Source organism: Pantherophis guttatus, chromosome 6, assembly GCF_059756535.1.
Source record: "Pantherophis guttatus breed Tessera chromosome 6, ASM5975653v1, whole genome shotgun sequence".
In the NCBI taxonomy this organism is placed as follows: Eukaryota; Metazoa; Chordata; class Lepidosauria; order Squamata; family Colubridae; genus Pantherophis; species Pantherophis guttatus.
Window position 1 is genome coordinate 22,886,317 of NC_142068.1, and position 144,179 is coordinate 23,030,495.

Below are 144,179 nucleotides of genomic sequence, written 5' to 3' on the forward strand. Positions count from 1 at the left end.
TCTACATCTACATATACATATACATATACATATACATATACATATACATATACATATATATATACATATACCAGGGGTGGGTTCTACTTACCTTTACTGCCAGTTTGTATCACGCCCGCACGCACATGCGCAGATCAACTTTGATGATGTCCAGGTCAGTGGGTGGAGTCTCCCGCCGGTTTTACTACCGGTTCTTGCGAACCAATCCGAACTGGGGGCAACCCACCACTGACATATACATCTACATCTACATCTACATCTACATCTACATCTACATCTACATCTACATCTACATCTACATATACATATACATATACATATACATATACATATACATATACATTTCATTCAGTGTCATATTTCAAACAATGCAATAGATTTATTGCTGGAGGGCTTACTGTGTTCTTTTCTTTTTTAAAAAAAACTTCACCCTTTCCCCCTCCCCGCACATACGCTAAAAGTACCATATCCAGAGCCATTATTTTCTATTTCACTAAGGATATTTCGTAGGCAGATTTCATTCCTTTTATACATGAGCAAAAGCCAATAGCAAACATCATTTTAACAGTGCAATATTCTGTTCTGTCCCAGTGATTTTTTTTTTTGCAAGCAATACATTATCTGTCAAACATAGCACAGATTATTCACAGCACCTCTACTTATTTCCTAAAATCAAAACATTAAGCATATTTCTATTTCATTATCTTCTAAATGAATGAATAAACAAATAAACAAATAAATTAGCAAGCTTCACACACTTGGCCCAACAGACGACTGAATTAGGAAAGAAAATGCCTCGTTAGGGAGTTTTTCTCACACATTCACACAGAAGGGGGGGAAAATGTCATACATCCATAGTTGTCTGTCATATAAATAATAAATATACAATTCTTCAGAGTGCCCTGTCTATTGTAAAATATGATCTTAGCTAGCAGACTGTTTGAAATAACTGACACCAAGCTCTATAATATATGAATTCATCACTTTTATCAAAGACTAATAGATTATGGGGAAATCTATATGAATGTTGAGTCTCCTGAAATCTCTCATAAGGGAAAAGCCTATCCCAAATGCTCATCCTTTTAGTTTTTTGTTTTTCTAGAAAAACAAGGCAACCGAACAAGGGCCGTCTTAACACAGGGGCCTGATGGGCACTTGCCCATGGGTCCCACAAGCATAGGAGCCCCATACTAATCTGTGTATGTTAACTCTTCAATGTACCTTGTATCATATAAATACAGCAACTGTATGGCTTACTGAGTATTATTGTGTTTTTCAAGCCTCGTGTATTGTTCAAATGTTTATCATGTTGATTAGTTGTTGCTGCACAGCATTTTTTAATGTTTCAACACCGATTTTGTTGGAAGTGCCAATAAAATAAATATATGTTTAATTTTATTGGCCATTTACATTTTTATTCCTGTGAGTAGTTGTCGCAGGGGCCTTGCTTTGCCTGGAGCCCATAATGCTGTTAAGACAGCCCTGAACCAAACTAAACAAGGGAGGTGCTGCATCCAGGCTAATGCCATCTACTACTTCTGAAGCATTAATTAAGACAATGCAAAACCTATTTCCAACACATGGCATTCCAGATATCCTGGTTTCTGATAATGGTCCCTAACTGGTATCAGGACCTTTCGAACATTTCCTTGCAGGGCTGAGCATCAAATACATGCTCACAGCCCCTTTCTTTCCAGCTACCAATGGCTGAGCTGAAAAAGCTGTTTGATCTGTTAAAGAGGGTCTTACAAGGATGGGGCCAGGAGACTGGAACTTTCAAATTTCTAAATATGTCTTATTGCAACATGCCACCCCTTGCCTAGACACCAATCAAAGCCCAGCTGAACTCCTAATGGGAAGACGCACTAAAACTAAATTGGACAAACTACATCCAACATATTCTCCTGACACAGCCAGGGAAATCACTTCCAGACTCAGAACCTTCCAAACAGGGGACTATATATTTGCAAGAAATTACTCAGGGCCTCCCCTATGGGGCCAGGAACTATAACCAAAATTACATGCCCCAGAACATGTATAATCATCCTAGGGAATGGACAAAACTGGCAGCATCATATAGACCAAATAAGGGATCGACACAACAGAAATACAAGCTTAGATAACCCAAAAAATAATTCAACCCAGCCAGATAAAGGTTTCATTGCAGATGAGCCTAAGGAATCTGAGTTGGAATGCAAGGATCAAGAATCCACTCACAGTGATGACGACTTACCGAGACTGGGGGACTGTGTTCCAGCGATGAGTCCTCTACAACCCGAGGAAGAAGCTGCAGAAACCACTTCAGGACCCTCTTCAGAGTTTCCACCTAATCCATATGAACCAGAAGGCCTTTGAAGGTCCGGATGAGTCAGAAGACTGCGTGCCTACCTCGAGGACTATGAATGAGCCCTCTAGTGACGAAGGAGTGCTGCGTCCAGGCTGCACTCTGATTGGTTGTTTGCTTTTCGGTGCAAGTATAAAAGGAGCTGTCAAAAGTGCTGACAGCCACTGCTCCTGTTAACCGAGCAGCCTTGCTAGCCGCCAAGCTAGCGATTCTGTTAACAGGAAATGTTAACAAATAAAACCTGTTAGCTTTACTTTAAACTGTCTTGCCTCAGTCTGTTTGTCCCTAACAGGAACATAACAGGAGGGAAGGATATAGGGTGTATTTTGATTTTGAATCACTGAAATGTTCTGTCTTAAAGTGCTTTCCCAACAAAATCCATGTATTCAAAGGGACGTAAGAACATGGATAGTAATTGCAGAGCCTTGCTAAGGAACATGATCTTCAGACAGTGATATTGGATCAATGATGCTTTTGAACTTTGTTGTTGAAGAAGACTCCGAAGCACACAGTGGACAGTCAAAAAAACAAATACATCCTAGAACAAATTAATCCAGACTTTTTACTACAGACACAAATGACCAGGATCAACTTATCCTACTTTGGACACATTATGTTGAAGACCTAGCTATCTGGAATGCTAGGAAAGGTAGAAGAAAGTAGGAAGAAAAATGGAAGAAGGTGGAAGAAGAAGATGACAAAATGGATGGATTCAATTACAGGGGCAACAAGTGTTAGAAAAGCTGGAGGATCAGTTTAGGGACAGATCAATATACAGTAGAGTTCTTGAAAAGCAATCTTTCAAAGTTCCAATTGGTTCCATCTTTTCTCTTGTTTTGAAGACCTGGCTTTGCACCCAGGCATTGGATTAGAGAGGTTTGTTGTTGTTGTTGTTGTTGTTGTTGTTGTTGTTGTTAGTCGCGAAGTCATATCCAACCCATTGCAACCCCATGGACAACGTTCCTCCAGGCCTTCCTGTCCTCTACCATCCTCTGGAGTCCATTTAAGCTCATGCTGACTACTTCAGTAACTCCTGCCAGCCACCTCGTTCTCTGCCGTCCCCTTCTTCTTTTGCCCTCAATATTTCCCAGCATTAGGCTCTTCTCCAGGGAGTCCTTCCTTCTCATTAGGTGGCCAAAATATTTGAGTTTCATCTTCAGGATCTGGCTTTCTAAAAAGCAGTCAGGGTGGATCTCCTCTAGGACTGACCAGTTTGATCCTCTTGCAGTTCAAGGGACTCGCAGGAGTCTTCTCCAGCACCATAGTTCAAAGGCCTCAATTCTTTGGTGCTCAGCCTTCCTTATGGTCCAACTTTCACTTTTAGAGGGGTTACTGACCCCCCAAAAAATAATTTTGTTAGAGAGAGTTTTGATATTGTTTATTTTTCAGACATGTATGCTTCTTTTATCTTGTATTTGGATGCACAAGTCATCTATGAAAGAGTAATCAAATAAAACAAGCAAACAAGCAAATAAACATAACTAATATCTGATTATTATTGCCTGGTTGAAATAGATAAAGAAGTTCAAAAGTACTTTACAGATCAATAAATAAGATAATTTCATTTTTTGACTGAAAGTTATCTCCTTTTTCCATTTTCTATTACACATCCTATTATGTTTCCATTATATGCGAATATATTTTGTACTCTTTATAGAATAGCTTGAGGCTTTCAGTTAAATAAGAATAGATTAATTTATTAACAATTACTAAAATATATAAACGTCTTAATTCTTTAGTCTATTTTTTTCCAAATAGAAAATTTATCCCTCAATTAAACCCTCTTGTTTTTTCTTGGATCTTCCTTGCCATATAAGAAATTGGCTCCCTCATTTTCTCTCCGCTGGTTATGATCTCATTGCATTACAGCTGGGGTCACACCACACAAGAGTTTATGAAAGTTATATTTTTGTAATTCAGCATACTGTAAGAATCCTTTTTTTCACATGTTGTGTGAACAATATTATATCCATTGAATCGTTGGGCACAACTATAATTTCTTATGTTGTTTGGCAGATTGGGATGTTGTGTAAACCAGTGATGGGATTCAGCCAGTTCTCTCCAGATTGGGCAAACTGGTAGCAGCAACTGTGAGAGGCTCCGCCCACCCACCCGGACATAATGCACGATCACTGTGCATGCACAGAAGGCCATGCGCATGCACAGAGGAGCCGTGTGCAAGCAAAGCAAGCATGCGCACACGCTCACATGTGCAAACCTGTAGGTGATTGAATCCCACCTCTGGTGTAAACCCAATAGTAGTTTCCTTAAACTATCTATTGGAATCAAGTGGAATGAAAAGAACCTATATACAGATTGAAACCCTATCAATCCACGAGTCTTTTGAAGTGATAATACAATATGGAAGAATAATAGAATAATAGAGGTGGAAGCAGGGGTGAAATCCAGCAGGTTCTGACAGATTCTGGAGAACCAGTAGTGGAAATTTTGAGTAGTTCAGAGAACTGGCAAATACCACCTCTGGCTGGCCCCAGAGTGGGGTGGGAATAGAGATTTTGCAATATCCTTCCCCCAGGAGTTGGGTGGGAATGGAGATTTTGCAATATCCTTCCCCCAGAAGCAGGGTGGGAATGGAGATTTTGCAGTATCCTTCCCCTGCACACCCACCAAGCCATGCCCACCAAGCCACACCACACTACGCCCACCAAGCCACGCCCACAGAACCGGTAGGTAAAAAATTGGATTTCACCACTAGTCCAAACTTCTGTATAGGCAAAAAACCTATACCGGTATGGGCAAAAAACTTATACCGTTTCAGACAAATGTCTATCCAATCTTGTCTTAAAAACCTCCTAGTATTGGAGCATATTGGCATATCAGTAGGCTATGAATATGTTTAACCCAAAGTTTGAGAATTTTTTTTCTCTTATATATCTCCCTTATATATGAAACCATTTGTACATAATTTTTTTCATAACTTTCCTTTTCCTTCTTCCAAGATACTGTTTTTCTTGCCACATTGTCATCAGCATATTCAAAGGGAAGTGATGGTGCTGGATTCCTGCATAAATAGAACTACAGATAACAGAGTCACACTCCAAAGAAAAAATTAATCATTTCTTTGAAATAATTCATACTCTTTCAGTTATCATTCTTATCCAGAGACTACAGTTTGAGCCAAAACATTTCACATGCAATAAGGAAAAGATAGCATAGAAATCAATGCATACATGTCAAGCTTGTAACTGACTTATGCACAAAATAGAGTGGGTGATTTGCATTTTTGCAAATAATAGCTATTCAGCATTTCATTACTGTCAAGACACTGCTCTTAGAAAAGTCAGAAGCACAAGACTCAGAAACTATTATTATTATAGGTTGCACAGCCAGATGTTTAGACTTAATTTGGCATTTTGATCACCTATTGAGTCCTTCCCAAGGATGCTGAGAAAGGCAGATGTTGCAGATTGATGGTGTTAAAAGTACCAGTGCAGGATGTAAGCTGTTCCAATTAAAGATGCCTTTTGCAATTGATGGTTATTGTGTCAATACCAATGGTGTTCAAATGGTGGTCCATAAGTTTTGAGATAGTACCCTATTACTGTTATTATTTCTCCCAAACCAATCTGATCATGAACAAAAAGATAAAATACAATAGAAGTCTAGCATGAAGCTATAAGAAAACACTATCAAAATTAAAATATACTGTATACCAGACAGTGTAGGAGAAGGAATCAAAGTGTAATAGGAAGGTTCTACACTGTCACACAGGGCTACAGATTCACATGTAGGACCACGACAAGGATTTCCCAGGTCATATGAATGTTCAAATCGGAGGGTTGTAGGAGGTAGGCTTTTCAATTTTTGGAGGAGTATAAAAACTGCCAAACTTTTCAATAATTCACAGAGAGCCAGTTCATCGCCAATGTAGTTCTTTCAGAGATTTGGCCAGTTGTTCCCAGAAATTTCTGATTTCTGATATCATTTAGAAGTTATATTCCAGCTCCTAACTTATCTTTTATATACGTATATTGCTTTAATGTTTTGTGCTTGCATTTTATTATGTTGTGAGCCACCTGACATTGAGATGGGCAGTATATAAATTTGATAAAATAAATTTTTAGGCAGTGCAGATATTTTCCATTTTCATAGAATTTTCAAAATTTATTATATGATTAAAATTGGCAATAAGCTTAGCACTGAAATCTGTACTGCCCCATGAATTGGATTCACTTCCATGAACTGAAGTTGTAACTCAGTTGATGGAAAAATAATCCAGAGCTCAAGATGAATTCTTGTCCTTAGACCAGTTTGTATAGTGCTTATTTATTAAAAATATGCGTACTGTTCCGAAATATTTCCTGTTCCTGAAATTATTTCTGGGACATGTTTATTGCATTCTTAAGATTTAATTGATTTTTCTTTTAAACATTACTAAACTTTATATTCCTACAAAATATACAGAGTGATATATGATAACAGGTTCAGGCTATTTTATATCTTACTGGAGGTATAAAATGTCCTTTTTAATCCCTTTTATAGAAGAATCACAAAGTTTCAGAATATCAAAAATATATATATAACTCCTTGTTTGAAAAAACAAGTTTGATACAGAGTTTAATTCAATTTTAAAATAATTTATGCATTATAATTCCCAAGTTTATGTTTTTCCTAATATAAGGTTTTAAAACATTAGATATCGTTTGACTTGTTGCCATAAAGATAAACCTTCTTAGACAGAAAATTGTATTAATTATTACTCCTGTTTGATCATTCTTATTATGTTAGTCATCTTTGCTAATTAAGAATATTCTTTTGGTTTTTAATAATGGTCTTGCATTCCACTTTCATATACAATATTAATCTAATGTTATTTCTTTTTTAAAAATCAGTTTTTATAGCAATAGCATGTAGGCTTATATACTACCTCACAGCATTTTACAGCATTCCCTGAGGGGTTTACAATATATTTGCATACTGCTCCCAACAATCTGGGTCCTCACTTTACTGACCCAGTAAGATGGAAGGCTGAGTCAACCTTCACGATTGAACTCCAGACTATGGGCCTGCAATACTGCATTTAACTGTTGCTCTTTTTGTGGCTGATAAATTTTATATATTCTTTTATATTTCTTCTTGGTTTTTTTTCTGCTTCTTTATGCTTTCAAATAATTATTAAACTTTTAAAAATGGACCAGTGGCCTTTCTAAACATAGCCAACTCTTTTTAAATATAAAGCATCAAAGCTCTTTCCTTCTAAAGCATTTTTATATCTCGGAACATGTCATTCCTCCATAAATCCCAGTGCACTTAGAAAGAAATATACCTGCTTTGCCTGATACAAATTTTGTGAATAAATGTCTTTTATTTTGTTTCCAATTCAGCTCATGTCAGCTGTAGGCTTAGAAGGAGGAGCAGCACTTGAGAATTAGCATAAAGTGTTCTTGAAGCATTGCAAAAAGTGAAGGGGGAAAATTGTAATCTTCCAAAGACACAGTTTTTACCCAAACCTGACAACGTTTTTCAATGTTTTCAGTAGTGGTTGATTTATTTGCAATGCTGTGTGACACAGTGCATCAAGCATCTTCCCCATAAAATCACAGTTGACAGAGAATAATTTTTACATCCCTCAAACTGTTCATTCTCCAGATTTTCTCGAGTGAAGGTGTTCAGAAATTCCCAGAATTATACAAAGTAATACTTTATCCCTGATTCTATACCTTCATAGAAAGACTACATGTCTCTAGAAATTCAGATTGATCTTTGCACAAATTATTGTTAAGTATCAATGGCAATTATCACCAAACATTTCAAGAATTTAATAATATAACCAACCTCCGATCAGTAATTCAATCTCCTATGAATTACTCTCAGAACTTAAAACAGTTCAAAATGGCCTAGTTGGGATGAATAACCAAGTTTCTAGTTATTTTTTGGGTTCTTTAAACAAGAAATCTCTCTTATTTGTAGATGAGCAATTATCTGAACAAAATGACATAAAGCATAAAGAAAAGCCTACAGTACAAATCTTCTATATCTATAAAAGCGAAAACCACTCACACCGCAATCACAAAATCTCCAGAACTGTAAAGCCTACAAACTTGAAATTTCTAGGTGCTTGCTAAGAAAGGATTTTTCAAAATGACCATCAGATCATTAGTATTTCTTATATTATTATTAACACACTCTGATGCTAATTAGTTAGACTTTCTACTCCCCACCAACCTGAAAATAATTCTGGAGAGAACGAGATAGGAGAGGAGAGGCTTCTGTGGGGCAAGCCTGAGGGAGAGAAGGGAATAGCATAGGAGACATTTCTGTGGGGCAAGTCTGAGGGAGAGAAGGGGATTGTATAGGAGACATTTCTGTGGGGCAAGGCTGAGGGAGAGAAGGGGAGAGGAGAGTCCCATCGTAACTACTCATTAATTTTCAAGCTGTAAGTGTCGCTTTATTAAGCCCGATCACATAGTTTCGTAACAGAACACGGGTATTCAGCTAGTATATAATAAATAGACAATATGTAACCAAGCATTGTATTCTGAATATTATTTTTTTTCTTTAAATCTGAGGCAATTTTTGCTTCTACCTTCCCTCATGTGTATGCACATATGTACATAAAATAGAGAGAGGAAAGAATATATCTATGTGTAGTGCATGAAATTAGAATGAAAGTATGAAAAGTGCAATTTGCATGAAGGTTGAAGTCACTGAGACATTCCTAGACCTCCCACTCCCCCCCCAAAAAAATTCACAAGGCTAAAAAATAAAAGTTTAAGTCTTCTTAGTTTTTCTGTTTGGTTGGCAACAAAAATAATGTATGGAGGATACAGAACTGTGTCATGAATAAACTTGATTTAGGGGTCATTCACAAAGATTAAAGCAATCTTATTAGGCTTAAGGAAGGAAGGAAGGAAGGAAGGAAGGAAGGAAGGAAGGAAGGAAGGAAGGAAGGAAGGAAGGAAGGAAGGAGGGAGCATGCCTTCAACCAGTGGTGGGTTTCAAAAATTTTTGCTTCCAGTTCTGTGGGTGTGGCTTGGTGGGAGTGGCATGGCTTGGTAGGTGTGGCTTGGTGGGCATGGCGGGGGAAGGATACTGTAAAATCTCCATTTCCACCCCAATCCAGGGGAAGGTTGATTTCCTCCCAATCAGCTGGGACTTGGGAGGCAGAGAATAAATGGGGGCGGGGCTACTCAGAATGTTTACTACCGGTTCTCTGAACTACTCAAAATTTCTGCTACCGGTTCTCCAGAACTGGTCAGAACCTCCTGAAACCCACCTCTGCCTTCAACTCAGTCATGACTTCTGGCAACTCCCTGGACAAGTTCATGCATTTTTCTTGGCAACATTTTTTAATAATTGTTTTCATTCCCTTTTTCCTTAAATTGATAGACTAACTTGGCCCATGGCCCAAGGTCAACCAGTGGTTTGGACTGGAGGCAGGACTGGAACTCATAGTCTCTGTTCCAGTCTGATACTTTTAATCAATAGGCCAATTTGAGTAAGAAAAATTAACTAAGCAAATTATTGAATTTCATATTTATGAAACTGATACAGATAAGAGGTTTCACATGACAAAAGAAATTGCTCCTGACACTAATAAAAACAAAAGGCTACAAATTATTGGATATGAATTGCCCATTTTTAGATTGGAAACAACAAACTTCAACAAGTGACAGCATATCATTCTAGAATCATCTACTTAAATTTCTGAGAGAAAACAAAGAACCTGACTGATTTCAAAATGTAAATTAATCTATTTATTATAAAAGTTTCTGCTATTGTTGCTTTACTTTTGGTACTTGTACATAACATTTCTTCTTCTTCCTAGCATATTCCTGCAGGTGCAGGGGCCGCTTTTTGGATCATTGAATGCCATTTTGTTTGGTCAGCTGCATCTCCAGGGCGTAGGCCTGTGGCTTGCATATGTTTGTTGATGGTGTCTTGCCATCTCTGGTTTGGACACCCGTGAAGTTGCTGGTCATTGACTTCTAGTTAGTAGGCAGTCTTGGCCACAGTGGAAGGTGCTGCTCTCTGGACATGTCCATACCAGTGGAGTCAGCCTTCTCTCATCTTCTCTATAATGTTGTCGAATGGTGTCATTTGTGATGTGGTCAAGAAGGGAGATGCCTGATATCCAACGGAGCATTTGCATTTCCATGACATGGAGATAGCTTTCAGTGCCTTTTGTTGCTGCCCAGCATTCAGTGCCATACAGTGCCAACGGGATGGATGATTGTCTTGTAAATAACACTATGTACATATAAATAATACTTGAACATAACACTCTGAGATGCTATTTTTTCCAGTCATAGAGTATCTATCTCCCTCCTCCATTTTTGGCACTTAAGAACTTGTCACAGCTCCAAACTAATATTGGGGGATAGGAATTCTGATAGTAGTTCTATCCTTTTTAAAAAGGATTTTCACCTTATTTACCAGCATACTGAATGAATATATATATATATATATATATATATATATATATATATATATATATATATATATATATACACACACACACATATATATATATATATATACACACATATATATATATACATATACATATACATATATATACATATATATATACACATATACATACATATATATATACATACATACATACATACATACATACATATATATATATATATATATATATATATATATATATGCATTAGTCAGACCTGTTCTTCATATAAAGATGACACATTAATTGGATTTTTTTTCATCTTAGCCAGATGCTTTTCATCTGACTCAAAAATGGTTCTGACTGAAAATATGTTAAAATTAATCCAGATTTGCAGCCAGTGTCTTCCTGCCTCGTAAGCTTATATCCATGGGAGAGCTGTGCTATCAGGATGTAATAAAGAAATAATGCCAAGTTGATCTTCATCCACAAGATCATGTTCATCTTCAAAGCAGTTTAAAGACAAGTTTTTATTCCAGTGCTCTTCTCTTTTCAAAAAGGAAGAGAAATGCTAGTTGTCATATGAAATTGAAGAAAGAATCCATGCTAGTGTCCCGTAAATTTAACATCAGCCAGTACATATATTTTCCCAAGTACCAGCGAGCACTAAACTAGAACTAACCACATTTCTTTCCAAATAAATATCACATTTTGAAGAGTCTCCAGAATTTCTCATCTAAATTCCCTGGATTCAAGGATGTTGCCCTATTTCAAGTCACCCACTCAACAAAAATAAATTTCTGAAAATAAAATGCTACATTTTATTCAGAAACATAACCAGGTTATTTACATAAAAAGCCTAAATATCTTATACCCTTTAAAAAATCCTAATGCTAACCCTAACTCTAACACTTAACTAACACTAACCCTTAACACTAACATTATCCCGAAAAAAAGCAATTGTCCCATGTTCCTGTTCACATTTGAAGGTGGTACCTAAAACAGCAAATCAGATTATTCCCAATTTTTTTTCAGAAATAAGCCTTGTTGAACTCATTAGGACATTTCTGAATAAGCATACAAAGGCTAGCACAGCCTGAAACACATTCATTATAACACTTTTGATCTCTATCAAAACTAGATATCGATCTGTCAATTTAAAAAAAAGCTCAATATAGATGTTTTGCATTGTATTATCTTTGGATTTAAAGGGATCGTTGCAAATTCCAGTCCTGCTGTGCATATAAACTTGCAACTTGGCTATTAGCAAGTCAGAACAATAAACATAAAATCTTTCTTTCTTGACATAGTTGCTTTTTTTACAAGCCAGGAGTGGGTTTTGATATAGAAAACTATTGATCCTGCTCTTCTCACAGCTCTAACCTTTAGTTAACCATGCTGTATAATTTTGCTGAACGTACAGAGTGCTCTGAGATTTGGGTGACTCATTAAGTTCTTTTAATTGGGCCTGAAGGAAAACTAAATGTGATTTTTGTAAAAAGGGGTTCTTTGGAAATAAGGAAGACCCCCAGACTAAGGTCAGGGAGACATATATATCCAAATCAATCCAAGGAAGAAGAACATTCATCATCAGGGGTTCAACTTAATGACAAATCCACAATGCACTCTTTCTGCTGTAAGAAAACAGAATGTGAAAAAAAATAGGAGTCCATATTAACTATGTAAGTCATCAGTCTGATAGCAATACCAGATTTATCTCTATCCCTAGTTTAGTAAGTGGAACTCATGTCTATTGCCCCTCATTATTAAATGCATAAGATTTTGTTTGTAGGTTAAATATACACTATAAGATAGTGGTTTGCAGACCTTATTAGAAAAATAGATATAGAACAGCACAAATTCAAAGCAGGGAGCAAAACAAGTTAAGGGATGAAGTAATTAAGGGTGGAAAAAACAATCTCAGAAGTTCTTACCAATCTAGGCAGTAGCCAGACACCGGCAAAGTTACAGAAACTCAAACTTTGGGGACCAATCAGAAGTGGGAAGATTTGCTTTTGTCTTAGTTGAATGTTTAAAACAGAGGGGAGAATTCTATTGGTCTTCCACCTTAGAAGACTTTAATTAACCCAGTCTGGCTCCTGCCAGGTGAGAAGTATATTTCAGTTTATAGACAGATGGGGATTCAGAAAGAAATAACCATCTAGGGAAATGTAAAACTAGATACGAATTAGTATTTATCAGTTCTTTGTAGTTCTTTGTAATGGTTCTTTGTAGCTTCATACCGGGGTGAAATGCTCCCGGTTCGGACTGGATTGCCCAATCCGGTAGCAATAGCGGCGGGTGGTTTGGAGAACCGGTAGTAAAAATCCCTGCGGGCCCACCCCCCCATGCCCAACTGAGCCGCACGATCATCAGAGGCTTTTTTTTTTTACTTTTAAAAGCATTTTTTCTACAACCTCGTCCAATGAAAAAATGCTTTTAAAAGTAAAAAAAAAAGCCTCTGATGATCGCGTGGCTCAGCTGGGATCATCAGAGGCTTTTCAAAGCATTTTTTTCTGCAACCTTTTGGCCGAAGAGGTGGTTTAAAAAATGCTTTGAAAAGTCTCTGACAATCCCAGCTGAGTTCCCTGATCGGCAGAGAGGCATTTTTTAAAAAGCCTCTCTGACGATCCTAGCTGAGTTCCTGATTGGCAGAGAGGCTTTTCAAAGCATTAGAAAAAATGCTTTGAAAAGACTGGGTGGCTACACCCACCCAGTCACATTACCCCCCCCCCCACCAAGCCACACCCACAGAACCGGTAGTAACAGATTTTACATTTCACCCCTGCTTCATACCTACTTTGTTCTCCTACATTGTGTGTTCCACAATGAAAAATTAGCTGTGAGTCAAGCCTGTAGGATAACTGAGATTTATTTGTCTTCTTTTTCAATAGTGCTCAGTCCTCAGCTCTTTAACCAACATAAGTAGCTTGCATCTTCTTCTGAAATCAGTAATCTTATTCTGACAGCAAATTTAATTTACCATGCATTCCGGGTACTCTGCTAGCTACAAATGAGCAAAAAGCTGACAGAGAAAAAAAAAGTTCCACTCACCTATCCTGTAAAAAAAGATATAGAGAGGAACCTCTATAAGCAACCAAGTTTACCCATCACTCCAGTTTGTGGAAGGTTGTAACTATAGAGATTTGAGATAAGAGGGAGAAAAGACTGAGGAATCAGTGGTTAGAATGCAGTAAGGTAAAGGTAAAGGTTCCCCTCGCACATATCTGCTAGTCGTTCCCAACTCTAGGGGGCAGTGCTCATCTCCGTTTCAAAGCCGAAGAGCCAGTGCTGTCTGAAGACATCTCCATGGTCATGTGGCCGGCATGACTAAACAGCAAAGGCACACAGAATGCTGTTACCTTCCCACCAAAGGTGGTCCCTATTTTTCTACTTGCATTTTTTATGTGCTTTCAAACTGCTAGGTTGGCACAAGCTTGGACAAGTAACAGGAGCTCACCCTGTTATGCAGCACTAGGGATTCGAACCGCTGAACTGCCGATCTTTCAATCGACAAGCTCAGTATCTTAGCCACTAAACCACTAAGAGCCACTAAACTCACTCCAGGAATTCAATCCTGACCAGTTCAAAGTTGACTCAGCCTTCCATCCTTCTGCGGTGGGTATAATGAGGACCTAGATTGTTGGGGGCAATATGCTGACTCTGTAAAACACTTAGAGAGGGCTGTAAAGCACTGTGAAGCAGTATATAAATCTAAGTGCTATTGCTATTGCGAAATGGGCCAACCCACTGCAAACTTGGGCAGGTGTGTGGGAGTACTGTATATATTCTATCATGACTTCATTCTACATATGCACTGCCTGTTCTTTCATACTTATATTTCCCTTTGCACAAAAAATGAAAGTAAAATACAATTTTAATTTAACAGGCTTGCATTTACACAAATCACTAGAGAGAATGACTACCAGGGCTAATTTATTCTAACCCTTTCAAAAATTTTCTTTAACAGACTCTGCTTAGGTTACTTGCCTGTCCCATATCTGTGCTAATTTTTTTTCCCCGTCAAGGTTTTCTTGTCTCTCCCTCGACTACTTCAGTTCCTTACTTCTGATGTCCCAGGCATTGTATCTCATTAGCAAATATGACACTTAGCCCAATATATCCAAGGCTACCATCCTAACAAGAGACTCTGTTTTAATGAAAATGCTTTTTTTTTCTTTTCAAGGACGTCTTTATTAGGGTGATACTTTATACTGCAAGGATTTTCTTCTGTGGTTTGAGAAGCAAGAGAGATATTTTTCTGTTATGATGATTTATGTCATTTTGGCATGCTTCCAGAATGGGTCAGGCATCAACATACCTTTGTGCATGTATATGCTGATATGATTAATATATAGTAAGTTACATTGCAGTGAAATTTGCAAAGATATAAATTTGTAAGCCACAGCTGTAAAAAAAAAAATAAACAATTTTGTATTACGGGGCTAAGGAGACAAGTGAATTAAATTAATGCAAGCAGTCAAACTAAAAGTCCTTTTTTATGTAAAAAAAAAATTACTTTGATAGTTTGGTTCTGTAAGATACTAAATGTTTCAGTTACTGCCTACCAGGCAACCCAACTGCAAACATCAGACTAATAAACAATTGGTAAATTAGAATTTTTAGTTAAGAGGTTGAAAGCATAGCATCCCAAATGTAGACATTGACTCTTCAGGAGATACTGAATGGGGGTGGGGTTGGTTTTATAGTTCAAAGAACCTGAGATATATGCTAATTATTTTTCATCAAACAATGTTCCTGTGAGAAAGGTCTAGTTCCTGGCTTTGTAGCTAGTGTGGGTTTTTTCAGAAGGATTATGCCAACATCCCTGCCTTGCTTTTTGTCTCCTGAATGCAGTTCTGAAGTTCTGCCAGGCCTTCACTTGGCCAGGCTGGATGTATTACACTCTTCTATTCTGGGGCACTAAAAAAACATCCCTTTAGGCCAACATATATGTCTCATTTGGAATAGTGTAGTAGATTCCATGAGAAATATGCTCTTTTGCTATCTCTGACAAAGGGACCAGTATTTATTTATTTATTATTTGTTTGTTTATAAAATGTATTGGCCACCCATTTTACTACAGGATAATTCTATGTGGTTTAACAATCATAAAAGGTAAAAATTGTATACATTAAAGTGTAAGTGGTACATGTGGAATAAACAAGCGACTGCCTGAGGGCTCTTGGATTGGGGCTGAAAGGCAAAAGGAAGCAGTATGCTCCTTCCCATCTTTGGGTAGACCAGGTTGCTTTGATAGAAAACCCATATATATATATTCATTGCTCCTAGAAGCACGAAGCCGAAAACATCAGCCTGAAGATGACAAGACTTGAATGAGATTTCGTCGAAACGTCGCCAAGACACTTCCAATTCTATGCAGGAGAAAACCCAAATAACCAAAGACAAACACTACATACAAACACCTGCGAAAACCTCGGAAAACAAATATGCATGTATGTATGTATGTATGTATGTATGTATGTATTTCTCTTTAGCCAGGTTCTTCCTACTTAAATCAAGATGTTTATGCAGCCTTAGTTCGGTGAAATCCCAATCCACTAGTTTCCTGGCTTTTTTTTCTTCCAGGAGCCTATTAATATATAAAAATAGTGAGCTGCCCATCACTGAATTAATTCTAATGAAGACTAACCTATTATTTATATTGCAATATTTTTGTTTGGGTTCCAGCAGCAAAATGGGAGTTTGAATCACTGATCTACATGGACTTTTCCATATCTACTGAATAAGTATATTTATGAAAGGGACTGTATCATGAGGCTAATAATTATTGCTTTGAAAAGTTTACTGTTTTTTCAAATAGAGTTTGTTTGGAGGTAGGGTTTTTTTTGTTCAAAGAAGCAGGTGCCCGAACAGGTGTTCACCATGGTATTCTAAAATAATTGGGTGGAGGGAAGTAGGTAGGAAGAAATCCCAATCAACACCAATCTCCTGTTAGAAATTTGGATTCAGCAACAGCCTTTTTGAGAGCATATGCTCCTGCACATAAGCAGAATCTGAACAAATACTGAACGATTAATTAATCAGAGGAATATCCCATTCAAATATCTATAATACATTGTCTTGGCTGCAGAGTACAGTATGGGCTTAGTCCAGCAATTAATGAATGCTAACAGATATTCCTTATTTCAGAAGGAAAAGTTAAATTTATTAAGAAGCTTATTTATTGTTTTTTTTTATTTTATTGATCTTAAAAAGTTGTTCCAAACAGTACTAGGGTGCATATATTCCAATCTCCATAAACCAGATTAAAACAATATCAGGAAAAGGGTAATAAACAATTTTACAGAATCTACTTATAGCACTGGAAACATTCAAAAGTATAACCAAAATTCAAAAAAACATGTCACTTTCAAACCTATCAAAATCACAGCATTCCAAACCTCGAGACCTGAAGGAATAAATTAAATATTAATGGCCTTCCTAAGGACCAGGAGGAAAGGAGCCATTTCAGTGGTGGGTTGCCCCCGGTTCGGACCAGTTCGCAAGAACCGGTAGTAAAACCAGCGGGAGGCTCCGCCCCCCCCCAGATGTCATCATAGACGATCTGCGCATGGGCAGAATCCCGTTGCGAACTGGTAGTAAAGGTAAGTAGAACCCACCCCTGAGCCATTTGGTTATCTGGGAGATGCTATGTCAAGAAAAGGAACAGCAACTGAGAAGATTTCTATGGTTCATAAGGATGGCATTCCCTGAGTTAAGGAAGCTGGAGTGAGCCCACTGAACAGATCTTATTGGAAGAGCAATCTTCAGCAGTTATCCAGGTCTTGCAGATACATAAAGGTTGAACAATCTCACTTCTATCTTAACCACATCTTAGAAAAGGACAAGAAAGAATGTCTTTGGAGGTTCTCAATTATCCACATCATGGTTGTCCCAAAGATGTTTTCCAAAAGGCAACTGGACTTTCCTGTTTTGTTTTGTTTTTCTTTGAAAACATGTCACTCCTCATCCAAGAAGCTACTGAGAAGTAAAATGTTTTCAAGAAAAAAAGACCAAGAAAGTCCCCTTTGGAACTTTGGAAAAGCACTTTTGGAACACTAAAAAGACGAGTGAGGGAGAGGAAGTTCCATTTGTTTCTTAAGTACAGAGACTAATGGAATTAATTATAGGCCAAGTGAAAGACAGACATGGAGAAAGTATGTGAAGACACTTCCACTAATCTATGTTTGCCATTTGTTCTACTGTCAAATTGACTAACAGGCGCAAGAAGAAGATTCAATCCCTCTCTATTTCTTGCTAAGTATTAGGACAATAAATCAGGCAAAAAGCATTGCTAATATTTTTATTCAAGATTATCACATTTGCACCTTGAGGGAAATTTCAATTCCAGTTCTTCTCCTGGAAAATCTTTATAGAGCTGACATAGAGCCCCACAGGGGGAAATAACAGCTTAGAATACAATGTTGAACCAGTAGACAAAGGTTAAGCATTTATCTTTTTCTCTCTTCTCTTCCACTATAATTCCTCCACCCGAAATTACAACTTCCAAAAGGCTGCTTTGTGTTAACACATCATCAAACTCTACAGTTACATAGATTTATATTAGGTGCAGTAGCCCTTATCACGCTAGCGTTGAAAATTAATTCAGTACATCCCAGTTTTTCCCAGTACATTCCATACCTTACAGGATGTGACAGGAAAATATCCAAATGTCACAGCTCAGCATACAGAAGATTTAGCGAGCTTGCATTATGTTGAATAGTACCTGGAGGTATTTCTATAGTATTTTGTTCTGGAAATAAACTAGAGGAAGCTAGAGGAGCAATAAGCTGTAATTGTCTTCTGGCACCACATCCATCTAGAGGTTACAGGTCAAAGAAGGCTGCCTTAAAAAATGGAGAAGGTTTCAATTTTCAAGCATTTTGATTGTATGTTCACTTCCTCTCTGTTAACCCCCTCTTTTTTAAGTTGGCTGACATTTGAAATTTAGTGATTAAGTGTAGTAAAATCATAACCCTAGAGATGAATATAATTCTTAGGCCAGAAGTGTGGCCTTTAGCTAAAGGTCACTTTAAACATGACCAAAGATATTTTAAATTACTGCTGGGTGGAAGTGTCCATGTGATCAGATAACTTAGACCTGGACATTTTATGGCCCATGGGTCACACCCAGCCCTTCAGCCATCTCTGTCCAGCCCATGGCAGGACAGGGCGATCCTCCAAAACAGAACTGGTTTCTCATGTGGCCCCTTAGGAAAATGAATTGTCCACCCTGCTTTAACTTCATTCAGACAACCAGGAAGTGAATGCAATCATACATTCCCAAACTCAGTTCCCAGTAGAGATTTTCATATAAATTCCAAATAGAGATTTTCTACACCATTCCTGTTTTTAGGCGTTCTCCATATTAGCAAAATTTATATATTATGCTATATTGCAGTGATGGTAATCTTTTTGCCATCGCGTGCCAAAAGCTGGGGGAGCGCAGGGAAGGTCACATGCATGCCCACACCCATAATTCTATGTGCCCCGCCCCCACGCATGTGTGTGCGACCCCCTTTGCTTCCTCCACTTTTGGCACTTTATATAAAGTCTTCAAATCCCTATATTCTATTATGCGATAGACTAAGTAGCTGATCACTGAATAATACTTTCACAAATAGAAAATATAATATAAACAAAATAAACAAACAACAAACCAGGAGTACAGAGATTCCTTCAAACATGCAAAACCTAAGGATGTAAGTTGCCCTGGAGGTGCAGTCAAATTTGCAATGCAAAAACATTCTTAAATATATGGGAAGTAGTAATCATAACTATGCTTAAGTAATTTAAGTACACATTCAAAGCAGTGGTGGGATTCAAAAAATTTTACTACCAGTTCTGTGGGTGTGGCTCAGTGGGTGTGGCATGACTTGGTGGGCATGGCAGGGAAAGGATACTGTAAAATCTCCATTTCCTCCCAATCAGCTGGGACTTGGGAGGCAGAGAATAGATGGGGTGGGGCCAGTCAGAGGTGGTATTTACCGGTTCTCCGAACTACTCAAAATTTCCACTACCGGTTCTACAGAACTGGTCAGAACCTGCTGAAACCCATCTCTGATTCAAAGTCATTTTCTTCTGGTCCCACCTCCTTTCTTAACAGTTTCCCCCCATATTCTAGAGTTCAAAATAGTGTATCATAGAGTCAAGCTACCGAAGAATTAAGGGGAGAGGGCTATTATTGAGAAGAGGGGATTGACTTAATCTCCAGAACAGAGAGCAGGACAAGAAGAAATGGGTGGAAGCTTGTTGAAGAGAGATGCAATCTAGAAGTAAGCAAAAAATTCTGACAATGTGAACAATTTATCAATGGTATAGCTTGCTTCCCGGAGTCGTGGATTCTCTATCACTGAAGGTTTTCAAAAATAGACCAGACAACCATTTGACCAGGATGTTATAAGCTCTCCTGCCTTGAGGAATGGATTGGACTAAAAGACCTCTGAGGTCCCTTTCCAATCTTATAATTCTATGTTCTATGTCAGTGATGGCAAACCCTTTCAGCACTAAGTGCCGTAAAGGGAGCATGTGCGTGGGTGGCATAGAGTACCAAAAAGAGTCTGGGCCACGACCAGGAAGAGGAGTTAGCCAGGGACATGCATGTGCCGAAAAATTTATTTCTGGTTTCCGGCACACGCATACACTCCAGCCTGCAAGTCTTCCGGTTACTGTCATGCATGTGCACAGGCTGATTAGCTGGCCACCATGCATGCTCCCAGAACAGCTATGACAAAGGCCAGCGGATCATCACAAGTGTATGCACGTCAGAAACCTGGAAGAGGAACGGCTGACGCCGCACAATCCAGGCTACATGGCTCCACGTGCCACTTCAGGCACACATGCCATAGGTTTCCCTTCACGGTTCTATGTCTTCCAAAGGAGGACAAAAGTGATGCACACATAGCCTAAATCTGATCTTGGCTTTTTAAAGTTTCCAGCGTGCTAGTTTTAACCTTGAAGCTCCGCCTATTATTACATGTAGAAAAGGAACAGAGCTTTACTAACGTGATTATGAGCCCATCTAGATTAATTCCTGGTGGCCTGGTGGCTCAGCAGACTAAAAAGCATTGTGATTAACACCAGCTGTCTGCCATTACTGTAAGTTCGAATCTTACCAGGCTCAAGGTTGACTCAGCCTTCCATCCTTTCTAAGGTAGGTAAATTGAGGACCCAGTTTGTGGGGGCAATAAGCTGACTTTGTATAAATATACAAAAAGTATGAAGGCTATTGCTTAACGCATTGTAAGCCGCCCTGAGTCTCCGGAGAAGGGTGGCATATAAATAAAAAAAAATCCATATTCTCCGCCCAGATGCCATTGTGCACAGGAATATCTCAATTTGACTAGATATTAAGATCTTCCACTTAGATGCTAGTTCGAATATCACCACTGCCTGATTTATAAAATAAAAAAAAAAGCCAAAAACTTTTTCATATTTGACACACTGTTTTTATTTGCTTGGGTGTTTTTGTAATAGTTATGTCCTATCTTTTTTCTGATGAATTAGAAGTAGTGGACGTAAGGTTTCTCCTGGTTTTCTCTTTATAAAAACAATGCTGCAAATTAAGTTGAGCTGAAAGAAAGTGACTGGTCCTATTGCATCAGGGGTGAAATCCAGCAGGTTCTTACAGGTTCTGGAGAAATTTCCAGTAGCGGAAATTTTGAGCAGTTCAGAGAACCGGTAGCGGAAATTTTGAGTAGTTCAGAGAACCAGCAAATACCACCTCTGGCTGGCCCCAGAGTGGGATGGGAATGGAGATTTTGCAGTATCTTTCCCCTGCCACACCCAGCAAGCCATGCCCACCAAGCCACACAATGCCCATCAAGCCACGCCCACAGAACCGGTAGTAAAATAATTGGATTTCACCACTGTATTGCATCCTATCTTTTAGGCTTAGGCAAAAAAGTCTTAAATTATTCAGCGATTAGAAAGGAATCATCGACCAGGAAACACATTCAGTCTACACATGAACAGAGTTATCAAGGAAACCAAAATAACAATTGTGAAGTACTAGCTTCCCACACTGAAATGTGTTGAAAGTATGATTAATAACAATCTTGTCTCCTTTTCTTGTAACACTGTAATACTAGTAGAAGTAAACGCTATGTGTGAGGTAATATTGCTAAGAAAAATTCTTGAAAATGTGATCCAAACCTAAATGAAAATTGCTCACTTCCTTCAGGTATGCATTCAATTAATGCAGATGCTTTACATTTTTGGCTCTTGGTATAGTGCAGTTATTTATATTTTTTCCTCCAGATTTAAAACCATGCTCAACATCAGCTTCCTTTTACAAATATTCAGCATGCAGGTTGAATAAATAAGGGGAGAGTGTACAGCCTGGTCTCATTTCTTTACCAACCTGGAGCCAGTCTGTTTCATCATATGGTGTTCATAGCGTAGCTTCTTAAACTAAACATCCAAATGTGAAGACATTTGGATGTTCTGGAATTCTTATTTTTCCAAGCACTTTGCACAACTTGAAAGGATTGATGCAATTGAAGGCCTTTCTATAATTAATAAAGTACATACTGATTTATTTATTTATTTATTTTAGTATTCTTTGGCTTTTTCAGTTATCAGCAATAATGTCCTGCATTTTCAGTCCTTTTTAAAGCCAGCTTGAAGAACTGGGACCTTTTTATCAATGTAAAACTACGTTGGGTAATACTAAGTATGATTTTGTTAGTGTGTAACATAAGTATGATGGTTTGCACACTCCATTAAGTCTTCCATTTTTTTGTGTGTATTGGAATGCTGATTGATCTCTTCTAGTCAGTTAGCCACTGTGTTGTTTTCCAGTTTGGCTGGTGTCGCTTTGTTGGAACCTTTACTGATTCTTCTGCTGATGAGTTGGATTGGAATTGTGTTGCTTGTTGTTGTCCACGTTAGGAATCCTAATTGTAACTGTGAGGTCTTAGCCCAAAGATATTGCAACAAACCTTAATTGAACCCAATTTTTTATTTTCTTAAACCTAATGGTTGGAATCTAGCCAAAGTAAAGCTATAACCTTCTATCCCTTGATATATTTATTTATTTTTTATTTATTTATTATTTATTTATTTTATTTTATTTGTCAAGCATGTATAAGATAATAGGTATAAGTATAAACATGATTATGAATACAGGAAATGGATACAAATAAATGGGGACAGTAGGACAGGGATGGTAGGCACATTGATGTGCTTATGCACGTCCCTTACAGGCCTCTTAGGAATGGGGTGAGGGCAACAGTAGACAGTCTAAGGTTAAAATTTTGGGGTGGGGGTTGGGATGAAACCACAGGTCCGGTAGTGCATTCCAGGCATTGACCACTCTGTTGCTGAAGTCGTATTTTCTGCAATCGAGTTTGGAGCGGTTTACCTTAAATTTGTATCTATTGTGTGCTGGTGTATTGTTGTGTTGAAGCTGAAGTAGTCATTGACAGATAGGAGGTTGTAGCAGATAATTTTGTGTACTACAGTTAGGTCAGACCAAAGGCAGCGTAGTTCTAAGTTGTCTAAACCCAAAATCTGAAGCCTGGTAGCATAAGGTATTCTGTTGTGAACAGAGGAGTGGAGGACTCTTCTGGTGAAATATATCTGGACTCGCTCAGTTGTATTAATGTCCAATATTCAGTGCGATATGTTGAAGGATTCTGGAGTTGGTTACCCAAACTTCTTTCCCCTCCCGTATCCTTCTTGGGACTGTGAAGTCTCTTAATCTGGGCATCTCTCTCTATTGAGAAGCTGTATTGCTTCTCAAAATTCTCCCCGCCCCCCCGCTCCTCCAAGTGCAGATTCCATCATAGTAACATATAAGAAGTTATGCACAAACTGGGTTTGGGAGCTGGTCTCTCTTGAGGAACCCTCATGAGTCTCCCTTAGATAAAAAAAATGGCACCATCCAATTTTACTAAATGGCAGGTAGAACCTTGCATCGGTCTCTGAAAAGCTTAATTTAGTAATTTTAAAACAGCACCTCGTGCTGTAAATCAGAAACTGATTTACTACTAATTTTCCTCTTTTTAATTTACAGTAATTGAAATAACATATCCTTCCACCATTTTACAACTGAGTGTTTTTTTTTTTAAATTTGATTTATATGCCACCCTTCTCCGGAAACTCAGGGCGGCTTACAATGCGCTAAGCAATAGCCTTCATCCTTTTGTATATTTTATACAAAGTCAGCTTATTGCTCCCACAACTGGGTTTGAAAGAACATCAGACAATCATGCTGAATATCTACCCCGGATCCATCCCATTCAAATTAGTTAAGTAGCTCCTTGTATAACACTTCACTTCACCTACAATATTCACATGCTTCACTTGAGTTGTTTCCAGGCTCTTGTGCTATCCTGCTCTTTCAGCTAAAATGCTTATTGGATTTTGTCCTGTTTATTGTTTCTACAATGGCTGGCTCACATTGTTATATTTCTTTCTCTGATTCTTGCTACCTTATTTTCTAGTTTCCTTTATCTTATTTCTTTTCTGGTTCACTTCTGACTTTCATTTCCCTTCTTCTCAAACCACTCCCCTCTGATTCATCTCATTATTATTTTTTTCAGACTTTCGCTCTTGCTTCCTCTTTTCTTACCATTTGTGTCCCCTTTTTTCTATTCCCTCTTGTCTCATTTTACCTTCTTCTCTTCTCTTCATATATTATCGCATCTCAACCTTCTTTTCATTCCTTTAGGTAAAGGTTCCCCTCACACATATGTGCTAATCATTCCTGACTCTAGAGGGCGGTGCTCATCTCCGTTTCAAAGCCAAAGAGCCAGCGCTGTCTGAAGATGTCTCCATGGTCATGTGGCCGGCATGACTTAACGGCAAAGGCACATGGAATGCTGTTACCTTCCCACCAAAGGTGGTCCTTATTTTTCCACTTGCATTTTTTACATTCTTTCAAACTGCTAGGTTGGCAGAAACTGGGATAAGTACCAGGGGCTCACCCTGTTACGCGGTACTAGGGATTCAAATTGCTGAACTGCCAACCTTTCTGATCAACAAGCTCAGCATCTTAGCCACTGGCCACCGCGTCCCTTCATCCCCTTAATGCGTGCAATATCCAAGGACAAATTATTTTGGCATGTTAAAAAAAAGATAATTGTGCCACTGTTATGCCCCTTACTGGCCTTAAAACATTGGCCATATTCCATTTTATGACGTCCAAAATCTGTTTCAAAGTGCTTGGTTTATTTGAATGATTACTAAATGGTAGGATCATCCCTTGTAATACTTCCAGTATTGATTGCCTGTAAAGTAAGGATATGGTACCAAATAAAGCCCATTTCTTTCCTTCTCCATCCAATAAAGGCCAGGAAAAAGGACCACAAAAAAACACTTTACAGCTCTTCTGTAACTGAAGAATATGAGTTACACTGAAGGATCTCTAATCCTTTCTGTCTCTAGATTTTGCTCTTAACTCCCTGTGTTTTATATTATATAATAAGCTCTAAGTCAAGGCAAAGGACATTTCAGTGTTAGCAATGGAATCCCCATTTTTCCAGTTATCTTCAGAGATGTCTAAGCATCTAATTTTTTCATTTTATTTTGTTACCTCTCAGTATGCTGTAGACCAACATTGCCCTCTGCTGGCAATTTCTGATCATTTCCTATTGCATAAGAAAAAATAAATGCAACTAAAATGTCCTACTTTATTCCTGCTTGCTTTCCTCTAAAAATATATACATTTTGGGAAAGAATCAGGTACCAGCTGCTGCTAACAGTATGGCATCATTCCCTTTATTTTCAATAGTGGTAGGTAGGTAGGTAGGTAGGTAGGTAGGTAGGTAGGTAGGTAGGTAGGTAGATGATAGATAGATAGATAGATAGATAGATAGATAGATAGATAGATAGATAGATAGGAGAGAGAGAGAGAGAGAGAATAAAGCTGATAAAATAGAGATAGATAAGAGTCAAACAGATGGACAGACAGAAAGACTAACAATCTTTATTCTTTAAATACCAGGTAGAGCAGGAAATCTGTCAGGTGCCAAGGAATTATCACTTCATTTGGAAAGTATGGCTGGTCATACTTTAATCTGGACTCAAGTCCATTCTTTATTGATCAGGCCATTATTAATTCAGCAATAATATACCATTCCACCATTCCTACAAGAACAGACCTAATGCTGAAGTAAATCTAAAGTATCTAAAGTAAAACAGATGTCCTCAAAGCCATATATCTTGCTCAGAAAGTCTAGTGATGAATGTTTTTGTGTAAAAAAAAAACCCTCCACTTAAATAACCAGCCATATGTGTGAACAATGGTCTATTATTACTTCAACAGAAGCATTTGTCAGAAGGAGGAGCAATCAAGGCAAGAGTATGGTGCTCATTTAAATCTTGTATCTTTTCCCTAAAAATAGGAAAATAGTCTCAATCTATTCTATCTCAATTGGAGTCAAATAATGAAAGATTCTCCATTCTTCTCTAGTTGCAAGTAATACAGTAAGAAGGGAACAAAAAACGAGCCTGCAAATTGGAAAGAAGGTTGACTTCAAACAAGACCTAACATTTTTTAAATCAACTAATCCTACAAAACCATAATCGTCATGCATTCCAGATTTGGAAATACATGTTGGATTATAAACCTCATCATTTTTGATGGTAAAGGTTCCACTCGCACAAATGTGCTAGAGAGGAACCTATTTCATAAGAGAAGAGCAACAAAGATCACTAGAGGACTGGAGGCTAAAACATATAAAGAACAGTTGCAGGAACTGGGTATGTCTAGTTTAATGAAAAGAAGGATTAGGAGAGACATGATAGCAGTGTTCCAATATCTCAGGGATTGCCACAAAGAAGAGGGAGTCAAACTATTCTCCAAAACACCTGAGGCTAGAACAAGAAGCAATGGGTGGAAACTAATCAAGGAGAGAAGCAACTTAGAACTAAGGAGAATTTTCCTGACAGTTAGAACAATGAATCAGTGGAACAACTTGCCTGCAGAAGTTGTGAATGCTCCAACACTGGAAATTTTTAAGAAGATGTTGGATAACCATTTGTCTGAAGTGGTGTAGGGTTTCCTGCCTAAGGAGAAGGTTGGACTAGAAGACCTCCAGGGTCCCTTCCAACTCTGTTATTCTATTCTATTCTATTCTATTCTATTCTATTCTATTCTATTCTATTCTATACTATACTATACTATAATGTGTGCTCATTCTGTTTCTCATTTGTTCAGGTTCTTCTTTCTGTTTTAGAAGAGGTGGGCTAAAACAGTTTCCTATTTTTAAACTATTTCATGGATAGTGGAAGTGAGAAAACATTAAGTGGGATTTGGAGGGGAAGGTGTTAAATATTTCCTTCTTTCTTCCCTAAAAGGAGAAAGGGGCCATGGTGATAGATTTTAAAGGAATATTTTTAACTGAAATGGAATTCTGCTGCTGATGCTGCTGTGATTGGTAGAACTGCAATCAATATCTTAGCAGGTTACTGTCACTGTCTATAGTCCCTCTGTTTGAATTGTTACTGGCTCATAATGCACCGTTCCAGAGGCATCCTTTAGAAAGAAAAGTTGATAATATCCTCCTTAACCTTTCATGAACCAGTGACATTCAAATTGCAGCATTGTCAGGAAAGTAATAAGCTACCGAGCCACTGATTAAGGCTCCAATGACATAGGGGATTGACATATCCCAAAAAGGATTTGCACTTAAAACAAACACAACCTTATCTTGTCCTTAGAAGTTTTCTCTTTTTCTTTTTGAAAATAGCAAATTCTACTTCTTTCCTTCTCCTTGCATACTCCCATTTATTTATTTGTGTGTTGATTTGTGTGATGATTTATACCATCTCCATTGCAAAACTACAGTATGTCACATATCAGCAACTAGAATGATACTATAACACATTCACATGAAATAATCATATACAATCCAAAATAATTTGACAACCAACTTCATTTGCGGTGTCTTGTACCAGAGTTCTCCAGAAAAGAGCTGGGTTTTTTTTTAGGAATGGCTATTTCTTTAAGCTTAAATTCAACCCAATAGAACAAAAATAACTATGCTTCTTTATGAGAATCAAAAGGAAGATAAATCCATATTTTAAATAAAATGCTATCAAAACACTCAGAAGTATTTTAAATAAAATGTGACTTGTAGCTTTCCTGCAATGCAGTTATTTTCAAATGTGATAAATTAAGAATTTATTTACATTTATTAATTAACCAATTAAACAGCGGAATATCAATTCACTAATAAATCTTTATTTAATGATGCATTTATCCATGATGGTATTTGCATTTTTCCTTGTTGAAAGGCAAAATCAACATACTCTTTCTAAAAATATGTATTTAAATCAGTTGCTTCAACCCACTTTAAAATGATATATTTCCACCAACATTCCAGAATAAAATTCTAAATGACATTATTGAAGTTAGAATATTAAGTCTTCATAATATCTAGGAAATATGTATTCCTTTGTTTTTCTCTGGAAGTTTAAATGATATAAATTAAGTACAGTGTTATGGCATTTATTTTAAATAAATTATAATTAAATAACGTGGTGGCGCAGTTGTTAGAGTGAAATACTGCAGGCTACTTCTGCTGATTATCGGCTGCAAGCAGTTTGGCAGATCAAATCTCACCAGGCTCAAGGTTGACTCAGCCTTCCATCCTTCCACGGTGGGTAAAATGAGGACCCACATTGTTGGGGGCAATAGCTGATTCTGTAAACTGCTTAGAGAGGGCTGTAAAGCACTGTGAAGTGCTTTAGTCTAAGTGCTATTGCTAAGTGCTATTGTTATATTATTTCATTTGTAATTTATGTTTGCTTTAATTGAAATTGATATAATGGTTTCAATCAAACTAGATTTCTTAAATGTAAGTTGCCTTGTGATCAATAAAATATTGGGATGAAGATTTAAGCATTGTTAGAATCAGTAAACAAAACTTTGTGTGCTAAAGAATAAATTAAGACCTATTAAAACTGTTGAAGACTCTGTCTATTGATGCAAAGGATTACACACCAAAGGCAGAATTCAATACAAAGCTAAATATTTTTAAACTCACTCAGATATAAATAAATGAGTTGGAATCAGACTTTTTAGGCTCAATTATGTTTAAACTATATTCAGATAAAATAATGTAGCAAATAAGTTGGACTAACTTTCATCTCCTGCTTAACCATCTATTTTTAATCAGGGGGAGGATATTTATCCATCATATCTCTCTTGAGTGGATGCATTAAATATATACAAAATTCAGGGGAAATAAGTAACACAAAAATAATACTAGCGAAATTTGTAACTGAATCGTTATTAACAAACAATTAAAAAGAAACTTTAAAAACTATAAAAAGTAAAGCAGAACAATAAAAACACTTAAAAGATTATAAAGAAGGGATTATCAAGAAATTATATAGAATTCACAATCAGGGTGTCAAGCTCAAAGCACGCGTCTGCTGTTGCAACTATTATCGCTTCCCAAATTGCCAAAGAACCAGGGGGGAGGGAAGGGAGAGATGGAATACAGGCTCACGACTTCAAGAAGATGACCCATGAGAGCCAAGGGCACTCTGGCAGGTGTTTGCCAAGACCATGAGACTTTTTCTCATAACAATACAATGACACTCAATTGGACAATGTGACCTGCAATAATAAAGGGGCGGGAGAAATCTATACCATCATTATGGGGGTTCTCATAGGAATTAGGTAGAGCTGGTTTTGCCTTCATCAGTGCCAAAATGAATGTACTCAATAAAGTTTTGCATTCAGAGATTGGTAGGTCTCGAATGGGGTGAAATGTAAAATTTGTTACTACTGGTTCTGTGGGCGTGGTTTGGTGGCATTTTAAAAAATGCCTCTCTGCCGATCAGGGAACTCAGCTAGGATTGTCAGAGAAGCTCTTTAAAAAATGCCTCTCTGCCGATCAGGGAACTCAGCTGGAATCGTCAGAGACTTTTCAAAGCATTTTTTTTACCACCTCTTCAGCCAAGAGGTTGCAGAAAAAAATGCTTTTAAAAGCCTCTGACGATCCCAGCTGAGCTGCGCAATCATCAGAGGCTTTTTTTTTCCTTTTAAAAGCATTTTTTCATCAGAAGAGGTTGTAGAAAAAATGCTTTTAAAAGTAAAAAAAGCCTCTGATGATTGTGCAGCTCAGCTGGGCATGGGTGGGGTGTGCAGGGATTTTTGCTACCGGTTCTCCGAACTACCCGCCGCCATCACTACCAGATCAGATGATCTGGTCCGAACTGGGAGCATTTCACCCCTGGTCTCGAATGTGCTTGTCTGTTGGAACATTGACACAGGGTGTTGTGGCCCCGCCCTCTGAGCCTGTCCCATCGGAGGAAGAAAGCTCCGAGCATGAGGAAGAGGAGTCAGCCAGGCCTCCCTCTCCAGGCCCCTCCCCTCTGGCATTGTCTCAAGTGCCGGTCGAGGGAGAGGAGACAGCTGATTCCAGTCAAAGTGATAATGAGACATCATTCCTGGACGCACGCCTCCGAAGGCGTGATAAACGTTTGCAGCAGTTTAGGAGGCGTGCTAGGGATTAGCACTGAGTCACTGGACCACACCCCAGAGACCACACCCCAGAGACTATATAATAGAGAGTGGTGGTCAAGGATCTTTTGTGACGAACAAAGCAAAACCTTGGAGTCACTAAAGCCTCGTCCGGAACTGCTGGGAGGAATATTATTTCTGTTTGGACTTTCTTGAACGTTCGTATTTTATCTGTCTGTTTGTGCAAATAAAGACCCTTGGCAGACGGTGTGTCTATCGCTGCCAAGTCGGAGATAAGAACTGGGTGCGTTCCAAAGTGTTTCCTTAACCCTCGGCTGGCTGTGTGTGTGTGTGTGTGGGGACGGGGACAGATCATCTTGTTCGTCACCCCATACTCCATCGTTAACCCACGATGGACCAACAGCTGCAGCAGCAGTTGCAGCAGATACTGCAGGCCAATCAGCTTCTGCAACAGCAAGTAGCACAGCTAACTGCCCAACTTGCTTTGGGAAATGCTCCTGCAGCTCCACCTCCTCCCCCTCCCCGTCCGAGATGCCCAGTGAACGTGCCAGATAGGTTTTCTGGGCAGCAGGAGATGTTTCCGGCCTTCTTGGGACAATGCCAACTGTTTATGGCGATGAGGCCGGATGATTTTCCGGATGACCGGGCTCGGGTGGCATTTGTTATCAGCTCCCTCTCTGGCACTGCCGCCCGATGGGCCACGCCCCTGTTGTTGCAAGATAGCCCCTTGCTCCTGGACTTTCAGGGCTTTTTACAACACCTGCGCACCATGTTTGAGGACCCCCTCCGGGTGCAGACGGCAGCGAGGCGCATCCAGGACCTCCGCCAAGGCAAGCGCCCCCTGCAGGACTATATTGCAGAGTTCCGACTGCTAGGCCAGGATTCGGCTTGGAATGAGGTGGCGCTGATGGACGCTTTCCAGGACGGCCTTTCCGACGAGATGCAGGACGAGCTGGTTCGTGTGGAGGCGCCACCGACCCTCGACGCGCTGGTGACCCAATGCCTGCGCATCGACGCCCGCCTGCAACGGCGACGGCCCCGTCGGGCTCTTCCGGAAGCACCGACAGCGTCGGCACCCTCGCGTTTCGCACCGACAGCGCTCCGGACCGCACAGCGTTTTGTGGCGACGGCTGAGGAGCCCATGGAGCTCGGAGCAGCCAGACCTCAACTGACGGCCCAGGAGCGGATGCGGAGACGTCAAGGGGGGTTGTGCCTCTATTGCGGCGAGGCGGGACATTTTGCCGCCTCGTGTCCCCGGAAGCGGAGTGGACCGCTCAAGCCTGTTCCGGAGTCTCGATGCGACCAGCCGGGAAACGGGCCAGGCCTGGCCTAGGGGAAACTCTGGGTCAGGCACGTGACCATGCCCCGCCGGAGTCGGCGGCTGTGGACTGTGAGCCCCCTCGGCACCTGATTTTGAACACCCGGGTGTTGTTGGCTAACCGGTCGGAGGGGCTCCAGGCGCACGCGCTGGTGGACTCGGGGGCCACCACGAATTTTATGGACCAGGCCTTTGTGGCCCATTACAAAGTCCCCTTGGTTCCAGTGGACCCTCCGTTGAGGGTCGAAACTATAGATGGGCGGGAACTCGTGGCGGGACCCATCAAAACCGCTACCCAGCCCTTGCGCCTCGCCATTGGAAACCACGAGGAGGCGATCCAGTTTTATGTAACGGCGGATCTGCACTTTCCCTTGGTCCTGGGGATGGCCTGGCTTCGGGCGCACGACCCTCAGGTGGCGTGGTCGAGAAACGCCATCTCGTTCCCGAGCCTGCAGTGTGTCGACCACCTTCGCCACACCTGCGCCGGCCAGGACGTCTCTGCCCCAAACTCCTCCTTGCCTCCGGAGCTGACGCCCTTCGCCGACGTGTTCAGCGAGAAGGAGGCGGACCGCTTGCCCCCGCACCGACCCTACGACTGTGCGGTGGACCTAATGCCCAATGCACCCCTGCCCTCGGGATGCCTGTACTCCATGTCGGAGCCCGAGCTGGCCGCCTTACGGGACTTTCTGGAAAAGAACCTGGCCCGTGGGTTCATCCGGCCTTCGACCTCCCCGCTCTCGGCCCCGGTCCTCTTCGTTAAAAAGAAGATGGGGGACTTGCGCCTGTGCTGCGACTACCGGCGCTTGAACGCCATCACAGTGCGAAATCGCTACCCCCTGCCGCTGATCCCAGAGCTTATGGAGAGGTTGCGGGAGGCCTCGATCTTCACTAAGCTCGATCTCCGAGGGGCCTACAACCTGGTGCGCGTGAGAGAGGGGGACGAGTGGAAGACGGCGTTCGGCACTCGGTACGGACACTTCGAGTATACCGTCATGCCGTTCGGATTGACCAACGCCCCCGCGGTCTTCCAGCACTTGATGAATGATGTGTTCCGGGACATGCTGGATCGGTTCGTGGTGATCTACTTGGATGACATTTTGATCTATTCCCGGACCCCGGAAAGTCACCTCCAGCATGTCCGCCAGGTCCTGCAACGCCTGCGGGAGCACCAGCTCTATGCGAAGTTGGAGAAATGCTACTTCTTCCAGACTTCCATAGAGTTCCTCGGGCACATCATCACCCCCGAGGGCATCGCGATGGACCCGCGCAAGGTGGAGGCCTTGCGCAGTTGGGAACCCCCGCGTCGGGTGAAGGACGTCCAGCGTCTGTTGGGATTCGCCAACTACTATCGGACCTTCATCCCGGGCTTCGCCACCCTGACCTTGCCGTTGACCCAGCTCCTTCGGAAGAAGGTCCCGTTCCAGTGGGGGCCCCCACAGCAGCAGGCCTTCGAGGTCCTCAAGCAGGCCTTCCTCACGGAGCCAGTCCTGAGGCATCCCAATCCACACCGTCCGTTCGTGGTGGAGACGGACGCGTCCAACGTGGCGATTGGGGCGGTGCTACTACAGGCTCCGGTGGATGGCGGCACTCTTTTTCCCTGCGCATACTACTCCCGGAAACTCAACCCTTCCGAGCGCAACTACACCATCTGGGAAAAGGAGTTGCTGGCCATCAAGGCCGCGTTCGAGGCTTGGCGACATCACCTCGAGGGGGCCCGACACCAGGTGGAGGTGCGGACGGACCATCGGAACCTGGAGCACCTCACCACGGCCAGGAAGTTGAACCAGCGGCAGATCCGGTGGTCGTTGTTTTTCGCCCGGTTCAACTTCCACGTCACATACATTCCGAGCAACCTCAACCAGAGGGCGGACGCGCTATCCCGTAAGCCGGAATACTTTTGCCCCAAGGACTCCCTTCCCCCCCGGACGGTGCTGCCAGCAGACTCCTTGGCCGCGGTCCAGGAACCGGTGGACCTGCGGGCTCAGGTGCTGGAAGCGCAGCGACAGGATGACTGGTCGCAGCAGCGGAGAGCGGACGTCGGTCCCGCGTCCCCATGGACCGTGGAGGAGGGCTTGCTCAGACACCGGGGTCGGCTGTACGTGCCCACGAGTCCGCTCCGAGCCCTCGTCATGAACCAGTGCCATGACAACCCCGCGGCGGGGCACTTCGGCTTCTTTAAGACTTTGAACTTGGTGACGCAGACTTTTTGGTGGCCTCGGGTACGGCACGACGTGCACGCCTACGTGACGTCCTGTGTGACGTGCCGACAGGCCAAAGCCGCGTCCGGTCCCCCTCCCGGACTCCTCCAGCCGCTGCCGACACCGGAGAGACCGTGGGGAGCCATCTCCATGGACTTCCTGACAGACCTGCCCCTGTCCGCTACGTACACGACCGTCCTCGTGGTGGTGGATGCGCTCACGAAGATGGCACATTTCATCCCGTGCCGCGGCCTGCCCTCGGCCCGCACCACGGCTCGCTTGTTCCTGCAACATATCTTCCGCCTCCACGGCCTGCCGGACCGGGTGGTTTCGGACCGCGGGGCCCAGTTCATGGCCCGCTTCTGGAAAAGCCTGATGGCTGCGCTGGAGGTGCAGGTGTGCCTGTCGTCGTCACATCATCCGGAGACTGACGGGGGCACGGAGAAGGTCATCGGCATACTGGAGCAGTACCTCCGCTGTTTTGTCAACCAGCAGCAGGACAACTGGGCCGAGTACCTTCCCCTGGCGGAGTTCGCTTTTAATAACTCCCAACACACCTCCACCCAGATGACCCCGTTCCATGCCAATGTCGGATACCATCCACGGCTTTTCCCGTTGACCATCATGGATTCCCCTGTTCCCGAGACCCGAGACTTCCTCTCAGAGCTGCAGGCGGTGCAGCAACTGGTGCGGCGGCAGCTGATCCGGGCGAAAGAGGATTATAAACGGTTCGCCGATCGCGCCCGCCAGGCGACACCACCGCTGGAAGTAGGAGATCGGGTGTGGTTGTCCACGAAACACCTCCCCACGGACCGGCCGGTACGGAAACTAGCCCAACGCTTTATCGGTCCCTTCCCTATCGAGGCGGTCATCAATCCGGTGGCCTACCGGTTGACTCTACCCCGCTCCATGCGGCTCCACCCTGTTTTTCATCGGTCCCTCCTGGTCCCTGAGGCCCCCGCGAGCCATCTCCGCCGCCCGCCGACGCCTGCCCCCCCAGCCGCAGCCGACGAGGACGACGCCTCGACGTACGAGGTGGACAGTATCCGGGACTCCCGTTGGCTGAAGGGGCGCTTCCAATACCTCATCGCCTGGAAGGGGTACGGGCCCGAGGATTTCACCTGGGTGGACGCGTCTGCCGTTCAGGCCCCTGACCTGGTGCGGGCTTTCCACGAACAGTTCCCGTCCCGACCCCATCCCGACCGTCAGACCCGGGGGAAGGGCCCTGCGGTGGGGGATAGTGTTGTGGCCCCGCCCTCTGAGCCTGTCCCATCGGAGGAAGAAAGCTCCGAGCATGAGGAAGAGGAGTCAGCCAGGCCTCCCTCTCCAGGCCCCTCCCCTCTGGCATTGTCTCAAGTGCCGGTCGAGGGAGAGGAGACAGCTGATTCCAGTCAAAGTGATAATGAGACATCATTCCTGGACGCACGCCTCCGAAGGCGTGATAAACGTTTGCAGCAGTTTAGGAGGCGTGCTAGGGATTAGCACTGAGTCACTGGACCACACCCCAGAGACCACACCCCAGAGACTATATAATAGAGAGTGGTGGTCAAGGATCTTTTGTGACGAACAAAGCAAAACCTTGGAGTCACTAAAGCCTCGTCCGGAACTGCTGGGAGGAATATTATTTCTGTTTGGACTTTCTTGAACGTTCGTATTTTATCTGTCTGTTTGTGCAAATAAAGACCCTTGGCAGACGGTGTGTCTATCGCTGCCAAGTCGGAGATAAGAACTGGGTGCGTTCCAAAGTGTTTCCTTAACCCTCGGCTGGCTGTGTGTGTGTGTGTGGGGATGGGGACAGATCACAGGGTACTGTTAGAGCCTGAGTTTCATCGATCTAATATATCTACCGTATTTTTCAGAGTATAAGACGCACTGGAGTGTAAGACACACCTACCTTTTTTGGTGAGGAAAAGAAGAAAAAGAAATCTCCCTCTGCCTCTGCCTCTGAGCAATTTTGCCTCATTGCAGCAAACAGCAAACAGCCTGCTTTACTTTCATTTTCATTTTCAGCATAGCTTGATTAGCACAAGGAAAAAAATCTGCTCCAGCAATTTACCTATTTGCAGCAAGCAGCAGAGCCCTGCACAAAACAGCTGAGAGCAAATCACCTGAGAGTCGGGAGGCCGATCCAATCAACTTGTGCTAATTAGGCTGTGCTGAAGCTGAAAGGAGCTGTTTTTTCTTGCTGTTTGCTTGCAAGGAGGTAACTGCTGTGAGGCAGAGGCCAAAGGGTGGGGGCCAGTGGGTGAGTGGGGCTACATTCACTGTATAAAATGCACCTAAATTTTACCCCTTTTGGGGGGGAAAGGTGTGTCTTATACTCCAAAAAATATGGTAAGTATAAGCACAAGATATATATAGCAGAGGTTCTGATGACTAGGAACAGATACATCTGTAATGAGACTTCCACTGTCCTTGGAGAACCAGTGATAAAAGAATTCCATTCTTGAAACAAGCACACATTTTCACTGAACTGAAACAGTAATTCAGGACTGGAAATACAGTACTTACAGACCCCGCTGATCACTAGATTCACAAATACTGTATATACTTTTTAAAAAACCAGAAATATCATGAAATCTTTGCTGATTTCAATGCTCTTATAAGATTGAAGGACAAGATTTGGTGATATAATTTGCTCACTCATTTGGACATACAGTAAGTGCCACAAAAGAAAATTCTGGTGGCAAAGAACCTTAAAAGATTGCCAAGCAAAAAATCAATCAGGATTGTCAGGGAAAATAGAGAATGAGAAGGAGTGGAGAATGAAACTGTGGCCAATCAACACACAGCAATCTTCTTTTTTATTTTATAAAAATTATTGTGGATATATCTGTATTGAGCTGTAACATACAAGTAATCCCTGATTTACAACCATTCATTTAGTGAGTATTTGAATTTACAACAGCACTGAAAAAGGTGGCATACAACTGGTTTTGCACATATGACTTTGTCGCATTCCCTTGATCATGTGATCAAAATGTCAGTGCTTGGCAACAAGCATGTATTTAGAATGGTTGCAGCATCCCAAGGTCATGTGATGGCCATTTGCAACCTTCCTAGGATGCCTCTGACAACTAAAGTCAATGAGGAAAGCTGGATTCACTTAATAACCATATGATTCACTTAACAACTTCAGTTAGTCATTTAACAATCATGACAAAAAAGACTGTAAAATCAGGCATGTGTCACTTAAAAAACGCCTTGCTTAGTAACAGAAATTCTGGCCCCAATTGTGGTGATAAATCCAGGATTTACAGTATCTATTGTATAGAGTTTCAATCACAACCAACATCTTGGCTTATTTTTTCATACTTTACAGAAGTCTCTGTTACGGAGCCAAGTATCATTCTTGTAAATAATAATGGAGTTAGATGATGGCATTCAGTGAATTAACAACTGATGATGAAAGTATGCAGATGGTATATAGTTTTGTTTTTATTGGACTCAAGAACAATTTGCAATAGCTATAGACTTATATACCATTTCACAGTGCTTTACAGCTCTCTCTAAGCGGTTTACAGAGTCATCCTATTGCCCCCAACAATCTGGATCCTCATTTTGCCAACCTTGGAAGGATGGAAGGCTGATTCAATCTTGAGCCAGTGAGACTCAAACTGCCCACAATTAGCGGAAGTAGCCTGCAGTACTACCACTTTTCCACCATGGCTCTTACAATAACAATAATTCGCTGGAAAAATAAGGAACAGGTTAAATGTAGGAGATAAAAGCAACAAGCATCTTATCTTGACAGATAAGATAATAAAGGATAAAGAAATTTCTACTTACAACCAAGATCAGAATTCTAAAAGCAATTTTTCCCCAGTAGAAATTTATGATTGTGAATGCTGGCTATTGAGAAAGATTGAAAGAACACCTTTGAATTACAGATCTGGAGTTGTTACTGATAATGTTGTACCATGGCCTGCAAGAAGAATCAATAAATAGGCCTTGAGGAAAAAAATGAAAGACAGTTGAGACAATGTTCAGCAAGCAGAAATTCATAAACTTCAACATGGGATATTAGAAGGTGATGGATTAGGGATGGAAAAAGTCAGTTCTGCTTGGCAAATCTGAGAGCTGTAAAAAAAAAGAGACAGAGAAGCAATGGATGAGATGGATGGACATATCTGGCACATCCCTTGAATGTCCTCGGAAGAACTGCAGATTGTCGGTATAGATAAAGTTAGAGGACATCTGCCCATACAGTTACCAAGAATCTGACGCAGCTAGATGGTATCTAACTAATGTTGTTTTTCAGAACAGTCAGCTTCTTCCTTTCTTATTTATGTACTTACAGGTTCTCATCTAAAGTTCTTTTATTTAAAAAAAATGAATGGCCTTTGGGTTGGGAATGGAATGAAGCCTTTTGATGGGGAAGGGTCACAAACATTGCTTGCCCATGGCTGCAGCTAATGGTGGGTCACTTCCATTCAAAGTTCAACTCTATTGTGTGTTTTTTTCAAGTATAGTTTGTAGAGCCAGGATGAACACTTGATGAAAAATTTGAAAATGCTGTGACAAAACATACATTTATAAAACTATCTACAAGAGGCTAACCAGTTTGGGTTATCTCATTTTGTTTGATTTCATTTACTTAGGATGGTATATGAAGTCAGCCATTTTGTAAAGCCAGCACTTTCAGGTACAGTGCAGCAGTGTAGCACAGCTGTTTCATGGGTGGACCATGGAAAATATGAACTAGAGAGAAAACCCTTCCCAAATCACTACTTGGTGCATCCATTTCATTGGTATTTAGTTCTCAGAGAGGTTTGTTACCCAACCTAGCTGCTGTCTCTTGATTGCCTAGAGGAAGTCCTTAGAAGGCCAACTTACATTGTTCTTTCTTAGAATTTTCTTAGAGTCATGGCTGTAGATTATGGGTGTAAAACTCGCATTGTCACAGCATTGTCACATGACATATTGCGTTTTTTTTCCCCTTCGTTAAACCAGGCATGGGCCTGGCCAATACATGACGCATTCGGCCTATGGGCCACGAGTTTGACACCCCTGCTGTAGATTGATTTATCAGATATTTCACATTTATGGGGACTCTAAAACTTAATAAACTATTATTGAACCATGGAAGTTTATATAGACCTCCCAACATGTCATACCAATACGCAAAGGATTCCATTAAAAAAAAAGAGTATTATTTGTTTATTTCACTTCCTAACCAAAATAAAAATAGTCCTTTTATACTTTTACACTCACTGAGGCAAAATTCTGTTTTCCCACCTGCCAGTAGAGTTGTCAAAATAGAGACTTATTAAGGTCAACCATTATTCATGGTTTGCATTTCAATAGAAAGGACTTCTCAGTGGAAAGGTTTTGATGAAAGGAGGGGAGATCCTCAAAGAGAATATCCTCAATCTGGGAATTAAAATCATCCATAAGTGATGGAGATTACATTTTTTTTAAATGGATCTAACTTGTACAGGCAAAGTGGGCTTATGATCAAAACCAGTTTCAAGTTTTCCTCCACACTTCTTTGCTTGTAGAAACCTGTATTGTACTGCACAGTTGAGGGTACCGACAACTTTGAGAACCCTGTGAAGTACCAATTGAATTATAATTATTAGTTTTCTTTAAATTTGTCATAATTAAAAATTACCCTGTATATAATTAATACTTGAATTTTAATTTATATACCATTTTAATTATACTTAAAATTTGGTCTTAATTATTAAAATGAAAACTCTAGGCGAAACCTAGGCTCAATTAAGTCATTAATTTTGTTCATGGAGATACACAAATCCATTTGTCATTTCAGTGGGAGATGTCACAGTGTTGAAGGACCCCTGCCTTAAATAATGAGAAACAAGATGTCAAATGAGAATTTTATGAAAGGGAGGTGTCAAATAATGTTTACATAATTTTTATATACATAAAAGACAAAAACCAAAATAAATAAAGAAAAGGAAGAAAGAAAAGAAGAAAGAAAAAATGCAGAAAACAATCCACTTGTTAATAATTAAAGAAGTGACTTCTGCCCTTCTTTAGAGCAAATAATTACCTTTCTCCCTCCTTAGCATTACAATAATTCCTTCAGCCTCTTATTTAATTCCATCATCAAAATTAGAAATTACTATTTCACTTTTTTCCACTTTCATCAAAACATCTATAAAACAAGTCAGTTTTGCCAACTTTGCTAACTCTGCCATCTTCACAACCTTTTCTTCCATTGTAGGTATTTCGATTTTTTCCATTTTTGCACTTATTGCAATTGTAGAAAAATGCACTTACCATATATAAAATCTGCCTTTCATAAGTATTTTCTATCCATAAGTCCCAATAAGAAAAGTTCTGGTCCCTTAAACATCTTTGTTGCACTTCTCTGCTCTCTTTCTAGAGCAAGGGTGTCAAACTCGATTTCATTAAGGGCCACATCAGGGTTGTCTTTGGCCTCTGGGAAGTCAGGGTGAGCATGGCCAAGGTGGCATCAGGAGCATGACCAGCTTGACATCATTCATGTTGGAGGTGCCTGTGGTGGCCTGAGCACTCTGCCAGTGAAAAAAGAGTTTGGGAGGGCCGTGCACGGCCCTTGTGAGCTCCATTTTTGGCTGCAATAGCCTCCTGCAACCCTCTGCCAGCCAAAATGGCCCTCCAGAGCTCCGTTTTCATTGGCAGAGGCACCACAGACCAGATCTTCGCTGTTTCCATGGTGGCTCCATGGGCCAGGTCTAAGCACCCCACAGGCCACATCTGGCCCACAAGCCTTGAGTTTATGCCCCTGATCTAGAGTCTCAAAAAACAAATTATGTCATAGTGACCAAAACTGGATGCAATATTCCAAGTGTGGCCTTAGCTTACTATATATGAAATAGTAAATTCAATCCTTCTGTCCTTAAAAAAATAAAAAGTTCAGGTCTGTTGACCATCAAAAGCATTTTGCTCTTATCAGGGATTTAAATGGAGCAGATCTTCTTTGTCCATTTATTGCTGATGTAATCTCAGTTCCCACATTGATAAGGATTCAGAGGACAGTTTTATATGCAGCCACCTGCAAGGTTTATCCTTATCAGTGAACAGACCCACCAGAATTACCTGCTAGTTTACACAAAGACTATATAAAAAAAGAAAATGAGCACAACTTCTTCCAATATGTTAGTGATATATTGCTGTACCCAGGAAATTGTTCAATTGCTGGGCTTCTTGGAATTCCATCCTTTTTCATTTTAGTGCCTCTTGCTAAAGATACTTAATGAGAATTGTGCTTGGAAAAGGAATGATTTCAGTTTATCGGAGAGGCTAAGAGCCTGACATCTGCTTTCTGAGAATGATGGGATTTATTGTCAAACAAATATAAGTGACACAGAGTTGGAGAAAGATGTTGGTATGATAATCAATCATATATAAGCAAGCTATTATGTGTAAGTTATCATCTTACCTACTTTGTCTTTGGGACAAAGTACACAGCTACATAAAGGTAAAGGTAAAGGTTCCCTGCGCACATATGTGCTAGTCGTTCCCGACTCTAGGGGGCGGTGCTTATATCCATTTCGAAGCCGAAGAGCCAGCGCTGTCCAAAGACATCTTCTTGGTCATGTGGCCGGCATGACTAAACGCCAAAGGCACACGGAACGGTGTTACCTTCCCACCAGGGGTGGTCCCTATTTTTCTACTTGCATTTTTTACATGCTTTTGAACTGCTAGGTTGGCAGAAGCTGGGACAAGTAACGGGAGATCCTCCCATTACATGGCAGTCGGTATTCGAACTGCTGAATTCCCGACTTTTCAATCAACATTGAGCCACCACGTCCCTTCATAGCTACATAGGGTACACGTACACATACACAGCTACATAGGGCAGCAATATTTATTAAACCACCGAGGTTTCAGAAGAAGTTATAAAATTTGGAAAAATCAGAATAACAAAAAAATGTTGGTTATTAGTTCAAGTCAAAGTTTATAGGCATGGAAACAAATCTTCCAAATGAACCAGGAAGTAAAATAATTTGACAAAACTATACATAACAGGTGTGCATAAAGCTTTATCAACACTTATTACAATGCATTTTATATAAAGTAAAAGTAATTCAGGTCTCCCAAATCTATACAGATTTGTCCACACATTTATATTTCAAATCATCGTTGCCCAATTGGTTTGATTCACATCTATGGCTACACAAAAAAAAGTACAAGCAATTATTTTACTTTATTATATACCACCCCACAGGATACAATTTATTTAAATGCAAAGTTTGAAAAGTAGATATATATATTTTTTTTTAATAAACTGACTCAATTTCTACAGCAAATGTTCATTCCATTATGCTACCATTTAATCTTGCGTTTACAATCTTAATTTCACTGAAGTAACTGATAGAAATAAGTATTTTAATAACGTTTTAGCTATTAAATGCAGGTGCTTCTGGATAAAAGGGTATTATTGTTATTTTAAAATAATATCATCTTTATCAAAGCTATATGCAAAGCATGGTGTAATTTTAATCAGCTAATGACCATAGAAATAAAGTATGAAATCATTCTGGAGATGTTTTCTTGTCCATTGCCCAAGTGCAATTCCGTAACAGTTTCCCACAAAGCAGTTCAAATTATCACAGATTAAATGCCCCTTGCTTTAATTCACTTCCATTCGTTAATGTCTTGAGACCATGAGTTGGATAGTGAAATATGTTTCTTTATGATAAACAAGACAGAAGGGAGATCTTTCTTGGCACTTAGTTCATATCTAAGTGCTTTTCTTATAGCAGAGTGTCAAATATTTCATCAGGATATAAGAGGAAGCCTGAAAATATGCTGTCATCTTCAGCACTGACATAAACCCCATTCCAATCCCTTGTGACTTCTAGCCATACTTGGTCCCCTACATTTAACTTCAGAATCGTAAGGAAGGAAGCCTGATCTATCTCTTGGCCATAGAGTGTCTCCCGACTTCTGATCATCTTCTTGTTTTGACAGACAATACTGATGCGGGCAGGACGCCCTCGTATCGTCATGTGATAGGAGAAAATATAAGCCCCAGCAATGCTGCAATTAAATTTCCCTGTCAACGGATTATAATGTTCCTGGTCATTGTACAGTATCTTGTCAAACTTAATGGGCAGGTTTGGAGGTGGGAAAGGTTTGGATAGACCAACGCTAAATGCTGATCTGGGGAGGGTTGGAGTTTCACCTTTTGGACCTTTTGGGCCTCTTGCACCTTTTTTACCAGGGGTTCCTCTGATTCCTTTAAAACCAAGACTTCCTTTCACCCCTGGAGGCCCCATCAAACCAATTGGACCTTGGTCGCCTTTGTCACCCCTAATTCCAGGTTGCCCTTTTTCTCCCTTTTGCCCATCCTCCCCATGTCCACCTTCTACTCCTATGTCTCCTTTAATGCCCTTTTCTCCTTTTGGCCCAATGTCACCCTTATCTCCTCTTTCTCCTTTTTCCCCTGGATCCCCCAAATAGCCCTTTTCGCCAAGGTCCCCCTTTTCTCCTTTTTCCCCATTTTCCCCATCAACACCTGGTAACCCCAGTTCCCCCATGTCTCCTTTCTCTCCTTTGGTGCCATTCTCACAATTTTCCCCCTTGGAGCCCTTTTGTCCTTTGACTCCAGGAAGACCATGGTTTCCTTTATCTCCTTTAAATCCAACTTCCCCTAGAAGTATTAAAGACAGAAGGAAAAGGTTAGAAGGAAAAACGTCAAGCAACATCGTGCTCCAGTTCATGCATCAGCTCAAAATTGCCAGGTCCCTTATTTTTATAGAAAATGCATTTGCCCTCTTCCCGTCACCATAATGACTTGGTTTCTAAGAGTCCGTCCCTTTCACAAAGCGTGTAGAAGAAGAATACTATGTAGATATGGGCAGGAGGCATGCAAGTATACAGGTATATCTGTGAAGAAATTATTGGTTGGAATAGGTGTGTGCTGGAGCTAGGTAGTCCTCCACTATGGGAAGGAGTCCAATGTCTTAATAATTGCATGGACTAAATTTAAATATGACATATTTCTGTGCAATTTTAAAATGCATATGTCAGACAAGCACCAGAATACATAAAAAGCCTTTTCAAAGTAATTAATACATACCCAACCCTATGAGAAAAAAACTATCCACACATTGTGTTAATTATTATTATTATTATTATTATTATTATTATTATTATTATTATTATTATTATTAATAATAATAATAATAATAATAATAATAATAATAATAATAATAATAAATTATTAATATAATAATAATTAAGGACACTGGCAGCAACCCGTATCAACCATTAGCATCAGTCAATGGTGTTTGTGATCCATTTTTGAATGTCAGTTGACTGAATTTCATATTTAATGAATAAAGTAAATAATAATAATAATAATAATAATAATAATAATAATAATAGTGATAATGGATAATCTCATAATAATGGTATTTATTAAAATATTCCAAAGGCATTTAGAGTTGAAGATAATAAAAATAGGGTTCCTTCCAGTGACTCTCAGCCAACCATCATTATGCTGAAATAATTCTAATCAAGATATGCTGTCTCAAAAATTTCTGAGGGACACTAGAAGATGTTATAAGTCACTTTATGTGGAAATGGCTATGATAATCCATTTTCAAGGATTATATATATCTCTCTCAACCTAGGGCCACAAAGAAAGAGAACCTCATGCCTCATAGGTACTTTACTTCCTTGTTTTTCCTCAGATTTTATGCAATATACCTGGGTCTCCGGGCTTGCCTGGGTATCCTGGGAGTCCATTTGCTCCTTGATCACCATGTTCTCCTTTATCTCCTATGACATTGTTCCAAAATATTATATATATATATAAGTATTAATGCACATTCACCACCTCAGTGTTGGCATTTTCTCAAAGTCGAACCCGAAGTTGAGTTGTCCTGAATGGGCCCTCTCAATGCTACATCCTCTTCCTCATCATCATCACTTAGGAGGTACTATAAGAAAGCTTATAGCTCTTTGTTTTGCAGAGATAGGACATTTTGGAAATATAAGTTTCTTTTAACTTCCCACTCTTGAAAAATAATCAAGAAATAATGGCTGCCAATTTGCTTCTGAATCCAATTCAAGGTTATCACCTTTAAAGCCTTTCATGGTGTGGGTCCAAGTTAGTTGATAAACTGGGTCACCCAATAGGATTGGCCTGCTCTACCTGCACAGATCCTAAGAGGCATGCTACAGAACCCACGAGCCAAGGAATTTCAGCTGGTAAGGTCCAGAAATAGAACATTTTCTGCCATGGTTCCTGCCCTCTAGACTATCTACCCCTCCCCCCATGATCAAATTCTGTTTGGCCTTCCAAAAGGCCTTGAAGATGTGGCTATGCCAACTAGTCTGGGAGCCCAATGAAGATGTGGCACATTGCAGGTAGTTGATGGAGTAGAGCAGGGGTGTCAAACTCACAGCATCACATTGTTGTCACATGACATATCATGACTTTTTTCCACTTCTCTAAACCAGGGGTGGGCGTGGCCAGTGTGTGATGTATCTGGTCTGCAGACCATGAGTTTGACACCCCAGGAGTAGAGAATACCTCATCTCCTCCTTGCGCGTACTTTGTTCCCTCCATCTCCATCCTGCTTAAATTTATTGTAATTGAATTTTTAACTTTAAGACCTCTATTTATTGTTTTATTGGTTTATACTGTAGTTTTTTTCCTTGTCTATAAGCCATCTAGAGTTGCCTTTGCCAAGATGGGCAGCATATAAGATTGATAAATAAATAAATGGGAGAAGATGACTGAAGTCAGAAATCAAAGGTTGTTTTTATTGTTTCCTAATTTATTGGGAGACTAACTCTAATTAGGGCTCCTCGTCCCATGTCTTAGCTCTGCTTTCTTTATCACTTCAATAGGTCAACTAAATACATGAAAGTGCACTTTTTACATTTGGAAAATATTGCTAAATCAATCCAGTCCATGGAGGTGGTGATGGTTGTTTTTAAGAATTTTAATGTTCTTACCTTTGTTTCCTTTGAATCCTTTTGATCCTTGTAATCCAGGAGTTCCTGGTAGACCGGGACGGCCTTTTTCTCCTACTTCTCCTTTAAGTCCTATTTTTTAAAAAACAAGGAAAGTACATTATTTGAAAAGATTCATATGTCACAATGTCTTTAGTACTGTTATTTTGTTATTTTGCTATCCTAAGTCTTTGGAATCCCTCAAAATTTCCATTTTATTAGAGATGTCGTATTGGCACATCTGTCAGGTCTTCCCCACCCAAAGGAAAGTTCAAGTCCCTCCCAACACCCACATGTCCATCACATGGTCCAATCAAAGCTCCGTCCCAACTGGACATGCCTCCCAGTTCCAGCCTTCCAGCTGCAGAGCAATATGTCCTTGATTTTCTGAGAAATGAATATTATTATGACTATATATCACCCTGGCTCCGCACAATTCCCCCCTCCCAGTTTCCCACAGTAGTAAATGTGGCAGGCCTGAAGATCCAATGAAAAAGATGGCTTCCAGGCCTGACACTACTGTTATTTGCTACCTGTAGAATAGGAAGGCTGCCTCTGAAAGTAATTATTATGTGTTACAGTTGTTGAAAATCAACAACAAACTTTCAAAGCTACTGATAGGCTTTTCACCATGAAAAATAGATAAAACTGCTCAAATTAAAGAGGAGCAAAGTGAGCTTTCTTTTGTTTTTGAAGTTACCCACTTTATCTGCTGTTATGCTGCTTCTTCGCCCCACCCATCCTAGAACCTACACAGAGTTCGAAAACAGATTCATACCTCCATCTGTTGCCAAAGATGGGAGGGGGGGAAGACAGTTGGTTCATATCTTACTAATGCTGTAGATGCATTACAGTATTTCATATTCATGTTGGTTTAGATTTTCCTTGAAAAGAATCTAAGAACAGATTGCTTTTCCAATCTAAATAAAGATTGATTTTATACTAGTTTAGGGCCTTCTGAATCAGCATTGGCATCCTGGCTGTCTCCTTGGCAGCTTCTCAAAAGAATAAAAAAATTATTTTACTTTTACATGGTAGCTCAAGAAATATATGTTTGAGTTAAGGAGTGTTAACAGAGCAGGGGGCTGCATCTTGTCCCTCTTCTATAACACCTCCTTAACTCAAACTAGTATTGAAAAGAGCAGTGATGGTGCAGTGGGTGGAATGCAGTACTGCAGGCTACTTCTGCTAACTGCTGGCTGCAATTTGGCAGATCAAATCTCACCAGGTTCAAGGTTGACTCAGCCTTCCATTCCTTCTGAAGTGGGTAAAATGAGAACCCAGATTATTGGGGGCAATATGCTGATGCTTAGAGAGGGCTGCAAAAACACTGCCAAGCAGTATATAAGTTTAAGTGCTATTGCTATTGTCCTGAGTATACATGACTTATGTGCAAGCTCAGGAAAAGTCACAGCCCCTTTAAGAAACAGTCAAATGATAATGCTGCTCTGCTCGATATAAAACACCTTTGCTTAACCTGAATATATATCAAGCCAGTGGCCCATCTAATCCAGCATTCTAGATGATATCGTATCGGAATCAGTCAGGATGCATTCAGAAAGAAAGTTCATAAATGAATCAGAAGTTGAGCATCCACTTCTACCATTGCTTCCTACCAGCTGATATTTAAGGCAATATGCTTTTAGTGCACTCATTAAGGCTAGCAGCTACTGACAATCTGTTTCTCCTGTCCAATTTAGCATATCTAAATTAGTAAGTCATTACTAAATTTGAAAAGGACATCATTAAACTTGAAAGTGAGAAATTCTACAAGTAAACAGTTGCTTTTTATGCTGGTTTAGGACTGTAGCAAAGGTCTGATTTGGTTTGATTTGATTTGATTTGATTTGATTTGATTTGATTTGATTTGATTTGATTTGATTTGATTCTAGTTGCTTTTCTCTACCTGGCAATCCTGTTTCTCCAGGTTCCCCTTTCTCCCCTGGAGATAAAGCACAACAATCACAGCAGTTAAAAAAGAAGTCCGAAGAGTCCAGAGTAAAGTTTTCAAATGGGAAGAGTGTGGTGGCTGTTCTGAAGGCATAGTGTGGTGTAGACAATTCTGTTGTGACATCATTCTTTTCAGGTATTTCGGTGAGGAGGCTGTCTTCCATAGGGGCTGCCTCAGAAGCATCTGGGTTCTTAGTGGTTTCCATCTCAATAGCTTTTATTTTAGTAAACTTTGGAAATGGGGTGCTTTTTCCCTCAATAGTAAGATCAGCAATTGTCGTTAGTAGGAAGATGCAGGACCAAATCAGATACCACATTTTTGCAGCTGTAGGAACAATTAATGCAACAGTATATCATAACATAAATATTTATACATCATATATATATTTACTTGTTAAGTTGTTAAGAAAACTATTAAAAGAAAAGGCAATAAGGGCAATAAGGGTGATTCTTTTTGTTATATACACAGTCGGCATCCTTGTTCTACAAAATTGAACTAAGCTATGGTAAAATATCTCATTTAAATCTGAAAGTGTATTTCCAATAAAAAATAATGTGTATGTATGGGTGCAATTCCCCCATTTTCTTTTATTGAATTTGTTTTTTAGTGTACAATTCTTTATTTTTTACATCTTTTGATGAAGTAACCAGCTAAGATACACATGCTGTGCATCCAATTTCCTACTTAGAATAAAATTCAGTAATATTACACCAATGATGTATGCCAAGCAATTCCAGCTAATTAAAACTGTACCTGTTCTCTTCTTTATGTACATGCCTCATACATCTCCAATAATGTCCCATACCTAAGCAGCGGGCTGGGAACAATTAAAATAATACGGTGACATCTCACTTGATTACTCATCTTTCTTTTTCATGCTCTTATGGAATTACTCTTCCATAAGGTGATGAATAGCATAATCACTAACTACCAAGTATGTTGACTTCATTTTCAGCATTATTTTTAACCTGGTCCATTTTCCCTCCCATAAGAATTCCAGTCTATGTGCCATCCTTATTTCATCTGTTACTGTGGCATTTGGTCAATTGGACATGTTTTCCTCAAACTAAAGAATCAAAATCCAAACAACTGTTTGACACACTCAGAGCAATAAATCCAGGGCTGCCTTTGACACCCATATTACATGTCAAGCTTATGTTCACTATTGAACATAATAGGAAAGTGTTAATCCTTGACTTCCAAAATTTATGTTGCTGTTTCTGTTGCTAAATACAATAGTTGTTAAGTTTTACCCCATTTTATGACCTTTTTCACCACAGTTGTTAAGTGAATCACCACAGTTGTTAAATCAGTAACTCGGTTGTTAAGTGAATCTGGCTTTCCCATTGACTTTGCTTGTCAGAAGGTTGCAAAAGGTGATCTTGGGAGCCCCATGACCTGGGGGCACTACAACTGTCATAAATACATGCCAGTTGCCAAGCATCCAAATTCTGATCACGTGACCAGGAGGATGCTGCAACAATTGTAAGTGTAAAAATGGTCATAGGTTACTTTTTTAGTGCCGTTGTAACTTCAAACAGTCACTAAACAAACTGTTGTAAGTTGAGAACCACTTGTATATGGAAAGAAAATATGGAACCAGTACTGTACAGCAAATGGTGAAATTAATAAAGCTGAAGATTAATAAAGCTTACTCTTGAAGATTTGTAATCTTATATTTTTGGGTATCAATCAACAATCATCAACTCTTACCTCTGGCCTTTACCTGTTCAATGGAATGGTGATCTTCATACATTGAGATATGCTTGGACTCTCCATGTAATCAAAACTTCTATTTCACAAGCTCCCTAACTGCATAGAAAATCATTATTGTAAGGAAGCTAATCAGGCTGAAAATAAGTGCAAAATGACCAGAAGAGAAAATTGGTTTGACAGTAGACATTAATAGACTTGTCTGTATCTGTATCACACTAGTATAGAGTATGCCCAAGGCAAACCTGTCCTAACTCCATGCCACAGAAAAGACTAGTTGTAGTCTTGTGTAACAAGACCATATATTCCTACATTAAACCAAACTTTAAAGGGTCTCCAAACTTGACAAGTTTAAGTCTTACAGACTTCTCCATGTCCTGGCTGGGGAATTCTGGGAGTTGAAGTCTCCCAGTTGAAGTCTCCACAAGTCTTAAAGTTGTCAGGTTTGGAGACCCCAGCACTAAAAGATAACACAGAACCTCTAAGCAAAAGCAACGAAGGAAGGCTTGAGCAGGCTGGAAGACTTCAAATCCCATTCTATTTGGGGATGTGGATGCAATAATACTCACTACCCTTCAAAATGGATCCTCTTAGATGATCCTCTTTGGTTACAAGAATTCCTATACCAATTCCTATACCAATTCTTATACCAATTCCTATACAGTCATAAAGGTAAAGGTAAAGGTTCCCCTCGCACATATGTGCTAGTCATTCCCGATTCTAGGGAGTGGTGCTCATCTCCATTTCTAAGCCAAAGAGCCAGCTCTGTCTGATGACAATTCCGTGGTCATGTGGCCGGCATGACTAAATGCCAAAGGTGCACGGAACGCTGTTACCTTCCCACCAAGGTGGTCCCTATTTTTCTACTTGCATGTTTACATGCTAGGTTCGAACTGCTAAGTTGGCAGAAGTTGGGGCAAGTAATGGGAGCTCACTCCGTTACATGGCACTAGGGATTTGAACCGCTGAACTGCCGACCTGTCTGTTCAACAAGCTCAGTGTCTTAGCCACTGAGCCACTGCGTTCCCATACACAACACAGTCATAGAAATAGTTAAATGGACACTTTTATCAAAATAACATTCTTCTGCGTCATGAATCTCAAACAGACTTTCCATATCTTTGCTTTAAGATTAAAACTGGATGGAGAAATTCGCAGGCTTTGCAAGGAAACCATTTCATATCTATCTCAGGAAAAGCATACATGATCTAATAATCTGTCCAAATAGATTAGAAGTAGAGTAGAAATATTTCTCCTATGCAAGATCAAATACAAAAATCCAACCATTAACTACTGGTGATGAAAATGTTGTTTAATATTACTAATAACAATTTTTAAAAAAATTATGGATGAGTGGGAGTTTGTTCTTCTGCTACCCTATTTCCCCCAAAATAAGACACCCCCTGATAATAAGCCCAATTGGGCTTTTGAGTGCATGGCAATAAGGCCAAGCACTTATTTCAGAGTTCAAAAAAATATAAAACAGGGTCTTATTTTCGGGAAAACACGATATATAAGCCTGAGTGAACAGGAACATTCTGAGAGCCAAAAAAAAATATTTCAAAGTAGCTCATTCAGAGCACTACAGAGCTAAATAACTGTGAGATGATTTCATAATGACTATCAAGTCAAGCTCAATTACACACATTAAAAGGTTTTAATACGAAGCAAATTTAGATGCTTGTAACTCAATGCAATAGAAAGACATTTCTTTGGGCTATAACTTATTCTGCATGTTCATAAGATTTCATATAGATTTTCTTATTACAAGATGGGTGTTGTGAGACCAAACCAAATAACTAGTATATTGCTTCATGAGCTTTCCAGAGACTCCCCTTGGTTAACTAAAACAAAATATCAAAAAGTAGTTTCACACAGCCAATAGACTGTGTTACCCATTTATGTGGTAACATATCATTGGGGAATGTTTCTTTCAAAATCACCTCCAGCTTAAAGATTTAGTAAAGCTCATTTGGCTTAAATGCACCTGTGACTGGGGCCTCTTCCTTCAAATGAAATGCAGTGTATACTTCCATCTGGAACAATCTAGAGAAGAAATTTATGCGCTGTTTTAAATCTTTCTTTCTGAGGCTTCCAAATTCATTCTGCCTTGAGCTGCCTTGAGCAGCCTAGCTATAAGCTCCAAATGTAGTCAAAATGTCCATTTGAAGCCACTCACATTATCAGTGAAAATATACATTTGAATCATATGGGACTGGATGCTGTCCACTCTTCCTCTTGTCAGAAAGAGGGAGCCTTATATCTATACTGTCCTAAGTACTTGTGATGTCTTCAAACTACAAGGTAGGCCTTGATTTATGACCACAATTAAGCCCCAAATGTCTGTTGTGAAACATTCGTTAAATGAGTTCTGCCCCATTTTACAACCTTTCTTGCCACAGTTGTTAAGTAAATTATTGCAGTTGATAAGTTAGTAACATAGTTAACAGTAACAGAGTTGGAAGGGACCTTGGAGGTCCTCTAGTCCAACCCTTCTGCTCATGCAGGAGACCTGGACTAGGGATTCGAACCACCGAACTGCTGACCTTTCTGATCAACAAGTTCAGTGTCTTAGCACTGAGCCACCTAGTCAGAGTTCTTAAGTGAATCTGTCTTCCCCATTGATTTTGCTTATCAAAAGGTTGCAAAAGTGATCACATGACCTAGGAAGGCAGGAAGGAAGGAAGGAAGGAAGGAAGGAAGGAAGGAAGGAAGGAAGGAAGGAAGGAAGGAAGGAAGTTAAAGTTGTTAAGATAATCTTTCCCAAAACGAAAATTAGAAGGAAAAAAAATAGAAGCACATACAAAATCCTATATAATACTCAGCTTCTCCCATAAACAAATGGTTATCTTTCTCACATAACCACAGAAAGAAGAAGAGGGGCACAAAAATTAGAAGAACTGAAAAGAAAGAGAAATTGTGGGGGAGAGACAAAACAGGACCAAGGAGAAAGGGAGAATTATACAAAAGCAAAGAAAAGGGAAAAAAGATAAAAGTTCCGCTTGGGTGTTCACAGAGTATGTAAAGCTCAGTGTCCAAGTAATAGTCACCATCTCCTCACATTTATAAAACTGCAGAATAACATGAGTGAATTACCATTTGATTCAAATATGGTATGACTGAATGCAATAGGAAGCCTTTGCTGCAGGACAATAGTAGCCTGACTATATTTGGATCCACTGCTACATGGTTTTATCTAAATAGCATATCACTAATTCCGTTCTCTTCTAGTGCTGTTATCTTTGGGGGGAAATGTCTTTGTGTGCATGTATTTTTAATGTATTTGAATTTAGGAGCAAAACAGTAATTTTTACTTTGCTATCATCACTGTATGACTAGTTCACTTCAGAGAGTACTTTGTCCCCAACGTGGTGAGAGATCTGTGTTGCCAAAAAAAACCTGATAATAAGACACCAAGCTCAGGATCCCTAGCTTTAAGGCCAGCCAAGAGACAAACAAGAGAGAGGTTGTTTCAAAGACGCTGACAGTGGGTTCAAACAAGATGTGAAGGGTTATATGGTCAGTCTCCTATTCAGGTCTGCTCTGGTATGTTCTACTCCAAACAACTGTAGACAATCTGTTGCATTGTAAGAGTTCCATAACTCAAACAATTAGCAAGGTAAATGGCCTGTGGGCTTTACTGAAGCAGAACGCCAACAGAAACACTCAGGAAGGAACCTTCGGATAGACTTGTGTCTATCAAAGTCTAACCTCTGGTAAACAGAACTGAGCAATACATGATTAACGGTGGGAAGGGAGAAGCTTAAAGCACCAGCAGTACTTTCTGAAAAGAAGTTTATAATAAAGACATATAAAAATTAAAAATTTTCACACCTTCCCTGGCCTCGCTCTTCACCTTCCCAAGGAATATATTGCCTCATAGTTTGGAAACCTTGCTCTAAATGAAATTATATTTTTGGGAAAGAGCATCTCTGAATCCTTACTTGGCTGTTGTTTTATCATATCAGTATTTAATTTTATAGCTTAATACATGATGGTTATGCATGATTTATCCCTATTCATATAAGATCAATATGTGTTTATGGTTAAAAGCACAAATTGCTCTTAATCATGCACACGTCTATACTATTAGCTGAATGAGGACATTGATGCAATTCCCACAGCTCCCACACACATGCATAGACTTTCAGTAGTAATGCTCGTTCAACAAACAGGAACTTGCTTGGAAAGCCATTGCCAGCCAAAATTAAAATTTGTAATTAGATAATCAGCAGCCTGATGGGGTATAGGATACCGTCCTCTATTCATAATGAACAGCTTTTCCAGAGAAGAACTACAATTTGTTTCATTGATTTTCTTTATGAAATAGATTGTTTTATATACCAATATGTATACTTTATATTTATATTTAATCCTTTATTCAATGGTACCAATCCTAGAGAAGATACCTTCCAGATGCGTTGGGCAATAACTCCCACAATCTCTGTCAAAAACTGGCCGTTTAGAATTTTTGGGAATGTCAATACCAGGATAATTTCTCTATAACTCTCAAACCAACATTCTCTTATTTTAAAACTCCATTCTGAAGAATTACAGATTCTACCTGATTTTGTAGAATTACAGAATCTACCTGAGCTTCCAGCACTTTGTGGTCTTTAATACATTTTAATCCTTAATGCTTCCATCCAAAATTTTATAAATATGAAGCTATCTTATGCTGAGTCCAAATATTAGTCTATGTACCAGCATGTGAGCTCTTTCAAGCCAGACACATTGGAATGTCCTTTATCAAAGGTGGTCCACCACATGTACTTTCTGATATGAATGGGATAATATCATAAGTTTAGAGATGAATATTTATGGCAATAGATCTGTCCTGATGAATATCTACCGATAGTTAGCATGTACATCTCTTACTAGACATGGGAACTCCATAACAAACAGAAATGACTATTTTATCATCTAAAAATAGGTATTGACACATTTCAAAATCATGGGGTTCTGACCACATTTTAATTTAAAACCAAGTAGGCAGACTATTTATTTGTTTATATCCCTCCCTTATTATTTTTACAAATAATTCAAGGGGGTGAACATATCTTAAAGAAAAGTGTGACTGAATCTATATATCTGGAACTAAATTCTGGACTTTAGTCTTAGATTTCATATTGAAGAGCTGCTCAAATTATTGATATGTAATTGTAATGAATGCATCCCATTCAGATTGAATAAATTATTCTTGCTTTCTGCTTATTCCCTTTGCTTCCTTTCCTTAGTGACATTGCTACATGTATTTAACTGCTACAAATTAATGCAAAGAATAACGAGTTAGATGTCTGGTGGCGATATAAACAGCTTCCTATCTTCCTAACTCATTGATACCTGGAGTGATCCGTTTTCTATTTTTTCGTCTCATATTTATTTTCCTCAGGCCCTTGATATATTCTGCATAAAATACCATGTTACTTTTTCTGCATTGCACTTGAAGTGTTTAGTGAACAAAATGTCTTAAAATATTCTAAATAAAATATTAAGCATCTATACTTCATAAACACATTTTCTTAAAATGCCTAATTGTTATTACATTCCCCATATATATTCATTTAGCTTCAGTGTCTTCTTTTTCATTCTGGTTTAATATGGATATTAAAGGGGATTGGATAACTCCATTGTTGCATTTGTCTTCAACAGAAAATTATCAGGGTTGTTGTTTGTTTATTTTTAACTTCGCTCTGACAACTTCCATCTTGAATTTTTCCAGAAAAAGTGGGTTATCTTTTTGCAGTTATTCAAATGTTTTTTGTATAATTGCTTTGGTGAATTATCTTCAACTGACAGAAATATCAGTAGACCCAATATTTTTTGAAATACAGACATCATTTAAAAAAAAGAAAGCTCATTATCTCCTACCTTAAGAATATTCTTATCAGGAGTAGTCACTCTGTAGAGCACATTGCAGTACCCAGTCTTAAACTTCAGTGGGTAGTGGGTTATTTTGTTTCTTTTATTACTTTAATAATGGCCAATGAGAGAATGTAGAAAACAAAGAAGAACTGGGATTGGTGACTTGTTCAGAAAGTCAACAGGGTGACACTGAAATTGGAGAAAATGTAAATTCAGCGCCTTTCACAGATCTGAGTTATGTGATAGGTTTCTTCAGGTACTTGAGAGATGAGTGGATGTCAATTAAGCAACTGTGATGTGATTCTTTTAAAAATGTTAGATTTATATATGACTTTTTGTTAAGAACCTTCATGTGTTCTACAGCATCTTTCTTCACAAGCTTATCTGTATGACAACACTATGACATAAGTTTGATGAGAAAGAAATGACTAAGTGAACTTCCAAGAATGAGTGACTACTTGAATATGGATGTCTTTAATCCTAATTTTACAAAGTAAAATACCCTTCAACTTGAATTCAGTTCCTGGTTAATTCATGAGTACATCCTTATTGTTTTCTTGGCAAATATGATAGTGATTTTCCATTGCCTTATTCTGGGATATTTTTATGTAGCCCCTTGGATTTCCTCATAGCCTGTCATATGAGTACTAACTAGGTTTGGCTTTGCTTAACTTCGGATTCCAAACAATGCCAGCCAGGTGCTGTCATATGTTGAGATGTAATCTGATTTATAGCACCTTAACCAGGCCATCTTACTAGCTTTATAAAATGGAATGGAATGAACTGCCTACCTTAATTACCATCTCTTGAAGGAACTTGTCAGTTTTGAGATGGCAACTTTACATAGAAACATATAATGAATGTAAGACTTAAGATACTAAGAACTTTTGAAATCTTATTTAATGACTTGTCCACCATTCACAAGATAAACAAGACCAGTTATCTGGCTTGAATTTAGTATAGTAACATTTGTTTATTTCTTCCCCTTAAATACTAGATTGATGAATCCAGGCATTTCCTGTTTACCTTAGAAAAGACGTGCACAGTTCTACTTATTCAGCTTAAGGACATAATGCAGGTAATTCCTAATTCATAGGAATTGGGTCATCTCAACTTCATTAATTTATTCATGCATGCATTCACTTTATGTTTTGTTACATAAAATGCAATAATCATTTTAAAGCTGAAAAATGTAACCAAAACAACCAGCAAAAATACATCAAATGGAATTTATTGCCATCAAATGTGGTGATGGCCACTAATTTAGACAGTTTTAAGAATAACTGGAGAGATTCATCGGAAAACAAGTTACTAGTGTGATAACTATTTCAAATAGCAGTACCTCTCCCCAATTACAGGCAATACAACTTACTGTAAATATCCATTGCATTCCTATTCCAGCAGGCCGGCCTGGCCTAATTTTCTCCCCTTCTTTTAAATTTTTAAACTGAAATTTTAATTTGTTTTAAATTATTGGGAGTTTTAAATTGTCTCGGGCAAAAATTATTTAATTGGGTTTTAATCATGTTTTAACTTTTGTATTTATGTGTCTTATTTTGTGCCTGTTCACTGCCCTGAGTCCTTCGGGAGTAGGGCGGTAAACAAATTTAATAAAAACAAACAAAACAAAAAACATTGCTAGGAAGTAGTCAGTCTACCTCAATTATTACTTAGTTAGGAAAACTAAAATGGTTCCCTATGTAGAAAGTTAGCACCCACCCCTCTCCTAGAAGAATAAAATATTTTAGAAAATATTTTTTAAAAATAGAATATATTTTCCCTAACAGAAATAGAAATCTTAAGGGAGACAGAAACTCAGAGCTTCAGCTCCCTGCCCCCAGCAGATATCTGGTGCCCATTGAGAAGGACTGGGCCAGTCTATATACAAAACAAAAGACCTTCAGCTCCAGGGTGATTGGATTAAGACATGACCCTCCAGGACATTATAGGATTATCTAACAGCAGGGCTCAGTGCATTACAAAATCACCTGGGGACATTGCATCACTCAGCAAGCTTCAACCAAGCTTTACTCAGAAAACCTACAAGTTCAGCTATGACCCCTGCATGGCCCTGCAGCCCAGTGGTGGGTTTCAAAAATTTTTACTACCGGTTCTGTGGGTGTGGCTTGGTGGGTGTGGCATGGCTTGGTGGGCGTGGCTTGGTTGGCATGGCAGGGGAAGGATACTGCACAATCTCCATTTCCTCCCCAATCCAGGGGAAGGATACTTCAAAATCCCCATTTCCTCCCAATCAGCTGGGACATGGGAGGCAGAGAATAGATGTGGGTGGGGACAGTCAGAATTTTTACTACCGGTTCTCCGAACTACTCAAAATTTCCACTACCGGTTCTCCAGAACTGGTCAGAATCTGCTGAAACCCACCTCTGCTGCAGCCAATAGAATACATTTCTTGCACAGGAACAGGAAGCTCAAAGGCAAGGCCCAAGAGAGGGTATAAATAACCCTCACTCTCCACTCCATGTGGTCAGCTACCCAGAATCACACGCGCTTGGTGGTTCTGCTTCACCATTAAACCATCTTTCCAATCAACCTCCATGTTTCCAGTGTCTTTCTCTCCACTTGGGACTGAACCAGATGAATATTTCTTCCAACACCTATTTTAAATGCTAATTACTGTTTTAAAAAAATCTTCTTTCAAATAGACACAAAATGTAGGTATACAATTAACACTATTTTGTGTTTTTAAATATTATATTTGATTAATTGTATTTTTAATAAACACTGCTCTCTGCTGGCAGTTGGAATGCCACTATTTTACATGAAGTGCAGGACATAAATTTATCTGTATAGTTATAAATTAGGTGTGCAATTTTTTTTGCAGATATGCATTTCGTCCATATTTGGGATATGCATAAGTAAACAATCTACAGAGAAATCTACAGAAAAAAAGTTGAAGTGAGACTTATTTTGGCCCATTATTTCATAATTTTATTTTACTGAATGTGGACAATATTCAAATATGTTATCCATTACTCACCTAGAGCCTGAAAGGGCATAATTTTGAGAACTTCTAAACATTTTATATACATTGCCATACATTGCTACAATTCATTTTAATATATTTATTCTGTTTCCTCAGCAGAGCTTAGGGATAGGTATGTGATCCCTTTGTTCCCATTATATAATATTTTTAGAGATATATTTGTTTCAATTAAACTGAAAGGCAGGAATTGTTGGTTGTCAAACCTATGCCTATATTATCATAACCCAATTCTCCAAACACTATACCATACCAGTGGTGGGATTCAAAATTTTTTACTACCGGTTCTGTGGGTGTGGCTTGGTGGGCATGGCATAGCTTGGTGGGCATGGCTTGGTGGATGTAGCAGGGGAAATATACTGTAAAATCTCCATTCTCACCCCACTCCAGGGGAAGGATACTGTAAAATCTCCATTCCCTCCCCAATCTAGGGGAAGCTTACTGCAAAATCCCCATTTCCTCCCGATCAGCTGGAATTTGGGAGGCAGAGAATAGATGGGGGCAGGGCTAGTCAGAATTTTTACTACCGGTTCTACTCAACTACTCAAAATTTCCGCTACCAGTTCTCCAGAACTGATCAGAACCTGCTGAAACCCACGTCTGTACCATACTGTCTCTCATAGCTTTGAGGCGATCTGTTTTCACATTATCAGATGGAAAACAATCAAAAAGTTCATCCCTACGTGATATGAACCAACTGTTTTGATATCATCTTTATCTTATTCTAATTTTTGCTGCCCTAGTTCTCTGAATTTGTGTTTTGGCCTGTGTGCAATTTTAAAGGTCACCGACTTCATCATATTTGCTAGAACCACTGTTCAGGCTAAAGAATTTTCATTATTTTTCTTCACTTACACTTGATAAAAATAGAATAAGAATAAGAATAGAATTCTTAATAATGAGTAGGAATGAATAATGAATAAGAATGAATAATGAATAAAAATAGAATTAGAATGATATAATTAGAAATATACTTTATTTATTTTCTCTTATCAGCAAACACATATTTATTCATATGTAGCCCTTCAGTACAAACTCTATGCTCTTTTCCTGAATGAGTTCCAGGTTTACCCATCACCATGACACTGAATTGTTTTGAGAGCTAAATTGCCATTTTTGCAATTTATTTCAAATCAAAGCAATAATGGAGCTGATCATGCCATTGTGAGACTTTGATTTTCCTTCACTGTGTCTTCTAGCTCCTGGGCAGAAGCAAATCCTCATTTAGCGTCTGCTGTGACCTACAGTAACTGTACTAGAGAAAGCATATAGTTAACATGATCAGGAAACCAAATTGAATCCATTTAGTCCAGTTTTGCCATCAGTTGTATTAAAACCTTCTTTGGTTTATATAAGCAGTGGGCACACAACCCTTTCCCAACCCTACCACCCACCATGACTACAGCCATTAGTGGCCATTCTTCCAATGACTGGAACTACAGAAAAGTATGCCAGTATCATATTAACCATATTAACGTTGGTAAAAGTTTGGCATAGAAGTATAATAGAGACAGTTTCCCTTAAAAAAATGAAATTGGTTGTGATGCTTGACTAAAAGAATTTTTTTTTAATGGGAGTAGGAGATTATGGTTCAATCAGAATAGAACTGGAAAGGACTGATGTCTTCTTGTCCAACCCCCTGCTCAGCAGAAGACCCGATACCATTTCAGACAAGTGACTGTCCAGTCTCCTCTTAAAAACCTCCATTGATGAAGCACCCACAACTTCTGAAGGCAAGCTGTTCCCACTGGTTAATTGTTCTCACTGTTAGGAAGTTTCTCCTTACTTCCATGAGCTTCTCTCCTTGATTAGTTTCCATCCAATGTTTTTTGTCCTATCTTCTGATGCTTTGGAAAATAAGTTGACCCCCACCTCTTTGTGGAAACCTCTCAAATACTGGAGTATTACTATCATGTCACCCCTAGTCCTTCTTTTCTTTTGAATGGCCATACCCAATTCCTGCAACCATTCTTCATATGTTTTTGTCTCAATGCCCATAATCATCTTAGTTGCTCTTCTTTGCACTTTTTCCAAAGTCTCAACATCTTTTTTGTAATGTGGTGACCAAAACTATATGCAGTATTTCAGGTGTGGTCCTACTAAGGCTTTATAAAGCGGTACTGATACTTTACATGATTTTTATTCTATGCCTCTGTTTATACAACCAAGGATTGTATTAGCTTTTTTGGCTGCTGCTGCAAAACTGCTGGCTCATATTTAAGTGATCATCCATTAGGACTTGAGTCAGGTTTCGCCTGACTACAAGGATCTGTAGAAATCCTTTGTGTGACTTTTATCATTCAAAGAAAAATCACAATAAATCAAAGCGCAATACATTTAGGGGTTTCCCTAAAAGTCTACAATCTTATTTAAAGTCAACAATCTTATTTAAGGAAGCTTTTGTTCTGAAGGCAGAAAGAGATAAGACCATAGGGTGGGGTTTGTTCATTTTTTGAATGGTCTTCTTTTGCAGAACCATGAAGGGACTTCTAGTCCAATCCCCCGCCTAGGAAATGAGTCTTCAGACTATCCCAGACAAAGAGTTTCTCTATGTGTAAAACTTCTACCCAGTATGGGTTCTTGCCCTACCTTTAGGAACTGTGGAGAATAATCTATACCTCCATGACTGCTGTTCAGGTATTCAAAGACTGCTATCATCCTCTTCACCTTCTCTTCTTTAGGCTAAATATGTATAGTTCTTTTAACAGTTAACTGATCTTTTTAGGATTAAGCCTTCAAGCCCCTCATTATATTTTTTGTTCTTCTCTGCACTCTTCCCAGTTTCTCATCATTCTTCATGTATTGTAGCAAGGAAAAGTGGACCTGATTAATACACCATAAACTGAAGTCATTTCCTGTGGTCTTGTCTCTCTTTCTCTCTTCATACACACCACTAGTTCATGCTTAATCTGGTCTACCAGAATTATTTAATAAGAATTTTCAAGTAAAAATGATAGCACCATATCTTAAATTCAGCAAATTTAATTGATTGGAACACATTTATATCATTATGTTTCTTTGCATTTATTATTATATCCATTATGTATGTGTTAGAATAGAATAACAGAGTTGGAAGGGACCTTGGATGTCTTCTAGTCCAACTCCCTGCCCAGGCAGGAAACCCTACACCACTTCAGACAAATGGTTATCCAACATCTTCTTTAAAATTTGCAGTGTTGGACCATTCACAACTTCTGCAGGCAAGTTGTTCCACTGATTCATTGTTCTAACTATCAGGAAATTTCTCCTTAGTTCTAATTGCTTCTCTGCTTGATTAGTTTCCACCCATTGCTTCTTGTTCTACCCTCAGGTACTTTGGAGAATAGTTTGACTCCCTCTTCTTTGTGGCAACCCCTGAGATATTGGAACACTGCTATCATGTCTCCCCTAATCCTTCTTTTCATTAAACTAGACATACCCAGTTCCTGCAACCATTCTTCATATGTTTTAGCCTCCAGTCCCCTAATCATCTTTGTTGCTCTTCTCTGCACTCTTTCTAGAGTGACAACATCTTTTTTACATAGTGTCGACCAAAACTGAATGCAGTATTCCAAGTGTGGCCTTACCAAGGCATTATAAAGTGGTATAAACACTTCACATGATCTTGATTCCATCCTTCTGTTTATGCAGGCCAGAACTCTGTTGGCTTTTTTGGCAGCTGCTGCACACTGCTGGCTCATATCTAAATGGTTGTCCAGCAGGACTCCAAGATTCATCTCACATTTACTACTATTGAGCAAGATACCACATATACTGTACGTGTTCATTTTGTTTTTCTTGCCTAAATGTAGAACCTTACTTTGTTCACTGTTGAATTTCATTCTGTTAGATAGCGCCCAATGTTGAAGTCTGTCAAGATCCTCCTGTATCTTGAGCCTATCTTCTGGAGTGTTGGCTATTCCTGCCCGCTTGGTGTCTACACTTTAATAACTATCTTTAATCAGTCTTTCGACAAGTTACATTACATAATCCCATACAATTTGAAAGGTATTAGAATCAAAAGTCATATTTTTAATTTTTTTAATAAAGGAAAAAAACTGTTTCCTAGAATTTTTCAACAAAATCATATATAATCATATGCAACTCTTAATCAGTGTCTTCATTTTTTTATTTATACATTATAACCATTTCCCCATAGTAGTTCTGGCATATCTAGCTCTTCTCTTTTATCTTGACAACATTTTTGTGAGAAACAGTAGGCTAAGAGATGGAAACAAGACTGAGGATGCCTGGTGAATAATATGGAAAACTGGATATTTGAACCTTGGTTTTTTTTGCTCTGATCTAAATCACTGACCACTAATTGATTTTTTTCTTGATCTGCAAAGCATAGAGATTACAGGCTAATCAGAAAACTACAGGCTATTGTCCATTAAAATGTCTATAAAGCTATTGTCAATTAAAAACTAAAGGATTTATCCTTAACATTCAAGAACTAGAAATCTAGTACAGTACTGTACAGTATCAATAACTTTATTTTAGAGTTTCTAGTGGTAGCCACTGGCCAATCATATACAAACTTGAAAGCAGTATTAAGGGCCTGATTAGCACTTGTATGGAACTACCAGCCATGTAAGCTAAACTAAGAAATTTTTTAAAAATTCCAGAGGAAAGTAATGACAAACTAGTTTTGTATTGTTTGGAGACAAGAATATGGGAAATTATTCCTAATATCCACAAAGTCAGGCTTGATTTTTTTAAAAAAATTATCAAGTTAATTATAAGAACTTGCTACTAGCACAATCAATTTTATCAATGCATTTGAAAATGGGCAATAGAGAAAAATGAGAAAATACCATCAGTATCATAAATAGGAATAAATGCAATTGGAGACACAAAGCCTATTGATTTAAATAAACTGACATTGTGTCCAACTTTAAGTGATGGATATTGTATTTCCATTAATATTAATGTTTCCTTTCTTTTATTAATCAGGGTATAGCAAAAACCCTGAAAATACTGAATCAGTACTTTCATCAGCTACTAGGCCATTTTGAGAGGCATTCAAAATTTGAAGCCAAATTTCATCATCTTCAGAAAGTTGAACCAACATTGACCCAGAGACCTGACTAATGTCATGTGGGGTCTGTCTTACACCAGACGCTTGCTGAATTTGTTGGCCATTATGAAAAAGTGCAGCCTTTAGTGATTTGCTAGAAATGCTGAGGTGATAACTAAAATAATAGGTACCTCCAGTGGGGGCTATAAATCTGCCAGATTCTGTATGAAACCCATCATTTTCATTCAGAAAAACCTTATCAAATCTCACTGGAGATCCTGGCAGTGGGAAACTTCTCCTTTTCTGGAGGCCAGCTGAAAATGCAGTGGGTTCAACTGCTTTGCAGCTCCCCTTTTGCCCTTTCTCTCCTTTTTGTCCTCGAAGACCAGGCATTCCTTGGATTCCAGAAGAACCCATTTGTCCTTGTCTTCCTGGATCTCCTTTGAGACCAAGAGGCCCTTGGGATCCTGGTGACCCTGCTAAGCCTTTTGCTCCTTTTCTACCCATAAGACCTCTTTGTCCTTTCTCTCCAGGATTCCCTTTCAGTCCAAGGTCACCTTTTGAACCCAATTCGCCATTTTCTCCTTTGTCTCCTTTCAGCCCCCGAAAACCTCTGGGGCCGCGATTCCCAACCTCACCTTTCTCACCTCTTTGACAAGGAGAATTATTAGACCAATCATGTTCTTCTGTCTGACCACTAAGTAATTTGGAACTGGAATCCCCCCTTTCTGCCATTAGCTCTTGTCCAACGCCTGTCAAATGTCGTAGTTGTCCTTTTCTTCTATCTAGTCTTGCCATATCTAGAACCAAAGAGAACATATTCATCCATTATTAAAGATATTGAAAGAAATACCTTAATCAAGGATGGAAAAATCAAATAAAGAGATTTATTTTAACATACAGTATGTAGTACTGGCTGGGTGGCATATGCCACTTTCATCTTTGGAGAGAAAGGAATAGCATAATTTCTCAGAAGTAATTATTTAGAAATGTCATTGTTGATAGGGCCAATCCTACCATATGCATAATGGCAGCAAAGAGCAAAGCTGTTCCATTTCACAGAAATCACGAGACTATATGAGCTATCAACCTCTTGACCATAATGAAAATGGTGACATTCCTAAAATACATTAATTTATAAAGAGAAATTCAATGGCAAACAGTAAGGAAACAGCTTCTAATACAATCTAGAAGAAAGCTGATGTTGGTTTACTTATATTCAAAAGTCTAATGAATTCTGTATTAGGAAGTTCAAACAAGTTCTCTGGTCAAATCTTTCCATGCTTATCAATTTTGATTGGCTTGAAGTATGCAAGGGATGCAAAATAGATGCTTCCATGATGGAAACACAAATAAGCTTAGAGGAAAGAGAAGAATATTGAGAATTAACTAGTGGTTAAAGCACCAGGCTAGAAAGCAAGAGATGATGATTTCTAATCCTGCCTAGTCATTAAAAAAGGGTGGGTGATTTGGGGCCAGTCTCTCTCTCTCTCTCTCTCTCTCTCTCTCTCTCTCTCTCTCTCTCTCTCTCTCTCTCTCTCTCTCTCTCTCTCTCTCTCTCTCTCTCTCTCTCTCTCTCTCTCTCTCTCTCTCTCTCTCTCTCTCTCTCTCTCTCTCTCTCTCTCTCTTCCACCACTCCCCTCAATTCACAGGATAGTTATTGTGGGGAAAATAGAGCCAGGAGTTCACTGCCTTGAATTATTTATAAAAATAATAAAGGCAGGATTAAAAAAAAGTTTTTTAAAAATGTCACGGTTGGATGGAATTGAAGAAATAAGATTTTTAAAAGGAAAAGGTGAGAAGCCTAAAGTACAAAGGCAATCTCTAAATCATTATGTGGTAGAAACAAAAATGGATAGAAAAGTGTGGCTCAGAAGTAGACTAATTATACTTTCTTTCCTTTTCCTTATCTTCTTTCCTTTCTTTACATTCTTCCTGCACTGTGCATAACACTTCTTACTCCAAAAGGAAACAAAATAATGGTAATGGTAATATGGAATATTACTCTACAGTATCCAGCAGATTTTTCTAATGATGTTCCAGTATTTGTCCATCTCCTGCCAACAGCAGCTAGCAATCTGGAACGTAAATTGGCAAAAGAGGATAATGTGAAGCCAGCCGTGCATTTGGACTGCATTGATTATTTGGCTCTATACCCTTCATTTTATCCCTGTTGAATGCTTTTACCTCTGAACCTATGGAAACATCAAAATACTGCTTTGTTAGAATCCATTCAATGTGATAAATTGTACCAGCTGTTGGCCATAATCACTGGAAATTTTGAATGTGAAATCCATGACGTCTGAAAAGCCTCAATTTAGCGAAGTACATGCAGCCCAGCTAGTTTACTTAAGTCATCTTTTCTTATTTCATTACAAAGTTTTAAATACCGTACAAAGTTCACTATTTGAATTTCAAGAGTAATGTATGTAAATCAGCAAGCAGAAGATGATCCAGCCACTCAAAATCAAATTTGATTTAACCCGAGGAGAGAGATACGCTTTCATTTCATTTATCATATTATTTCTGTCAATTTTTAAAAAATGTTTCTGCCCAGGATTTCTTGTGGGGTCATCCTGAGAATTTGAGGGACTGTTTGAGATTATGATCCTAAATAATTCACTCAAAGAATTGACCAGTTTTGTTATATCTCATAATTGTCCTCAATATCCAACATTATTACAGCTGTACATTTTAGGGGATAAATTCTTATCTTCTCAGTTTATTCCTGCTAAACTTCTAAGGAATCCCATGGCTTCCTAGAATATATTCAAAATGTATTTATTTTTGATTGCCTCAGACTATAGTTACTTCAAGCCAAATCAAGCTGTGTTTGCAGATAGATCCTGGGGTAAACAGAATGTTTGGACTTTTTATACGGTTGCAAACAATATATAACAAAAGCACTAGCGGATTATGAGAATTATCCCACAGTGCTGTGGGTCAAACATGTGATCGAAGAGCTGAGCACAAGGGGATAAAGGCAACCCACAGATTAGTAAACATTAGCAGACATTCGGAGTTTTGAACCCTGGTGATTTGCCTACTGAAAGGAACACAATTTGTTCATTTACCATTCCTGAATATCTTTTTACTTCATTGCCCAGAGAATTTGGATTTGGAGGATTTTGAGTACGATACTGATCCGGTTTTTTTTAATTAGGGAAATAAATGAATGGTCTTCGTTAAAAAAAAGAAGAAGTAGTTTTCAAAAACCTGAAGGCATTAAGTGATAAAATTACCTACTTTCTTTCTTTTTTTTTTTTTACCTTGATCTCTCTTTTGTCCTTCTGCTGCTGGAATTTTACAAAAGCAGTGCTTCTCTGGGTCACTGCCATTTCCCTTTGGTGTATGTGAGACGGCAGGAACTAAGTAGCCATCAAATGTAATGCCTTTGTTAATTCCAGCAAATGGCATACGTGTGCTACCACTGTTCTCATCTCCAGAATCACCTTTTCCAGGAAAGGCCTGTCCCGTGTTTGCAGCTGTGAACAGCTTGAAAGCCATCTGTTGTTTGGATCCAGCAGTCGTGGCTGCTGGTTCTGGAAGGTTCTTATTTACCACTCCATCCGTTCCATTAAAGGACGAGGTTGCCAGTGATGTTATGACAATCTGGGAACTTGCTTGACTCCCACCATCTGTGACTGGCTCAATTTCATTTCTCTCTGGGTCCTGACCAGAGGGAACAGTGAAGGCTTGTTTAGGGGCTTCGGTTTCAATCATGCTGCTGAGTGACTCCATTGTGAACAGCTGGTAGGGAGAAAAGCTAAGGATGGCTGTCATACTCACAGGACCCCAAGAGACAATAGACAGCAAAATTTGAATTAGAAGGAAGGACAGCATGCCTGAAATTGCAAAAATAGAAAAGTTGTGGTGAAGGTTGTTCGTATGTATGAATTTACTAAGTTGCAAAAGGAACAAAACCAGGGATTTTGAGCAACGCTGATTCATAGAACTGTATGAAGCACAGTCGCCTCAGGCTAACAAAAGTCCTGATAGAAAATATATCAATGTGTCAAGCTTAGAGCTGAAATCGTCACAGTCTTCCCCAGCCATGAAGATCAGTGAGTCACACACAGTCAAGGGAGGGATGGCAGCCAGGAGCTCCAGCCAAGCCTTCACAGCTCAACTCTGGCCATGGTTTGCTGCAAAGAAACCACACTTCCATAGAGAAACCTAGGCAATTGCCAGAATGGCATGGAAATAGGACATAACCATAGGCAGAAGGTCTTTGTCTACCCTCAGGTATACAAAGAAACCCTCTTTCCAGACATCTATTGATCATCATGTTTTTGCAAGCCAGATTTAGTAGCTCTTGTAGGGGTACTGCTTCACCACTCAAGACCATCCTAGGCTGCTCTTCTGCTCTCCTTCTGCCCCCAAGAATCACTTGTATATATGAGACCAAAACCAGAACAAGTCTGCTCTCACAAATACAGCCATCAACTCTTGATGACTAATATTGGAAAGGAGGAAATTGAGAGGTTTGCTTTGGGCCCAAGAGAGTTCTATTTATACCTCCGGAACCCCTCTGCTCACATTTAATTTATACAGCAAAATTATTGTGAAGAGTAACAAAAACCTCAACTTTAAACCAAAATACAACTCCATTTAAAGTTCATTGTAAGAACTCAATTGAGAGTGTATTAGACATGACTTACTGAAACGAGATGATATCAGTTTGCAGAGTCATAACTGGCACACCAGCAAATGTGGATATAGGGCTTCTCATCACTGAGATCATTTGTATCTCAAGTTATAGACTTGACTAAAGGATAAACTAAAGGATAAACCACCAGTTACACATCTGCTTCTTTGATGAGTATGCTACCTTGTCCATTATCTATTTTCCCAATTCTCCAATCGGAGAACTGCCTACCACAGTACTTCTACCTTATGTGGATTTAGTTTCAATTTACTGACTGCCATCCATTTCATTATAGCCTCCAGGAAACTGTCAAGCAGTTGTTCAGCTTCTCTTAGTAGAAAGTAGAAAGAAGGTAAAGAGCTGTTGTGTATCATCCAGAACTCTAAATATCTTGATGATAGAATAACAGAGTTGGAAGGGAGCTTGGAGGACTTCTAGTTCAATCCCCTGCTCAAGCAGGAAACCCTATAGCATTTCAGACAAATAGTTTTTCCAATCTCTTGCAGTTTTGGAGCACCCACAACTTCTGGAAGCAAGTTGTTCCACTGATTAATTGTTCTAATTGTTCTAACTAAGGAAATTTATCCTTCGTTCTAGGTTAGTTCTATCCTTGATTAGTTTCCATCCATTGCTTCTTGTACTTTGGAGGGTAGGTTGACACCCCTCTTCTTTGTGGCAGCCTTTAGATATTGTAACACTGCTCCCTAGTCCTTCGTTTCATTAAATTAGATACTGTTCTTCATACGTTTTGGCCTCTAGTCCCTAATCATCTTTATTGCTCTTCTCTGCACTCTTTCTAGCATCTCAACATCTTTTTTATAATGTGGCAACCAAAACTGGATGCAATATTCCAAGTGGTTTTACTAAGGTTTTATAAAGTGTATAAAGAACAAATCTGAACATGATATTATCAATAAACCATCAGGAAACAAAATTGCATTCTGCCCTCTTGGTTACTTTCTAGAAACTAGTTAGACATTGCATTCTGCCCTCTTGGTTACTTTCTAGAAACTAGTTAGACATGGAAAGAAAATATTATTATTATTTTATTATTATTATTATTAGTCATATTTCTATGCCGCCCACTCTCTGAGGACTCTGGGCGGCTTACACCAAAGACAGTATACTAAATAGCATATTGCTCCCTAACAATCTGGGTCCTCATTTTACCCACCTCGGAAGGATGGAAGGCTGAGTCAACCTTGAGCCGGTGAGATTTGATCCGCTGATCTGCTGAACTAGCAGTCAGCTGAAGTAGCTGCAGTACTGCACTCTAACCACTGCGCTGCCTCGGCTCATAGACAGATGGAGCTCTGATTTAATTCTGCAATGCTCTTCCATGGAAACATAATGCTGAGTTCCAATAAGTAGTAAATACAGAAATAAGATTTACCTGAAAAAAGTCTTCAAATACAGGAAAGACTTTTCCAGTGCATCCATGACACTAAAAAAGCAATCTGAGCTGTCTTAAATACTAAGAATGAAAACAAAAGCACATATTTTGCACAATCAGAAATGTGAGCAGGAGGAGTTAGACAGTCTGGTATAAATTATTATTTCTTAGAAAGGTTGAAGAGGACATTCAGTTTGTTCTTTGTTGTATCTTTATAAACAAAACTTGTTCTTAATAATCTCTTGTTATATAATCTCTTGTTATATATGAAATGATACGTTAGCTTGGTGATTATTCCAAACAGCTGTCATTTGGAATAACAGATGGCATTATTAGATGGGGGGGGAAAAAAGAACTTAATTTTTAAAGGGTTCAGTTCCAAAATGTGAAGCAGCCAAATTTCCCCTATCATTAAACGTATTTTAAATGATATGTTTGAAAACAACTGGCATCTATCACTAAAATAGCTGATAAAAAGTACAAGAGAACTGAGCACAGACTATTTAGTAAGTTTACCTCTTCACTATATTTAATAAAGTCCACCTATTGTGTCTTCATGGAGCAATATTATTAAAAAATACACACCATTCTATATGTTTCAAAGCTAGTCAGCAATCTGGATTCAAAATAGGAAAAGATGGTTTGGAGCCTACATTGGCATCTCATCATACCTGTGCAAGCCCTGAAGGTCTTCTAGTCATCCAAGATATCTAGAAGACCTTCAAGGTCCCTCCAACTCTATTATTCTATGTTCCGCACAGTGGTGGGATTCAGCCAGTTCGCACCACTTCGGGAGAACCGGTTGTTAATTTTCTGAGCAGTTTGGCAAACTGTTTCTTGGAAGAAATCTGTCACTGCGTTATTTTATTTCCCAGCTGAGCTTCATTATTTTTGGACTAATAGACTTACTGTAGTTTGCCAAGTTCCTTATCAGTAAGCTACTACGCATGTCCATCCACCCACATTCCTTCACACTCTTTCCTTTGTTCTCTTTCCAGAAAGGTCCGGCTAAGAGATAGCCGGCCCGAATTACCTTCAAAAATGTAACAATTAACTTTTCTTAGTTAGTGAGGTGTTTTATTTTCTTTATAACAAATAAATGAGTTTTATTAGAAACCTTCCTCGCGTTTCTTTTCAGATTATTGCAACTTGGAATAAGCCTTGATTCATCTCCTCCTCTAAACCAGGGTAATTAGTCCCAGAGCCAAACATGGGATTAATAAATGCCCTGACAAAATCATTAGGGCAGAGAACCGGTTGTTAAATTACCTGAATCCCACCACTTGTTCCACAGTATGGTCTAAGTCCAGGGAAATAAAAAAGAGGGACATAAACACAGAAACTCAATGGGGTGAGCTTCCTGCTGCAAAATTACAGATATCAAAAAAGGAGAATATTTGTAACTCAGGGTTGAAATGAGGGGTCCTTGGTGCTCTCTGATCTTGCAGGTGTTTCTGAGCTCGCAGATGTTTCATTACCCAAACTAGGTAACATCTTCAGTGCTAGTTCTGATGGAAGAAGAGCCCTCAATTAAAGCTATGTTTGAGATAACATCAATATCCCTCAATCCTACCTTTCAAATTGAGTGTGCAGATAAAACAGCATTAATATATCTCTATACCCCAAACTGATAAATTTGATTCAGATGAATACCACATTGGCCACAAAGTGATTGAGATGGATTAATGTGGTAATTAAATTCCTCCTCTCTTTAAAGAGAAAAAAAATCCATTCAGGCAAACATATGTTTAATGTCAAACAAGATTACATCAATCCTCGTGTTTCTAAGGAACTTTTTATAAAGCAACTATACTATTGTCTCCCATGCTAGAATTATTTTATTCAATGTAGACATATTGATTACTTTTTCATCTACCCAGTCCATCTCAGTGTAATTAACCATACTAAGAAAGATCACACAGTCTACATTTCATTTACCTCCTTGGCCCACATCACCTGATAATAAACCATTCAGAGGAGTTATCCTTCTACAAGGCTACAGTCAGAGAAAACAAATAGGAAGGATACATGAGTTCAGATAACAAGGAGTTTTAGAAAACCAGGGTGAAATTAGTTTCTCTATATTCTCCGTTCATTCATTCTTGGAAGCAAAGTCAATCACAGTAATCATTTTTTCCCAATCATGACATTCAAATGACAGGACTGTGATTATCACAACGTTCAAAACAGTACTTGTCAGCATTAAATCAAACTCATTTCCTCTTACATATTATTTCTTTACATAACATATCCTTGAATGAACTGGAAATTGGACAGCCATGTATTCTAATTTGAAGAGGAGAGCATTCTGTATGAAGAGCTATCTGAAGACTGTCTCCATTTGAGGCCTTATCCTTTTTTGATAGAGTGCACAGACTAACATTTGTTTAAGAATAATGAACCATACAAAGATAGAATAAAGGTTCTGAAATTGCCTATCACGGTGAATATCTGGATGCCTGATTTAGCGCACACACATACACAGAGAGATAATATCATCACAAATTCTCCACTCAGGTGTAAAGTATTACATTTTATTTAAATTATAATTTCCAAATGTGCACCCATATTTATAACATAAAGGAAAGCTTGAAACTTGTTCTTGGAAGCTGTTAAGTCTGGATGTGGTGAAATAGATTCAGACTGACTCCAAAAACAAACTGCTTTTTCATCAATCAGCATTCAGAAACTTTGACCATAATAATTATACAGAGGGAGTTGTACTCCTGATGAACATGGAGCTTGTGAACTAGAAGTTCTCCTGGACTTGCAGCCGCTGTTCAAATGGCAGGTGGAAGTTATAGCCATGGTGGTCCTTGATTAGCTTTCACTGGTGTGCCAGTTATGATTCTACAGAAATAGGAAGCCTTGATGATGGTGGTAACTTATGCTTTGAGCACCATTTAGTTAGATGACTGTAATATGTTCCACATGGAACAGCCTTTCAGAAGATGGAGATGATCCAGAATGTTGCAGCTATATTGTTTACAAGTTAGAATATGTGCCACCAAGTTGGTTTCAATTCTTAACCCACCACATAGACAATTTTTCACAATGTTGCCCTGGAAGTCTCCCCATAGCCCACCCATCATTGCTGCAGTCATGACCACTCATCTTGCTGCTGGTTGTCTTTTCCTTTTTTCCTTCTACTTTCTCAGCATTGTAAATGTCTCAAGGAGGTTGTATCTTCACATAATGTATTCAAAATAAGACCATTTGATCATTTGTATCTCAAGTGAGGTCTGGATTGCTTTGTTCTGTGGTCTAATTGTTTGTTTTCTTGATTGACCTGGTATTCTTAGGAATCCTCTCTAATACCAAACTTCAAAAGCATCAATACTCTTTCTGTTCTGCTTCTTCAAAGACCAACTTTCACCCATAGGATGTCACAAGGAAAACAAATTTGATTCTGAATGCCACACGTCATGGCATCTTGAATATCTTTTCCAGGCCTTTGTTGCAGGGGTGAAATCTACTTACCTTCTTTAAAGGTTCAGAAGCGTGCGCGCTCCACATACTCATGCAACAGGCGCCCGCAGACCTTCTGCACATGCGCAAAACCAAGGTAAAAAACACATTGCTTCCTGGTTAAAACCAGGAAGTAATGACACCCGGGTGGGTGGGCAGAACTTCGCTCCGCCATCTCTACCGGATTGCTGAACCACCAACAAGATCACTACCAGATCGGGCGATCCGGTCTGATCCGGGAACATTTCACCCCTGCTTTGTTGGTGTCATATCAAGTACTTGTCCGTGGAATATTTCTTGACTGCTTGTTCCTTTATTGTTGATTGATAGAAGTAATCCACATTTCAATGTCTTTACTATCAATTCAAAGCTGTGGCTATAGCTTTGGTTATTACTTTGGTTTTCTTTCTATTTTAACCTTAGTTTTTTTTTCACTGTGCTCCTCCTATTTTGCATAATAATAATAATAATAATAATAATAATAATAATAATAATAATAATAACAATAATAATAATAATAATAATAATAATAATAATAATAATAATTATTATTATTATTATTATTATTATTTTATTTTATTTCTATACCGCCCTTCTCTCGAAGGACTCAGGGTGGTGTACAGCCAATTTAAAAACACAAGACAAAACAATGATTAAAAATTAAAATAATTAAATAGATTTGGCCCGGTTTAAAACCCCAAAAATTTAAAATACCCCAATTTAAAATTATTATGTTGATAGCCCAGCCTGGCGGAACAACAGGGTCTTCAGTGCGCAGCGAAACACCCAGAGGTGCATCATCCATTTGGTGCTGACTTTTATCAATCAAACAACCTGGGCTTTCAGATGTTCCAATGCTGCACTAATCACTACTAACAATTAACTTCATCCACTTTGCAAGGGCATGCAATCATTGTGTTAGATCGGGGTCTTGAATAAGGAGGCAGGACTCTGCATAGTGACTTCAGCTCTTTATTTCAAGGCTTGGCAAAACATCTGCGTCGGCTGGCCGACAGCGCCCTCCTTTTAAAGGGCTCTGTCCGGCAGCCTGGCCACTGACATCTTCTTAATTTCCTGCCACTTGAGTAGACCAATGAGTGGCAGGCTTGCTAATTTCTTCTACTTAACTCAGACCAGAGTGAAGCCTTCGTTTTCGGCTTCACTCCCTATTTACATACTTAACACGTTGATTAAAATAATTTGCTGGATTTGTACAAAAAGGCAAACTAGTTTCACACACAAGAAACTTCTAAACTCCCTTTGTGTATACTCCATTTGCATGGAACAGTATGTTAAAAAGGAACGTGCTAAAGCTCACTGGAATTCATGAATACAACAACTAAGGATACACTTAAAAGGACTCATTTAACCCCCAACTTTTCTCTGACTTGGCCAAAAATTATTTTAAAAATAAAAAGAGCACAAGCTTTCTTTGTTACCCAAGCTTTCTTTGTTACTAGCTGCCAAACATACAGGAACCTCAAAAACAGGAATAGCAATAGCACTTAAACTTATATACCACTTCACAGTGCTTTACAGCCTTCTCTAAGCAGTTTACAGAGTCAACATATTGCCCCCAACAATCTGGGTCCTCATTTTACCAGTATGGAAGACTGAGTCAACCTTGAACCAGTGATATTCAAACTGCCAAAGCACTGGCAATCGGCAGTCAGCAGAAGTAGTCTGCAATACTGCATTCTAACCACTGCGCCACCATGGCTCAGGATGATCATTGCTCTCCACTGATATTTCAGGCATGTCACTCATAACTATGGAGGTAGTTCAGAGAGATCAAGACTAGTAGCCTCTGAGTGCCTGATCTTCCATTCATGTCATTGGTGCCTTCTAAAATCATTTAAACTTCCCCACATCATTTGGCAGTAGTCTGTATGTGCCTTGAGTCAGTGTTGACTCCTAGCAAGTGTCTGGACTGATCTCTGCAGTTTAGTTGGCAAGGTTTTTTTCAAAAGTGGTGCAAACATCTTCAAGAAGAAAACCAAGCTCAGCAAACACCAGCAATCCAATATTTCAATCCTGAGTTTCAGATATTTTCCACTCTTGCTACTTCATTATTACACTTTAAAGTTGCAGGTATTCTAGGGTATAATTTAATTAATTTATTAATGTTCATCTGTCATATGTACTCTGAAGGGAAATGAACACATTTTCAGACTATCAAAGGGAAGCCAAAATCCAGATGAATTGCAGTTAGATTAGAAGGTCCCATAGAGTTCAGTTATTCTCCTGCTTAAGAAACTGACTGTGATTTCTCAACCCAAGACAAAGATCATCATCACCTTAAAATGTACTTCTTTTCTTTTCCTTCTTGTGAAGACAGGTTCGATGTTAAATAATGAAAGCTATCCAGCAGAGGGCAGCCTTAAACTATCAGAAATATTTTTGTTGTACAGCAGGCAATTATCCATCCCTACACAGTAAAATTTATTGCCATTATTCCATGCTTACCGTTCCATAGGTATAATGCAAATCTATTTGAATACCTTAGCATTCATTTTGCCTGGTGGTATAAAAACTGATTTATTTATTTTTATTTCTTTATTTATATCCCATCTTTATTAGTTTTATAAATAACTCAAGGTGGCAAACACACACAATACTCCTTCTACTCATGCTTTACCCTATAACAAAAACCCAGTGAAGTGAGTTGGGCTAAGAGAGAGTAACTGACCCAAAGTCACCGGTTCCTGGCACATTAGTTTTTATTTTGTATGAACATAGTGTAAGGATGACAAACATGGATATAACATGCGCCTGTGTTTCAAAACACCTTAAGCAACGACAATTTTTTTCTTCTTCTTTCTTATTGGAATTTACTAATATAATTAGTATAATTAACTTATATAGCAAATACAAGCCATTAGTCACATGAACTTTGATTTTTACAAGGCATGTTTCTCAAATGCAAAACTGAGACTCCTAGGCTGATAAATTAAGACACACGTACGAACGAACGAACGAATGAACGAATGAATGAATGAATGAATTTCACTGGAGCAAGGATTGGGCAAGAAATAAATATAACACTTGTTTTTATATAATTACATACATACATACATGCAGGTGTGTGTGTGTGTGTGTGTGTGTGTGTGTGTGTGTGTCAAATAAAATCAAAGAATCATACAATTGTATAAAATAAGATGCATAATATCCTGAACTTTACTAACATAGAAAATGTCATGAATGTTGCAGTTACTCAGCAGTTATTTGGCACATGTAACACCTTTATTCCATGAGCTGCATTGATTGCCATTGTGCTTCTGGTGTAATTCAAAGTGCTGGCTCTCATTTTTAAAGCCCTTCATACAGTGGTGGGATTCAAGTAATTTAACAACCGGTTCTCTTCCCTAATGATTTTTTCCAACAACCACTTTGCCAAACTGCTCAGAAAGTTAACAACCGGTTCTCCCGAAGTGGTGCGAACTGGCTGAATCCCACATTGCCTTCATAGTTTAGAATGAAATTACCTGAAGAATTGTTTCTGCACAGTTGTCAAGCAAGATGGGCATCTTCACATTCTTTTGACTAAGAAATGCTGGGTTGGTGAGGCCTAGAAGAAATGTGTTTTCTATGGCTACAGTTGTTAATTGAATTGCTTCAGTTGTTAAATGAATCATGCAGTCATTAAGCGAATCCGGCTTCCCCCATTGACTTTGCTTATCCGAAGCCAAGTGGGAAGGTTACAAATAGTGACCACAAATAGGACAGAGCAACTGTGATAAATACATGCTAGCTGCCAACTGCCTGAATCAGAATCGAGCTGAAAGAGACCTTGGAGGTCTTCTAGTCCAGCCCCCTGCTCAAGCAGGAGACCCCATACCATTTCAGACAAGTGTCTCTTCTTAAAAACCTCCAGTGATAAAGCACCCACAACTTCTGAAGGCAAGCTGTTCCCACTGGTTAATTGTCTTCCTCACCGTTAGGAAGTTTCTCCTTAATTCCAGGTTGCTTCTCTTCTTGATTAGTTTCCATCCATTGTTTCTTGTCCTGCCTTCTGGCGCTTTAGAAAATAAGTTGACCCCCTCTTGTTTGTGGCAGTCCCTCAAATACTGGAATTCTGCTATCATGTGCCCCCTGTTCTTCTTTTCTCTAGACTGGCCATACCCAAATCCTGCAACCGTTCTTCATAGGTTTTAGTTTCCAGGCCTGAATTTTGATCAAACGACCATGGGAATGCTTCAATGGTCGTAAGTGGGGGAAATGATCATAAGTCGGCTGAGGCGAGATCCGGCCATGAATGGTGTGAATGGGTTTTAATTGTTTTTAATGGTTTAACTTTTAATGTTTTATATATGGTTTTTAAATGCATTGTAAGCCGCCTTGAGTCTTCGGAGAAAGGCGGCGTACAAGTTGAACAAATAATAATAATAATAAGTCACTTTTTTCAGTGCTTTTGTGACTTTGAGTGAATGGTTGTAAGTCAAGATAGACTGCACTATTACAGGATGCAGCTGCTATTGTTTGAAAGAGGAGTAAAACGAATGTAACATGCATTTGCTACCTTTACCTTTACCTTTACAAATTTCTATGCTTAGGTGTAGTCCATTTATCCCACACAGAAGGGAGGAGTTATCATCTATCATCTTCATCTATTCCTTACCAGACTAGCTAAGTTCTTTGAACTAGTGGGATGCTGTGTGGGAATTGAAATATGAGCTGTTCAAGGGTTTCTTTCCTGGAATAATCAAGAGTAAGAAATCACTGTATCCAGAGCTTTCTGGTTGATTTCACAGACTGATAAGATTGATTTTGGGCACAACCAGAGCATCACATATAAAGCGCTACACTTCTGTCAGCTGTCAGAAAAGGATCTGGATAGAAAACTTGCTACCCTGATTTGTCAGTTCTTCTCTACTACAGAAACAAGGTCTTTCTTATTTTAGGATAATACATGAAGGAAAAAGATTGAGGGCTTCCTCCAGCCTCATTTGTCCTCTTACCAAGCATTGCTACTGGCAGAAAAGGCCACCACTAATCACTCCCTTTAAAATGAGATGGGATGCCTCCTTGGCAAGTGCAGGCAAAAGTATAGAGCAGTGTATTTAATCACCCATTAAATTGCCCAACAGAGCTGCACTGTGTCCATTGTTCACTGGAATATTTTGCATATAGAGTGGTTTTCTGAAAGTGCCCTGTCCCCAAGTAAAGAAATAGCCCAAAATCACAAATAAGTACAGGGAGTCCTTGACTTACAACTTGCCACTTCACTTACTGACTGTTCCAAGTTACAATGGCATTGGAAAAAATGACTTATGATTGTTTTTCACATTTACAACCATTGCCACATCCCCAGGGTCATGTGAGCAAAATCCAGACACCTGTCAACTGACTCATATTTATGATAGTTGCATTTTTCCCAGGGTCATGTGATCATCTTTTGCAACCTTTCGACAAGCAAAGTCAATGGGGAAGCCATATTCACTTAACAATCACTAATGCAACCACTGCACCACTAATGTTACTAATGCAACCACTGCAGTAAGTCACTTAAAAACTCTGGCAAGGAAGATCATAAAATGGGGCAAAGTTCACTTAACAACTGGATCACGTAATGACATAAATTTTGGTTTCAATTATGGTCATAAGTTGAGGACTGTCTGTATGAATTCACAGCATGATAGAGAGTTCAACACATGCTTATAAGAAGCTCATGTAAGTGGTTTCAGTCACATACAGGTAATTCTTGATTTAAAACCAGTTGCTTAACAATTGGCTGAAGTTATGATAGATTCCCCCAACAGGTACTTACCACCCAGTTCAACAGCTATCCCTCCCCCCCACTTTCAGTCATGTAACCACATTTTGGTGCTCAGCATTTGGTGAGCACCAAATGTTCACAGGTGTTTCCAGCATCCTGAAGTCACATGACTTTCATTTTAAGATGTGTTTGCTTCTGGTTTTCAGCAGAAATGCTCCATGGCAATCCATGGGTTCACTTAACAACCATACCCTGCACTTAACATTCACTCTACAACTACTGCATTCGCTTAACAATCACAAAAATTGTAGGTGATCATTTTGTGAACCGTCATAACTTACAACTGTAATGGATAAGTCTGTTACGGTTATAAATCAAGGATTACATGTATTATATGTGTGGCTACTTCTGTAGAAGCTAGATCTCCAGCAGCCCAAGACAAAATGACCAAAACAATAACAAAAGAGAGGCTCATGCCCATAACAACTATATACCACAACCACAAGTAACTAACAGAAGTTGAGCATATATGATCTCTGGTCACAGAAGCAATGAAACATATAACATAACAGTTGTGACAAATATTGTGATAGGTAAAACACTATTGCACTTTGATACTGAAATATCTAAAAACGATTTTAAGCTGCCTCAGTTGTGAACTGGGAATAAGATTAAGGTAACACTGTGCAGAAATGACATGAAAAGTTACTGGGACATATACATATTATGATTTTAGGGACATGAGAATTATTTGTATCCTGCCTTCATTATGTTTACAAATAACTCAAGGCAGCAAACATATCCAACACAACCTCCTCCTATCTTCCTCACAATAACAATCTTGTGAGATGGGTTGGGCTGAGAGAGACCAGGTCACCCAGCTGGCTTTCATGGCTAAAACAGGACTTCTACTCATGGACTCCCACTTTCTAGTTTTAACCACTAGACCACACTGGCTCATTGAGGATGAACTCTCAATTCATTAAAATTTCTTGTCAGGCATCATAAAATGTGGGCTCCCTGAAATTGGATAGATGCAACCCCTACACAGAGAGAGAGAGACACACACACACACACCACAATTGAATAATTAGGGGACTACATAAATTCTCATGCAAGTGAAGACTCCATTAATTGAAATACATTAGTTCAGAGCAAAGCTGGATAAAATACTCATGCTATAGATACATAAAATCAGGCATATTATAGAACAATGCAGATAGTAAAGTTTTTTTTCTCCTTTTCACATAATGGTTAGCAAGCAAGATTATTCAAAGAAGATTCAAAACAATAAAAGGAAATACAACTAAATTAAAGCATGGAGTTTGTGTCCATCAGATTTATCTAGTTTTCTGTCTGTCTAGAATATGTATGTGCCAATTTCATTATGAAGTCCACCAATGGCTCTAATTCTTGATGGCTTCTATTTCCAGAATTACCAGCAGCCATTTTCAAATGCCAGCTATGAAGGTATAACAGTAGAAGGTAGAAACTTCCTTCTATCCAGTAGTGAAATGTAAAATTTGTTACTACCGGTTCTGTGGGTGTGGCTTGGTTGGGGGGGTTAATATGACTGAGTGGGCATGGCCAACTTTTTTTTTTACTTTTAAAACCATTTCAGCTGAAGAAATTGTAAAAAAAATGCTTTTAAAGCCTCTGACGATCCCAGCTGACTTGCCTGATCATCGGAAGCTTTTTTTTTAAAGCCTCTGATGATCCCTGCTGAGCCGCGCGATCATCAGAGGCTTTTTTTTTTTACTTTTAAAAGCATTTTTTCGGCCAAAGACGTTGTAGAAAAAATGCTTTTAAAAATTAAAAAAAAGCCTCTGATGATTGTGTGGCTCAGCTGGGCAATGGGGCGGGGCAGAAATTTTTGCTATTGGTTCTCCGAACCACCTGCCTCCATCGCTACCGGATCGGGCAATCTGGTCCAAACCGGGAGCATTTCACCCCTGCTTCTATCCAATGTAAAAATTATACTGGATGAGCCTTTGATATGATCCAGTATGGCCTTTTTTATATTCTTATAGATGAGCTATCCATTTCCTTTTAGGAATATTGAGCCAAGCTACATCCCAAATTACAAAACCTTGAACTTTCCAAGTGTTAACAGGAAGTGACCACTTCTGCCATATATAGATTGACATTTAGTACTTAAGAAACTTCCCTCACTCAGCCTGTTTTTCTGCTGTAGAAAGAAAGTTTAATTAAAGCCTCAGGTATTGTTCTTCAGCCCCTTGCATTGTAACAGACCACAAATAAGTTTATGAATACTGTGTCTTATTTATTTATTTATTTATTAAATAAATAAATATTTGAAACCTGATAATTATATTTTGAGCAAGGATGAATTAGTGTATTGCCTGACTGATCATGAGTTATTAGCTGTTATAATGGAAGGTTCATGAAAGACTGGTTTCAATCACCTGCTGACTAAAATATATAATTACATTATCTATACAGGCAAATAGCCTTCATTGTACATATATATATATCAGAGGGAAGAAAAGTGCTTTAATAATTGTTGGAAGAAATATCCTTCTGGGTTCAGCTCCAAGTAGGGAAAAAGACACTGGAAACATGGAGACTGCTTGGAAAGATAGTTCAATGGTGGACAGGATCACATGGCTTGAGTTCCTGAACAGAAAAGGGGCCAAGATACAGCGAGTCCCCAGGTTTTACTTTCTCTGGCTTTGAACTTCCTGGGGCCCCGAAAGAGTATCCTGATTGGTTGTCAGACTCCCAGGGGGTGGGGGGTCTTAGCTAGCCTTGCTGGCTGATGTAATCTTCCCAGGTGCCATGTGGTGAGTTGCTGTCCTAGATGGGTCCCATTGTGTTAGTTTCTGTTGCTATTGTGTTGCAGATTATGGCCCATTAACAAAGGTGTGGGGGGGGGAGGCAGGAAGCTGCTTTGTCTTTAAAACATGTTTCTCCATTTCTCATCCAGGAAAATATAATATTCTGCCTTTTTAATATTTCCTAAAATATTTCATTCTTCCAAGAAAGAGGTGGGTGCTAACTTCCTACATACTCATAAGAGGAGCCATCTTATTTTATGCGAGAGTGACTTTAAGTCAATGGTAACTCCTATTATCTTATCTTTTCTTTTATGTACTCCAAGAAGGTATGCACCAAGGCAAATTCTTTGTGTGTCCAATCACACTTGGCCAATAAAGAATTCTATTCTATTCTATTCTATTCTATTCTATTCTATTCTATTCTATTCTATTCTATTCTATTCCATTCCATTCCATTCCATTCCATTCCATTCCATTCCATTCCATTCCATTCTATTCTATTAACTGCCTGGATAGGTCCCTGTAGTTTCTTGGCAAGATTTCAGAAGTGGTTTGTCATTGTCGTTTAGCCAGGGCGGAGGGAAGTTGCTTGGCCCAAAGTCACCCAGTTGTAGTCTCACCTTGTACCTAAGGTGGGACTATAAAACTGGTCTCCCAGTTTCTAGCCTGGATTCTTAGCCACTACACCAAATCTGGCAACCTTAAATGTAAGCAACAAGAAATAATTGAAATTAAGGCAGTGGGGGTTTTTTCATGCATTTACTCTGCATGAAAAAGGATCCAACCTTCCTTATCTACAATTGGTTGAGCATCCTTTTAACCGCCCTATTTGCATGGATTGTGTAAGAGAGCCATGTTTTCTCTATGTAGACAAAAATCAAAAGGAGTTTGGTGGCCCCTTTTCAAACCAGCATGTTTTATTATTCTAATGTATAATAAAATCATATTTTAGAATGTAATATTTATTTTATTATTATTTATCTGCTGTTGACTTTTTAAAACCCATGCCCAGTGAGCAGGGATGAAATCTACTTACCTTCGCTACCGGTTCTCAAATGTGAGCGCCGCGCCTCCTCCACACATACGCAGAGCCTTCTGTGCAGGCGCAGAGGGTTAAAAATGGGACGTGATGATGTCCGGGCGGGTGAGTAGAGCCTCCAACCGCTGGCACTACAGGTTCGCCCAAGCCGGATAGAACTGGCTGAATTTCACCACTGACAGTGAGTATAGCAGTATTTTTTTCAAATTCAATTAAGAACAGATTTAGGGGTTGGCTATTTGCATTGTGTTTATCTGGTGACGTCTTATTTAATTTAATTTAAATAAATAACTATCCACATTTTCTACCTTTCATTCATACCAGAAGAAAAGCAATTAATCAAACTAGACACTAAATTCTATTACATCCATACAAGAGTCTCTTTCTTAACACAGTCTTTCTCTGTCCTTTTTTGATATTCTTTATTTTATGGATTTGAAGTTTATTTCCTATCTCCTCTCAAAAATCTTCCTTCACATTCTTTTTTAAAGCAAGAAAAACACATGTTTGACAACTCAAATTAATCACTTTTCAGCCCACATAAATACCAGTGTTGATCCTGCTTGACAGAAGGTAGTTATTGCCTGCAGCTTAATGTTGCAGTTTACCATGCTGTCGTAAATTATGGTCATAAAAGTGATTTGTAGGGAGGAGGTGGGACTTGCAGATATTATTTCACAATGAGAACTTTTGTATAAAAAACATCAAATCTACTATGTACTTGTAAGAAATAGAAAAGATGAATAACATATACAGGCAGAAAAGCCTAATAGGCTCCTAATCCTATCAGGTGATGGTCTCAACGGCAGGAGGAAGATGATTAAATGTCTTTTTTTTTTCTTGACTTGGTCAGTGTCTGCAAATAATTGAAAACACATGGCAACTACTTTGCAGTTCCATGTTTTCAAACTCCTATCTATACAACATTCCCATGCACTATTAAAATATCAAAGTAAAATATCAAAATATTATTATCAAAATATCAAACAAACATATCGTGTGACTCTTTCAGCAGCTGATTTTGAACTGATTGTTATTCTAACATTTGCTTTCCTCTAGAGTTCCCAGAACATTTTCACCAACCAAACCCACCCACCCACACACGCCATGATGCACAAAGGCTGTATTCCCACGGTGCATTTTTTTTTTTTTAATTTGATTTATATGCCGCCCTTCTCCGGAGACTCAGGGCGGCTTACAATGTGCTCAGCATTTAGTGAGGTCAGAGATACAATAGCTGCATTTGCTTAATTTGCCAAGATTGGTTAGTGTGAATCTTGATTAGTGTCGTGTGTTTGTATATGTGTGTATCAGTGGTGGGTTGCCCCCAGTTCGCACCAGTTCTATAGAACCGGTAGTAAAACCGGCAGGAGGCTCCATCCACCGACCCTGACATCATCAGAATGCTTCTGAGCGAGTGAGGGCGGGTGGCCCCATTGCGAACCAGTAGTAAAGGTAAGTAGAACCCACCCATGGTGTGTATGTGTGCATGGAATACTATGTCTACAAATCTAGTCCATTTTCTTAATCTATAGCTCATTATATTGTGCAAATGCACAACATTGCTTAATGTAGTTGGTGGTTTATGTAAATCTGGGAAAATAGATGAATTTAGGGCAAATCCAAACTTGTTTCCTTTCTTCTAGCTGGGTTTCTATTAAATGGCTGATGCCAAAGAGGTCAGCCCAGCTAGAAGAATTATTTTTTTTTCTTTTATCGCAGTGTGTGTGTGTGTGTGTGTGTGTGTGTGATCATCATCATCTTTTAATAACCCCATAATCCCTTGCAGGATGGAGTCCGGATAACTGAATGGAGCAGAGTGTTTACTGGCCAGATGCCCTTCCTGTCACCAATGCTAAGTTTTTTCAGCAGATATAGTTTCATTGTGCCCAGAGAGAGAAATATCTGTCTCTACCAAAGATCAAACTCAGAGCCTCCTGATTGTGAGGCAAGAGCTCCACCTCTAGGCCACCCAGGAGTGGGATTCAGCTATTTCACACCTGTTCGGGTGAACCTGATGTTAATTTTACATCCTGTTCGACGAACCAGTAGTTCTGCTGACTGTCTGACCGTGCCCCATCCCATCCCGCCCCTCCCAGGAGTCCCCACGTGCCCCATTCTGGCTCCCAGGTAAGTGCAGGGAGGCTTCCTAGGCCCAAAACGGGGTGGGGGAGCGGGAGAGCGGGGGGCAGCACCTCCCTCCCAAAGCCCGTTTTCGCCCCCAGGAGATGCAGAGGCCAAGTGCTGCCTGCCACACCCACTGGCCATGTCCACCATGGCCACACCCACCCAGCCAGTCATTAGGACAGAGAACCAGTTGCTAAATTAATTGAATCCTCTTCCTCCCCTCTACTCCCCTCTCCTTTCTATCTTCTTTGTTATATCATATTATTCTTCTTGTTTGGTATCTGACCAATTCTTATATTCTAATCATATATACTTTCTTTCAATTTCTTTTCAAATTTATTCTATATATCAATATTACCATCATAATTGTACATTATTTTTATACTCTTCTTTCTTCCCTCCCCCCTTTTCAATTTTCTCTGGTATCATCTAGATTTCTATTTCTTTTTTATTCTCTCCATCATTTACCTTTCTATTATCTCCCTCATTTATCTATCATTTTTTAACCATATTTCTTTTCTAACCATTCATAAAATCTTCCCCACATCCTGAAATACATTGATTCCTCTCTATCTTTTATTCTTAAGGTTAATCTATTCATTTCTGCACATTCTAAAAAAAAATTTATTACTTCACCTTCTCACAGGATTTTTTTCTGTCTTCCAATTTTGTGCAAATACAATTCTTGTTGCTGTTGTTATATGTATTATTAAATACACATTTTCTTTACTGTATCTCTCTGGCAGAATACCCAATCGGAAAAACTCTGGTTTTAATTCTGTAGGTTTATGTAGCATTTCCTCCAACCATTTCTGTATTCTAGACCAATAATGTTTAGCTTCTGTACATGACCACCACATATGATAATATGATCCCAGCAAATGTGAACATTTCCAACACTTAGCTGATTTATCCTTAAACATTTTTGCTAATCTTTCCGGTGGCATATGCCATCTATAAAATATTTTATATAAATTTTCTTTAAATGCAGTTGCCATTGTCAATTTATAATTCCTTCCCCATAATTGTTGCCATTTCTCTAATTCTATTGCATTGTAGGAAGAAATATCCTTCTGGGTTCAGCTCCAAGTGGGGAAAAGGACACTGGAAACATGGAGACTGCTTAGAAAGATGGTTTAATGGTGGACAGGATCACATGGCTTGAGTTCCTGAACAGAAAAAGGGGTGAGATACAGCGAGTCCCTGGGTTTTATGCTCTCTCTCTGGCTTTGAACTTCCTGGGGCCCCGAAAGAGTATCCTGATTGGTTGTCAGACTCCCAGGGGGTGGGGGTCTTAGCTAGCCTTGATGGCTGATGTAATCTTCCCAGGTGCCATGTGGTGAGTTTCTGCTGCTAGATGGGTCCCATTGTGTTAGTTTCTGTTGCCAGGTGATCCTCCTTCGTTTTTCAGAAAGAAAGGTTCTAAGAAGGACACAGATTCCCTTTCATGAAATCTGCCTGGGTTTTTCGGATCCAAAAAGGGGATCCGGGAGGACCTCACTGCCCCTACAGTTAGTACCAGTACCTCCCCATGCACATGCACCTTGGGCTGCTTTGCTTTGAACACCGGGGATTCCCTTTTCTACTTTTAATACCCCTTTCACTTTCGCTTGGCTTTCGCTCAGCTTCCGTTCCTTTTAAATACAAAGTTCCACGTTTGGCGAACCTTCACAGCATGGCAAATTTTGGAAGCAGATGTAGGATTACTACAGGGCAAGGTTTATGAGCAGTTATTGTTCCTTTATATGATCGTACCATCTTCCAAACATTACCTTTAGCTTAATTTTGTCATTTGGGGAGATGGAGGGTACAGCTATGCATTCTGTTGGTAAATAAATTACTCACATTAATCAGACACATCATAAATTTGTGCCAAATTTTTTTCATGTGTCCATGTGTATGTCTATACTGCTACTTGTTTCCTTGTACTTGTTGATTGATTGATTGATTGATTGATTGATTGATTGATTGATAAATAATAAACAAACAAACAAATTTTACAGCCCCCCCAAAAAAAGCCCGTTGTTGGGACCATCGAGTCAGAGAAGAAAAAGTCTTCCTTTTATTTTGTCTCCATTTGAAGCTGACATCCCTCACTGGGCATCTAGCTTTGAATTGTCCATCCCACTAACTCTTTATTTCTTCTGAGAAGAAAATTCATAGTGTGATGTCCATCTCTAACTAAAGACACTCAAGGCAGAAGCTGTGGAACTAGTTCTGATTTCTCACCCTCCTTGCAGCCCTTTGTTTCTTGCAGGGAAACTTTTCGAATCCCTGGGACTTAACCAGAATGACCATGAAGCAAGCAGAGCCTTCTGAGCTTTAAGTGCAGTTCCAACCCATTGCTAGGTTTTCTATAAGTCCCTCCAGCCATTGCCTTCCCAGATCCCTGGAGAAACCCTGATGACTTTGGATTTCACAGTGTGGAAGGGTTTCACCTCAGCATTCCTAAGAGGTCTGTAAGGGGTGTGCATAAGAGCACCAGCATGCCTACCGTCCCTGTCCTAATGTTCCCTTTAATTGTAGTCATTTTATGTATTCAGTTCATGCTTATACTTATATATATTATCTAATACGTGCTTGACAAATGAATGAATGAATCAATCAATCAATCAATCAATGAATAAAATTAGCCCATTTTAGGAGTCACCAGCTCTAAAAGGATTATGAGTTCTGGAAGTCAAGAAGCATGCCAAGTTTCTTGGCCCCCTTTTCTTTCACCCTTGTTTTTTGTGAACCAACACTAAGGCGCTTCTGTAATATTCATGTGTTCATTCCCTCTTGCTCATTCCACTTCTCTATTGCACAGGTTTATGTAGGCATGCCTTGTTTCTCCCCCTAAAAGATGCATTGTTCGTACTGTTTCTTTGTTAGCTACCAGGGATTGTTCACTACTATTCTGTCACTACTGCTTAAATGCTATTTCCCCAATGAATGCTCCTTTCCCCTTCAATGCTTCTTCCTCCAAGGAGTGTTTTATGAACCATTTTATGTTTCAATTTATATTCCCTTATCTGTCTCAGTTTCAAAGGCCTTTAAATGCTCTTTCCTCGATGATGGGTACCCTCTTTTACTATTTACCATGGCCATACATGCCATTGTATTAATTACCCTATTGCCAGGAGAGGATACTGAAGGTTGTAAGTAGCTGTAGGAAAATTGGAAGCCCTATTACAGATGAGCCTGTGAGATGAAGCTCTGTTAAGGGGATCGACCAACCTTAAAGCAGGCATGGCCAACCAGTGGCCCAAAGGTCACAATGCATCCCTGGACAGCAAGTAATGTGGTCCCACAAGATCATAAACTTAATTATGTGGTTTTATATTATAAAATTATATTACATATTTTATATGGGGTCTGAGACAATTCCTCTTCACCAGGGGTGGAATTCAATTTTTTTTTACTACCGGTTCTGTGGGCGTGGCTTGGTGGGCGTGGCAGGGGAAGGATACTGCAAAATCCCCATTTCCTCCCCACTCCAGGGGAAGGATACTGCAAAATCTCCATTCCCTCCCCACTCCTGGGGGAAGGATATTGCAAAATCTCCATTCCCACCCCACTCCAGGGGAAGGATACTGCAAAATCCCCATTTCTCCCCACTCCAGGGGATGGATACTGCAAAATCCCCATTCCCTCCCTACTCCTAGGGGAAGGATATTGCAAAATCTCCATTCCTACCCCACTCTGGGGCCAGCCGGAGGTGGTATTTGCTGGTTCTCTGAACTACTCAAAATTTCCGCAACCGGTTCTCCAGAACCTGTCAGAACCTGCTGAATAGCACCCCTGCTCTTCACTCACTGCAGCAGGCAAGCCAAATGGTTGAACGCTCATAAAGGAATGCAAGGCTATTGTCAGTGAGAAGAGTATTAACCAGCTAGATAATAACAGCTATGGGTGAAGGGACCCACAGTTATAAAGAAAAAAAAATAATATGTGAACTCTGAACCTTCCATGAAAACCCCCAGGGAATATTGGTACAATTTGTTCATCTTACACAGGGTACATTTCCACATTCTTGTATGCCTATAACTATTACCACTCCCTTTTCTTCCTTGTTATTTCAGATTCTTTCGCATGTAAATACTTGAAAACTTGTTCTCCTAATGCGAACACTTCTAGCAATTCATAAAGTGAACGTCCAAGTGATATCTTGGGACTTTTTTTGTGGGTGGAACAGCTTGGGACCATATTAATCTCTTATCGGTTTATCGAGCTTGTGTGTGCATTGTACTGGAATGAAGAAGGTGGGGTAAAAAATAAACAAACCCATTTAACAAATGTGTAACCATTTTACCTGTTCATTGACAATTCTATTCCTACAATAAAGCTTAAGTCAATATTTTTGTGAAATTATAATTCCACACCCAATGAACAGAGATGACCAATTTCTAAAAAATAAAAATTGTTAGATATGATATTGCAGGATGTAGCCTGCAGGACAAGTACCAGTTTAAAAGTTATCAATGCATGTTACTGACTTATATGATAGAACGTTAGATCATTATATAAAAAAGCTGATTTACGATTTTAAAAACACTTAAATTGTCATTTTCCCATGTTGAAATCTCCTTGACACATATACTGAATTTATGATAGTTATTTCCTTGTCCATGACTCAGTTATATTGAGATAATAATGGAGGTCTTTCATTTGTATGTTGAAAGGTTTAAAGTAATCATTTTTGCTTCTTTATCATTTTCAAGACCTTCAAATTGAAAACAAAAGAATACTCTTCTATCCATATCTCCACTTGGCTTCATTCTTTGCATTTCTAGCTTAAACTATATTAAATTACATTTTATCTAAAAAGCTGTAACTTAAAAAAATCATAATTTATTTTTGGCTGTTTACATACAGTAAAACATATTTAAAACAATCACTTTGGACAAAAGAAAAAAGCACTGAGCTACCTTAAAATTAAAAGAGAAAGAAATGCTTTATGATCTATGCTTCAGTGACTCCATCCAGCCACCTCATTCTCTGTTGTCCCCTTCTTCTTTTGCCCTCAATCTTTCCCAGCATTATGCTCTTCTCCAGTGAGTCTTTCCTTCTCATTAGGTGGCCAAAGTATTTGAGTTTCATCTTCAGGATCTGGCCTTCTAAAGAGCAGTCAAGATTGATCTCCTCTAGGACTGACAGGTTTGATCGCCTTGCAGTCCAAGAAGTCCTCCAGGAGCCTTCTCCAGCACCATAATTCAAAAGCCTCAATTCTTTGGCACTCAGTCTTCTTTATAGTCCAACTTTCAGAGTCATAGATTGCAACTGGGAAAACCATAGCCTTGGGAAAATCTTTTTATACTAATCTGCTAATTTTAGTTTCAAGAAATTATTTTGGAACATATGAGAAATTCATCAGAAATTGGAATTTGTTATGTTTATTTGGAAAGATGTAAAATAGGCCAATAAAGAAAGCAATTATCTTTGCCTTTTGGTATATTTCCTAAATTCTATATTCTTGTACAATACTCAGGTGTAAGTACCATTAGTTATGGGATATATATGAATAGTTTATATTAGCCTGCCCCAGAGTAAAACTCTACAAATTCAAGACTGCAACATCTCCATATTTTCCATCCAATTGCTTGATAGTAATAATAACAAAATACACATTGGAGGTGCTCCAGGCAAGAGGGATTCTGGGAGGAACCAGAGAACAACAAAAAGGCTTCATATTCCTGTCCTCGTTTCTCATATGTTCTAAAATAATTTCTTGAAATTAAAATTAGCAGATTAGTATAAAAAAAAGGTTTTCCCAAGGCTATAGTTTTCCCAGTTGCAATGTATGACTTTGAAAGTTGAACATAAGGAAGGCTGAGTGCCAAAGAATTGAGGCCTTTGAACTATGGTGCTGGAGAAGTCTCCTGCGAGTCCTTTGGACTGCAAGGCAATCAAACCAGTCAGTCCTAGAGGAGATCAACCCTGACTGCTCTTTAGAAGGCCAGATCCCGAAGATGAAACTCAAATACTTTGACTACCTAATGAGAAGGAAAGACTCACTGGAGAAGAGCATAATGCTGGGAAAGATTGAGGGCAAAAGAAGAAGGGGGCAACAGAGAATGAGGTGGCTGAATGGAGTCACTGAAGCAGTCGGTGTGATCTTAAATGGACTCCAGAGGATGGTAGAGGACAGGAAGACCTGAAGAAACATTGTCCATGGGGTCGCAATTGGTCGGACACGACTTCGCGACTAACAACAACAATAAAAAGAAGGAAAATAAAAGAATGTTTATTCTATAATTATTTTCTATAAAGTAAGAATTAACAAATTTTGAAATATAGATATACGTATAATTAAAAAGTAACATATATGTGCATGTATATCTATTTTCTCTCCAGGAACATACTTATTTGTTTGAACATCTGGTTCTTCAATTGCTTACTGAAAGCAAGTGAAATTTGAGGTGTTATGTTTTATCCCAGAGCATTAAAAAAAACAGCTATGATTTTTCCCACTGTAATTGGATACAATGGTTAGCCTATTTTACCTTAACCTGAACCTTTTTTCAGGCTATTCAATAAGTAGTGGCAACCCTTAGCCAACCTTCTCTGGACTCAGTAATTATACTTGAGAAGGGAAATCAGTGAGAAATCCTTGGGCTGTGGACTAGACTGGGAATCTGAAAACATACATCTTGGAAACAGGCAAAGACAAATAATCTCTGTACTGTTGCCTGGAAAACTTCATTGATGTGACCATGCAGACACTAGCAAGCCATTGTCACCTTATTTCAAAAACTTCATGAAGTCATCAGAGAAGGATATTAGCATCAAAAGTAATATTACTAGTCTATCACTGAGAAACCTTGTATCACATTTCTTCAAATCAGAAGGTCAAGTAACCCCAGGCATTGCATTCGTATCTTCCACTTATAAGGACCTATAAAAATTTCAACATACAGTGCAGCCCTACGTTTTATTGAGATGAGAGTGTAGGTTTATATTCTTTCTTACTGACTTGAAATTTTGTATCTCTCAAGAATTGTAGCCGGATAAGAAGAGGTCAGACAACCTACAAATAAGTACAACAGTACAGTGGTGAAATCCTCAGCGGATTGCCACTGGTTTGCTGACCGCACATGTGCACTGCATGCCAAAAGCTGCGTGCGTGCATGCACATTGCACGCCAAAAACATGCTGTGCACTCATGCATGGTGCGTACCAAACGTGCTTCTCGCGGAAAAAGGAGGCTTGGGAAGGTAAGTACAACAGCGAAGGGGAGACAGCTGTGCCACACGATTTAGCTTCACTAGAAAGCAGGATTTCCTGCTTTCTAGCAAATATAAACCGTGCAACACAGCTGATCATCAGAAATACCAGTTCAGACGAACTGGTAGCTTCTACCGGTTCACCCAAACCAGTAGCTTTTATCACTACCAGTTTGCCCGAACCAGTGCGAACCGGTAGTGCATTTCACCCCTGCACCAGTACAAGTGATTCCAGGATTGGATGAGAAGTAGGCTCAACCTCTTTTTAGGTCTGTACAGACACTTTTTCTGTCTATTGACTTTTGCCTTATTATACACCTGACATTTCACAATAAACTATGACAAAAAGAAATGTAATACCAGCAATCTGTCAAGAAGTACAACAGTACAGTATTTGCTACATTGCAGTGAACAGTTCTCTGAAAGGTTATGCTCTTCAAATAAGAACTAAGGATAAAAGACACCAAAAGAAAAAAAGCCGGGACTTGGAATTACTATCTACAATAATTGACAGCTGGGCAGTAGCAGACCATACAGGTACAAATCATCTGATGTCTTGTATCGCGTCTTAAACAGCAAAAAAATTATTGCTTAAATTTGCACTTAAGCATGGAAATTAATAAGCAGTTTGCAATTTGCTGGATAAATCTTTTTTTCAGAAGGTGAGTTTGTTTGTTTAGTTTGTACTTGTTGATTTGGAAGAAGAAAAGGGAATTATACTTAAAATGGTCCAGCGGAAGCATAAATTCAAAGAAATTGGCTGCTATCCATTGGGACCTGGGAATACTTCTCATGCACTTCCAATCAGTACATGCTGGTAAAGTGAAGTTTCCTCCCTCTTCTGTTTGATATACAGCAAGGATGGAAGTTAAGAGAGAGCCAGTGTGTGTTGTTATACTGCTAGATATAGGATCAGGAAGATCTGGTTTCAAGTGCTCCTTCAGTGGTTGACTTTGGGCCAGTGACACTGCCTTACAAGATTGTTGTGGGGTCCTTGGTGCTGAGCTCAGTGTTTTTCTTGCAGTGCTAGAATGGTGTGAGGTTTGCTCTTATTGATATATATATATATACATACATACATTTTTTATAGTTTTTATAGTTTACATATTTTTATAGTTTTGTTGAGTTGTGAGTGTAAACTGCTTCACAATTGGAAAGAAGCCCTATAAGCAACACCTTTGGTTTGGTAAAGTCAATAAATAAAGGAAGCCAGACTTCCAAGCAGCATCGATGGGCCAGCAATCCACAATCCAAGCCATTTTTAATTGTCCTTAGAAGAGGTGTGGTCCCAAACTCTCTGGAACCAGTTACCTCCTGAGGTCTGGACCATCCCCACCATATTGGCCTTCCAAAAAGCAGTGGACGTGGCTTTTCCGGCAGGCCTGGGGCCGTTGATCTCGCTTGACGATCTGACGAGATCCAGCCACGAATGGTGTGAATGGGTTTTAATGTTTTTAATTTTTAAGTGTTTTTATAGTGATTTTTTTGAGTGTATTATGAGCCGCCCTGGGTCTTCGGAGAGGGACGGCATATAAATTGAATAAATAAAATAAATAAATAAATAAAGTACTTTTTCAGGAGGCAACTGGACTTTCTTGCTTTTTTCTTTGAAGACGTTTCGCTTCTCATCCAAGAAGCTTCTTCAGCTCTGGCAGGACAGGGAGAAATGGAAGGATTTGTAAGAGGTGTCGGCGTTTTGCACCGTAGGTTGCATCCAAGGAAAAGCGGGGTCACAGGTTGACCTTTGTCCCCTCCTGCAAGCCACCCGCGGCGATTCCTCGTTATACTGCGAAGAATCTCACGCAGTAGAAGATTCTCTCACGGTTTCATCAAGATGCATTTTATTATGTGGGCGCGAAGCCTTTCGCTGACGTTCTTTTATTCCTCTGCGGTTTGGTTATATTATATTATATTCATATAACCAACCCGCCCTGGTCTCCTCGCACAACTTGCCCAAGTCCACCCCACTGCGGATCTCACTCGGGCCGGCGGGAGGTAGGTGGGAGACAAACCGAGCGGCGGTCCACGCGTTGCAACGAGAGAGCGCGCGCGTTCCCGGTTAGTTTCATTCCTTCGTTCGTTCAAAAAGCGCCAACGAGGGCCGGGCGGGAGGGGGTGGTAAGGGTGAGCATTTTCGTGTCTCAGCGTGGGGCGGAAACTCTCGGTGGTAAGTCAGGGATCTACGGCCGCGTGGGGCATCCTTGGCAGGGAAAGGCAAGGCTTGGCTTTCCCGCCCCTTCTGCCCCACGCAGCGCTTCCGCAGGCTCAGCGTTTTCTCCGGCCGGCTTCTGCGCGCGTTGCCTCAGCGTCTTTCGTCTCTGCGCTGCTTCCGACCTTCCCTCGTCCCCGCCTCTCTCTCTTTCTTTTTTTATTTATTATTATTAAAAATGCATCGAAAGCTAAAGGGGCTCCCGGGCGATTCCCGAGAAGGGAGAAAAAAGCTTCCTTCTTTTAGTCTGAAGATACTGGTGTGCGTCTCCCCCCACACACACCGCTTTCTTTTTTCTTTTTATTTATTTATTTCTTTTTTCTCTCCTTCGCTTGCCAAGCCAGGAATGACAAAACAGCTGCAGGTCCTGCGCAGCGATGCCGCTGTTTTTTTTCCCCCCACCCCTCTTTATACACCTCGTTCGGCTTAAGAAAGAACCGGGGGGAGGGTGGCGCAAAACGCCGGCGAAGCTCAGAGTCGCGTAAAAAAGCGCCCGAGCGTTTTGTGATGTCCCCATCCTTGGAGCTCTTTCCCCCCCCCCAAAACAAAAACTTACGGCGAGCCCGGCTTTTTAAATGCGTGAGCCTCTTCAGAAGGTGGCGGGAGGGCTGCGCCTTTATCCGCATCGTTTGGAAGGCTAAGGGCGGACTGACGGCGGGGAGATTTTTTTTTTCCCTCAGCTTCCCAAAATGGAAAAGCGTTTTTTTTTAAAAAAAAAAAAAAAAATACCTTAACGGTCTGAGAAGGAAGAAATCGATAAATAGGAATGGGGGTGGGGGGGAATAATCCTCCTCTTCCTCTCCATACACAAACCCCCGGCGGGGATGACCTTCTTTAAAATATTCCTGGCACTGCGGCACTGCAGAAGTGACTGTGGTGGTTTCCCGGGCTGGGTTTAAGCAGCAGCAGAAGCGCACCTGAGCAGCGCTTCTGTTGGAGATGGTGATGGGCACCCACAGCACGCTTGAATTCTAAGGAAGGCGGGAGGTGGTGGCCAGACTTATATTTGCTCTTGATCCGGTCCTGTAAAAAAAAAAAGGAGGCAGCAGAGCCATGGGGATTTTCGTCCCCTATCAATGAATGACCAAATCTCTGGAACTGGGCTGGCGGCAGAAGGGAGTTTACTGTAGCAGGGTGGAGCTGTAGGTTAGGGGAGAAACCAGGCTAAGTTCTCAAACCACTGAACTCTTAGTAGCCAGTCCAGCTAGCAAAGGAGTTTCCAGCATCATCTATTTCTCTTTCCGAAAAACTAAGGTGAGTACCTCTTTCATGCAGGACCTCTATTTACAATTTTTATCTTGGGCTCTGATCCTCTGGGTGCTGCTTGGACCTAAAAATCTTGCTGCTGCATATTTTTATTTATTTTTATTTTTATTTATTTTTATATGCCGCCCTTCTCTGGAGACTCGGGGCGGCTTACAATACTTTAAGCAATAGCCTTCATACTTTTGTATATTTTATACATATACATATCTGTGCGTAAAGTTGTCTGTACATTTTCACGGAATACAGATTCTTCCAAGTCACATCAAATCCATTGTATCAATAAAGACAAAAGTTTTTAAAAAGTATGAATACATGTGAGGCCCAATTTTGCCCCGTAATAAAAAGCCAGCTTTTTTTTTTTCCTTGTCCTCTTTCCAACCTCCACTGTTGCATCCAGCCAGATAAACAGCCCTGTGGAACTCAAAAACTGGTTGACTTCTTCCTGCCTATTTAATTGGTGTTAATAGGGTAACCTTTTTATGACTGATAGGCAGGTCATAATAGGTAATAGGTAATTTTTATTTCTTAGACCCGAAGAGTTCTAATTAAAATAGTGAAGGGGTACTTATCCCACCAAGAAAAAGTCTGGAAGGAAGATCAGTTCTACAGAGGCAGGATCCAATATTCCTACAGAAACTTTTTCAGGTAGGTATCTATAGGTAAAGGTATAGGTTCCCCTCGTACGTACGTGCTAGTCAGTTCCTGACTCTACGGGGCGATACTCATCTCCATTTCTAAGCCGAAGAGCTAGCGCTGTCTGACAATTCCATCAGAGGTGGTATTCAGCAGGTTCTGACGAGTTCTGGAGAACCGGTAGTGGAAATTTTGAGTAGTTTGGAGAACCGGTAAATACCACTCTGACTGGCCCTGCCCCCATCTATTTTCTGCCTCCCGAGTCCCAGCTGATTAGGAGGAAATGTGGATTTTGCAGTAACCTTCCTCTGGAATAGGGTGGGAATGGAGATTTTACAGTATCCTTCCATTGCCACGTCCACCAAACCATGCCCACCAAACCACACCCACACAACCAATAGTAAAAATTTTTGAATCCCACCATTGGATTCCTTGGTCATGTGGCCAGCATGACTAAACGCTGAAGGCGCATGGAACGCTGTTACTTTCCCACTGAAGTGGTCCCTATTTTTCTACTTGCATTTTTACGTGCTTTCAAACTGCTAGGTTGGCAGCAACTGTTATGGGGTTTGTGTTGCTTTTAATCTTTATCTCTATTTGCCTCTATGAGGTGTTTCTGGTTCCTGGGTGTTCCCCTTGGAAGATGCTTTATAAGCATTGTTTGTTAGTTTAACTTTGTTTTATAAAAGCTTATCCGAAACATGGTGTCAGAAGTGGTTCGGCCTTGAAAGTTCAGCATTTGAAGTAAGAAATATAGCACCATGGCAGATAATATACCACTGCCGCAACCCATGCGAGTAAGTGAGGACTCTAGCACTAATTGGGAAAATTTTAGGGCAGAGTTTGAAGATTACTCTTTGGCGACAGGCTTAAATGATAAGCCGGCAGCAGTACAAGCTGCCACATTAAGAAGATTGATGGGTGCAGAATGTCTTCATGTTTATAAGCATAGTTTAACTCTTACAGAAGAGCAGAGGACTGATACTAAGGCTATTTTGGATGCTTTGGAAGCTTTCTTCAGACTGCATAAGAATGTTATATATGAAAGATATCTTTTTGGCAGCTGCCCGCAGGAAGAAGGGGAGACGATAGACGCCTTTATAACACGCTTAAAGGAACGAGCAACAACCTGTGATTATGGTTCCCTGAGAGACGAACTAATCTGAGATAAAATAGTTTTGGGTGTTGCCAAGGAAAGTACACGCCGCCGTTTATTAAGGGAATATGGTTTAACTTTGCAATTAGCCATAGAAATATGTCGGACTACTGAACTTACAGATAAACGGCTGATGGTGTTGGAGCGAGATAAACAGACCAACTGTGTTAATGTAGCTTCCAGGCACCAGCCAAATGTGAGGAATCATCAGCAACAGCAGCAGTTTAAACAGAAGCCTCGCAATTTGTCAGCAGACAACCACACACCGTGTAAATACTGTGACAATGTGCATGCACGTGGGAAAGATCAGTGTCCAGCGTATGGTAAAATCTGTAGGGTGTGTGGGAGGCTGAACCACTTTGCTGGGGTGTGTCTGGCAGCAAGGAAGTTGCATATGGTTGAGCAAACGCCGGACTTAGAGGATGTATCGCTGTTTACCACAGATGCGATCTATACGAAAGAATGCATTGGTGCAGTACATTCAAAAGGCAAAAAGTGGTTTGTTAATCTTCAATTTAATGATATAACTCAATCTTGTCAGTTGGACTCGGGGGCAACATGCGATGTGATGAGCCTAAAGGATAAAAGGAAATTGGCACCTGAGACACCCCTCCAGCCTAGTAGTGCCACGTTAAAGTTATATTCGGGGGAACTGATGAAGTCGCTAGGCTTATTTTATACACAGTGTAACATACGTGGGGTTACTCACAAATTGGAATTTGAAATTGTGGATGTAGATCAAAAGCCATTACTGTCAGGCTCAACGTGTGAGCGTTTGGGACTGATGCGATTTACCATTCCGAGGGAGTTGCATAATGTTGAAACCTATTCCTCCAAAGCCTTGGGGAGACCATTGATAAAGCATCAAGTCCTCCAAGTTTATAGGGAGGTGTTTGAGGGCCCTATTGCATCCGTTCCAGGAGAGATTCACTTTCAACTTGATCCTGCTGTCCCTCCAGTACAAAGTGCCCCGCGCAATGTCCCTATAGCCATTAAGGCACAGGTTAAAGCACAGTTGGACAAATATGAAGCAGAGGGACATATTGTTTCAGTAGTCGAGCCAACCGACTGGATAAATAATATGGTGGTGATTAAGAAGTTGGAAAAGATCCGAATTTGCATCGATCCCAAGTTTTTGAATATGGCTTTGAAGCGATCGCATTACCCAATGCCAACGTTAGAGGATGTTTTGCACAAGCTGCCTAAGGCACGGGTTTTTACACTTGTTGATGCCAGGGATGCCTTCCTATAGTGTAAACTGGACGAAGAGAGCAGTTATATGACTACGTTTTGGACTCCTTGGGGCAGAAAGAGGTGGCTTAAACTGCCCTTTGGTGTTTCCGTAGCACCAGAGACGTATCAAAGGAAGCAGCAGGAATTATTGAGTGGCCTCAGCGGAATTGAGCCTATAGCTGACGATATCCTTATAGTTGGGTCTGGCGACACTGATGATGAAGCGGAGCATGATCATGACGGAAATTGATGGCACTATTGGAGCGGTGTAAGCAGGTGAAGCTGAGGCTCAGTATAAAGAAGCTGCAGTTTAAGGTGCGAGAAGTCCGCTTTCATGGACATATTTTAACATCACAAGGGTTAAAAGCGGACCCAGACAAGATCAGAGCTATTGTGAACATGCCACCGCCCACTGATGCTAAAGCAGTGCAGAGATTCATTGGCTTTGTTACATATCTAGCAAAATTCTTGCCACATTTATCTGAGGTGTGCCAGCCATTGAGACGTCTGTTGGATAAAGACACAGTTTGGCACTGGCTCCCTAAGCATGACCAGGCAGTGCAAGAGATAAAACGCTTGGTTACTACTGCTCCAGTATTAAAATACTATGATGTTACAAAGATGGTTACTATTGAAAGTGACTCAAGTAAGAACGGTCTGGGATGCTGTCTGTTACAAGAAGGTCAGCCAGTTGCATACGCGTCCAGAGCGCTTTCGCCAACAGAGTTAAACTATGCTCAGATCGAGAAAGAATGTTTAAGTATCATATTTGCTTGCCAGTGTTTCCATTATTACCTTTATGGTAGAGATATAATTACAGTTGAAACTGATCACAAACCATTAATAACTATATTCAAAAAGCCTCTTCTGTGTGCCCCTAAGTGTTTGCAAAGCATGATGCTCAGTTTACAGCATTATAATCTTGATGTGGTTTGTAAGCCAGGACGTGAAATGTATATCAGCGATACCCTGAGTAGAGCCACAGTAGATCAGACAGCTACGGGAGGAGAACATGAATATCAGACAGTTTGTTGGCTGCGACAGGAACAAATATGTTTTGCTGAAATTAACCAAGCAGATTATCTTAATGTTACGAATCAGCGGTTACAGCAGTTGAGGCAACATATGGACGCTGACGTGGCCCTACAGACACTAAAGAATATCGTGCTGAGTGGGTGGCCGGATGTGAAAGAGGCAGTTCCCATGATTGTAAGGGAATACTGGTCCTTCAGAGATGAGATCGCTGTACAAGATGGCATTCTGTATAAAGGTCCAAGAGTTATAGTGCCAAAGTTATTGAGATCGGAGATGTTATTGCGCATCCATTCAAGCCATATTGGTGGGGAGGCATGCTATAGACAAGCCCGTGACACATTGTACTGGCCGAATATGCGAGGCGAAATTGAGGATTTTGTCAGTAATTGTACCATCTGTAATGAATATGCATATCGGCAACAGAAAGAAACTATGATGTCACACGAGATACCATCCCGACCCTGGCAGATCATTAGTATGGACTTGTTTAATTATGCAGGGAAAGAGCACTTGATAATAGTGGACCATTATTCGGATTATTGGGAAATTGACCTCCTTCCAGACCTGTCAGCTGAGACCACCATCAAGAGATGTAAGTCTCAGTTTGCACATTACGGGCAACCAAATGTAGTGATTACTGATAATGGTCCTCAATTTGTAAGTCTGCAATTCAAGAAATTTGCTGCTGAGTGGGAGTTTGATCATATTACTTCATCGCCACGTCATCCGCAAGCGAATGGAAAAGCTGAATCAGCTGTAAAGATTGCTAAGAAGTTATGTAGGAAAGCACATGGCGAATGTAGCGATCCGTGGAAAGCTATTTTACATTGGAGGAATACTCCAACTGAAGGTATGGACAGTAGCCCAGCACAAAAATTAATGTCACGGAGATTAAAGACGTCCTTACCCGTGGCAAATAAGTTGCTTGAGCCCGTGGTGATACAAGGGGTCCCAGAAAGGCTACGGCAGAAGAGGCAAGTGGCAAAGGCCAAATAAGATAGATCTGCAAGAGACTTGCCAGAGTTAAAGGTGGGAGAACGAGTTCGGATGAGACCACTGCCTCGAGATCGGACAGGCCGTTGGGAAAGGAGTACCTGTTTACAACAAGTGGCACCTCGCTCCTATTTGGTGGAGGTTGGAGGAAACCAATATTGGCGGAACCGTGTGGACTTGCGTGTGGCTGAGCAACCAGACTTGCATGTGGCTGAGCAACCAGACTTGCGTGTGGCTGAGCAACCAGACTCCTCATATTCTGTGGGTGGGTCAGAGTCAGTTGCCAAGCCAAACCAACTTAAGGATAATAATGAATGCTCGTCTGACATTGATGACAGCCCTGAGCAAGTTGGTGTGTCTGGTGATAGCCAAACATCCGAGGCTTCAGAAAATGGCGAGCGAAGAGATCCGGCCTGCGTGAGAGAGTCAGATGTGAGAGAGCTGGTCATTACTCGGAGTGGTAGATGCTCACGCCCTCCTGATAGACTCAAGTTGTAGAAAGTGTTGCTGTTATTAGAAAAGGGGAGATGTTATGGGGTTGTGTTGCTTTTAATCTTTATCTCTATTTGCCTCTATGAGGTGTTTCGGGTTCCTGGATGTTCCCCTTGGAAGACGCTTTATAAGCGTTGTTTGTTAGTTTAACTTTGTTAATAAAAGTTTATCCGAAACAGAAGCTAGGGCAAGTAATGGGAGCTCATTCCGTTACGCGGCATCTATATGTATCTATACTTGTGATTTATTCTACCAGTAGTAGGACTAAATTGAGCCTTTTCATGAACAAGATAGAGGCAATTTCAGATTAGTTGTCCTCAACGCTCTTTGTTCACCTAAAAAGTTCTCAAAACAGAGCCATGCCATTCACTTTTTGGCTCCTAATTAGAAAAGGAGACACTTAGAGATTTTTTTTAAAAAGGGTTAAATGCAAGAACTTTCTCATTGGAATAACTTTGTTTTTATAATAATAATAATAATAATAATAATAATAATAATAATAATAATAATAATAATAAAAGCTTACGAAACAACAATAAAAGAAAATATGAAGGAAAAAAGAAAGTAATAGAAAAATGTGCAAGAAAACAAAAAAATACAAGTAATCCTTGATTTATGACCCTAATTGAGCCCCACAGCTACAGTCATAAATTGTGACAGTCATAAAGTGGGTCACCATGTGACCAGACCCAATTTTATTACCTTTTTACAGCAGTCATTAAGCAAAAGCGGTAGTCGCAAAGCAACACAGTAGACCACAGCAGTCATAAAGCAAATGTAGCAGTAAACACCATGGTTGTTAAGCAAATCCATTATTTGCTGTGGAGTGGGAGGGGAGGGGGTTTCTGGAAGCCAGAAGTAAACACCAAACTTCCAGAAAAAAACATTGTAAATCACGGACGTGTGACCATGGGGTGCTACAAAGAACCTTAAATGTGGGCTGGTTGAGTGGTGAAATCTAAAATTTGTTACTACCAGTTCTGTGGGCGTGGCTTGGTGGGTAATGTGACTGGGTGGGCGTGGCCATTTTTTTTTTTTTTAACTTTTAAAACCATTTTTTCTACAACCTCTTCGGTGAAGAGGTTGTAAAAAAATGCTTTCAAAATGCTCTGACAATCCCAGCTGAGTTGCTTGATCTGCAGAGGATTTTTTAAAAACACAGCTTGGATCATCAGAGGCATTTAAAAAAGGGGGGGGTTCCTTTTAAAAGCCTTTGACAATCCCAGCTGAGCTGCGCAATCATCAGAGGCTTTTTTTTTTTTTACTTTTAAAAGCGTTTTTTCGGCCGAAGAGGTTGTAGAAAAAATGCTTTTAAAAGTAAAAAAAAGCCTCTGATGATTGTGCGGCTCAGCTGGGCATGTGGAGAGGCAGGGATTTTTGCTATCGGTTCTCTGAACCACCCACCTCCATCGCTACTGGATCGGGCGATACGGTCCGAACCAGGAGCATTTCATCCCTGGCTGGTTGCCAATGCACAAAATGCAGTCAGGTGACAATTGGGATGGGGCACAAACATCAGAACTTTGGAACTAGTTCATAAATATTTTGTGGGAGGATCCATCATTACTTCAAATGGTCATTAACCTGTAAGTCAAGGCTACCTGTTAAAGGAACTCCTCATTAAGAAAATGACTTCCCATCACATTTTCATCACAACCAGTATAAGCAATTTCATAATCTCTTTATCTCCTTTTAAATAACAAATATAACATTCTTCTTCCAATAATCCACTTATTAATACTAGGAAAATCAACTAAAACCTTCTCCTTATCCAATTATTGACAAAAAGTCTAAAGAGCTCTAAAATATTGACAATATTGATTAATTAGCAAATATAAAACTCAGCATTCACATCTCAACTTTTAGCTGTAAGCAAAACTCGATTTAAAGGGCATAAAATGGTCCGATCCTAGTGTAAACAAACTAAACTTAAAGTTTCAGGGGAAAAGAGACCAGTTCTCTTTCAAAAAAAAGGACAAGCTCCAACGTAACATTTATCCCATTCCAAATACCAACAATTACCAAAAAACCTACATCAAATAGTAACATATCCCATTTAAATAATCATTCCATATCTCAACTGTAAACCATAAACAAATCCACATATTGCAAATATAAAGTAATTCCAGCATCTTAATATAAACAAAAGACTAGAATATAAAATAATCAGAATAGTGCCCTCTGATGTGTTGGAAAATAAATTGACCCCCTCCTCTTTGTGGCAGCCTTTCAAATACTGGAATACTGCTATTGTGTCACCCCTAGTCCTTCTTTTCTCTAGACTGGCCATACCCAATTCCTGCAACTGTTCTTCCTATGTTTTTGTCTCCAGGGACTTAATCATCTTAGTTCAGGGGTGTCAAACTAGCGGCCTGCGGGCCAGATGTGTCACTTGCAGGGCACGCCCATCCCAGCTCTGTAAAGGCAAAAAAAGTCACGATACGTCACAGTACGTCATGTCATGCGATCGAGTTTGACATCTGTGACTTAGTTGATTTTCTTTGCACTTTTTCCAAAGCCTCAACATCTTTTTTGTAATGTGACCAAAACTGGATGCAGTATTCCAGGTGTGGTCTTACTAAGGCTTTATAAAGCAGTACTAATACTTAACGTGATTTTGATTATATGCCTCCGTTTATACAACCAAGGATTGTATTAGCTTTTTTGGCTGCTGCCATACACTGCTGGCTCATGTTTAAGTGTTTGTCCACTAGGACACCAAGATCCCTCTCATAGCTACTGTTTTTGAGCCAGGTTTTACCTAATCTGTACTTGTACCCTTGATTTTTCCTGCCTAGGTGTAAAATCTTGCTTTTCTCCACATTCAATTTCATGTTGGAGAGAGCCCATTGTTCAAGTCTGTCAAGATCTTTTTGGGTCCTGAGCTTGTCTGGGGTATTTGGTTATTCCTGCCAGCTCAGTGTCATCTGCAAATTTGATGAGTTTATTTTATTTATTTTTTTAGGGAATTTATATTGCCGCCTATTTGTATATGGCGATTTAAGGCGGCTTACAAAATATAAAACCCCATATAAAAACAATAAAACTAATAAAAGAAGAGTTGTGTAATAAATTAATATACTAAAATCACACACCCCACCCTGGCGATAGCACCTCACATGAGCCATTTAATGGGATCCATCCCACTCTGAGTTCCCCAGGCCCGCTGGCAGAACCAGGTCTTCAGTGCCTTCTGGAAGAGTGCTAGAGTGGGGGCCATTCTAATCTCTGTGGGGATGTTGTTTCAGAGAGAGGGGGCCACCACGGAGATGGCCCCTCTTCTGGGTCCCACCAGATGTATCTTTGCAGGGGATGGGACCCACAACATTCCCTGCCTCCCCGAGTTCCTCTTCTATTTCCTCATCTAAATCATTTATGAAAAGATAGATGCATACTGAGCCTAAGGCGGAACATTGTGGTACCACACTGCTTCCTTCCTTCCATGTATATGTAGTATCATTAAAGACTATTCACTGAATACACAGTTTGTCAGCCAATTACAAATCCATCTGGTGGTGGTGTTTTCTATCCCATGTTTTTCTAGTTTACCAAGAAGTAGGATGTGGTCTACTTTATTGAATGCCTTGCTGAAGTCGAAGTATACTATGTTTACAGCATTTCTCTGGTCTACTAATTTAGTCACTAAGGTTGGTTTGGCGTGATCTGTTTTTAACAAACCCATGCTGGCTACTAGTTATAACTTTATTTGTTTCTAGATCTTCACAAATCTGTTCTTTTATTGTTCTTTTCCAGTATCATTCGAGGTATTGATGTTAGGCTGATTGGTCTGTAGTTTCCTGGATTTGTCGTCCCCCCCGCCCCGGTTTTTGAAGATGGGAACCACATCAGCTCTTTTCCAATCCTCTGGTAGTTCCCTGGTGCTCCAGGATTTTTTAAGATATGGTACAATGGTTCTGAGATAACATCTGCCAGATTTTTCAGAACTCAGAAGATGTTCTCTTATCATTTTCTTGCTTATTTTACTTTATTTTTAACAAGGATTCTCCTTTAAAAAGACAAATTCACCAAACTTTCTTAACTTTTAATTAAAACAAAATCAATTAGATACAGAGCCAATTTAAATCTTATAAAATTAAATGACATAAAATAACAATGGGGAGTGGACTTAAACACTATATCAATGTAAACAAATTCAGTATACCATATTTATCAGTTGAGATATTAGTGAATCCAAAGAGAACCAGCCAAAATAACAATCTATCCAGTGGTGAAATCCAATTTTTTTTTACTGCCGGGTCTGTGGGCGTGGCATGGTGGGCATGGTGTGGCTTGGTGGGCGTGGCTTGGTGGGCGTGGCAAGGGAAGGATACTGCAAAATCCCCATTCCCTCTCCACTCCTGGGGGAAGGATATTGCAAAATCTCCATTCCCACCCCATTCTGGGGCCAGCCAGAGGTGATATTTGCCAGTTCTCTGAACTACTCAAAATTTCCTCTGCCAGTTCTCTGAACTGCTCAAAATTTCCGCTACCAGTTCTCCAGAACCTGCTGGATTTCACCCCCAAATCTATCCCATTTTAACCCTGGTCAAATAAACTGACTTTGTGTTCCTTTTTTATACAGAACACTCTTCCTATATAATCTGTTCAGATGATTGTTGGTTTCTTATTATGAATATCTTTAACAATTTTAGCAGTCTCTTTTGTGAATCCAGCAAAAAGAAATTGCTCTCTGGATTTGTCATTTTTATTTCCTTAGTTTTTCTTACAATTTTCTCTTTATATTGGATGTTAGCTTCTTATTCAGAGTTCAAACTACTGGATGAGTTTGTGACATGAATGGAACAGTTCTTTCAATTATGGGGGAAAAAGTCTTTAAAAAAACAGTTACAGTATATTGCATTGTTTGTCCTGAACTGGCAAAGAATTTGTTTTGCCTTTACTAGTCGTCCTTGACTTATGGCCATTCACTTAAAGGTGCTTCAAAGTCATGATTGTCTCACTAAAAGTGACTTGCAACCTGTTATTCGCACTTACGACCATTAGCATCATTGCTGTGATCATGTGACTATAATTTGATCCCTTGACAATTGGCTTGAATTTATGACTGATTGCAGCATTCTGCAGTCACCTGATCATGATTTGTGATCTTTATTATTGATTGATTGATATTTCTTATTTTTAAACTGCCCATCTCTCTTTTTTCCTGTTTTCCTCCAAAAAGAATCCTTTGGGGAAGCTGGATTTCTTTAATGACCATGTGATTTGCTTAACAAACACATAACTCGACTTACAATCACTACTTACAATGGAAATTTTCCTATCACCCATCTCCTCCCACTTATGACTGTATGACTATAACATTGTTGCTGGTATCCTTAAGATTTATATTGATTGTTTCCCTATGACTATTATTTAGTGTTGTACCTTATGATTCTTGATAAACGTATCTTTTCTTTTATGTACAGTGAGAGCATATGCACCAAGACAAATTCCTTGTGCGTCCAATCACACTTGGCCAATAAAAAATTCTATTCTATTCTATTCTATTCTATTCTATTCTATTCTATTCTATTCTATTCATATATATATATATATATATAAAAATTAAAAATGCAGGATTCATTTTCTTTCAGATGTAGAAAGTTAAGGAACAAAATGAATAAAATTCACACAGGAAAAAGAAAACAACAGCACAATACTTTTCCTATCTATCCTTATCAGCAGAGAAAATGACTGCAGATTACAGAAAAAAAGTATATTGAAAAACAACTTACACTGACCAAATGCTCCCTTACCAAACAATACAACCCCAAAACAAAAATTGTGTAAGCACATTATTTATATTTGTATTTCTTTGCCTGACTATCTTTTCTAGTAAAAAGATGTCAGTCAGTATATAAAGAGGCATAACTTCTTTATATTGTATTCTTGTATTCTTTTGCAGAGGGCAGACTGAACAAAAACTTCAGCTTGTAAAGAAGTCTATTTAAACTTCTTATTAAACTTTCATCATAACTTTTTGATAACTGGTTCAAGGCTGCTATGCTTTCATTTAAAATGTTTTCATCAACTACTAGGATGGAGGTCATTTGTTGAACTTAATTGATTTATAGATTATTGGGATAGAATGTACAATCAGTGGGTAGCAGGTGTATTTATGGATAGATAGATGGAGACAGGCAGGCAGGCATTAAATATGTGAAAATGCATCTAAAGTGGTGCCTGCTCTCAGTTACATATGAGTATCACTCAATACAATATTTTTGAGTTATTTTTTTAAATTTAAACCATTTTGGCCCCTGGGGTAGCAATGTTCAGGACCTGCTTTTCTACTTGCTCCAAGGCATTAATGGGGTTGTGAAATCTTGACTTGTCCGCTTGTTACATAGAAGGCATGGAAATAAATTTTTAGAAAGAAGCTGGAAAAACATGAAGGCAAAGGTCTCTTTGACCTACCAGGCGGCATCTAACAAGATCTGAGATATGTTGGAGTGACCCAACTGGAGCATATGTTTGCTCTGCAAATGAATTAATAAATAATTTATTTTATTTTATTTATTTTATTTTGAATTTGTATACCGCCCTTCTCCCTGAGGACTCAGGGCGGTGAACAGCCAAGTAAAAACATCAAGTACAAATATTAAAATACAGTTAAAATATATATATATAAATTTGGCCCCATTAATTAAAAACAATAAACAAAACACTTAAAAACACTTAAAAAATTAGGCCAGCCCGGCTTGCTGGAAAAGGAAGGTTTTAAGGGCATGGCGGAAGGCACTAAGGTCTTGGATTCTCCTTATCTCTGGAGGCAATTGATTCCAGAGGGTAGGTACCCCCACAGAGAAGGCCCTCCCCCTGGGGGTCACCAGCCTGCACTGTTTGGCTGATGGCACCCCGAGGAGGCCCTCTCTGTGGGAGCGCACGGGTTGATGGGAGGTCGTCGGTGGCAGCAGGCGGTCTCGAAGATAGCTAGGCCCTATGCCATGGAGCGCTTTAAAGGTGATAACCAACACCTTGAAGCGCACCCGGAAGACCACTGGGAGCCAGTGCAGCTCACGCAGGAGCGGTGTTACATGGGAGCGCCATGCTGCTCCCGTCACTACCCGCGCTGCTGCGTTCTGGACCAGTTGGAGCCTCCGGGTGCTCCTCAAGGGGAGCCCCATGAAGAGAGCGTTGCAGTAGTCAAGGCGAGAGGTGACGAGGGCATAAGTGACTGTGTACAGGGAATCCCGATCAAGAAAGGGCCGCAACTGTCGGATCAGGCGAACCTGACAAAAGGTCCCCCTGGTTACAGCCGTCAGATGTTCCTCCAAGGACAGCTGCCTATCCAGGAGGACTCCCAGATTGTGAGCCCTCTATGTGGGGGCCAACGACTCACCCCCAATAGTCAGTGATGGAGTCAACTGATTATATCGGGATGCCGGGAGCCACAGCCACTCAGTCTTGGAAGGGTTGAGCCTGAGCCTGTTCCTCCCCATCCAGATCCGCACAGCCTCCAGGCACTGGGACATCACTTCAAGGGCATCGTTGGGGTGGCCTGGGGTGGAGATGTACAGCTGGGTGGTCATCAGCGTACTGGTGGTATCTCACCCCAAAGCCACGGATGATCTTGCCCAGCGGCTTCACATAAATGTTGAACAGGAGGGGCGAGAGGACTGACCCCTGAGGCACTCCACATATAAGAGGCCTTGAGTCGACCTCTGCCCCCCTGCCAACACGAACTGCGACCGGTCGGAGAGAAAGGAGGAGAACCACCGTAATACGGTGCCCCCCATCCCCAACTCTTCCAACCGGTGCAGCATGATACCATGGTCGATGGTATCAAAAGCCGCTGAGAGGTCTAACAGGACCAGGATAGAGGAGCAACCTCTGTCCCGAGTCCTCCAGAGATTATCAACCAACGCGACCAATGCCGTTTCTGTGCTGTGTCCAGGCATGAAACCCGACTGGAACGGATCTAGATAGGATGTTTCCTCCAAGAATTGTGGAAACTGTCACACGACCACACTCTCAACAACCTTCGCCAGGAAGCGAAGGTTGGAGACAGGACGATAGTTGGCCAATATTGCCAGATCCAGGGACGGCTTCTTGAGGAGAGGCCTCACCACCGCTTCTTTCAAGGCGGCGGGGAAGTGACCCTCACTCAACGAAGCGTTGATAACACCCTGGAGCCAGCCTCGTGTAACCTCCCGGGAGGCCAGTACCAACCAGGAGGGACACGGGTCCAGTAAACATGTGGCCGCACTAAGTCTCCCCAAAATCCTGTCCACATCATCGGGAGTCACAGCATCAAACTCCTCCCAGGTAACATTCTCAAGACTATTCCTCGTCACCCTGCCCTGATCTACCCAGTCAGAGTCCAAATCCCCCCGGATCTGAGCGATTTTGTCATACAGGTATTGTCCGAAATCCTCCGCCCTGCCTTCCAAGGGAAGCGGTTCTAAGAGAACCGCTCAGAATATTAACTGGAAGAGTATTAAGCAAGTAAAGACACAGGATGGAAAAAGAACTGTCCACTTTCTTTTTGAAAGAAAGGCAGTATAGAAATTCAATAATATATATTCAGAAAGAATTATGTTGGACATAATTCTGTCTATGTACATTGTCTGATTGTACTGATCTTACAACCAGACAATGTACATAGAGAGCATCTTAAGATAATGTTAATTAGGTGGTAGCTTTACTATTACAATGTTCCATCCATAAGAAATAATTGATGTTGGTTTGGATTTTAAACATACATGCTGCTTGAGAGTATTAGAATCATTTCTTTTGAGTTACATCTACATTTTCACCAAAGGTTATCTAAATTTGACATTCATTTTGGACCATTATCGAATAATCAGTTCTAATGAAGTTTTTCTTTTACAGTCTGCTCTATGGATACTCATAATATTGAAAAAGTATAAATAGAAAAATGCACATATACAGCCAGATTGTTGTTCCATGTAACAATTTGGTTCATACTGACTAGCAGGAATATTTCAGAGATGTAGCTGGGGATGCTAAAATTGAGAATATCTGCAAACAAAGTAGGTTTTCTACATTTAAGGTATTGCTTTTATGTAAGTAACATTATTTTCTCATTGGGAACAAGTCCTCTGATTTTATCTCTACAGACTGAACCAATCTTAGATAAGCTAAGTATCAAATGAGCTGGAAAAACCTGTCTCTGATGGAAGAAGGTTTTTCATGTTTTTCAGGTTTTCCCTTATGTGTTGCTTCCAGAAAAATATTTTTGAGGGATGTTAGAAGTGAGGTAGTGAAACAGGGAGAGGGATTGTAATGCCCTTTCAGTTTCACAATAGTTTTAAATAATTGGATAAGTACAACTGTTTTTGCTTGATAACAATAAATGATATACATAACATAAATATCAGGTGGGTCTTTGGCATTTGTGGTGGAGTCTGGAACTCAGTTGAGGGGAAGAGGGGAAGGCTGGCTAGCCTTGAATCATTGATGGGAAGGAAGAGGCTGAAGGAAATCCTCCTAAAATCTGCTTATCTAGTAGTTGTATAGTGATTACTTAGTCTGGCAAGATTCTTGTCTACAGGCAAGTAGCAATAAACATACTACCCTGATCAGCTCCTTGTATCGTTTCTGGTTCCTTGCACCTGACAATATTCCGTTATGGCAGTGCCACTATATAGAATAGAATAGAATAGAATTCTTTATTGGCCAAGTGTGATTGGACACACAAGGAATTTGTCTTAGTGCATACGCTCTCGGTGTACATAAAAGAAAAGATACATTCATCAAGAATCATAAGGTACAATACTTAATGATAGTCATAGGGAAACAGTCAATATAAATCTTAAGGATATCAGCAACAAGGTTACAGTCATACAGTCATACGCGGGAGGAACTGGGTGATAGGAATGATGAGAAGATTAATAGTAATGCAGACTTAGTAACTAGTTTGACAGTGTTGAGGGAATTATTTGTTTAGCAGAGTGATGGCGTTCAGGAAAAACTGTTCTTGTGTCTAGTTGTTCTGGTGTGCAGTGCTCTATAGCAGTGTTTCCCAAACTTGGGAACTTCAAGATGTATGGACTTCAACTCCCAAAATCCCACAGCCAGCCATGCTGGATGGGGAATTCTGGGAGTTGAAGTCCACACTTCTTAAAGTTCCCAAGTTTGGGAAACACTGCTCTATAGCATCGTTTTGAGGGTAGGAGTTAAAACAGTTTATATCCAGGATGCGAGGGGTCTGTAAATATTTTCACAGCCCTCTTTTTGACTCATGCAGTATACAGGTCCTCAATGGAACACAGGTTGATAGTAATTGTTTTTTCTGCAGTTCTAATTATCCTCTGAAGTCTGTGTCTGTCTTGTTGGGTTGCAGAACCAACCAAACAATTATAGAGGTGCAGATGACTGACTCAATAATTCCTCTGTAGGTTTGGAATAGAAGACCTCCAAGGTCCCTTCCAACTCTATTATTCTGTTATAGCTTCCTGCAGTGGCTTGTCCCCTGAGACTGTCCTAAAGGGATGCAACTCTTTACACCATACATCAGTTATGTTTCCTCTGGCCTAAATTGCAGCAGAAGCTTGCACCCTGCAAACACTGAGGGAAGGAGAGGCTCAGGCTCAGTATCTCTGGATGCATCCAGTGATTTATTCACCAAATATTGCTGGGAGGGAAAAGGTTATAGGGGTTTCAACAGGGGCGGGTTCTACTTACCTTTACTACCAGTTCGCAACAGGGGCACGCACGCAGATCATTCATTATTTATTTATTTATTTATTTTATTTCTATACCGCCCTTCTCACGAAGGATTCAGGGCGGTGTACAGCCTAATTAAAAACACAAAGACAGACAAGTTCATTCCAAAGGGCAGGGGCTCCCACAGAGAAGGCCCTCCCCCTGGGTGTCGCCAGCCGACATAGTTTGGTCGATGGCACCCTGAGGAGACCCTCTCTATGGGAGCAGACTGGCCGGTGGGAGGCTACTGGTGGCAGAAGACGGTCTCGAAGGTACGTTATGATGTCCGGGCAGGTGGGCGGAGCCTCCTACCACTTTTCCTACTGGTTCGGAAGAACCAGACAGAACCGGGAGCAACCCACCACTGGGCTTCAAAACCAGCAATGGTCCAGGACAGATGCTCTTTTATGGCACAACCATTCCCACAATAGAAAAGAGCTGCTGTACAATATAGTTGAGATTTCAAGACAGAGATTTCTATCTGCTTCCTGGCTTGATGTATTTATGGTGGGCTTGTTCATTTAAGATGCAGCCAGGGCCGGATTTAGATGAAAAGAGGCCCTAGGCTATTCCACTTATGAGGCCCTTTCACCTATAGTGAAAGTGTAATTTTAATTTTGCTAACAATTTGAATGTAGGCCCCTCTTGATCTTGAGGCCCTAGGCTGAAGCCTAGTTAGCCTATAGGAAAATCCGGCCCTGGATGCAGCTCTGATATGTTGGCAATACATTAGGTGAAGGATATTTCTTTTAGAACACTGATAACCAGATAATCAGTTTTCTTTTTTCGACCCGTGACTCTACATTGTCTGTTTTCTCTTAGGTTTCCTGTCATTTGAGCCAGCAATGGATCTGAAGAAAATCAAGGATTACATTCACTGGCTGCATTTTCAGTATCTCCTGGTCACCTGCAGTTACGTCCTGGAGCCTTGGGAACGATCCATGTTCGATACTATCATAATTACTGTTGTTGCTATGGTGGTATATACTGCCTACGTTTTCATCCCCATCCATGTCCGCTTGGCTTTTGATTTTTTTTCCCAAGTCTGTGGAAGCCAAGCTGAAAACACACTTTGATTCTCCAGCACTGACTCAAGGGCTTTGCTTTCTATGGAAATGCTCTTTCTCCATACTATTATACTCAGCTCTGCCTAGATTTCTTTTGGATGTGATTGTGAGCTTGTTGGTTCAAATGCACATATCCCCCCATGACCCCTCCTCTTGAATAAAAAGTCATGCCATCAGGCTGGTTCTCACAGGAATGCATGCTTGCACAACTTCAGTCCAACCATGAGCCAGTCTCTGGAATTAGCTTCATGAACTGAGTTCACACGTGACCAACTTGCAATCGAGCAAATCAAGCATTTGCTCTTTGAACACTGTTCCCCATTGAAAGAAACTATCGACTTGCATTTTACCTTTCAGTTGTCTGGATTCACATTACGTAAGTTGAGGATTTGGGTTTTGTTGATGTTTCAGTTGGAAGGACACAGCTGCGAACATTTTAATAAAAGGAAATAAAAGGAAAAATATGTTAAGGCTTTCAAAAGATTCAATAACTTTTAATTTTATGATGGCGCCTGCCACCCCTATGTTCCCTATGACAACATAACAAATTAGTATCTGAAGAAGTAACTTAACAGGGAACTTAGTTTTAGAGAGATGGCCTCATTGTATTTAAAGGACAAAAGTAATTTTTTAAAAGACACACAACCAACTGCAGATAAATGTGGATAGATCTTTTGTCCTCAATAAAGCGTTTTCTCCTATTCTCTTTTGATGTACACATTTTTGCCAATTCTCATAAGAAATTGATTTTGACACTGGGGACTGACTGAAGAACTATTGTGTCCATCTCTCTCAATCATCAATCGTTATATTAGCAATACCTTGAATTCCAGTATCTTAATTTTTTTTTAGTTCTACAGAGGCAATAAGATATAAGGATACAAGAAAAAGAATAACAACTGAAATATTAACATTTTCCATTTTAAGATGCCTTGGCTTTCTGCAAAAAGTAATCTTAGACTTTCACCTAATATTTATTTGGATGTTTTTGCAAACTGGTATTAATTTTGCTTTACACTAACCAAGAATTGCTTTTTATTCTGTTATTGTTCAGCTGAGAGAAATGCATGTACACACAAATAGAGTAAAAGTAATACTCTAATAATTGGAAGGGCTCTAAAGCATGTACATGGAAGATTCAGTACTACGGTACTGCTTCTTTTTAGAAAGCAGAAAAATCATCTTTATTCAAAGGGGATTATATTTTATTCTTGAAAAATGCCAGTGTTGTACTTTGTATAGATGGAATATAAATGCCAACGAGCAAGCTTGCATTATCAGTGTATTCCTGCAATTCACAAAGCTTGCGGTAAAAGTAGGTGTATGCATCAAATATCTGCACAATTACATATAATAAAATATTTGTCCCTTGTGCTGATGGCATTAGATTGTGAACTTTAAAAAGCAAGGGCTGTATCTCTCCCAGACTGAAAAGATCTGAACATGTATGCAAAAACCATAAAGGTTGAATTTATCTTTAAATGAGTTTGTGTATTGTTTTCTTATCTGTAGCCCAGCTTTCTTCATGCACCTCCCAGACAGGATCACAGTTATATTCCTATGAGCATACATGGTTTTATTGGCAATTTTATTTTATTAGTGTTTTATTGTTTTCAGGGATTTCATAAAGTTAATTCTATTTATGGAATGTATTAGTAGCTTTGAAAGATAAGAATCTGTTTTGATATTTGCCTGTGATTGTTACTATACCATTGGGAATGGCTGAATGACTTTTTTATGGATTTTAATACATTGTCTAGTTATACATTTACAGAGAGTTACTTGTTTTGTATCAGTAATGTGGAATTATTTTTAATACTAATCTGTTAGTCATGCTGGGAGTTATTCTTGAAAGAAAACTGGCTTATAAATAGTTATGTGCAAAACCTATTATTTTGGGGCAACATTCTTGGGAATTGCAAAATATTCTGTTCTTCGGAATGAAGAAGAACATCAGTTGCACATTTTCAACTACCAAATAACTTCCAGGATGGCCATATCGGTGTGATCTGGAATTAAAATGGAATATTTCGGTCTTTGCCTGAATTGTAAGTTTAGTGTATCCCTATAAACCTAAAATGAAAACGTATCAAGACAAGATCTCAGATGCTTCAGTTTTCCAGATTTTGGGGGAATTGCATGAAGACCAAAGACTGACTGGATAGGAAAATGAGGATTTTACCTCACCAAATAGATACCTGGGAAAGATGTTGACTTCACAGTCCAACCTATGGTCTGAGAGTTCTCAAGGATCACCCAACCTAAGTAAATAACAGAGTTGATCCCTCTTAGGTTTTACACCTGGGCAGGAAAAATCAAAGGTACAAGTATCGGTTAGGCAAAACCTTGATCAAAAACAGCAACTGTGAGAGGGACATTGGAGTCCTAGTAGACGATCACTTAAACATGAGTCAGCAGTCTGTGGCAGCAACCAAAACAACTTTATACAATCCTTGGTTCTATAAATAGAGGCATAGAACGAAAATCATGTGAAATGTTAATACCGCTTTATAAAGCCTTAGTAAGATGGAACCTGGAATACTGCACCCAGTTTTGATAACCACATTACCAAAAAGATGTTGAGACTTTGGAAAAAGTGCAAAGAAGAGCAACTAAGATAATTAAAGGCCTGAAGACAAAAACGGTTGCAGGATTTGGGTTTGGCTAGTCTAGAGAAAAGAAGGACATGATAGCAGTATTCCAGTATTTGAGAGACTACCACAAAGAAGAGGGGTCAATTTATTTTCCAAAGCACCAGAAAGAAGGACAAGAAAAATGGAAACTAATCAAGGAAAGAATCAACCTGGAATTAAGGAGAAACTTCCTAACAGTGAAGACAATTAACCAGTAGAGCAGCTTGCCTTCAAAAGTTGTGGGTGTTTCAACACTGAGATTGTTAAGAAGAGACTGGACAGTCACTTGTCTGAAATGGTATAGGCCCTATACTATAGGGTTTCCTGCTTGAGCATTCAGCTGCCCTGACTCCACCCCGATGTAAGGGATTACGGGGTCATTAAAAGACCAAAAAAAAAAAGTTGTAAGTATAACCATATTACTGTATGGTTGCAGCATAACTTTCATTTCTTTTTATAATCTATTTTTATCTAATCTTTCAAGGAAGAGAAAAAAGTATGTTTACTATAAAATGGGCAAACCTAGGAGTATGTTTACTATAAAATGGGCAAATGGGCACACTCCTACAGTAGGTGTATCTTTCCACCTATTTCAATTTTTCTCTTCCTTGTTCATTTGAAAAAAGAATGCAGAGTTGTTCGAGACTGCATCATCTCTTTGCACCCTTTGACTACTAGGCAAGTGGCAAGACATAGATGAAGAAAAGATTTTTTGCATACTGTCCCTCTGTCTCTCTCCTTTGCTTGACTCGGTCTTCCATCCTTCCAAAGTTGGTAAAATGAGGACCCAGATTATTAGGGACAGTATGCTGATTCTGTAAACCACTTAGGGCTATAAAACACTGTGAAGCAGTATCTAAGTCTAAATGCTATTGCTATTGCTTGGCTTATTGTTAGTTGAATGAATTTCTTACCCTTAAATGGATACGACATGCTAACTTGCAACCACATGATGCATTACAAAGTCATCACATCTACCAGATATGATTGGTTTAACCTAATCCCACCAAAACAGTTGCCTGGAGTTTATTCTAGCCCAAGAAGTCTAAGGATATGGTCTTGAAAAGTCTGTGATCTGAGGTTGGGCAAGCAGAATGCATCAAAAGCTAACAAGCCACATGCATTAGTTTCAGTATTATACAGAGCAAAATATTATATTTTCTGAATGATAGGTTATGGCTTAAGCATTGTTGTGTAAAATCACAGCAACTCTGTTGGGTCTTTTATAGTATTTTCTAATAACCTGGCACCAGCAAATTGCTTCTGAAACATTTTTACTAACAACCTGGGTCAGGTTGTCATAGCCAACTGATTAATGTTTTAGGCAAAAAGAAACACTATGATAACAGATTTTTAAATGGTCAGCACCAAAATAAATCAGATCCCAGCTTGGCTCTTGCAACATCATACTGATATTCTTGAATGTGAAAAATCAATTAGATTTTCTATGGAAATACCCAGTCTGAGATGGAGATTTCTGGCTCCAGTAATTATTTCTTGTTTTATAAATGATCCAGCAACAAATACAGCAAATAACCAGCAAAACATAGAAATTCCCTTCTACACTAAAATCAACCAAATGGCATCGTTATTTCTCCAGGACTTGGACAAAGAACTTCCTAAGTCAGCCCCAATGCCTCTTCTTCACAATAGTGTCCATTAACTGTAAATCACCACACTGTAACACATCACTATTGCTCCATGGTATGCTTTCAACATAGTTCAGGAACCCTTTAAAACACCTTGATGTCTTCTAATAGAAAAGAGAAATTGATTCACTCCCTCCTGGGTTATTCAAAATTATTTGGTGTAATGCACTAGAAGCATAGTTCAAAAGATTCTGTAGATGGTGATGAATGACATTTATGGCATGTGTGAGAATGAGCAGATACAATTAAGACCAGTGATGGGTTGCCCCCAGTTCGGACTGGTTCACAAGAACCGCTAGTAAAACCGGAGGAAGGCTCCGCCCACTGCCCCGGATGTCATCATAGGCGATCTGCGCATGCACAGAAGCTTGGCGCACGTGCGATGCTTCGCTCACACACACACATGCGATCCCATTGTGAACCGGTAGTAAAGGTAAGTAGAACCCACCCCTGATTAAGACTGGCAATCACACATCTTTGCAATGTATAAGTAAAAAGAACCCACATTACGAATAGCTGAGAAAACATTCTGTTCAGTTTAAAGGATTACTGGGGGCTTGTCTGTTCAAACAACCTTCCTCTGCCACCTGCTGGAATCATTTATATTACTTACTTTGCTCTGGCCATCTAAAAATCAGAATAAATCAAATAGAACCATATAAATCATTTAATCCAATCCTTTTCTCAACGCAGAAATTAAAATATGTATAACAGGTGGCCATTTAGAAATATTTGAAAGTCTCCAGAGAGGAGTCTACCATTGTTTTAAGTATTATTTTATATACTTAACGGATTTTAAATTCAGAAGATTCTTCCTAATATTCAGCTTGAATCTTTCTTTTAATTTCAAGACAAAACTGGACACACTATTCCAAAAGTACATTAGAACAATTATTTCTCATTATCTGGATGCAATGCTTTTATCAGGAGCTAAAAGCTGCTTTTTTTAGCTGTTGCATCACTGTGACTTATGCTTGACAGTCACTGAGATGTTAATTTGAATGCCCTGGGATACAAATTAATTAAAGTGATATGGGGTTTTAGTGTATCTTTATTAGTATTGAATGGTGTTTTGAACTTTTCTTGATATATGGAGTCTTCTTGAAAAGACCCCATTCCCTTTTCTGAGAGTTAATAGGTGCAAATAAAGTATCAAACCATTCATGTGCAACAGATGAACTTCCCAACCTATTTATTTAAAAATGTCATGTCCCCTTCCCCCAAAATCCCCTCTTACTTTGCATTCCTCACTAGCTTCACTGAGCTTTACTCTTTTAACTTTATTCCTATACTTGATAATCCTTCTTAATTTGCTTCCAAGTTCTTGTATATTACTGTTATATCTCATTTTGGTTTCTCAGTTTGTCACTGGACTTGTTACTCATCTTTATAGTCCTCTTAAAGCTCCTTTTTTTTTTCTTTTCCAAAGAAACGGCACACAAGAAATGGCACTGACAGAAAGCAGATTTGAACCAGAATCTCCCCAGAGTTATTTCAATACTTTTATCTTTTATCTACTTTCAATACTAAACATACTCACAGCTAGTTACTTCTACAAATATTTCAAGTTGTCCCTTCTGGTTTCCATCACTTATGAAGCTCTTTTGGCTCAGACACAAACTGCTTTCCCAGGTTTATTAAGCGAACAATATTGGAACCCTTTATTCTTCCTTTTTACCTTTGGAACAAAGTACTTTGTAAATAAAAGCAATGTTCCATCACTGAGCAATGGAATATTAAGAACATTCTCTTTCCTGGTTGTCCTTCTTAAATTAGACTGACATCATAGTTTATGTGAATAAAATTATCAGAATTCTCTCCAGAATTCTGGAAGATGTAAAAAAGGTATAGTATAGTATAGTATAGTATTAGTATTAGTATTTAGTATTAGTATTAGTATTAGTATAGTATAGTATAGTATAGTATAGTATAGTATAGTATAGTATAGTATAGTACAGTACAGTACAGAAATAGAATTTTTTATTGGCCAAGTGTGATTGGACACACAAGGAATTTGTCTTGTTTCATATGTTCTGTTCTGTTCTATTCACTATCAGAATTCTCTCCAGAATTCTGGAAGATGCAAAAAAAAGGGGTTGTGGTTTTAGCAGTCTTATTCAGAACATGGCAAATCAGTTATTATTAGATTATGCTGAATGCAATTATTTTGATTAGGTACTTTGCATTTGCTGCCATTTAACATGAATTGTGTTAAACCAGCTACAATACATTGCACTATATTGCAATAAGTTAATAGAATAACAGAGCTGGGAAGGGAGCTTGGATGCCTTCTAGTAGGAACGCTACTTATTCAAAAGTGACTGACATCAAGAGGAAAAGCTGTGTGAAGAAACGGTTTTATCTTTTTTTAATGTAACGGTTTTGGCCCGTTGGTGCGTTTCGTTTTCACAAGCCTTCCTTTCAAACTCGGTAAAAGTAATCTCAAAAAAAAAAAAAAAACCCGCACACAAAACGGTTTCGGATCTCAATCAAACACTCCGGACTGTACGGACCTCCACGAGGTCTGTACGGGGTGATAAAGTTTTGCCTGCCTAGAAAGGATCTGACGGGGGGGTAACCGGAAGTGATTATTTCTTTTCCCTGGGCACCTCACTTTCTACTTTCCTTTTTTGAGAAAGCGTGGGGGGGGGGGGGAATGGAGTAACTGGCGTTCTCGCGAGAGTTGCTTCGTTTCTGGAAGGATTTGGCGTAAGCGGTGAAGCGTTCCTTTGTCAGGGAAGGATAAGATCGAGAAGGTGACCGGTTGTTTTGCAGGTTGGGACAGAACGCGCGGTTGGGGAGGGGAGGGAGGGGAGGGGAGGGGAGGGGGGATGGCGAGAGGGCTCGTACCAGACTGGCCGCTGACTAGCGTCCCCGCGACCGCTCAACTGCCACGTGCAGTTGGAAGTGGGTGGGATGGGCTGATATATGAACCCCTTCCCTTCGCCAGCCCCAGGTAGCGTCGGAGTTGAACCCAGGATCTGCTCAGGAGGACAGAGAGAAGGGTGAGTGTAACAAGAGTGCTCCCTGGGGAGGATCATTCTCATGCCTTAAGAGCAGAGGTCCCCAAACTTGGCAGCTTTAAGACTTGTGGACTTCAACTCCCAGAATTCTCCAGCCCAGCATGTTAGCTGAGGAATTCTGGGAGTAGAAGTACACAAGTCTTAAAGCTGTCATGTTTGAAGACCTCTGCCTTAGAACAATATGCCTCAACCGTGGCCATGTTAAGGTGGCGGACTTCAACTCCCAGAATTCCTCAGCCCAGCCTGTTACCTGAGGAATTCTGGGAGTTGAAGTCCGCCCATCTTAAAATGGCCAGAAACACTGCCTTCCTTATACAGTAGTTCAAAAATTCAAACCTCCCATCTGTTTTCTTTTCCCAAAATATGAGAAATGAGCCTAGAAATTCAGAAGAATTGTTACCGCCTGCTTTGCCGTTGAGCTAAGAAAGAAAAGTCCCTAATTAATAGCATACCAAATGTGGCTCTTAGGTTGACTTTGCATTATCAGAAGGTTGCAAAAGGGGATCATCACATCACCCAGGGCCGACACCACACCATGAGTCAGTTGCCCAGTGTTGAATTTGAATTTTGATCACGTGACCATGGGGATGCCGCAACAGCGGGAAGTGTGAAAAATTAGTCATAACTCCTTTTTGTCGGCGCCATTATAATTTTGAACAGTCACTAAACAAACTGTTGTAAGTCAAGGACCGTCTGTATTGCTTCTTATAAATATTTTGCAATGGAGTACGTGTTTGAAATTTTATAGATAAATTTTGAATGGTTCTTAAAAAAAATAACTGCTATTCAAATAATGACATAATGCAGAGTATGAAAAATTCAGAAAATACTGATTTACCAGAATGCTAACTTGCCGTTTTAAACAATAAAAAATAAAAATGGGGCATTTCTGTAAGCACACTAGTGTCCAACATCTCTTCCCCAGCAGCGGTATCTGATTCTGAATTGTAGTTTGTTTCTATTTGGTTCTATAACTCAGTTCCTTTCTTTAGTTTCTAATAGTGTGGCTAAAGCCAGCTCTGTAATTATTGCTTTTACATTTTGCTTTTGACACTTGGTATTTTATAGAATTATTGAATCTCCATATCTTGACTGAAATTGAAGCACATTTCTTCTCACCTTAAGAATTTTAGAATGTGATAGATTTAGCCTTCATCATTCTCCATTTACCAAGGTCTGACTTTCTTCCACTAGGTGTCAGTGTTTGTATCTTTTGAGAATCACATGTGGAAGAAGAAATGGAATATATGAAAGAGTATACTCCCCTTCACCAGGGGAACATGTGAGTAACATGGCTTTAAAAGTCAAACTAAACATGCAGAAAATATGAAATCCTAGGATTAAATGTATGCAGGGGATTGCCTATCAGAAAACACTATAATCAGACTATCATTGCATATTGAAACAAATTGTTAGATGACAAACTTGCTTATATGACTATTAAATCAGGGTGTTATAATGATTTTTAAGCAGTGCAAAAATCAGTGCCTGTGCCAAAATAGATTTGAATAGTAGACAATGGCAATCACAGAATTCCAGGTCTGTAGGCTAGATTGGAAAATTGAAGGAAAAAATGAAGTGACAAGTTATCTCTATATTGGTGCCAAGAGCATGAACGTTCAGTTGGAGCTTTCTGTCTTGATTCCGAAATATGATTTGATGTGGGGCTTCAGTCAAACCATCCTGGTATTTAAATCTCTGAATCAAAATTGTATAGTACTGGTAGTAGTGTAGCACTCTTGTCACTATGTAGAAAGCAAAGTTACGTATTTTTTATTATTTTCTTTTTTTAATAAAGAAATTATGTGTTTTATTTTAATGATAATTTTTTGTGTTATAGCTTATGTTGCCAATGTGGCATTGCAATCCCACCAAACCCAGCCAACATGTGTGTAGACTGTTTAAGAACTCAAGTGGATATCACTGAGGGGATTCCTAAGCAAGTCACTGTTCATTTCTGCAAACAGTGTGAAAGGTACCATCTACTTTCTAGATTTTAAATTAACAGCTATATTTTGATGTTACGATAGGCCAATTTTTTAAATAATTTAGATTAGAATTGTAAATCTATTATATGCTACTCAAGCACTCCCACTTAGTTCCACTTGCCAGCAAGTATATGTATCAAACCTGGAAAATCATAGGGTCTGTTTAATGTTGTGTGCAAATGACTAGCTAATTTTCTTTTGCTTCTGATTAAATGTAGATTTGAAGTTTACTGAATTACCAAAAATCTTGTACCAAGAAATGAAATAGCAGTATTTTTTTTACTGAAGTGTTTACTGTTAGCTCAAATTCTAAAACATTTCTGATAAGGATGGTGCTATGTAGATCAGTTACGTTAGTAGCTGTATTGTACACAAACTACAATAATAATTTCCCGTTGAAAATTTAGTTTTTTCAGTTCACCTTTATTAGGGTAAAACATATTTGATCTGATTAAGAGACTAAATCTCATATTCTGTCAGAAATTTTCATTCAGAATCAGAAAAAAAACCAGGGATAGCAACAATAGTGTGTGTTGCTAAGGGATTGTTAAGAGAGGAAGACATTGGAAATATTGAAAAAGGAGCAAATAGGCTGGTTGAAATGATAACCGTGCTTGAAGCCAAATTTGGCAGCAACTGAAAAAAAGAAATGGGCTAGTAAATAGGAGAACAGATTGATTTATCAGACATGCAGAAGAGGAAAGACCATTGCCAATAATACTCTTACAGATTTTCTTTTGGCCAAAACCTGAAACAGCCAGTGTGTTTTGGATTTCACTTCTGCTGAATCATAACACACCTGGCACCGTTTAGCAGTTTTCCTGAAACAAGTAGTCCTCACTGAACAACCACAACTGAGACCTGTAATTCCACCGCTAAGCAAAACATCACTTGTTCTCAATAGGCTTATAACTTCACTTCCATTTCCATTATTAAGTGAATCACAACTGGTCATTAAGCAAGATAGCACATGACTATAACATGCTATTGTACTGCTTTCGTTTGGTTGAAACCAGCTTGAAGTGCGCAAATTGCAATCACATGACTGGGGGATACTGCACTGGTCGTAAATGCCTACGAGTTATGAAGCACCCAGCTTCAATCACATGACCCCAGGTATGCTGTGACGGTCGTAAGTGCAAAGACCAGTTGTAAAGTTACTTTTTAGCACCATTGTAACTTTGAACAATCATTAAACAGGCTATTGCAAAGCAAAGAGCACCTGTACGTTTTGGAATTCTAATCACAATTTATATTTTTCAAAACCTTAGAATATATTTATGCATACATCAATTACAAACGCATGTGTACTTATACTAGGCACATTTTGATCTTTAAAAGGGCAGCAGAAGTCTCAGCAGGCTTCTATTTGTTAGTCAATATAGGTATTGGTTTTAATTAGAAACTGCTTTCAAAACATCACAGGTTATTTCTGCTGAAGAAGATATATTTCCTGAAATGGACATACAGTGCTGGAATGGACCACTCTGTTTTTTATACAACTAGCTTTAATTTATGTCTGGAATTTTTGTGTTTTGACATTTGCATTTCTCAATTGCCTGGCTTTGCCTTGCTTCCTCAAGCCAAGTAGAAATATTGTATGATGATAAATCACCTCAAAGCGTCTACCTCAAAGCGAGATGGGTGGCAAACAAATCAAATAAATAAAAATCTTTACCCTCATTATCACCATATTCATCCAGAGTAAATTAAGCTCTGAATTTAAATACAAAGATTTATGTAATGGGATATATTGCTGATAGAAAAGCCTGTTGATTGTATTACTGGTCGGATTTAGATTCAAATAATGTAATTAAAAAATAAAATAAACTTTGTGAATTCAGTGGAACTTTTTAAGATTGTGCTATAAAAAATGTTTTATTTAATTATTAAATAAAATTAGTAATTGTTACATATTAAAAGTCCTGCTGATGTCCATTACATATTAAACATATTTTTATGTTTAATAAAAAGTGTTATGCACCTGTGTTATCAAAACTGACGGCTGGGGGTAGGGAGTGGAGTTCGGTTTATTTATTTTTTCCCCTTTCTTTATATTTTAGATATCTTCAACCACCAGCAGCTTGGCTACAGTGTGCCTTGGAATCAAGAGAACTTCTTTCATTATGCCTTAAAAAAATTAAGGCTTCTCTTAGTAAGGTTAGTCATGCATATGTTTATTTTTGTATGAATTTTAGTTAAGTTGGATACTGCTATCACTCTTGAACAAAAATTCAGTACCCAGAAGTATCTCTCAGCCTTTTTTCAACTTTTTGCTACTTCCAAAATCCAGAATTCCTAGTCGCTATGTACCAACACACTTGAAAACAAATGATTTAAACTAGGTTACTATAACATGCACTGAGTTTATTTTGTTATATACAGAAACCATGTGTACTTTTACTCGTGGTAACATTAGTTAAAAGCTAAACTTGAGTGAATATGTTTCCGTCTCTGTTATGTTTTGCCTTTTTGAGCATTCATATGATAATCATGCTGTTTCCTCTGAATAGGTTCGGTTGATTGATGCAGGATTTGTATGGACTGAACCACACTCTAAAAGACTTAAAGTAAAGTTGACTATACAAAAAGAGGCAAGTAAACTTTTTTTTTTTTTTCAAAATGACAGAATTAATATGCTTTATACGAAACCCAAGTTATGCTAGTTAGGGAAATTTGAGGGTGTTCTTGTTCATGACTTGTTACATTTCTAATGATTTACGTGCACTAAATGTATTTTCTTAGAGTGTACAGTATATTCCATAACCTTTGTGGTTGGACTGTTATAAAGCTGTCTCCAAGGGGCTGGCCTTAAACATAACTCAGAGGTACAGTTGGATCTGGACGCAGCAGCTTGGCTGCTGATTGGGGAAGTAAGTTTAATTGTGTGATGTATGTACTGAAATTGCTGCAATGTATACTGATAACTTCCAAGATACTGTTTTTAACGTTTAAAGTCATACATGGCTTGGTGTGCATGGACTGTCTCTCCTAACCAGAAGTGGCACACACTGTGCATTGATTCTCAGGAGGCTTGTCAGGATACCCATTTCATATCAATTTAAGTATGTAGGAACTGGGTCACTTTAAGTAGAAAAAACACTTCGTATTGGGAAGTAGAATGAATGTCCATCTTGTCTGTGATTCACAAAGCTCTGAAAGCTAGATTGTTCCCATGAGATTTTTATGTAGATGATGGACTTAGGTTGTAGTTACAGTTTTGCAATGTCTTTTGAAATTGGGCAGTATACAAAGGTTATTCTAAACAAATAAATTACAAAACATCTCATTTCCCAAGAAAGATGTATAGATTTGGAGTATATGCAGACCAATAAAACATTAAGGAATCCTTTCTTTGTAGTAGATTCATATCATAAGCATCTCCTGATTCCTCCACACAGTCTTAAATTCAAACAGAGTAATTATTCTCAATCTGCATATACAGTCATGGCCGTAAATATTGGCACCCCTGAAATTTTTCCAGAAAATGAAGTATTTCTCACAGAAAAGTATTGCAGTAACACATGTTTTGCTATAAACATAGTTATTCCCTTTGTGTGTAATGGAACAAAACCAAAAAGGGGAGGAAAAAAAGCAAATTGGACATAATGTCACACAAAACTCCAAAAATGGGCTGGACAAAATCATTGGCACCCTTTACTTAATATTTGGTTACACACCCTTTGGAATAAATAACTGAAATCAGTCGCTTCCGATAACCATCAATAAGCTTCTTATACCTCTCACCCGGAATTTTGGACCACTCTTCCTTTGCAAACTGCTCCAGGTCTCTCTTATTGGAGGGGCATCTCTTCCCAACAGCAATTTTAAGATCTCTCCACAGGTGTTCAATGGGATTGGGATCTGGACTCATTGCTGGCCACTTCAGAACTCTCCAGCACTTTGTTGCCATCCATTTCTGGGTGCTTTTTGACGTATGTTTGGGGTCATTGTCCTGCTGGAAGACCCAAGATCTCCGACGCAAACCCAGCTTTCTGACACTGGGCTCTACAGTGCGACCCAAAATCCGTTGGTAATCCTCAGATTTCATGATGCCTTGCACACATTCAAGGCACCCAGTGCCAGAGGCAGCAAAACAACCCCAAAACATCAGTGAACCTCCACTATATTTCACTGTAGGTACTGTGTTCTTTTCTTTGTAGGCCTCATTCCGTTTGCGGTAAATAGGAGAATGATGTGCTTTACCAAAAAGCTCTATCTTGGTCTCATCTGTCCACAAGACATTTGCCCAGAAGGATTTTGGCTTACTCAAGTACATGTTGGCAAACTGTAGTGTTGCTTTTTTATGTCTCTGTGTCAGCAGTGGGGTCCTCCTGGGTCTCCTGCCATAGCGTTTCATTTCATTTAAATGTCGACGGATAGTTCGCACTGACACTGATGCTCCCTGAGCCTGCAGGACAGCTTGAATTGCTTTGGAACCTATTTGGGGCATCTTATCAACCATCCAGACTATCCTGCGTTGGCACCTTTCATCAATTTTTGTCTTCCGTCCATGCCCAGGGAAATTAGCTACAGTGCCATGGGTTGCAAACTTCTTGATAATGTTGCGCACTGTGGACAAAGGCAAATCTAGATCTCTGGAGATGGACTTGTAACCTTGAGATTGATGATATTTTTCCACAATTTTGGTTCTCAAATCCTCAGACAGTTCTCTTTCTGTTGTCCATGCTTAGTGTGGCATACACAGACACACAATGCAAAGACTAAGTGAACTTCTCTCCTTTTTATCTGCTTTCAGGTGTGAGTTTTATATTGCCCACACATGTTACTTGCCCCAGGTGAGTTTAAAGGAGCATCACATGCTTGAAACAATCTTATTTATCCACAATTTTGAAAAGGTGCCAGTGATTTTGTCCAGCTCATTTTTGGAGTTTTGTGTGACATTATGTCCAATTTGCTTTTTTTCCTCCCTTTTTTGGTTTTGTTCCAATACACACAAAGGGAATAAACATGTGTATAGCAAAACATGTGTTACTGCAATACTTTTCTGTGAGAAATACTTCATTTTCTGGAAAAATTTCAGGGGTGCCAACATTTACGGCCATGACTGTACATCACTAAAGATATTATCTTTTATCATAGATTGTTTGATAATTTTTTTTACTCATTTATTTAATTAAAATATTTATATCGCTGTCCATTATCTAACCAACTCTGGGGAGCTGTCAATCAAAAGTTAAGACAATGTATAATATTACATATATATTAAAGCAGATTAAAACCAAGCTGGCACCAAGTCAACCTTCTAATGTGCAATTATCCAATCTTATCTCAGGTTTGCCAAACTTTAGGAGACAGAAGGGTAGGAGCTTAGATGGAAAAGACACACTTCCTAGTTCCTATCAGTAGTAGTATTTAGGGGAAGGGCCTGGGAATATGTCCATTCATAGTATTGTCATCTTTCCCAGTCCCTACTTAATGCAGGCTATTGCCACACTGGGGCTCCAAAATGACCTCGGTCAGGTCAGCTTCAGGGTTGACAGGAGGTTCCATTATAGTATCTCTGACAGATTACCAATCATCTGTTGGTTGAAGAATTTCAGCAAAAGAAAACTCATCATTGTGTTATGCTGAATCAATAAATTCCTCCTAATGTCTGGACTGAAAGTATTCCCTTCTAAATTTAATCCAGTCTTGTTCTCTATGAAAAGTATTCCCTTGATTGTAAAATAGAGAATAAATCCACTCTGTCTTCTATATAACACCCCTTATAATAGTTGAAGATTGTTTAACATTTGAAGATATTTCCCCTCAAGTTGTTTTTTCTGTAGGGTAAATGAATTTTTAATTATTTGTTGTAGTACATGGTTTCCAGATATTTCATCGTTTATGAAAGCCTTCTTCTAGCAGAAGAAAAAATGACAACCATAAACTACACATTGGATAAGTTTTGAAGAAGGAAAAAAATTAGGGAGAGATTTATTTATTCAATGAGTTTGTAAAATCACCTAATTGCCAGTTGACTCAAGGTGGCAAATCTTACTTGTTCTCACCTAGGTAATGAATGGTGCAATTCTTCAGCAAATCTTTGTAGTAGAGTATATTGTTCAGTCACAAATGTGTGAAGACTGCCATCGAGTTGAAGCTAAGGACTTCTGGAAAGCAGTGGTTCAAGTTAGGCAAAAGGTGTGTATATGTGCATATATATCACTAATAGTGAATGCTGAAGACATAGTTCATCTGCTAGGATTTCATCTGATGTGTAGAAATGTACCGTATTTTTCGGTGTATAAGACGCACCTTTTCACCCCCAAAAAGGGGGTGAAAATCTGGGTGCGTCTTATACGCCAAATGTAGCCCCGCCCACCCGCCGGCCCCCACCCTTCGGCCATTTCCAGGTGGCAGGGATCTGGGTCGGGGCACAGCCTGACGAACAACCCTCCCTCTTCGGGACTGGGTGGGGAGAATCTGCCCAGCAGCTTTGGGGAACAAGGCGGGTGCCATGATTTGCGGCTGGTCACCCCTCTGGCCGCGCTGACTTCACTCTCCAGCAATGTGAGGAGCCGCCGCTGCCTAACCCTCTCTGCGCCCAGGAGCCAAGCCGAGCTGAATGGGAGCCCCTAAAGGGAAACGTTCCTCCTTTCCAGCCATCGCTGCCCGGATTCCAAAATGCAAACATCAAGAGTCGCGCTTCAGGTAGCGGCCAGTTCCCCTGCAATGTGCAGGGGGGAACTGGGAAGTGCTTTGGATTCAGGGAAGAGATTGTAGCGCTGACGCCTAAAAGTGTTTTTCTGCACATTGCAGAGCCGCGTGCCCCCGTCCTCCTTCTCAGCAGACTCTTCTCTTTCCTCCTGGCCAGACCTGCCGCCTGAAACACGGTGCACTTTTTTGGGGTCTCTGCACACACCCCATGTTTGGAATCAGGAAGGGGATCGCGGGTCTGCTGCCCGAACCCTTGATCTTTATTTATTATTTATTTATTTTGGTCTATATATTTATTCCTGCCTTTATAATTTGTATGGGCACAGAGTTTCGGATTTCAAGTGAAATGATAGCTCTCATGGTCTTTTTTTTTTAATACCCTTAATCCCTTTGCAGGAATATAAGCACAATCTATGTATAAATTTTGTTTTGTTTATAGACTCTACATAAAAAGACGTTCTATTATTTAGAGCAATTAATTTTAAAGCACAGGCTTCACCAGAACACTCTTCGGATCAAAGAGATTCATGGTAAGTAATATGCTTTTACATTCTTTATGTAAAGCTCTTGGTGTCTGAATGATTGGCATCTCAATACTAATAACATGAGTTACTAGTACTCAAGAATAGAATGCTTGCTTTTTAAAGAAACTGGATCACACAGGAAAGTCAGTTGAGGATTATTGTTTGTTTGTTAAATAAATAAATTTACATTGTTGCCTAACTATTTTTAGAATAGAATTAAAATTTTCTTAACAATTTTATATAAAGAACTCAATTTACATTAGTCTATGAAAATATCAAAACAGCTTTTCACAAAAATCCAGGAAAATAAGATCCCTTATAAATAAGTCTTCATTTCAATTTCAATTATGTACCTACAGATGGTCTGGATTTCTATTTTGCTTCCAAACAGCATGCTCAGAAAATGGTGGACTTCCTTCAGTGTACTGTACCTTGTAGGTAAGTCTTTGTTCTTTAAATTGTCCATAGTTGTTAAATTGTGCATAGTTGTTTAAGGCATTGTACACATATTGAAAAAAGTTAGACAAACCCCAAGTTGTCAAACTTTTGTGGGGGGGGGAAGTCCATACACATGATTTATTTTCTGATGTAGTCCAGAACATCCTTAACAACCCATAACAGACATACTCATATTCAAGTATAGTCTTGTTTGCCTGATACTTTATTTGAAGATCTACGTATTACAATTCCAATAATGAGAATAGAAATAGAGTGAAATAGAGTGAAACACCAGATCTGACAAACTCCTGAACAAGAACAGTAAAATGTAATTGGAAGAAGACTTCTCCTTTCAAGATAAGACACAGAGAGTCACCTTACAAGTGACATGCACAACATATAAATTTAATAAAATAAATAAAGTTATATTTTCATATCATGGAAGCAAAATCCAATACATGTTCTTGCATTTTATTTTTCAAGCTTTTCTTATATCTTTTGGAAAGAGGGAAAGCTTATACTTCGAAAATTACTATTAGAATGAGATCCTTGCAGTTTTACTTTTTAATGAATATTTAACAGTCGGAATGGTTCAAGTATTAACCATTGTGGAGATGATAGTTTATATCTTTGGAGAATGTTGATTCTTTTTAAATGTCCTCTTTCAATTTTCACTTTTACAAACTAGAAGTGATTCAAGTAATACAACCAAGATTTAGACTTGTAATTGTGAATGGGCCTTACCTTATTTTACAGGGTAGGGAGGGAGAGATTTTTATTGTAAAATATAATTCATCTATAAATCTAATCCAAAATATGATTTGTTTGTTGTAAGCTTATGAGGAACTGCTCGTTATGGCTGGGCTTTGTCTACAAGCCAGGCCACCATGATTTGTTCAGAAAACCATGGGTTGTTTTTTTTTGAAAAAATGAATTATACCTAAAGCCTTATTTGCTCTGATTTGAGTTTGTCATTTTTTTTAAATTTCAGAATTAAATCATCACAGCGTTTGATTTCTCATGACATTCACAGCAATACATATAATTACAAAAGCACTTTCTCTGTTGAGATTGTTCCAGTATGCAAGGTATTTTCTGTCTTTATGGATTAGGCACTGAAAAACTACACATACTTTTTGCCTGGAGTGGGATGTTCCTTAGAATAAATTATATTTATTCTTGCGCATGTATTTATTTATTTCATTTATATGTCACTTAATTCACTCTCAAGTGACCTTGGGTGGCTTTGAGCAACATTGGGCAGCATATATTGGATACTATTCACTATGAGATAAAAAGAACTTAACTGTCCAATGGTCTCTGAATACGGGATCCCTGTAAAAGCATTAATTATTTGCATTTATTAGAGATGGATAATCTGTGGCTCTTCCAAGATTCCGTTTAATTTTAGTCAGACTACATTAACTAGGAGTCAGATGATGGAACCTGTGTTCTACCAGCTTCAGATAATTTTTTTTCATTCCTGGCTTACATCTTAATGTCAGTACAGTATTTGGTATGAAATCTAATAAGTAAGTGCAGTTGAATTCAATTGAATGTTCTTCCAACTATATAGTCGGTAGCAGCAACTATATAAAATTTAAAAATTATATGTGTGCGTATATACATGATCAACTTAGCAGGCAGTGATTAAGTTAATCTAAACAAATCTATTTTAATACTATTTAAATCTCCATTTAGCATTAATGAGCTGATATTAATTAATTCTTTGCCTTATTTCAATAATTCTTTAATACTCGGAAACATATCAGTGTAGTTTTCTGATCTGCAGATGTCTTTCAGGATTTATTAAAACAGTTTAAGATAGAAAATTGAAATAAATACCATTTTTTGTTTCTGTTCTTCATTTGCAGGACAATGTTGTGTGTTTATCACCAAAACTGGCTCAAAGCCTTGGTAACATGAGCCAGATCTGCATCTGTATCCGGGTAACCAGTGCCATTCACATCATTGATCCAAGTACTCTTCAAAGTAAGTTTGTTGATATTTTCTCTGTAAACTCTAATCATAAAATACCAATAATAAACACTCGGTATGAATCTTCATTTAAATACAGTCCTAAAGCCTTTAAAAAAAACTGAACTATTTTTAAGGTTTGAAGCTACAGTTGAAAATATGTGTATCTTTGACATGTGAGAGTATTGTTTTCAAGATTGCGGATTCAAGGAAACTAAATTTTTAAAAGGAAAATATAAAAAATGAAAAACATGTTTTTCAAAAGTTTAAAAACGTAAATTGATAATTAAGTAATTTAATAAATGAAAACCTGCTAACTAGATACCACCTTACATCTATTTTAAAACAGATTATTAGATTCTGATCATAGGCATGGTGTCATTCAAGATTTTTCACAAGAGTTTTCCCGTTGAAATCAAAAGGACCCAAAACCCAGAAAGGCAAATCTTGAAATGAACTCATCCAGTCATGGTATTATATGCAAATCTACAACTAAACTGTGAATGAACAATTTGGATCTCATATTTTCTCTTAGTAGCTAGAGTCCTAGGTTGCCAGCTGTCTGAATTTCCAAGACATTAGAAGTTAACTAAAAGAAATACTTGCTTGTGATTCCTTCATAATTTGTCCATTCTATTTCCCCATTCAAAGCCTACAAACTACTTCACCAACATCAGGTTACTAACCAGAATACCATATCAGCATGTATATCCAGAAATGTCGACAATTGATTCATAAATATCTGATCTGGTTCCTATTTTCTTCTTTTGCTCTTTCAGTTGCAGAAATAGATGGAAATACTTATTGGCGCCATCCTTTTAATAGCTTGTTTCATCCAAAACAGTTAGAAGAATTTATTGTAATGGATATCAGTAGGGCCTATGAACAGAAGCAAAATGCTGGTGCAGGCATGAAATCCAATAAGGTAAGCATATTTGTTTGGTTCTCTGCTAGAAGCTTGAGTAAATTTTGATTCCTGATTAACATTGTTTCACTTTGCAGGTATATTGCATATAAGTATGATAGTACCAATGAAGTCCTTGATTCTTCAGAATGATTTAAATATTGTTTATTTTTATATAATTAATTTATATAGTTATCTCACCAAAAGTGACTTTGGATAGTAAAACCACTATCATTAATTGTAAAAATATTAAAAACTAGAAAAACAAAACAAACAAGGAAATAATAAGTATTAATCAGGGGCATACTTAATTTAGATTAACTTCAGCAGGTGGAATAACACTACCAAGAAGATCATAATTTCATCCACAGAGTTATGCTCAGGATTATTCCTATAATCTTTTTTGCTTTTTTAAAGGCTTGATCCAAGATTTGTCATAGGGTAAATCCTTTAAAATAAGGAATATTTTGCAATTAATCATCAATAATTTCAGATCAGGTATTCAGATTATTGAAATTATGAAAAACTTTGGATTTTATAATTTAGGGGTGTGATTAGAATACTTTTATTTAGGAAAACAACTTGCACCACAATCTTTGCATTTATGAAAATATGTTTCTTTGCTTTCTTTAGAAATATATGAAAACACTTCATTTTCAATGATGTCATGACAATAAATGTGATACAATTAGTCTTAAAAAGAGACATATGCTGTAAATTACTATAATTGTTCTTGTCTAACATAAGCAAGTTTACGCTGAAGAGTAACATTCTAGATTTAAGTACAGGTATTCCTTGCTTAATTACCACAATTAGGACCAGAATTGGTTGTTGAACGAAGCAGTCATTAAGTGGTACATTACAGGATCACTTCACTCAACAACTACAATCCTGGCAATTCCTCTTATAGTCATTAAATGAACTCATGGGTCATTAAGAGAGTCACAAGTAACAAGCACAGGACTGCCTCAGGGTATGGGGAAGCATGCTGAATGCTAGGAAGGGCATTCATGCTGAATGCTAGAAAGGGCTGAATGCTAGGAAACCTCCACAGCAGGGGAAAAGCAGCTATCCTGCAGGAAGGTCCAAACAGCCAGGAGGCTCCAGGGGCACACTATAATATAAAGCAGCCCCACCCACCCAAAAGAAGGGCAGAATGCCCAGGAAGCCAAAGGCCAGGGGAAAAAAGATATGCTAAAGCTTCAGCCGCTGCACCTAAAATGCCCCTTTTTGCCTAACTCCTGGAGCAGTAGAGCTAGATTTGTGCTGAAATAGCAATAGCACCGCTTCACAGTGCTTTACAGCCCTCTCTAAGCAGTTTACGGGGTCAGCATATTGCCCCCAACAATCTAGGTAAGTGATGGTTAACCTTTTTGGTGCCGAGTGCCCAAAGCGCATGTGGGCGCACACAAATGCATGCATGTGTGCCCAAACCCAAAAATGCAATTTGAGCACCCCCCTGCGCATGCACCCCTCCCCTGCACATGTGTGCACATCACCCCATGCCCTATTTTGCTTTCCAGGTTGGTGCAGGAGGCCTTCCAGGCCCAAAATGGGGTACGGGGGGAGGGGGGTGCAGCTGCAATGGGAGCACCCGGAGCATGTGTCCCATCCCTGCGCATGCACATCCCTCACATGCACCCCGCCCCCCCATGCATGTGCGGCAGAGACCCACTGGCCAGTGAGAGGTGCGTGTGTGGTGAAGCTGGGCTTAGGCAATGACTGGTGTGCCCGCAGAAAGGGCTCTGCGTGACACCTCTGGCACGCGTGCCATACATTCACCATCACGGATCTAGGTCCTCATTTTACCGACCTCGGAAGGATGGAAGGATGAGTCAACCTTGAGCTGGTGAGACCCGAACTGCCAAACTGCAGGCAGCCTGTGATCAGCAGAAGTAGTCTGCAGTACTGCATTCTAACCACTACGCCGCTCTTAAATAAAGGAAAAAACACTTGCCCTCCTTTTCCCAGGGTTCTGCCAAGAAAGCATATATTTTCCAAGTTTCCACAGAGAACCACCAGTTCTAAAAGAAAAGTTTTGGCTTCGCTTCCTATGAGTTAATACCACAACACAGATTTCTCTAGGAGAACAGCTTCAGCTTGGCTTATTAACGATCAAACAAAGCTTTACTTTGGGATGTACAAGTTAATAATATATGCATTGTGATTATTTTGTTACTTTAGTTTGCAGTTCAGCGTCAAGCTAAATGAGACCCCTGATTTAGCATCCCTAATATATTGTACAAAATGACTTCGTTATATTATTTGAAAAGCCACATGTGAAAGTACACTCAGCATATAGTGGATTTCACGTGTACAGCAGCGTTTGCTAAATGGGTGATGAACAAATGTGCATTGCTTGAAAATCTACATGTGAAAATACTCAATGTAGCTTAGAAAGATTGAATCATTAGGCTAGAAAGTAATTTGTAATTGTTTTGCTTCGGTTAATGAGCTACTTTTCATGTATGTACTCCTTTTATTTTGACATTTCTAAGCATATCCTTGCGGAAGCCTGGGTTCAGAAAACATCAGAATTGAATACAGACCATCAGTATTTCTGTCGTACTCACTTGGGGCATCTTCTGAATCCTGGAGATCTTGTATTGGGGTTTGTAATATTCTTTATATATATCTTTCTCTACACATACAATGTTATGGTTGATATACACGATAAAATTAAATGGGAGAGAGAAGAGTTGAAAACAAAGTTATTGGGCAGCCAAATTATGCAAGGATTTCAGTCAGTTTTTTCCATCGTGCCCGATTGAATGCTCATTGGTAAACAATAGAAAACATTACAGTGCTTTATCTTTGCACTTTTATACCAGATTCCTTTTGCTAGTCCATGTTTGGACTCCAATGTCTACAACCTACATTAACATGTCTCCTTTGGGATATTGCTGCAGCAAGAAACTGCATTTGCTTCTAGAAAGAAAGCGAAAGAAAGCTTTATGGGGTCTCTAAAGTCTTGGATCAAAAGACATTGGGCTTCGGTATTTTTATATGCTTTGGAAAACTGTCAGATACAGATTCTGTCAAGTCTCCCCTCTTGTTACTATTCTGGTTATTTGCATAATGACACATTTTGAATTTTTCATGAAAATATTCAATGGTACTTAATCTTGTTGTGAATGTTCTCCATTCTACTCTATAGTAATCTTATTTATTTATTTATTTATTATATTTCTATACCGCCTTTCTCCCGTAGGACTCAAGGCGGTGTACAGTCAAGAAAAATATAGACACACAAACATCATAAAATTGCTAATTAAAATTATTACTTAGTTATGGAAATAACACTTGTTAAGATTTATAGAATAATATATAATTAATACATGTTTTTCATATTTTTGTTTTCTAGCTTTGATTTGGTTAATTGTAATCTGAATGATGAATATGCAAATAAGATGAATCCCCATAATGTTCCTGATGTGGTATGGTTTGATTTTTTTTTTCTTTAAACAAGTCATTTCTTAAAGTTAAAAACACTCATAGATTAAACATTCATAGATTGTGGCATATGCTTCCATTCTCAAATTTGACAGTTTTAGTTTTGTTTTGCTTCTTATTTAATTAATTGATTTCTTCTGTTCCATTTATATAGCCACATGTCCTACAATACTGTCTCTAGGTGACTTAAATTTAAAAACCGTACAAACATACTAAAATCATATTAAAATAACATATGATCTATTGGATTACAGTCCACAGAATCCCATATCGGCTAGGAATTCTAAAATTTATTGTATATATAATACATCTTAATGCACATCAAGAATTCTGACTTGCCTTTGTTTTCTATTTGTATATTTTGATAGCATAAGAAATTAATTTTGTTTCATGTTATTTTATCTTAGATAGATATAGAAATTATATTTGTTTTTCTTTTGTGCCCCAGTTCTCTAACAAGCACTATATCCATTTTTATTTCTCCACGTCTTAAACATGATCATTCTGTCTCCCCGAAGTGTCTGTGAATTTTACATGTTTGTATGAAAAAATCACATTAAAATTTAATTTAATTTACAATTAAAATTGGGCCAATACTTTCTCTTTCAAGTATATCCTTGTTGTATAAGAGAGAGCATATGAGTCCCCAAGGTTATACATGACCTAAAAATCTTAGATTCAGACATCTTGAGTAGTCATTTCCAAATGCTAATTTTTAAAGTTCCCGCTTCTAGTTTATTTTTTAAATGTTTTTAATACACTCCGTTGTCTTCTTGTTTATACTTTAAGTCATTTCTTTTTTCCAGGATCAAATTAAGGGTATAGAATAGACTAGTATAGACATATGTTTAACAAGCTTACTACTTCCTGTCACATCTACTCTTGGTCAAAATATTGGCTCATAATCTGCACTGTATGTGAAGTAGCTGGAGTATATAGAGAAGGTATAACATAAGCAGTCACTTTTAATCATTTTCTTTGGAAACTGCTGTAGCAGGATTTTTTTATTTTTATCTGAAAAATAAAAATGCTTTCGATAAACAATTGGTTTTGCATTTTGCACTGCAAAGAACCAAAATGGCAGTTCTAATAATAGTTTTAGTGAAATTATTTACAAATATACTATTTAATAAAAATGGATTTCCAGGAGATCTCAATATTTTTCTGTAGACAGTATTAATCTGGGCTTATTTTTTTCCCCTGCTCCATTCATAGATTTTGATTAAAAAAAGTTACGATCGCACCAAGCGTCAACGTCGCAGAAATTGGAAACTGAAAGAATTACAAAGAGACCGAGATAACATGGATACCGATGATGAAAGGTTATGAATTCTTTTAATCTCCTTTTTTATGCTTTGTTTTTATTTTACCAGCTTAATCTGCTTACTTGTGCTCCCAGTTTAAGTTGCTTGCAGAAGATCTGTGTGAGAACTATCTACATGACATATGCATTTATAAATGAAGTCTCACAAAGTTTAAAGAATATAAAAATTGAAGTTAATGTATTTGAGCTACAATTAAATAAAATGGGAAACTCTAGGAATCTTAAATTGTGCTCTGTTCTTTCACTAAAGTTAGAGCAGCAAAAACACAAATGCCAGGAAAGAGCTTATTCACCTCTACTATCTCTTGATGTCCATTTTGATTGAATTTGCACGTTGAATTTAGGTTGCTTGGTTTTGGTTTAGCTTATTATACAATCTCAATTATTTTTACTCAGAAACAAATTGATCTAGCCGGTAAGGCTATGCAAAATTTTTGAAAAGAGCACCCTGCAAAGCACATTGGCAGAAGCAAACCTTTTGCAAAGCATTGACACAAAGCACTCCTAAACATATTAAAGCAACTCTATCGTTTGGAAGATTGGTACAGCTGTGTTTAGGGGTTTCTCTGGCTGTCTTGTTTATTTGCTTGTTGTCTCAGAGTGTGCACAGTGTGAATGCTAGTTTGAGACAACCCAGGAGCAAAATATAGTACACAGAGCTTTTGTCTTTCAAACAGTGGTTTATCTACAAGTCATATCTATATACATACACGTTCTAAGCAAAGCCAGGCAATCAATCAATCTTCAACTCTATACGGAGAGAAATACATGGAGAACTACAATGGAGATAGAACATGAGGAGAGAGAGACTGCCCTCACAGGGCCTCTCTTACATAGCCTCTTAAAGTGATAACCCTGCTGACTCATTCTCATTGCATCATATCAGTTTACAGCATTACAGCAGCTGGTCAGCTGTTAAATCATCATTACCTTAACACTTGTGTTGTAACCTGTTCACTTGATTACTTCACCAAAGGAAATGTTTCTATGCCTATAATCATAGAGAGCTATGAAAAGTTTTCAGAACAGCCACACAGATGCAGCTTCATGTGCAGCAGTACATTTTGCAAAGTACCCATTCCTAATTCACCAGTTATCATTAGCCAATTGTAGCTTAGTATAAAGCCACTGTTGAAACAAATTGTGGCTTAGTGTAGTGTAAACTAGCATGTATTAAACCCAGTTTAAGAGCTGATGGATGTAACTAACTAAATTAAAGACTGAAGATCACCAACATTGTATTTGGTTTTCCTGCCCAATTTTTGAAACTGATTTTTCTCAGAACACTGTATACGTAGAATAGGTTCATATGGAACAGGAATTTAATATGTTTGTAACAGTTATAGAACATGCCTTTGAGCCAAATATTTGGTTTTTTTCATGTTATTTGCATGTGCATGTAATTAATATAGAATGCATAGTTCTGGGTGGGGAAAAATGCTGACTTTATTTCCAATGTGATATTTTTTACAGACAATACCAAGACTTCTTAGAAGATCTAGAAGAAGATGAAACAATTAGAAAAAATGTCAATATTTATAAAAGTAAGTTTCCCAGCTGAAATAATTTCATTCTTCTTGAACACTGCAATGTTAGGGAATATTGCATCTATAGAACCTGCAATTCATGAGGAATAGAGGTCATATTTTTCTTAAATTAGCTTTATTGCTAAGACATGTTTGATAATTAGTGATTTGCCTACCTCTATTCGATTGCCAACATTTTTTAAACTGTCTGAAGATTAAGATAATTAATTTGGCATAGTCGTTAAAGAGGCTGTATTAGAAGCTGGAATACTGAGAGTTCTAATCTCTCTTAGGCATGAAACCAGCTGGGTGACTATGAAAGCCAGCTGGGTGACTTTGGGCTGTCACTCAGCCCTAGAAAGAAGGAACTGTCAAACCACTTCTGAAAATATTGCCAAAAATACTTGTCTCTGCAGTCACCAGACGCTAGGATTAATTCAATAGATTATAACAGCAATAAGGATACATTGGCTCTTGGGTTTCTCCCATGGGTTTCTCCAGACATGGGTGTCCACAGAGTCAAAATTACAAACACAGATCATTATGCACATATCCATTTCTAAAATAATGTCCTTTGTTTTATAATAAATTTGGCAACAAGGCTTTGTAAGAATTTACCATTGGTTAGTTTATTTTATGGTTCTCTTCATAAACATTTATATGATAGATAATGCAAAGATAGCACAGTATTTTTATTTTATTTTATAAAATAAAATAAAACCTCGTAGAAATACACGTTACCAATCTTTAAGATTGTAATATTCTATGCCCTGCAGAGAGCCATGGTGTTTGATCCTGTAATAATTTCTTTGTAGACTATATGTTATGTTTTTATATTGTAGATCCAGTGATACCAGTAGAGAGTGACATAGATGATGAGAGCATTCCCCAAATCAGTCTCACTGAAATGCTTGAAGACCTTCAGATATCTGAAGATGCTACAGGGGGAGAAGGTGCCAATATGCTGATGGGATAAGTTAGGAGATCTTGCTAAATTGGTATATTTCCTACTATTTTAATAATTTCAATATCTGTTCTTGAGGCTGTTGGTGTTGATAGGTATTAACAAATCTCAAATAAACTGGTCCTTTAAATACATATCTTACAGCTGGCAAATGAATGAAGTTCAAATTCAAATTAGGAAGTGAAACAATTTGAATCAAGATTATTCATATTATTTGAAAATGATTTAAATTTCTTTAGAGTGTAAACAAAAAAACCTGATTCAACATGTTGCAGTAAGTTTGAATGAGATTTGATAGTTTAGTATGCTTTATGACATAAGTGTCAAAATATATGAGTCATAAAATTATGAAATGCAGATAATGTAAAGACATAGATTATAATTATGGTATAATTTATTTAATGCATATCATTTGCATTATAACATCATGCTCCATGAAATGTCATTTCTCTTCTTCCCCAGCTATTGTAATTTCTAAAATTTATTTATGGTTTAGGACTGTATCAGGGGCGGGTTCCAAATCCTGTCGCTACTGGTTCGCTCGTGCGCGCACACTCGCACATCACTTCTGCACATGCGCAGAAGTGTCCGGGGATGTGGGCGGAGCCTCCCGCCGCCGCTACCAGTTCGCCCAATTTGGTGCAAACCGGTAGGAACCCACCACTGGACTGTGTGAATTAGTAAACCATGGTTAGGTTAGAGTTAGGGGGATAGTATGATACATGAACCCCACAGTTAAGCATACCAGGTAATATTCCAAATATTTAGAACTATATTTGTGTCCTTCAGTTCTTTCAGAATAATGGCAGTTGAAATCCAGACAGGTAAAGAATGGTCAGGCTGGTGTAAACTCTGTTTAACTTCTCCAACAGGACATAATTCTTAAGCCTTCTGTTGAGGTTAGAAATATGTTCATGAGGTAAAAAGGTGCATCAGTATTGCAGGTCTGAAGTACTTTCTTTGTATTTTTTTTTATTTGTGCAACATACTCTCATTGATGGAAGTTAGAAGTAGACACAAACCATATAAAAACATTTTTTAAAAATATGCTGTATTAAGATGACAATATTTTTATGGTATAGAAAATGCTAACTGCTTTTGTATCTGCTTTCTTGATATGTCATTATCTGTTCCAGCTAATCTTTAAAGAACATCAAAGAAGTCTTTTTTTTTTTTACTTCCATAAGTTGATTATACATGTCCAGGAACAGTTTTTAGAATGCTAATTTATGATTACAGATACCATTTAATTATGCAATGAGATTTGACAAGTGGTTGTGGTCTTACATAGACATGTAAGAAAGTGTGTTTATGAAAGCAGAATGGGGAAATCTAGAACTTTTGTCCTTGCCAAATCAATTATTTTACAGGTGTGACATAGTTTGGGGAAGGAGTCTACACAAACAATTTTTTTTCTGTTGCATTTCAAGATCTCTCCCTTGAGTTGAGGGAGTATCAAATAGCTTTTCAGTGATTAAAAAAACAAACAATTCCCCTAAATAAGGACAACACGCCATAAAATGATTTCATACAAGATTGGTATACAATAACTTTTTTCAGAGTAATTAAATAGAAATGGTATCATTGCTAAAAGAGTTTTTGTAGTAAAAGAAATGCATTTCTCAATCCATATAATGCTATTTGGATATTTGTATTATTTACATCTCCGTAATATTTCACTCTAAATGTAGTGTAGTAATATTTCTCTCTAAATGTAGAGCAGATGTTACATCAAAGAAGTTTTAGAAATTACACTGCTACTTTTACAATGAATTTGTAAATGCTGTTTTCACTGTTTTGGTAATAACTACCTTTCTTCATTAAAATATGTCAAGATTGAGCTCATCGTTGATACTATGTTTCAATTTCATCTCATATCTTGTACACTCTTAATCAGATGTATATATTTGTTCTGCATCAATGCTGCATGATCCATTTTATTTTCATCAAAGTCTATAATGTATTCATGAAAACGTTCTTAGCACTGAAGCATAATTAATCTCAGCTATATGTTCATTAGAATGCATTGTTGCCTTGCGAAAAAAGGAAAGGTAAAATTGCACTTTATATTTAGTGACTGCAACATCTACCAATGCAGTTGCCAATCCCAATTGTGTTTGCTACATGGGGATTATCTGTCACATTCACACAAACACTTGATGAAAATGTGATAGGCTAATATGTGCTTTAGTTACGTTGTGTGAACAATAACAATTGCAGTAATTCAGTGAGACATGATTCATTAAATTGTACTTATATATTATGCAAAGACAGCCTACTGTCCGAGCCTTCCCCAGACTCCAGGACTGGCCCATGATCCTCCCCAGCCTCCTCACTGTCTGACTCTGCTGCCATCTCCGCAGGCTGCTGGCAGACCTACATATGACTCATAATGTATGGTTATATCTGCAACACATAACATTTGTTAATAGGACAGCTAATTAAATATTTTACTCTGTTATGACTGAAATGAACAGACAATTCCTATAAAAATTGCAGGATTAAATGCGAAATCTGCAGGGTTTCTAGTGACTATAGAATGGGATTTATTTGCTTTGATTTTGTGTCTCCCTGAGGGTTAAAGTAAACAATAGAAACATAAATATAGAAAATTCATCTACCGAAAAGCCACCTACTGATAGCCATGACACATTTTGCAGTGATAGTTGTGACACATTTTAATAACAGCAATGGTAATACTTTACAACATTTTTTTTATTTTTCCCTAATGTTTAAAACACATTAAAACACACATGTATTTTAATGTCCTTCTTGTTATGATTTTTGTTGCATATGAAAAGACATATATATTCCTATTTTTTCCATTTAGTTGGCTATTAGTTATTTAACAGAAACTCAAAGTAATGACTTAGTGCAGTGAGATAGCTTTCCATTTAGTATCAGTCTATGTATGTGTGTTTTTCTGATGCTGCAGAATTTTTTCCTATTGTCAGGGATTATATTTTATTGCAGAACAACACCATTAGACAGGCTACATAGGAAGATACAAAAGCACACCTCTATTAAGATAGGTCCTGTTTTAATTCTTTCAAAGCACAGCGCTTCTCCACAATATTTTTTAAAAAAAAATAGTTTTCCTAATATTGTAATTCTAAATATGCAAATACTTTCAGCCTCCCTCCTTTCTGCTCAAGTAGTATAGTCCTAAGAGATTCCATTCTAATTATGCTCAATGTATAGGTATGATTTTAGAAATTACAATATTTGTTTCAGAGTCTTGACATGTTTATATATATTCTCTTAGAACTGCTGTTGTGTGGTTGCAGAGGAGACAAGTAGTATCAGTTGTGTACTACTCAAGGGTCATAGGATAATTAAACACAGTAGCTACAAGCCAAGCACATTGGTAAAATAAACTTTCAAGTACTAACATGTACTCTTAACTACTGTATTTAACTCTTGATAAAGATTAAACATCAATTAGATTAACATTTCCTTTCTAGTGCCCTTATTATGATATTAGGAGAACATTAGAACTGCAATATGAGAAACAAAATGTTCAGCTTTGAAAATTAATTCAATGTAGGCACCGCCTGTCTCCAAACCACTTCTGGGTGGTTCACAGTATACACGATTATATTCCTCTGTGGTTTAAGATGAAGTATCTTCAAATATTATATAGTATTTTCCCACATTTTTCGATCCATGGGAAAAGAAGTCAAGCTTGGGCAACAATAATATCAAGAAATTAGAGCAACAATAGAGAAATCTAGGGGCTTTTCCCACTGCCCACTTGTCATACTTTCTATATATCTTTCAGCTGACAGAAAAAAAGTTGGCATAAAATTCATTGTCTCCTGCTTTATTGTGCAACTCCCCATCCCATAGACCTTCAATTGGTGGTCAGGGCTACAAGATAAAGTAAGAAAATCACCTGTTTACCATTCATGCCCTTCATTCCATAAATTGTTCAGTGACTTCATATGGCCACCAACACCATAGCAAAGAATGACCTGGAGCCCAGGGCAAAAGATCTGTATAGCGCCAAGCCAAACTAATCAATAGAAGGCTCTTCCTTCTCCTTCAGGCCAGTTGACTGTACTTCTCTCAGCATGGGCAGGGAAGTTCAGCGCATTCTAATATTTAGTAACACTGATTGGAGTCAACCACAGAAGAGAACGATATTTAACAATGATACCACTAATCATGACCTAAGGTTATCTCCCATATGGAGATCATTGCCATCCACTTCAGCTAAACTCTATTGAAAGTCTAATACATTAATTTAGCTACATTCATGGTTGCCTTTTGAAATTTGCCATCTTGCATATGTTCCAGTCAGTATTAAAATCAGGAACTAATTTACCACATGAACATCTAATATTTAAATCAGGCCATTTGGTATCCAAGATAGAAACAACAGATCTCTAAATATTAGCAGTGAAACAAAGTGCCAGATAAAAATTCCTCTTAAAACACATTTTACAGCAAGTTCAGAAGGCTTTAGTTCAGAAGTCTTAAATTACATCTTTAATATCAGACTGAAACTCACTTTCCCATTACTTTTTGTTTATCAGTTTGTATACATATTTGATATTTTCCCTCATCTTCCCTCTCAATATCTCTACCCACTTTTAGTTTCACTTCATTTCATTGTCTGATAATAATAAAAAAAAATGTAGTAAAATACATTGTGAAAACTATCCAAACCTTTAGCAACTCCCCCAAGTTAACACATCTAAGGGTATCAATTGATATAATAATTTAGGAAGGAAAGATATTAAATGTTTTTAAATTTTCTATTTACACAGATGAAGCAAAACAATACAAAAACATCCAGGCTTGGTTGCAATAGGTATAGTTCAGTGTCT

General features: G+C 39.0%; 3 protein-coding genes across 14 annotated transcripts; 2 read left to right on the forward strand and 1 right to left on the reverse strand.

Annotated features, from left to right (window-relative positions):
* Positions 1 to 41,657: 41,657 nt before the first annotated feature.
* OTOL1 (otolin 1) lies at positions 41,658 to 82,272 on the reverse strand. Of its 3 annotated transcripts, none has more exons than XM_087872537.1 (7): positions 82,192 to 82,272; positions 66,585 to 66,977; positions 63,780 to 63,932; positions 47,510 to 47,878; positions 45,607 to 45,696; positions 44,350 to 44,421; positions 41,658 to 43,288 (listed from the first exon to the last, which is right to left on the reverse strand). In XM_087872537.1, the coding sequence occupies exons 2-7, from the start codon at positions 66,973 to 66,975 to the stop codon at positions 42,390 to 42,392; spliced, it is 1,974 nt and encodes a 657-aa protein (XP_087728663.1). In that variant the 5' UTR covers positions 66,976 to 66,977; positions 82,192 to 82,272; the 3' UTR covers positions 41,658 to 42,389. The 3 variants fall into 3 exon arrangements, with proteins under 3 accessions (XP_087728663.1, XP_034294955.2, XP_087728664.1); XM_034439064.3 differs by having other exon boundaries at positions 66,402 to 66,977; XM_087872538.1 differs by lacking the exon at positions 66,585 to 66,977 and having other exon boundaries at positions 82,192 to 82,270.
* SPTSSB (serine palmitoyltransferase small subunit B) lies at positions 81,784 to 114,370 on the forward strand. 7 transcript variants are annotated; one of them, XM_060683058.2, is made up of 3 exons: positions 81,784 to 81,862; positions 85,381 to 85,506; positions 112,037 to 114,370. In XM_060683058.2, the coding sequence occupies exons 2-3, from the start codon at positions 85,461 to 85,463 to the stop codon at positions 112,288 to 112,290; spliced, it is 300 nt and encodes a 99-aa protein (XP_060539041.1). In that variant the 5' UTR covers positions 81,784 to 81,862; positions 85,381 to 85,460; the 3' UTR covers positions 112,291 to 114,370. The 7 variants fall into 7 exon arrangements, with proteins under 7 accessions (XP_060539041.1, XP_060539039.1, XP_060539038.1 ...); XM_060683056.2 differs by lacking the exon at positions 81,784 to 81,862 and adding an exon at positions 82,300 to 82,375; XM_060683055.2 differs by lacking the exon at positions 81,784 to 81,862 and adding an exon at positions 83,357 to 83,649.
* A 4,796-nt stretch (positions 114,371 to 119,166) lies between these two features.
* On the forward strand, positions 119,167 to 141,187 carry NMD3 (NMD3 ribosome export adaptor). 4 transcript variants are annotated; one of them, XM_034439074.3, is made up of 17 exons: positions 119,176 to 119,338; positions 119,514 to 119,568; positions 120,781 to 120,868; positions 121,427 to 121,561; positions 123,638 to 123,734; positions 124,088 to 124,168; positions 127,593 to 127,721; positions 128,677 to 128,767; positions 129,121 to 129,199; positions 130,191 to 130,287; positions 131,074 to 131,191; positions 131,956 to 132,101; positions 134,579 to 134,691; positions 135,445 to 135,517; positions 136,749 to 136,855; positions 138,331 to 138,401; positions 139,226 to 141,187. In XM_034439074.3, exons 3-17 carry the CDS (start codon positions 120,825 to 120,827, stop codon positions 139,357 to 139,359), a joined length of 1,515 nt encoding a protein of 504 aa, XP_034294965.1. In that variant the 5' UTR covers positions 119,176 to 119,338; positions 119,514 to 119,568; positions 120,781 to 120,824; the 3' UTR covers positions 139,360 to 141,187. The 4 variants fall into 4 exon arrangements, with proteins under 4 accessions (XP_034294967.1, XP_034294965.1, XP_034294966.1 ...); XM_034439075.3 differs by having other exon boundaries at positions 119,183 to 119,319; XM_034439076.3 differs by lacking the exon at positions 119,514 to 119,568 and having other exon boundaries at positions 119,167 to 119,319.
* Positions 141,188 to 144,179: the final 2,992 nt, after the last annotated feature.

Coding starts and splice junctions, on each gene's coding strand:
- SPTSSB (XM_060683058.2), top strand. CDS start 85,461: ATGGTGGACAGGATCACATGGCTTGAGTTCCTGAACAGAAAAAGGG. Junction 85,507..112,036: donor GTTCCTGAACAGAAAAAGGG/GTGAGATACAGC, acceptor GTTTTCTCTTAG/GTTTCCTGTCATTTGAGCCA.
- NMD3 (XM_034439076.3), top strand. CDS start 120,825: ATGGAATATATGAAAGAGTATACTCCCCTTCACCAGGGGAACAT. Junction 127,722..128,676: donor TGGTTCAAGTTAGGCAAAAG/GTGTGTATATGT, acceptor TTTTGTTTATAG/ACTCTACATAAAAAGACGTT. Junction 130,288..131,073: donor AGATTGTTCCAGTATGCAAG/GTATTTTCTGTC, acceptor CTTCATTTGCAG/GACAATGTTGTGTGTTTATC.
- OTOL1 (XM_034439064.3), bottom strand. CDS start 66,975: ATGCTGTCCTTCCTTCTAATTCAAATTTTGCTGTCTATTGTCTCTTGG. Junction 45,697..47,509: donor TGGAGAAACAGGATTGCCAG/GTAGAGAAAAGC, acceptor TTTAAAAAATAG/GACTTAAAGGAGAAGTAGGA. Junction 44,422..45,606: donor AGGATTCAAAGGAAACAAAG/GTAAGAACATTA, acceptor ACAATGTCATAG/GAGATAAAGGAGAACATGGT.